Genomic DNA, 144,179 nt, shown 5'->3' on the forward strand with positions numbered 1-144,179 from the left:
ACTCCCCAGTAGTGTTTGCTGTACCCAGACATGGAAGGATCTTTATAGTTATAAGTTGAAGTTCGAATACGAGAATATTGAATAAATAAATAACCTATTCAGTGACGTAAGAACTTGTTCCAGTACTTGATAACAATAATAAAAACCACGTACATTAAGCAAATGACTTAACAAGATTACATCAGAGAACAAGTTTTGAAATTAAAAGGGACATAACATTATAGAAAGAAATGTTATCTAAGCAGGTGGTTGTCTCTCAAGTTGATTGCTGAGTTGAATGACTTCTTCGTGAAGGACTCGAACACGATTTTCAATTGTGTCAAATCATTCATCGTGTGTCAAGGAAGCCAGAGTATTTAGGTTTACCCCATACGTGGGGAGCAACTCAATAATCACAGGGGAGCAGCAACAGACTTCCGGTACATGTAAATCGTAATCGGTTACAACGCACTGAGGACGCTCGTCCTCGTCCTTCGCGGCTTCCACTTGCTCAGGACGTTCGCCCATGTTCTGCTCACTCAGGGCGCTCGTCCTCACTCCTTGTTGCCCCGCTCGCTCGGCCTCCCCTCGCTGAAGACGTTCGTCCTCGCCCCCCCTTATCTGCAGTTCAGAACGCTCGTCCGCTACCGTACGGTTCCCTTCCTGCTCAGCACGCTCGTCCGCAGGACGCTCGTCCCCTACCCTATCCCTCCTATATCTTCTTCTCTCGTACACTCGCCAGGCCCTAACATCCAGTCATCAAAACACAATGTCGGGGCCACCCTAATCATGTCCAATTCCCTTATCACTGCATCCACACCTACAGCTATCCAAGACAAAGACCAAGCAGGTCATGCTGTGTCAATGAAGCCAAGGTAGTTAGGTCCAGCCCAGAAGTGGGGAGCAACTCAGTAATAACAGTGGACCATCCACGCACTTTCGGTACATGTAAATCGTAAGCGATTACAACGTCACTGTAATCGATTACAGCAGCTCATTACTGCCTTCCCACCCCTGCCTTCTCATTATCTGACCTACTAAATGGGGAGTTCTTCAATAAAAATAGGGGAGCAGCGATGCACTTTTCATAAGGAATAAACAAACACTCCAACTAAAAACAAACATAACCAAAATCAATATTACCAATACTTCACCTGTATTGATTATTACTAGAACAAGTTCACATGTACATAAATCCAAGTAATACACTTTCAATAGTATAATTGTCTACAATGTATATTCTTTTACTACTGATGAATAATCTAAACGAAGGACACGTTTCTAATCCTATAGTAATCCAAAATGTTGCAGCGTCTCCATTCTTCGTACGTTGTCCTCGTCGAGGATCCAGTCACATATAAAGTTTTTCCTAAACGCACCCAACTCTTCCTGAAATGAACATATTGGAATTCATAACCAATGTCAACGGTCTAATAATGTAATATTGAGAAATTCATAATTTAACATACATTTGTATAATCAGGCATGCTTTTCCCATCATATTTCTCCTCTCCATCCCAGATTTCAATAGCTTTCATCATGATTACACCACAATCGTATCTGTTCAAATTCAAAAACACATCCATTAATTTTGTCAATGGAATCACAAAATTTTTTAACACATAGGTCAAATATATTTACGTGTTTGGTTGGACTGGGATGTTGGCTTTCTCAACTAACAAAGGACACTTAGTCTCTTCAAGTTTATCCGTCAACAAACCCCAAAGGCGTTGTATATTTTGAGCCTGTTTGGTTAAAATAACGAAAACACTTAGTTTAAAGTAAGTACGATTTAAGAAGTCATTTTCCAAACAATTTTGTAATCAAGGTAAAGCTTACAATGCTTCTATCAATCCGACAACGTCCTTTGATACCATTGGCAAGTGAGTCTATGACATAAAACTGAAAAGTGCAGACCTTAAGTGCATAACACCACCAATGACCATCACTTACAATTGGGATGAACACCTACACATTGTTTGGAATATGTCAAAATAGTAACCCACATTAAAAAACAAGGATATGCTTACAAAGTACATCTTACTCACCCAATCAGCAGACAATAAGGCCTCAACTCGAACCAGATCATATCGAAAATATGGCTGGTAGTCAAGAAGTTGCCACACATGTTGATTGACTGGTCTTTTCCTATAGTCGTGCAGGACATGGGTCTTCAATATCAAATAAAAACATCATTAAACAACCATGTCAATGTAAAATTCTAGGCTACCAAAAACCAACAACACCTACTTAAACCATTTACCCCAAACATAGGACTGAATACAATCCTCTTTATGACTCCAGTCAACCTTTTTTCAAAGTACATGAACATTGTTGCTGCAAAAATTAAAGCCTGCACAACAATTAACAACTTCAACATGAAATTTATGAACTTTCTAAATTGAATGACAACAGTAATTAAAGTCAACTGTATAATTACCATGTTGTCTACACATTGCCTTGGCCCTAAAGAGCTACATTCACTTGTGCTCAACAGTTGATACATAATTTCAGAGACGTACCTGAAAAAACAACATCATTAATTCACCTACGAATATCATTCACCATAAAATCAACTACCGATAACAACAACTTATAAAAAATCACTGTGTTCTAACCTCCGTGGAATGTCTCTTCGCGTAACTGCGTGGTACAACTTATCCAAATCCACGACTGTTTTTGGATCACCAACAAAACAACACAAAGCCAGTACATTCAACGGTTGTACATCCACTTCTCCTTCACCATCATCAACACCATCGCCAACGTCAACGACAACTATTGGATGGTCAGCGGCGACTCCTTCTTCTTCTACAACCATGGTACAAGCTGGTTCTTCATCTGCACGTTCTTCATTTTCTTCATGTCTAGGTTCTTCATTTTCTTCATGTCCAGCTTCTTCATTTTCTTCATGTGCAGGTTCTTCATGTCCAGGTTCTTCATTTTGTTGATCTTCATGTTTTTCATCTGCACGTTGTTCATGAAATGAAGGAGATTGTTCCACCTTTCGATACTTCACACGATCAGCAAGTAGCTTCCTAACAGCCGCAATTTCATCTCTGACTTTTCTTATCCTGGCATTGTTTGTTCTCAGTTTTTCCAAAGTGGATAATAGCCAATTTTCATCATATTCATTTTCAGCTACTTTTTCTTCACCTTTTCCTTCAGCTTTTTCTTCTACTTTTTCTTCACGCTCGGAACCTTCACGCCTCAATCCCTCATCCAAATTGAAAGCACGACGTATGATGGGATTTAAACAATCATTCTCACTGAGGTACCAATCAAATTGTACCTTTGACAATGACAATAAATATACAACAATCACATAACAACAGCAAAAATCATTAAAACATAACATAACTTCATAACAAAGTTACTTACCTCGGCAGTCTTAAACATAACATCTATTTTTTTTGTCGTATAATTTAACGAAGAAAATCGCCTAACGCGCGGAAATTCCTTGGCAGAATCATCATCATGCAAACCAAGACGTTCATACGCCCAAATCTACAGTTAAAACAATCAAACCAATCACAACAGTTATTACTATGGATTCAATTAATGCAACAAACAACCAATATAAATCATACCTGCAAAACAACAGCATTCCCACTTATGCTCAATGAATCAGCAATCGATCCAGAAAGTAGTTTCTTATTACATCTATTTAGACTATCTACAAGATATCTATGTACAGCACTACTCCAATCATAACTAGACAAACTGTCTAAGTCATCTAAGACTGAACAAGGCATGTTGGACACATATCGTGCCTTCCTGGGAAAAAAGAACACCACAAAACAAACTAATACATACAGGCGACACACCCCATCTACCTCACTATCATCATTACCTACAAGCACATTGAACATATCTATGAGGTCTTTCAATTTCGTACATTTTGAATTAAAGGATTCACCAACTTTACCCACAACTGATTCATCAAAAGGAACTTCCAAACCCCCAACTCCTAACCCTAAAGTCATGAACACATCCTGCACATTGAAAGGCACCAGATGTTGGCTAACTCTAAACGATTGATGGTGGGGAACCCATCGACGAACCATCTTTTTCAACAATTTCAGGTTCACCTCTAAAGGATCTCCAATTTCTAAACACCACTTAAACGGAGTTTGTGAAATGCGCATCTTATGTGTCGCTGCCAGTAAGGAGTTCATGTTGGCAATGTACGATGTATGTATCCAAGCTCGAAGGCGCCACTATAAAACAGGTCAAAATTATAACAATCAAATTGCTTCTCCAAAACAACAAAGAAAACATTCCTGTTTATTGTCTACTTACATTGTTATTAGAGGATTCCATTTTCAACTCTAAAAATAGCGTCTGTCAAATATTCACCTACAATAGGAAAGGCTGATCAACTTACTATTAGTCAAACTCCTTCCAAAACGCAAGTACACATACCATGGACTCAGGAATCCTTAACTCAGCTTTAAAACATAGATTACACAATCAAACTTACAATAAACGGGAAAACCAATGGTGGACATACATAAATGGCGAAAGGAATAAATGCCAATGGGAAAACACGGTTTCCCAATGAAAAAACCGTCGTTGTGCAAGGTTCAATAAAACGAAAACGAACAAGGGCATATAAAATACCTTGCGATTAACACTCACCCCAACCGTCCAACGAACAACGGCGACGTTAAAAAACCGCTCCTTTGAAGAAAATGACAACGCTTGCCCCTTCAACACACTTCCTCCCAACACTTCAATGGTGGACGGAGACAAAGGACTTCAATGCCGGACTTCAATACTTCCAAACACGATTTCGCTGCCGTGCACAAAGTTCAGAATGCTGGACGCAAAGTTTCGAAACTCTCTTGGTGGAAGGCTTCGTGAAACTCTCTTGGTGGAAGGCTTCGTTTTCGAATGAAACAAAATTTCGGAGAGAGATTACGGAACTGTAAGGGCGCCAATCACTCATTCCGAAACTACCCTCCAAATCAACTTTTTTACTTTTCAAATCTCCAGTTAAAACAGCAAATCACACAACGACACGTGTCGTTGTTAAATTGTTGTCAAATGGGCGTTGTCGAACAAACATTTTCCTTTAAGATTTTTAAGAAAATAATGTAAAAATACGAAATATTTAGTGAAAGAAAATGTCAAATTATTGATTTAAGAAATTTTTGAAGATCTTATTTCATATGAACATAATATAAATAATAAGAACAAAATATAAATACATATAACTATGAATTATAGAAAAACAAATAATACAGCATATATCAAACATGTAAAAAGTACATTAAACATAAAATAAATACTTTAATATAAATATACAAACAAATATTAAAAACATATATATAAAAATTTAAAATTTTTATGAATATGGAGCGTAAAACTAGTTGTTACTGGGTTTTCAAATGTTTAGAGTAAGAAGTGAGTAATTAAAAAAAATACAAAAAAGCATTGCCTTATTATATACCAAAAAATAAGAAAAAAAATTATTACAGGGATCTTTCACTTTTGCAATGGAAAGAAGTGATTTGAGGGTAATGAAACGAAAAAAATGGGAGAATATATAACGATAACGACACAACGACAAGGAAATGAAAAAGAAAATGAGAGGATGAAAGGAAAATGGGGAATGTAGAATGAAAAAGGAAGGGAAGAGAGAGGAGAAAGAAGAGTGTCCGAAGTGTGGAGGAAGCAGCGCCAACTGTTGCAATCAGTGATGAACAATGTAGAAGATGTTCAAAAATGGTGTTGCAAAGAGAACAATAATGACTTTGTAAAAAAATTTCATCTAAATTTACCTTAAAATTTTTTGACTCCAATTATTTATAAAATCAAAGTAATAATACCTCTATAGCTTCAGTTTTATTAATTTTTGTGAACAAAATAAAAAAGTATTAATTTCTTTGACAAATTTGAAAATTTCTTTAAGTCTCGGGTCTGAAAAAAAATAAAATTTCTTGCAACTGAGGTGAAATTCCTTTTCTTAGATAAAATATTTAAATAAAAGAGTGATAATTTTGAAAATTTATTCGACTTTTGAGACCAAATTCCCCTTTTCCAATAAAATATTTAAATAAAATAGAGTCACAATTCTAAAATTTTATTCAATTTTTTTATTTTAGATATGCAAATATCGAAACTGTAGAGGTATATGGCCTTAGTTTTATAATAATCAAAGCCATATTACATGGTCTCAGTTATTTAAAAATCGAAGCCAAATCTCATCTCTTTTGATAAAATAATTAAAAAAATATAAAAAATTTAAATTTTTTTTGCATACATTTCCATTTTGATTCTGAAATAACTGAAACAAAAAGATATATAGACTTCGAATTCAAAATTGTCTTTATATATTTTGGTTTTTTCTAAACCGAAACATATAATCGTAAATAACTATTAAGAAGAACATATTAATAATATGATAAAAATGCCAAACATCATGGTATTCCTAATACATATATGTACATCGAGCATAATATCACATTAAAAAGCTACGGTGAAGGCAAAGAGTGCACTGTTTTCCCATTCAAGACGTAGACTCCTCCTTTCTGGAAACATACTAGTTATTCTTCATTTCGATTCTGGCACAAAAATTGTGGGTTAAATCAGTATTAAAATGTGGTTATATAACTTGTACAATTGGTTAAAGAATCATATGGCCTTGGATAAGTACTACGACTTGCATAACAATATCTATAAATCTTTCAATTTCATAATAGTTGATTGGTTACCAAATGATTGAGTGTTTCTATAAACACACAATTATAAATCTTGATTTAGATTCGTGCACAAAATGGTGGGTGAAATCAATTAAAAAAGCTGGTTAATTTGGTTATTTACTTGGTTACATGTTATTTATCTCTAAAATTAGTTGTTATTTAATGATTTTCTTTCTGTATATGTTCTAAGTCTTATTTGTAGATTCATGGAATGTCCAAAAGTGTTAGTGGCCAAGATTAAAAGAAAAATAAATTCATTATCTTTAAGATAGGATCAAAAGTTGTTTCACGATTTTCTCTAAAACAATTAGTTGTCACTCTATCATAAAAAAAAATAAAGCTTGTAGCATAACCAATGATCAAATTGCATACATATTTAAAAAAAACTCTCCGACTTGCATTATTTCAAAAGTTATGGCAGATACATGTAGTTAACAAGATACAAAATTCTAAGTTTAAAACTAATATTAAAAACTAATGTAAGTTTATGAGATCGTTATTAAGATATTTTCAGATTTGTTATGATTGATGTCATACAAAGTATTTTTCATGTCTTTTTTTTACAAAAGTAGACAAATATAAAAAAAAAACTTACATAAATATAGACAAATTTTAAAAAAGTTATGAAAATAGTGAAGTTGTATAGTCTCATATAATTTTACAAACGAAGAAATCATATATTTTCACACAGACTTTTGTTTTTGTGTTTCAATTTTGGAAGTTGTCAAACCTCTCAACGATTTTCAATTACATTTTATGAAAGTCATCCAAGAATAATTTATAACCTAGCTAACCTTAATATATAACCGAGTTATCATAATTTTAGGTGAAATACATATTGTAACCGAGCTGATCTCATGGAGCTCGAAAAAAGATAGAGAGAGTTCAATGAAACATGTGAATGGAAAGCTCAACCATGTGGAGAGAGCTCAACCAAACTCTTCACATGCTCCACCAAACTTTCCATATCCCTTTTCACATTTCATGAAGTAAGCTGAATTATAATATATATTCCACTTGGATTCATGATAACTCAATTACATGATGTTAGTTCCATTATAAGTTATCCCAAGAAGATTTCATAAAATATAAATTATAACTTAAATTCGTTGGAAGACTTGATTACTACCAAATAACTACGTGTTGATCGAAACCGAAATAAAAGTCCAAATGTATAACTTCTTCATTTCAAATCATCATTAAAATCATATAGAATTGTCTATTCTCATTATTTTTTTAAAATTTGTCTGTAATTTTCCTATTAGATTTGCTTAGTTTTATTAAAAAAGAAAACCCCCTTCCTATGTGTTCGTGCAGTATTTACAGGACTTTTCCTTATTGAATAAAAGCATAGTGTATAGTATGATATCTAGGCCGAACGGTTAGCATCCAAGACCGATCGGTCTATTTACTGTAGCAGCGCTCGTCAACTATACTGTAGCAGTGCTCGTCAACAAACCAGATTAAATAATGTTGGGCCACAACGCTTGTCAACCAGGTCAAACCAGGTTAAAAGGTGTTGAGCCACAATTGGACCAACATTTAAGTTATTGGATAAAATATCTGATTAAAGATATTCATAAAGTTGTTTATGAGCAACTGACCAGATTTGAAGGTAAGTCTGTTTATATTTTATTAGGCTTGTGATAACCTATAAATACAAGACCAAGGCTAAAAGCCAGATACGTTCCACTTAGGCTAAACTCACGCTCTACCGAGTTCATAATACTCAATTACAATAATATTCATTTGTGAGCAACAAGACGCCTAACTTGAGCGTCAGAGTGTTTTTGCAGTACCTCCCCCATCCAGAGTCTAACCGAACGACATTTAGAATCCAACCGAACGACATCCAGAATCCAAACGAGCGGAACACTCGATTCCAACATCGGAAAGCAGCAAAGCCACATCAACAAAAGTTTATCTCTCGGTCTCACAAAATATCTACAGAAACAAATAGTATTTTCCCAAGCAATTTTTCTTTCATTTTTCATTTCTACTGTTCATATAACACTTTCTGCACAACGAGGATCAATGATATTAACCATTTTAAAATTTAAGAAACTAACATTTTGTCTTAAACTAACAATTCCATTGCCAAGCTTAAAATCACAGCCATGCAAAACCCAAAACCAGTCCCAAATGCTTCTCTATCAAACGAGCCAAAGCCGAAAATCGGTCTCAATTCCTCTCATTCTAATGTACCAAATCACTAGCAAGAAAGCACCATTAATGAATCAGCATCTCTGTCATTAGAGCACAGCCAGAGCCACTGAGCGACCAAAACCAGCACCATTATTCAACCCTCTGATATTACCTCTGTCACCACCCCTCCTCTTCTTAACAACACCCCCACCTTCCATTATCTTACTCCCAAAAGCAATTGCACCAAACGCAGCGACTCTATCAGAATTTTCCCTACTAGCCCCACCGTTAACAAGAACCCTCGTGATCCCCACGTAGTTCAACGACTCTGTTATCTGCAACGCGCTCACGCCCTTCCTAGTCCTCGCCTCAACGTCCGCACCTTTCTTCACCAAAAACTCCGTCACGTCTGCGTGCCCCGCCTCCGCCGCACAGTGCAGTGCCGTGTACCCTTCTTCGTCCTTCGCGTCCACCTCCACCCCTCTCTCCACCAGAACCTTCACCACGTCGATTCGCCCTTTGAACGAGGCCCGGTGCAGCGCGGTCCAACCGTGCTGGTCCCTCCCGTTAAGGTCCGCGCCGTTCTCCAGAAGCTTCTGGATGGTTCTCACTTCGCCTTTCTTTGCAGCCGTGCACAGCTTGTCGCCCAGACTCAGGGCGTCAAAGAGGCGCTCGTGGCCGTTCTCCACCGCGACGTCGTAGGCGGTTTTTCCTTGTGCGTTTCGAACGTCCTTGCTGGCATTGCCCTTTTGCAGCAGGAGCTTCACCATGCTCTCGTCTCCTGCTGCTGCTGCCGTGTGCAAAGGGGTGTCACCTGTTAGACATGATTATCATTAGAAATTATAATATCAAAAGATGAAGGGTTAAGTTTATAATGAATTATCAACATTAATTACCTTCTCTTGCGTTCTTAAGGTCAGTTCTGGCACCGTTGGCTAGAAGAAGTCTAACACAGTCTCTTCGACGCTCCTCAACTGCAACGTGCAAAGCAGTGTTGCCGTCTTTCGTGAGCGAGTCCACTTTGGCGCCTTTGAGCAAGAGCAGTCTCAGGACCTCCACGTGTCCTCCTCTAGCCGCGTGATGAATCGGCCCAAACACGGCCATTTCAGCTCGCTCCGTGTTGGCCCTGCGAGCCAGAAGAAGCTCCACGATCAATGTTTCGTTACACGATGCTGCAGCCTCAAGTGGGGTCAACCCAGAACGGTTTGTTGCCTCGGTATCGGCCTCGAACTCCAGAAGCAGCTGAACGAGGTCAGCTCTTCCCTGTGCGACCGCCAAGTGGAGCAATGTCTGGCCATGTGGGTCGGTGCTGTTTACAATTCCCCATGAAGGGTCGCTTCTCTCCAGAGCTTCCCTCACCTCATCGATTTCGCCGAGCGAGACCAAGTGGGCCAGAATGTGTGACCCTAAAAACATGACCCTTATGCCGCTGTCGACGAAGACTTGTTTTTTCTTAAACCAGTCGGAGGGAACAGCGTCGAACATGGAGGAGGGTTCTCTGATGGCGGCTCCTGGAACCAAGACACTGTGTAGGAGGAAGGAGTCGTTGGAGTGAGGGAAGGAATGGGGGAGGGTGGTGGTGGAGGGTGTATGATAGGTGATTTCTACAGTGAGCGTGGCTAAGGGGGAGATAATACCTGAGTGGGGCTTAACTACGTAACGAGTTTTGATGAGGGGTTGAAGCCTGAAGGCCACTGGCATTGTGTGCATGACGTTGTGTAAGGTGATTTTGCCTTGTTCGACAACGCCCATTTGACAACAATTTAACAACGACACGTGTCGTTGTGTGATTTGCTGTTTTAACTGGAGATTTGAAAAGTAAAAAAGTTGATTTGGAGGGTAGTTTCGGAATGAGTGATTGGCGCCCTTACAGTTCCGTAATCTCTCTCCGAAATTTTGTTTCATTCGAAAACGAAGCCTTCCACCAAGAGAGTTTCACGAAGCCTTCCACCAAGAGAGTTTCGAAACTTTGCGTCCAGCATTCTGAACTTTGTGCACGGCAGCGAAATCGTGTTTGGAAGTATTGAAGTCCGGCATTGAAGTCCTTTGTCTCCGTCCACCATTGAAGTGTTGGGAGGAAGTGTGTTGAAGGGGCAAGCGTTGTCATTTTCTTCAAAGGAGCGGTTTTTTAACGTCGCCGTTGTTCGTTGGACGGTTGGGGTGAGTGTTAATCGCAAGGTATTTTATATGCCCTTGTTCGTTTTCGTTTTATTGAACCTTGCACAACGACGGTTTTTTCATTGGGAAACCGTGTTTTCCCATTGGCATTTATTCCTTTCGCCATTTATGTATGTCCACCATTGGTTTTCCCGTTTATTGTAAGTTTGATTGTGTAATCTATGTTTTAAAGCTGAGTTAAGGATTCCTGAGTCCATGGTATGTGTACTTGCGTTTTGGAAGGAGTTTGACTAATAGTAAGTTGATCAGCCTTTCCTATTGTAGGTGAATATTTGACAGACGCTATTTTTAGAGTTGAAAATGGAATCCTCTAATAACAATGTAAGTAGACAATAAACAGGAATGTTTTCTTTGTTGTTTTGGAGAAGCAATTTGATTGTTATAATTTTGACCTGTTTTATAGTGGCGCCTTCGAGCTTGGATACATACATCGTACATTGCCAACATGAACTCCTTACTGGCAGCGACACATAAGATGCGCATTTCACAAACTCCGTTTAAGTGGTGTTTAGAAATTGGAGATCCTTTAGAGGTGAACCTGAAATTGTTGAAAAAGATGGTTCGTCGATGGGTTCCCCACCATCAATCGTTTAGAGTTAGCCAACATCTGGTGCCTTTCAATGTGCAGGATGTGTTCATGACTTTAGGGTTAGGAGTTGGGGGTTTGGAAGTTCCTTTTGATGAATCAGTTGTGGGTAAAGTTGGTGAATCCTTTAATTCAAAATGTACGAAATTGAAAGACCTCATAGATATGTTCAATGTGCTTGTAGGTAATGATGATAGTGAGGTAGATGGGGTGTGTCGCCTGTATGTATTAGTTTGTTTTGTGGTGTTCTTTTTTCCCAGGAAGGCACGATATGTGTCCAACATGCCTTGTTCAGTCTTAGATGACTTAGACAGTTTGTCTAGTTATGATTGGAGTAGTGCTGTACATAGATATCTTGTAGATAGTCTAAATAGATGTAATAAGAAACTACTTTCTGGATCGATTGCTGATTCATTGAGCATAAGTGGGAATGCTGTTGTTTTGCAGGTATGATTTATATTGGTTGTTTGTTGCATTAATTGAATCCATAGTAATAACTGTTGTGATTGGTTTGATTGTTTTAACTGTAGATTTGGGCGTATGAACGTCTTGGTTTGCATGATGATGATTCTGCCAAGGAATTTCCGCGCGTTAGGCGATTTTCTTCGTTAAATTATACGACAAAAAAAATAGATGTTATGTTTAAGACTGCCGAGGTAAGTAACTTTGTTATGAAGTTATGTTATGTTTTAATGATTTTTGCTGTTGTTATGTGATTGTTGTATATTTATTGTCATTGTCAAAGGTACAATTTGATTGGTACCTCAGTGAGAATGATTGTTTAAATCCCATCATACGTCGTGCTTTCAATTTGGATGAGGGATTGAGGCGTGAAGGTTCCGAGCGTGAAGAAAAAGTAGAAGAAAAAGCTGAAGGAAAAGGTGAAGAAAAAGTAGCTGAAAATGAATATGATGAAAATTGGCTATTATCCACTTTGGAAAAACTGAGAACAAACAATGCCAGGATAAGAAAAGTCAGAGATGAAATTGCGGCTGTTAGGAAGCTACTTGCTGATCGTGTGAAGTATCGAAAGGTGGAACAATCTCCTTCATTTCATGAACAACGTGCAGATGAAAAACATGAAGATCAACAAAATGAAGAACCTGGACATGAAGAACCTGCACATGAAGAAAATGAAGAAGCTGGACATGAAGAAAATGAAGAACCTAGACATGAAGAAAATGAAGAACGTGCAGATGAAGAACCAGCTTGTACCATGGTTGTAGAAGAAGAAGGAGTCGCCGCTGACCATCCAATAGTTGTCGTTGACGTTGGCAATGGTGTTGATGATGGTGAAGGAGAAGTGGATGTACAACCGTTGAATGTACTGGCTTTGTGTTGTTTTGTTGGTGATCCAAAAACAGTCGTGGATTTGGATAAGTTGTACCACGCAGTTACGCGAAGAGACATTCCACGGAGGTTAGAACACAGTGATTTTTTATAAGTTGTTGTTATCGGTAGTTGATTTTATGGTGAATGATATTCGTAGGTGAATTAATGATGTTGTTTTTTCAGGTACGTCTCTGAAATTATGTATCAACTGTTGAGCACAAGTGAATGTAGCTCTTTAGGGCCAAGGCAATGTGTAGACAACATGGTAATTATACAGTTGACTTTAATTACTGTTGTCATTCAATTTAGAAAGTTCATAAATTTCATGTTGAAGTTGTTAATTGTTGTGCAGGCTTTAATTTTTGCAGCAACAATGTTCATGTACTTTGAAAAAAGGTTGACTGGAGTCATAAAGAGGATTGTATTCAGTCCTATGTTTGGGGTAAATGGTTTAAGTAGGTGTTGTTGGTTTTTGGTAGCCTAGAATTTTACATTGACATGGTTGTTTAATGATGTTTTTATTTGATATTGAAGACCCATGTCCTGCACGACTATAGGAAAAGACCAGTCAATCAACATGTGTGGCAACTTCTTGACTACCAGCCATATTTTCGATATGATCTGGTTCGAGTTGAGGCCTTATTGTCTGCTGATTGGGTGAGTAAGATGTACTTTGTAAGCATATCCTTGTTTTTTAATGTGGGTTACTATTTTGACATATTCCAAACAATGTGTAGGTGTTCATCCCAATTGTAAGTGATGGTCATTGGTGGTGTTATGCACTTAAGGTCTGCACTTTTCAGTTTTATGTCATAGACTCACTTGCCAATGGTATCAAAGGACGTTGTCGGATTGATAGAAGCATTGTAAGCTTTACCTTGATTACAAAATTGTTTGGAAAATGACTTCTTAAATCGTACTTACTTTAAACTAAGTGTTTTCGTTATTTTAACCAAACAGGCTCAAAATATACAACGCCTTTGGGGTTTGTTGACGGATAAACTTGAAGAGACTAAGTGTCCTTTGTTAGTTGAGAAAGCCAACATCCCAGTCCAACCAAACACGTAAATATATTTGACCTATGTGTTAAAAAATTTTGTGATTCCATTGACAAAATTAATGGATGTGTTTTTGAATTTGAACAGATACGATTGTGGTGTAATCATGATGAAAGCTATTGAAATCTGGGATGGAGAGGAGAAATATGATGGGAAAAGCATGCCTGATTATACAAATGTATGTTAAATTATGAATTTCTCAATATTACATTATTAGACCGTTGACATTGGTTATGAATTCCAATATGTTCATTTCAGGAAGAGTTGGGTGCGTTTAGGAAAAACTTTATATGTGACTGGATCCTCGACGAGGACAACGTACGAAGAATGGAGACGCTGCAACATTTTGGATTACTATAGGATTAGAAACGTGTCCTTCGTTTAGATTATTCATCAGTAGTAAAAGAATATACATTGTAGACAATTATACTATTGAAAGTGTATTACTTGGATTTATGTACATGTGAACTTGTTCTAGTAATAATCAATACAGGTGAAGTATTGGTAATATTGATTTTGGTTATGTTTGTTTTTAGTTGGAGTGTTTGTTTATTCCTTATGAAAAGTGCATCGCTGCTCCCCTATTTTTATTGAAGAACTCCCCATTTAGTAGGTCAGATAATGAGAAGGCAGGGGTGGGAAGGCAGTAATGAGCTGCTGTAATCGATTACAGTGACGTTGTAATCGCTTACGATTTACATGTACCGAAAGTGCGTGGATGGTCCACTGTTATTACTGAGTTGCTCCCCACTTCTGGGCTGGACCTAACTACCTTGGCTTCATTGACACAGCATGACCTGCTTGGTCTTTGTCTTGGATAGCTGTAGGTGTGGATGCAGTGATAAGGGAATTGGACATGATTAGGGTGGCCCCGACATTGTGTTTTGATGACTGGATGTTAGGGCCTGGCGAGTGTACGAGAGAAGAAGATATAGGAGGGATAGGGTAGGGGACGAGCGTCCTGCGGACGAGCGTGCTGAGCAGGAAGGGAACCGTACGGTAGCGGACGAGCGTTCTGAACTGCAGATAAGGGGGGGCGAGGACGAACGTCTTCAGCGAGGGGAGGCCGAGCGAGCGGGGCAACAAGGAGTGAGGACGAGCGCCCTGAGTGAGCAGAACATGGGCGAACGTCCTGAGCAAGTGGAAGCCGCGAAGGACGAGGACGAGCGTCCTCAGTGCGTTGTAACCGATTACGATTTACATGTACCGGAAGTCTGTTGCTGCTCCCCTGTGATTATTGAGTTGCTCCCCACGTATGGGGTAAACCTAAATACTCTGGCTTCCTTGACACACGATGAATGATTTGACACAATTGAAAATCGTGTTCGAGTCCTTCACGAAGAAGTCATTCAACTCAGCAATCAACTTGAGAGACAACCACCTGCTTAGATAACATTTCTTTCTATAATGTTATGTCCCTTTTAATTTCAAAACTTGTTCTCTGATGTAATCTTGTTAAGTCATTTGCTTAATGTACGTGGTTTTTATTATTGTTATCAAGTACTGGAACAAGTTCTTACGTCACTGAATAGGTTATTTATTTATTCAATATTCTCGTATTCGAACTTCAACTTATAACTATAAAGATCCTTCCATGTCTGGGTACAGCAAACACTACTGGGGAGTTATTGAACCTTGTGTGGGTAGACCAGACACACTTCTGGTACACAATGCTATTGGTGTTATATTAATCGATTACGACTTACTGAGGAGTTATTCAATCGTATATGGGTAGACCCGTCAGACTTTTGGTACACTATTTTATCGTTGTTATTTTAATCGATTACGGGTCCCTGGTAATCGATTACACCACCGTTAGTTATTCCCACTCTTCCCTTCCATGATCTTTGAACCTGGCAAATACTAAAAAATGGTTCCTGACAATACTGGGGAGTTATTCAATCATATATGGGTAGACCTGTCAGACTTTTGGTACACTATTTTATCGTTGTTATTTTAATCGATTACGGGTCCCAGGTAATCGATTACTCCACCGTTAGTTATTCCCACGTTTCCCTTCCATGATCTCTGAACCTGCCATACACTCAAAAAATGGTTCCAGACAATACTGGGGAGTTATTCAATCTTATATGGGTAGACCCGTCAGACTTTTGGTACACTATTTAATCGTTGTTATTTTAATCGATTACGGGTCCCAGGTAATCGATTACTCCACCGTTAGTTATTCCCACGTTTCCCTTCCATGATCTCTGAACCTGGCAAACACTCAAAAAAATGGTTCCAGACAATACTGGGGAGTTATGCAATCTTATATGGGTAGACCCGTCAGACTTTTGGTACACTATTTTATCGTTGTTATATTAATCGATTACGGGTCCCTGGTAATCGATTACACCACCCTTAGTTATTCCCACGTTTCCCTTCCATGATCTCTGAACCTGGCAAACACTGAAAAAACGTTTCCAGGAAGTACTGGGGAGTTATTCAATCTTATATGGGTAGACCCGTCAGACTTTTGGTACACTATTTAATCGTTGTTATTTTAATCGATTACGGGTCCCAGGTAATCGATTACTCCACCGTTAGTTATTCCCACGTTTCCCTTCCATGATCTCTGAACCTGGCAAACACTCAAAAAATGGTTCCAGACAATACTGGGGAGTTATGCAATCTTATATGGGTAGACCCGTCAGACTTTTGGTACACTATTTTATCGTTGTTATATTAATCGATTACGGGTCCCTGGTAATCGATTACACCACCCTTAGTTATTCCCACGTTTCCCTTCCATGATCTCTGAACCTGGCAAACACTGAAAAAACGTTTCCAGCAAGTACTGGGGAGTTATTCAATTTTCTATGGGTAGACCACTCAGACTTTTGGTACACAATGAGATTGTTGTTATATTAATCGATTACGGTTCCCTGGTAATCGATTACACCACCCTTAGTTATTCCCACGTTTCCCTTCCATGATCTCTGAACCTGCCAAACACTTCAAAATCGGTTCCAGCCACTACTGGGGAGTTATTCAATCTTATATTAATCGATTACGGGTCCCGGGTAATCCATTACAACACCGTTAGTCTGTCCCAGGTTTCCATGCCAGGAACTCTGAAGCTGGTAACACCTTCGTTTCCTCTTCCAAACGCATTATGGTTCACAAAACCTTGCACAATGACCAAGACCGTGCACAACCTTTTAAGAACGCTGAAAAATAACGACCAAACACTACTGGGGAGTTATTTACCCATTTTTGGGTATCGCGGACATACTTTTGGTAAACATTCCCATTTCTGGACTAGTAATCGATTAACTCTCCTGTAATCGATTACAGCTTCCTCAGACCTGGACATTTCATATAACTACCACAATTTCAACTTCCCAGTGCTACCAAACAACAAATGGAATTATTATAGCATTCAAAACTGAACCAACCAGTTTCTTTATCAACAATACCAAAGAAAATTGTTCCAAATACAACTATCCATAATTAAACATAATCCTAATAGTGGAATAATCAGAAATTACATTAATCAATCAAGTTTCGGACTATATCCAGTGTACGGAGTTCTACAAACATGGCTTTTGTAACGTTTTCGACGTACTCTTTCCATCATAACGGTTTCATGGCTGTAAACTCCTCCCTCACAGTCAAAGTTAATGTCAAAATCATGTTGGTTACACGGTGTACTGTAACCACCTTCATCTTTATTATTCCCTTCAAGCAGCTCAGCCTGCAATCTAGATAACTCTTCTTCAAGTTCTTCAATTACACCATCTTGTTCCTCTAAAGCATCATTAATACCTTTTATCAGTTTCATATTCATTGTTGATTTGTCTTCTTTATTCAATTCCTCTCCATTTGAATTAACTGATGCTTTGACACATGTTTCACTGTTTTCTGTCCTTGATGCACCATAATCATCAAGCATCTGCAATTTCATCACAATGACCATTACATAAAACATTCATTCAAACAAATGTAATAAAATGATAAAGTACATACCACACCCGTCTCCATTGCACGTTTAATGAACTTGTCACCAACATTTATATTCATCCAATGCAAAAATCTTGGATATTTATGTACACAAACATTGGAAGGAATGAAACGATCACAAAACCATACCTGAAATACATCATAGACGTCATAATTAGTCATCTCAATTCACAAACAGCAAACAATCCATGGAACAAATTTACCTGGAACACGTATACACAACCATCCACATAAACAGTGGTTGCACCTTTTCCTCTATTCCATGCTGTACAAGCTTTGCACAGACTGCTAAGTAGATAATGGTACACTATACGAGCCCAACAAAAAGTTCCCAGATCACTGATTCTATCAACAATTTCAAACAAAATTGGGAATATTGTTCTGCTACGATTAGGAAACAGTACTTCACTAATTGCTACCAAAATGTACAACCTACAAACATCTATTGAAGGCAACTTTTTGTGTTGCTTAAAAACAAATTCATATACCAAATCCAATTCATATTTTCCATCACCAAAGTACTTGCGACAATGACTTTCACTGAGTTTGTTTTCATTCAATTTAATCTGCTCACCAACCAAACCCAACCCTAGGCATAAGCTGACATCTATTTCCTTGAATTCAACAAATTTATCTCTAAAACTAAAACCACCTCTGTCATCATCCCATCTAATCAGTAAATCGCTCAGAATATTCCTTCCAATCTTAATATTACCATGTAATTCTAAAAACCATCGAAAGTGAGTCTTGGAGATTATGGACTTCTGCTCCTCACTCAATATGTCATTCAAAGAAGCAATACGTTTCGTTTTCAATGAGTGACGAACAAACAGCTGCAAAAAAAAGTGTTTTTTGGTACAAATAACCAACGTAAGTCACAACCCAAAAGCAACACACACCAAAAAAATTACCAACACATGCAACACCAAAATCCCCTCCCCAAAATACGAATACGGAGACACGAAAAAGTTCATACCTTGTTCGAACAACCATTGTCACCGGACGAACCCATTGCACAATAAAATTAACAACTTCCACCAAATCCACACCCAACGACACAACGTTAATCTCTAACTCAAACAAAGAAGACGACTTCACAGAGACACCGAAGGAGACAACGGTGATCTACAACTCAAACAAACAAACCCAATCTCCACAGACATTCAAACCAACAAAAATGGTCACAGGGAAGCGGGACAGAGAGATCTTGAAAACAAACGAAACCCTTACAATGGAGGACGAACAACACTGTTATGAAGACACAAGTTCAAATGATTTTCAAATCCCTAAAATGGAGAGAGAACAGCTTGATAAGGACAGAACTTACAGTTCGAAAATGAAGAGGGCAATTTCGGAATCCTAACTTCTAGCCCCTCCAAATCAGATTTTTCATTACAAATAACATTCAAATTTCGACCGCTTAAAAATTGACACGTGGTGTTGTCAAATTTTTGTCAAATTTGCGTTGTTGGACTATCGCTATCCTATATCTAATCGCTGTCACTGCTGCTACTACCGTCACCATGTTTTTCATGTCCATGCTCATGCTTCTTCTTGTCCTTCTTCTTTTTCTTGTTCTCACCCTTGTCATGTTCATCACCATGGAACTTGTCTTTCATCTTGTCCATAAATCCTTCTTTGTGTCCTTCTTCGTGCCCTTCTTTGTGCCCTTCTTTGTGCCCTTCTTTGTGACCCTTGTTATGCTCATCACCATGCAATTTGTCTTTCATCTTGTCCATAAAGCCCTCTTGCTTGTGTTCGCCTTTGTGTTCACCTTTGTGTTCATCATGGGGGTTTCCTTTATGTTCCTCATCTTTTTTGTGCCCTCCAAAGCTCTCTTCAATCTTGTGCATGATTCCAGACATGGTTTCTTTCTCACTCTTTTTTTAGGCCTTTTGCTTCGGTTTGTTTGTGATATCAGACAACGAAAGAATGTGAAATAAGTGTATTTATAAGGCTAGAAAGGGAGGATAATGACACAAGATTATCTGGTTTTGGCTGGAATTTCGGCAATGTTCGTGTTCGTGATCGTCAACGCTGTGCTATTGATTAGAGAATTTTGGTTTCAAAAATAGATGAGGGGAAAAAATGGTGTTGATCTTGTTTGTGGGGAAAACATATGTGTTCATTCTTTTCTGTGTGCGTGACACGTTTGTGTTTGTAGATGAAACTTGAGGAATTTGTGGTCAACTCATTGTGACGAGGTGATGCAATTATTATATTACCATTTTAATATTTTAATTTACTTAAAAATATTTAGACTAAATTTTACTTATAGTTTTCTTTCTTTTTTTTAGAAAATTTATCATTTTCATAAAATATTGGTTTTATATAATTACTTTTATATTTTAATCAATTAGTTAATATGTTTTCTTATTTAAATAAATATGTTAAATCTAAAGTTGAATTGGATAAATAATCAGTGACAAAAAATTTCAGAAATTAAAGAGAAATAAATAATTTATTCAAATATTTACTATTTTAAATTTTTGAAAAAAATATTTTGTTTATGTTATTTATTTATTAGTTTCTCATTTACATATTAAATTGATATATATATATATATATATGGTTTGCTAACTTAATAACATTTGAAATTTAAATTGTTGAATAACTAAATTGGAAAGAAGAGATAATGCAAAAGAAGCAATGTAGAAAGCGATATCAAGAACTTCAAAAGCAAAGAATGATGAGAATATTTGAAGATATGAAGATATACAAAATTAACTCTACATCGATTATGTGTGATACAAGTGCAACTATATAAATCAAGGTCTAGATGAAGAAAAAGTAAAAGACAAAAGAAAATGAAGAAGTGTTGAAATATTGTCAAATTCATTATTGAAGAGAAAAGATAGAAACACTTTGAAAGATTATATTGACATATTCATCTTTATTAGATAGTGTTATTGGGTTGAGTGTAACCATGGTAAATCCTTCAATGTGTGAAGTAAATCTCATCAGCTTTATTGTGATTCTCCTGCCTGCGTGAGAGAATTATCATTATTGTAATTATGAGTCTTGATCTTAAAGGAGACTAAGAGAGGATACGTAAAGATGTTAGGCATAGGTACGAGTATACTTTTTACCTAGTAGGAATGAGAATGAAACAAAAGTCTCGTACCCATTAGGTATGAAGATAAAGATGCGTATGAATTTTTACTTTGCATATGGGGATGAGATAAAAAAACTCATCCCCACCCTGCTTTGTTTCCATCCTTAAATACAAATGAATATTGTTAGAAACTTCATCATTCTTGGCTAAAGAAAAAATATTATTTAGATTCATAACTACTCCTAACTAAAAAGTCAAATATTGTTTGAAACACAATAACTCTTAACAAAAACTCAAGTATGTGGTTATAAAAGTGTGTGATAAAAAAATTACTAGCTTGCTAACTAAAATAGGTATTATATGCTTATATAAATACAAGCTAAGCTTCACTAATTTAGGTTCCCTATAAACAAAGCAATGTTATTTACAAAACTTTAAGACAGAGAGAGATTTTTGCTTAGAGATTTGATATCACACATTATTGTTGCTTTTAACCTTTCATCATTAAGAAATCTTGTATATGTAGAGATTTAAAGAAAGTAGTCATTGCAAATCCTTTCTCTCTGTAGAGAAATTTTAGAGAATATCTTACTTTTTAGCTCATGTTTATTCATGCATAAATAAGATGTATTAAATGTTTTTCATTAAACATTAAATGCTCTACATGCATCATTAAATGATTACCTTCTTTTCTTGGACCGGTATTCCTCTTCTTGATCCCTTGTACCACACACAAGAATACATGGAATGATAGATATATGAAATAAATGTCATGTTAATGAACTTTTAAAACAACTAAGTTCCTTGACTACTAGGAGCATAATTAGAAGGGGTGCCTCTACTTTAGCTACTTCTTTGACTTTATTTAGTATTTCTCTTTGTCTTGTTGTGTTTACTTTGTTTTATAAACTTTGCTCTTAGCACCTTGTTGGGAGGTATACGCCCACTTAGAGAGAAGAGGGGTAAGTTTAGTCCAAGAAGAGTGGAGCAACCAAGAGAGCTTTTAAGAGGCATGGTTATCATATAGAAGATCAATGTCGCATGAATAACTTGGATAACAAGGAGTCTTTTATGCCACCTTTGGACTCTCACGATGACCTACTTTCTAAAAGATTTTTGTGTATTTGCTAAAAGATCCTTCGGATTACTAACCTTTACCTCTAGGAAAAGGATTGAATATGAGTGTTTATATATGTTTAATATAATAAAAACTATGGATGATATTAATCTCTTTTGTATTAAAAATATATATAAGATACTCTATTCATAATAAAATAAATATAAACTAAGTTCAAAATACAAATAAAAAATAATAATAAATTAACTAAAAATAAGATAAAGATAAATATATCATATCTAAAATTATACATATATTTGTCCAAAAGCATAGCTCTCTTCTTTAATGTCTTCTTCTCGAGTTTTTTAGATTCAAGTGTTGATATTACCACTTTTCTTGGGTGACTCAGTAACCCAAGCAGTGTGATCACCTTTTCTTCCCTTCTCCCCTCTTTTACTCCATTTCATTTTATGTTCTAGTTTATTTTATGTTTTGTGTTTCACACTCGTATTCTTTAGTTCTTTATTTATGATTTCATATTGCTTAATTAAATTCTCTTCTTTCCTCTAAATTCTTGAAAGTGCACGTTCATTTATTTCTAGATAACCATTTGATTATATGTCTAATGGAAGTCTTCCTTGAATTTTCTTCACTTAAATATCATATTAAGAAAAGCTAAAATGAGTCTACATCATCAATAAATAACAGTGTCTAACGCTCTCAATTTTAACATGTCTAATTATTGTAAATTCACCTGTCGTCTGCTTTATGCATTTTACATATAACATCTACCTTTAACACACCTAACATCTAACTCATACATTTTACACCTCTCGTCTAACACTCGACCAACAACACTCGTCTACACAACACCGACACTACATAATCTACCCAATTCAAGTACACATCGTCTATGTGTATTTCCACCTAACATCTACTACACAACTAGAATACCCCACTTTTAACTATATTACACCTTTTAAATAAATAATCCAAAACGTTAACCAAAAAAGAGATTGCAAAATATAAAAAAATACATAAAATATAGTTATTTCTCAATTTTGAAATTCCTTTCTATAAGTTCTAGAATGAGTGTTCCAAATTGGTGAGAGTAGTGTGGTTTTCTTGCATAATCCAATTTAGAAAGATCACCCATATAAGAATGAATTATACCATCCCAAGTGCAATTTTTCCATTTTGATTATACAATTCGTAATTTTAAAAATTATCACTTACGACAGTTATGAATTGCCCTACTATCCAAACACTACTCAATAGTTATACTCAAGAATTCTTTACCACCATTAACGCACAAGGACACTAATGGATGTTTTAGAGGTTGACTGAATTATAAAAACACAGGGCAAAATAGGTATCTTCAAATATATTGGGGGTGTAGAAAGAGAATAACGGGATGAAGGAAGAATCCTATTTTAAATGGAGAATAAGAAATTGGGTTTTAATCTTCAGCATCTCATCATGCTCTATGCAAAGAAAGTGTTTCAAATCTGTGATCCTAATTAATTTGCAAGATGCAAGATTACAGTATGGTGCTAATCATGCTCATAAAATAAATATAGAAAAATGGCCATGAACTGGCACAAATTTTAATATCGACATATTGTAAAATCATGATACTAAAAGTTGAATCCTTCTGTTGTATAGCAAAATAAAAGTGCATATAGTAAATCTTATTTTAGATGACCTAGTTACATCCCTGCAAGGGGAAAATAGTTTCAGAAGACCAATCTCTACTCTGGCAATTATTGACAAGTATCATCCTTCCTTGCAAGTCCATGTTTTTTCGAAGTATCAAACCTCCCAAAAGCTGCGGTTATACTCATGCAAAGATGGTAGTCCTTTTGCGTTGTCAGATTTTAGTAAACATGACAATGGACGAGGCATGAACCCTGAATATACATCATGTTCATAACTTATACATTACGCTATAAGCAAAAGGATAGTGATATATGAGTTCATGGAAGGTCTTTTAATTTACAACAGCCTCCAATAAATGCTTAAAAATATTTTATCAACCAGTGCTGCCAGATAAATCGCCAGAAAATGCACTTCCATATGAAACTGATCCCGTTTGAGAAGCACTGCTGGCTCGAGCTTTCTGATACTGTCGTATCCTGAAAGCATCTCGAGGAAGGGGTTGACTTTGGACAGTAGTGGTATCATCATCCTCTTGCCCTAATCATTTTTACAATAACATATATAAGAGGAGGGAAACTTAACTTTAGAGTAAAAACATAAAGAAAGCTCTAACAGTACAAGTATACACACATTAGAAAAATAGGACAATGAAATTTACAACCACCAGCATTTAGGTATTCTTGGTGGTTTGGTTTTTACATGTACTGTGAACAATATACACGGTTAAATCTAGGCACAAAAGAAAACAATGACCCAAAAAGATGGAGGATTATGAGTAAGCTCATTAAATTTCTGTAAATCTTTCTATATGGTATCATATTACAATTCCTTGCCTTTCGTTACTTGCAAATGGCTCTCAAGTTTAAGTTTGAGGCACCGGTCAAATCCCTCTGCTACTAGGGTGATGGAATTCTTATCTCCCGTTACTTAATCAACTGCATGCTCTAATCTGTCCTCCAATTGCAACATGACTTCGTACTCAATTTTGTACTCTCACAATTTAGGGTAGAATCTTATATTATTATTATGTTGAGAATACAATCCATATATACAAGGCTAGGAAGCTATTTTAAGAAGCAATAATAACTCTTAGACAACCAGATCCCTATGATTCAGGGATATCTCCATTATTCACAATAATTATAATCTGTTAAATAAGGAAAAAAAATATACCTAATAACAAAACAATAATTCTAACATAAATAAATCAGATTCTAACATGTACAAACACACATGACCCCTCAATCTTGTCCATCTTTATTTATTCAATTGCACTTATTTTATTCATGATCTTACTCCAGGTAAAGATAAACTTTTTACCGAGTTTCTCAAATGTATATTTCTTAGTTACCACCTTTGGCAATCTCAGACTATCCATAGGTAAAGGGGGAGAGGGGCATGTTTTGAAGGGAAATCCTACGTTAAAGAAATCTTAATCCACTTTGAAGACATTATGGAACGATTTCAAACAAGAGGCAAGTTTTGTTCTCAAATGGGCCGTAATTAAGGAACTTGGGACCACCTCAAATTCTGGAAATGCTGGATGCCCATGAAGAAGTTGTCCAAGATTTAGCATTGTTACCACCTACCAAACCTCTTGATCACTCCATACACCTACAACAGGGGGCTTCTATTCCTAATTTGATGTCCTAGAAGTATTCCCACCAACAAAAGAATGAGATTGAGTGCTTGGTTCAAGAAATGTTACAAGGGGGCATTATCCGCCAAGCATCAGCCCTTATCCCAACACAATTATCTTGGTCAAGAAGAAAGATGGGGGATGGAGATTTTGTGTGGATTGTAGGGCTTTAAACAAGGTAACCATTCCTAATAAATTTCCTATTGCAGTCATATAGGAATTATTGATGAATTGGTAGAAGCAACCATGTTTTCCAAACTAGACTTAAAATCAGGATACCATCAAATTTTGATGCGGCAACAAGACACTGAGAACACAACTTTCTGCACCACGAAGGCCATTATGAGTTTCTGGTTATACTTTTTGGCTTGACCAATGCTCCAACCACTTTTCAAGCCTTAATGAATCGAATGCCTTTTCTACAAAAATTTGTCCTGGTTTTTTATTTTTATGATATAACTATTTATAGCCCATATTTAGATGTCCATATCAACCATCTGGCAAAGGTGCTAAGGGTGCTGCATCAGAACAAATTGAAACTCAACAAGAAGTGTGTTTTTGGCCAACAACAGTTGGAATATTTGGGCCATATCATATCTGTTAAGAAGTGGACTTTAAGCCTAACTCAACCCCAAAAAACCGGCTTGTAAGGGGAGGTTTACACCCACTTATATACTATAAATTGACCTTATCTCTAATCAATGTGGGACTTCCAGCACACACCCTCACATTGAGGTATATACATCTCGAGCGTGAAACTAGACATTAATGGGTGGTCCGATATTGGCCCGATAGCGGGTGGAACAATATGTCCAACAAACAAAAAATATCGCTAGGTCTAATGGAAACATTATCTCATGGGCAGCCATTTTATCATTCTCACAGACTAGCAAAGTCTAAAATTCCTCACGGATCAAAGATTGTTGACAGAGGAACATTTCATATGGGCCTCCAAACTCATTGGATTCGACTTTGAGATTCGTTTCAGACCTGGAAAGGGACGCCCTCTCTCATAGAAACTATTTTATGGCCATTTCTGTCCTACAACCAGAACAATGGGACTCTTGGGAAGTGGAATCTAAACAGGATGCAAGCATGGTTTCTATGATAAACCCTACATCCCATGAAAGGTATGAGCTCCGACAAGGTCATTTGTTTTGCAAGGGAAAATTGGTGTTACCGAAAGGATCTTCGAGCTTAGTAGCAATTATTAAGGAAATGCATGAGCCCCTACAGGAGGCCATAGTGGTTATTTTCGCACCTTTAAGCACATAGTTAGGGTCCATTACTGGAGGGAATGAAGAGGGACATTAAGGAATGGGTCCAACAATGTGAGGTGTGTCAGAAGAACAAATTTGAAACCCCCGCTCCAACAAGCTTGTTACAGCCTTTACCTATTCCTACACAGGTTTGGTCTGACATTTCTATGGATTTCATCAGTGGCGTACCTAAAGTCCATGGGAAAGACAATTCTGGTGGGGGTAGATCGATTAACCAAATATGCCCACTTTCTTGCACATTTGTTCATCAGAGAAATTGTGTTGCTCCATGACTTTCCCTTTACCATTGTATCCGATAGAGACAACATTTTACTTAGTAATTTTTGGAGAGAGTTGGTTGGCACAAAACTCAAATTCAGCATAGCCTACCATCCCCAATCAGATGGCCAAATAGAGGTAGTGAATCACTGTCTCAAAACCTATTTACGTTGCATGACAGGCTCACATCATAGGAAATGGTCACAATGGTTACCTTGGGCAGAATTATGGTTTAATACTAACTACAGTGCTTCTACACGAATGTCCCCTTTTAAAGCTCTTTGCCAGGACCCTCCAATGTTGTTAAAGGATACTACAATTCCATCCAAGGTACATAGTGTGAATCAGTTACAACAGGTTTTGTTGTCTCAAACTTTTATAAAAGTCTGTGTAGGCGGTTGTTTTGGAAGTTTTTTCTATGCTTTAGTAAATTCTGAAAAGAATAGGAGGAATGGAGAGTCTTATTCTTTCGAATAACCAGAAGTTGAATGTGTGTTGTAATTAGAGAAGATATCTTTAGAATCTTCCTAATTAGAGAAAAGAGATATATAATCTTCTATTTTATTTTGTTTACCTAGTTTTCCTATTTTCCTTTTTAGGAGAATTGGATTGTTACAAATAGAGGATATGAGAATGTATTTTTTATGATTCAGAATATAATAAAATCAGTCCTTTTTTCAACTATGTGTTTGATTTCTTCACATTGGAGGAAACCTGGTGTATTGTTGGAATAAAGATCTACAGTTTCTAAAGCTTATTTCGTTATAGGTCTGAATAACTATCACATATATTGGTTGCAATGGTTGTCATCTATTGTTGACTACTTTACCAACTAGACATTAAGAATGCCTTCTCACATGGAGAGTTGCAACAAGAGGTTTATGGAACAACCTCCAAGTTTCACCATCTTTGACTAATCTCACCTTGTATGTGGCCTTTGACAATTTCTATATGGATTCAAATAGTGTTAAGCATTCATAGTACATGTTCCAATATTGAGAGTAAGGTTATTCCATATTGAAGAGATGTTCCAATAGTCCCACCGCATGGCTCACATACACACAACTCTACATAAGTATATTGCACACATATAAATTAAAATGAACAAACAAGAATGTATCTATAAGATCCTAAATAGATGATGCACATACTGTCTGACTCCTTCCTTTTCCCATATTGCCTATTACTTCCCGGTTTCAAAGACACGCCACTTGCAACAGGGTGAGACTTGCTTGAACCAGAAAGTTCACTAGTAGCAGGAGCATAACCTCCTGGCAACTGTGATGGAATCCCCACTTTCCCAGTTTGCACTTGTGTTGAAATCCCTGTTTTTGTACTTTGTCCTGTTGGTAGATCACTCTGCAAGCAAATTGATAGCACAATATCCACATTTGGTGTTGGGCCTGGAAAATTTAAAACCATATTTTTCAACTGCATTCAAATACAAATAATAAGGAAACAATTTAGTTGTGGTGGTAAGCCCAGAAAAGTAGGTTCGTATATAATTTTTTTCCTTAACCAAGCACTTAGCTTCCACCATTCTGTAATCCATCAAAACTATATTATTTTATGAACACCCTTCTTAAAAACCATGAGAATTCATGGAACATTCATCAAAGCTTATCAAATAAAATCCTGCAGGAAAAACTTCAGTGGCAGTTTCAGTAGATAGCACTATGTATTGACAATCTAAGAATGAAATGGTCCATGGTTGCAGAAACTCCAGAAATGCATTGCTTAAACTCTGTAATAATAATATTCTTAGGGAAATAGACAATATGGATGAAAGAAGAAATAAATTAAAGAACCAAAGAAAAAAAAAAGAGCATTAACATAAACTACCTCTTCATATTGGCTAGTCAAGTAAAACTCACCCTAGTTGGCTTTTCACCAAATGATGACAGATTACATATAAAATTTCAGGAAATACATACAGTAAAATGGATAAGAAATCACTTAAAGAAATTTGTAAAGTACCTTCAACGGCTGGTAGATTTGCCAAAAATGCTACCAAGGCAGGTGGTGTAGCTTTCAGAATTTCATCAAATGCATTAGTTCCTGCACCTGCATCAGTCCAGGTGTAGTAGCATATAGGAAAATTAACTAGCTACCTTTTTCCAAATTGTTAAGGGAGGAAAATGAAATAATATGGAATTAAAAAAAAAAAAAAAAAACAGGAAACAATACTTTGAGGATTTGTCATTTCATTTCTCCATTGTCATATAGGACATATGTCATTTGACATTCTTAAGTCTATGTTTCATTTATTTTCGAAAGAGATTGTTGAGTTATTCAAGTGCGATGCATGTTAGTTTCATCATGCCATATTTATTTGCTTCATTATGATGTATGAGCATGTCCAACAAATTCTAGCGCATCTAGTACTAAATGGTCTGTCTCTTTATTCATGATTGCACTCATGTGACAAGGATTTTCCTCACAAAAGAAAAATCTAAAGTGTTGTTAGTAGGATATTAAGTGTGTGTTCTACTAGAAGTTGTTAGACGTTGCTAGAAGCTATTAGAAGGTTCTAGAGATCTTTTTGTAATTATTACTTTAAGGTTAGAGTTCTCTATATATTGCCGTTGATGTACTATTTCAAATTAATCAATTTTGAATAAAATCTTCTTTCTTTTTGACCCTAGTTGGTGTCAGAGCTCCGATCTTGAGAGTACTGCTTCTTCATTTTTTCTTTGTCATGTTAGTTATAGTTCTTTTTAGGGTTGCCTAAAGTGTACCCATTTCCTTTAACTGTTATCGTTGTTGTGCCCCATCAGCTGTCTGTTGGAGCCACTGCCAAACCTTTGCTCAAGCAATTGCTGGACTTTTTACGAAGTCGTTGTCGGAGCTATTGCCATTCTCGTCGCAATGTCTCTACTGTTGTCATTGCCACCACTGGAACTTGTCATATTACCAAGGAATCCCCATTATTTATTTAAGCATGACAGCTCCACCAAGCAATGTTAATGTTCTAACTTTAGTATTGAATATAGTGAAAAACTATATTTAGATTAATCTCCCTTGTGTTAAATACACACATAGGGTTCTCTATTTATAATAGAAGAAATATGGGCTAAGCCCAAAATACAAATGAGAGATAATAACAAACTAACTAAAAGATAAAAGATATAATATATCTAACACTCCCCCTCAAGCTGGAGCATACAAATTGTATGAACTAAGCTTGAAATAGATGAACTCAGTGTTGAACTAGATGATTTGTCTTCAAGAGTGTGAGGCAAACATAGATGGACTAACAGCAGCTTGTGAAACTTCAACTTCAAAAGTGGATGAAGGAGAGCCGTGTGGACAATGATAAACTGCAAGGACTGATTCCCAATCAATGATGGATGAGTGACGGGATCAACAGTAGTAGCTGAAAGCTAAGAGCTACAAAACTGCAGGGACTACACTAAATCCTCATCAATGATGGATGGGTGACGGGATCAACAGTAGTAGCTGAAATCTACAAAACTGCAGGGACTACACCCATATTTATGTGACTTGCAGTGTCTTGGAAACGTACTCCCCCTTAGTGTGAAGGTGGAAATGTGAAAGATCACAGTTGCTGAACCACTAAAACAAAACAAAATATTAAGCTACAATGCTAAAACAAAGACATCAAGATATGTTGGAGGTCCAAGATTCTTTGCTGGACAACTCCCAAGTGGTGATACTCAGTCGTGTATCACAAGAAGATCGGGCTAAACTCTAGCATCGAACAACGGCAAACAGTGCTAACTCTAGCACCAAACAGCAGCAAACAGTGCTAACTCTAGCACTGAACAGCGGCAAACAGGGCCAAACATCGGGCTAACTCTAGCACCGAAAAGTGGCAAACAGTGCCGAACAGCGGCAAACTAAACGGCGCCGGACAGCGGAAACGATGCCTGGACAGCGATCAATAGTGGCTGGACAGTGGTCAAACGGCGCGGACAGCGAGAAACGGCGCCTGGACAGCGGGAAACAGCGCGTGGACAGCAGCAAACGGCGCGGGACAGCGGCAAACGGCATGGCCAGCGGCGATGGTCTGGTTGGCGAGACCGACTCCGATCATCAAGTTGGGCAGCCATGGCGAGGGAGAAACCCTAGAAATTCAAAGTACTCCGATTGATGCAACGACCACAGATCCAGAAAGAGGGCGAAGAGGCGATCACGGCAGTGCTGATCGGCGGCGGAAAGCTCCGGCGACGCGCCGGCACGTGCGGCGGCAGCGGCGAATCTTGCGGCGGCGCGTGGCGGCGCGTGGGTTCTCCGATCGCCGCGATCTTTGTGCGACGGTGGTCGCCCGGCCGAGACGATTCCGATGGTGTGGTCGCCGGTCGATTCTGGAACTCCGGCGGCGACGGCGGTAGCGGTGGCCGGAGGCGGCGACGGACTGGCCGGAAAGAAGCGGCGGCGACGGTGGAGAGATCTGACTGCACGGTGCTGACTGTGGCACAGATTTAAGAGAAAAAGAAAGAGAGAAGGGTTGCCCACTGAAATTTTAGGGGCTGCCGGCGGCCATGGCGGCCAGCCGCCGGCAGACAGCAGAGACACCAGAAGAAGATCAGAGAACCTGCTCTGATACCATATTGAATATAGTGAAAAACTATATTTAGATTAATCTCCCTTGTGTTAAATACACACATAGGGTTCTCTATTTATAATAGAAGAAATATGGGCTAAGCCCAAAATACAAATGAGAGATAATAACAAACTAACTAAAAGATAAAAGATATAATATATCTAACATTTAGAAATACGTATACTACATGCTGAAATTGAACCTTTGAAATCTCTTAAGGAGGCTATCAATAAGTCACCTTCTAGTATTTGTTCTCTAGCCATGTTGAAAGACTCAATTGTTTTGTTTCATTGTATTAATCATTATGAGAACATAGGATTAACTTTTTCTTACACTACTATATTATTTCTTGTTTCCTACAAATTCTCAAAAATCTAATAAGTTGTGACACTCATAGTGATGTTGGACAAGTGTGGATGAAACATCAATGAACTTGAGGAGGATCCATGAGACAGAATGGAAACAATGTTGAACATGGAGATTGGGAAACGAATATAAACCATCAACCCCAATAGTGCCTTTGAGATGGATTTCATGGGTGGCGTGAGATTTAACACAACAATAGTGAGGATAAAATTCAAATGGCATTTATCAGGGGCAAACTTACTGTCACAAAGGAGATATTTGGTAGTTGTTGGAAGTCCCACATTGCCTAGTGCTAGTTTACTTGAATGGATGCAATCCTCACCTTACAAGCCGGTTTTGTGAGGTTAAGTTAAGCTTAAAATTCACTTCTTAACACGGTATCAAAGCCATGGGTTTAAACTTATCCTAACAAGATTTGTTATTTGTTGGGTTAATTATTCCACCTGCTATCTAACCATCCATTAATGTCTAGTCACATGTTCAAGATGTATATTAGCATGAGGGGGGATGTTTTGGAAGTCCCACATTGACTAGTGTCAGTTTACCATATATAAGTGGATGCAAACCTCACCTTACAAGTTAGTTTTGTGTGATTGAATTAGACTTAAAGTTCACTTCTTAACAATAGTGATAGAAAGAAAAATTTGAGTTGGTAGGATGGCTAAAACACGTAGAAGTAGAACTAAGAACATTCAAACCTTTACCATTGCCAATGTAAATTTGATCAAATTGCTTGAACTGTTGAATATTTTGAGAGTCTCCAATAACATGGAAGAAGGCTCTAGAATCAGGGATCCAAGTAGTAGCAGGATCAGGAGTGGAGGTAAGACAGGTAGAACAAGGAGCTAGCACGAGTGGCCAAAAAAGGGGATTGAGATGAAGGATTGGAGGTTGTGGCCGAGATGTGGAAAGGTTGATTAGTGGCTCAATCATAGAGAATCAAAGATTCATAGGGTTGATACACTAAATCAAAACAAAAAAATCATACATTAGAAGTGTGACCATATTTGAGGCAGATCTAACATTGAAAGTTAGTGAGACAACCACCACGACCATATCCACGAGAACTATGGGCACCACCGAGTAATGGATTGAAGGAGGAAAAAGGTTTTTCCAGTGTTGCTTGGTGGATAACTTATGAGCAAGGAGAGCCTCCACCTCAATGATCAAAGGTGTTTCAAACTTAATTTCAAAAACTGAAATGACTACAACATATTTTGGTAGAAGACCTTCAAGAATAGAATCAACTCATCAGGTTTTACTAGTCACCAATGCCAGCATGAGTTGACCCAAAAACTCCGACTTGGACTTGTTCTTAAGGGACTTGTTCAACCTGCTAGGTAATTGGATTCATCTAATTTAATACCATAGAAATTGGAAAAAAACTGGGTGGGGATGGGAGGGAATTTGGATCAGCAATTATGGACAACAACTGGATCTCAATACCATTTTAGAGTTTGATCACAAAGAGGAAATGCATAATCTGGAATCCATGAATAGTCAGTCTTGTGACTGCAAATATACAAAAAATTAAGTGTAGTACATTGTCATTGAAAAGGAATTACATGCTATTGATGAAGTGGCACTTACTGACGGTTAATAAACATCTATTGATGGTTACGAAACAGTGTAACCTACTAATAACTACAACAACTAAAAATAAAGTATGGAGCAGTCCAGAGCAGTGATGAAGTGGCACAACCATTACAAGGTTAATTAAAAAATAAAATCTAACTTAGATATAGCACTAATAAAGTGCACATTGACACAGATTATGCAGGGTTTGTTACAGATAGGAAATCCACCTCAGGATATTCAGTAACTTGGAGAAGAAATAAAATGTCATTGCAAGGTCTTGTGCAAAGACTAGATTTTGAGCTATGGTACATGTAGTGTGTGAATTATGGTTGATAAATATTCTAAATGATCTTAAAGTTGCATCAGCTATTAGCATTACTCACAATCCAGTTCAACATGATATGACCAAACACAAAGATAGATTGACACTTTATTCAAAAGAACTTCAATAGTGAATCTTCAATCTGTTAGATTCTGGCATTTTCATCTTTGTCTTGTTTTCGCATTCTTCTTTGATTTTTTTTATTTATGCTATGGGAGGAATCAAATTGATAAATGATCAAACTCTATTCTGGATAGGATTGTATCATATGGACAACTATCAACTGCACTGAGGTCGCCTCCTTCTCCTCTTTCAGTATTCGTGCTTATTGCCTTGATGGGAGAACCTTGGTTTTTTAGGGTTTTTTTTCTCTCTCCATGGCTTCTTCCTCTGCCTCTTCTAATAGCAGAGACCAATTTGCTCTTTTCAATGAATTTTTCAAATGGTATAAGGATCATCAAAACTATAGTTCCACTATTTCTATTGCAGGCCCAAGTATATCTTTTGTTGGCCTAACTCAAACTTCTTCTCTTGAACCTTGGGTTCTTAACTCAAGTTCCACAGATCATATACTGGTAACAAATCTTTGTTTTCTTCTTAATCCTCTTCGGATAATTTACCTAAGGTTACAATGGTCGATGGGTCTAAGGTCTTATCTCGTGGTGTTGGTATTGTTAATCTTTTTTCATCTTTAACCATTGATAATGTTGTTTATGTCCCTAGGTCCCCCTTTAACTTATTATCCATTAGTTGTCTAACCTGTTCTCTTGATTGTGTTATTTCTTTCACCAAAAATTTTGTTTGTTTATAGGACCGGAGTTCAATATAGATAATTTGCATCGAATGTGAGTCTCATGGCCTTTATCATCTTCATCCTTCTACATATGTTGGCACAGTTATGGAGTCTCCATCCTTTCATACTTTGTTAGGTCATCCTAGTCTTGCCAGATTGTAGCAACTTGTTCCAAGTTTGTCAAATTTATCTAATTTATTATGAATCATGTTAGTTAGGGAAACATAGTCGTAATTCCTTTTCTCGGAGTGCCTCATAACATGCTTCGTCACCTTTTGCATTAGTTCACTCTAACATTTGGGGACCTAGTCGTACTAAGTCTAATTTAGATTTTCAGTATTTTATTACTTTTTATTGATGATTATTCCATATACACTTTGTTGTTTTTGATGAAAAATTGTTCTAAATTATTTTTTACATTTTAATCCTTTTATAACGAAATTAAAATTCAGATTGAAATCTCTATTCAAACTTTGTGAAGTGATAATGGTAGTGAGTACCTTTCTCATTCTTTTAAACATTTTATGACTTCTTATGGCATTTTTCATCAAACTTCATGCGCTTATACACCTCAACAAAATGGGGTGGCTAAGCGCAAAAATAGATATCTTGTTGAAACAACTCGCACATTTTAATTCATGGTGAGGTTGCTTAATTTTTTGGGGTGATGTTATTCTTACTACATGTTACCTTTAATCTTGGTCTTGATAAGTTATCTCCTAGATCACACAAATGTGATTTTTTTGGATTTACTCAATCAAAAATAGGATATAGGTGGTTCTCTCTTTCTCTTAACCACTATTTTATTTCCACAGTTGCCACCTTCAATGAGTCTTCTTTTTAATTTAAGGATCCTTCTCCTTCTTCTGATGTGTTTGCATCCACTACGGTTAATATTCCTATTGTCTGGGATCCTCCAGTTGTGCTTAGTCCACCATTAAATTCTCCTCCACTACTACTTCAGGTTTATAGTTGAAGATATCATTCCCAACAACCACCAAGTGACTCACTTCAAGTACCAACTATTTTGTCTCCTCCATAAAGATATACGTTTTACTCATAATCACTCTCCACATTATATTGCTTTGAGTTACCATAAATTATCTTCACCTTTTTATACATGCCTTTCATTATTTCTTTTGTGTCCATTCCTAAATCTATGAGTGGTGCCTTACCATTTCTAATTAGTGTCAAGCCTTGCTAGATGAACTAAGTGCTCTTCAAAATAATGGAACTTGAGAGCTCGTCCTATTTGGAAAATTTGTTGTTGGTTGCAGGTGGGATTTTGCTATCAAAGTTAGTCCTGAAGGTACTATTAATTACCTTAAAGCTCGATTTATGACCAAAGGTTACCCATAAATTTTAGGATTGAATTATGGTGATATTTTTTTCTCTAGTGGAAAAAATGGTTTTTGTTCGTTTATTTCTAGCCATGACAACTCTTCAAAAATGGCCTCTTTATTAACTTGATGTGAAAAATGTTTTCCTCAATGGAGATTTGCAGGAAGAAATTTATATGAAGAAACCTTCCGGACTTGTTTAAAGGGAGTTTTCGAAACTAGGATAATTGATTCCTTATTATTAGGCAATTATTTATTATTTTTTATTTTGTAAATTGGTATAAATACATACCATGTGGTCTGTGCTAGACAAACAACATTTAAATAACGCTTTCTATATCTCTATTCATATATAAATCAGTATGTGTGGGTGGGATTAAACCCACATTATTCCTGTAACTTTATAAAATGCTTATTGCTAAAAAGTAATCAAATTTTAAATAGGATGGGTTATGTACCAGGTGTATGCTTCGGATCATAGATCACCATCTTTGAAGTATCGGGATAAACGATCTTTGGTGATGTAGTTGAAATGTTTGTCATAGATGCCTTATCTGCATTACCATTTCAGCATTCACCATATAGTAATATGTAAAAACTAAACGTTTGAATGAATATAATGTCAGTACCTATAAGAATCGTTCCATTAGCCAAAATACACTTCTCTACTTTCTTATTGATACTTTTGGTAATCCACTGAAGAGATAGAAATGAAAATTGAATTACTGAATAGAACACAAAAACAGAACAATTCAAGAGAGGCAGGCTAATGTTGGCAAACTAGTAAAGGAAAATGGTATAGATTAGTGATTTGATGACGACTAATACAATCATCACGTTAAAATCTAATCATTTGCAATCCATATTACACAAATTGCTACAACTGGGCAAGCCAATGAAGTTGTATCCTTGGATGAATTGTAAGTCAATTGTGATTTCACATCACAACACAAATTACAAAATTTAGCTTTTCATTAATTTTGCTTTAATCATTTCACATAAAAGAAATTGAAGAGTTATAGACACATAAAATATGAAAATAAATTGGAGTATGACTAAATACTTAATATCCCGATGTTCTACTTTTATTCATTCGTCTAAAGAGGTTGACAATTACACTCACTTATTCTGTACACTACACAACACGATTTTATTCTGTTTTCCGTTCTCTAATATAGAAGCTTCACACAATCATTCATGCATGATTCAGTTTTGTAAGACATATAATAAGTTCTTTTGTCAATACCTAATTTAACATTATCATTACTCAACATCATTTATGTGATAACTTTGACTTACCTTTCAATATTTTAACCCTACAATTAACAATTCAAGATTTAAAATTTTCACTTGTGATTCATGATTTTATGTCCTTGATGATCATGCACATTATTAATATAGGGATAAAGTCCAACAGGTCGGTTCAATTTGAAAGGATCAAAGCAATTTCATTAAAATGACTTAGTGATTCATGATTTGACATAATAGATGATATGCACATTGTTAATATAGAGATAGAGTCCAACAGGTTGGTTCAATTCGAAAGGATCAAAGCACTGTCATTAAAATGCGTAGGTCGATCAATTTCCCTTGTTAACAATTTGCAACATCATAGACTAGTCCTGGTTTCATAATATTGGCATATCCCACATTGACTACCAAAATGACCAAAACAATGTGTATAGGGTTAAACCCTCACCTCCATGAGCTAGCTTTCGGAATTTTGCAATATGACGAGAGAAGCCTAAGATCAGAACCGATTAAAATATCTTATAGAGAATATTCCCTTTAATTTTATTAAACTCATTAGGCTTTTGAACACAAACATCCCTTATTCATATGCTTTAGTTCAAAATTCGCATTTGTATCTCAATACTTAATACTTAATAATTCCTCCAGACCATTTACTAAATAGGCACAACCAAAGGTAAAAAGGCACAGCCAGTGACAAGTTCTAAATAAAAATTTATCAGTGATTCTTGATGCACTATTCTTCTGTGTAAAGGTTGAACTTCCACACAGTATATGGTAGGCCTAGGTATTGTCTACCATTAAAGCTTAAAAGGTGTTTGAGTGATGAGCCATATTAGATATAAAACCATTTGAGTCTTCACCCAATGACTTAAGCCTATTGGAGAGTTAGTGCTTGACCACAAGCATACTATTTATCTCAAAAAATATACAATTGAGTTGTACCTCTTGCCGAGCTAAATGATCAAGATCATTAGAAGAGCACGGCCACAAATCCATGAAACTGTATCGTGATACAATGTCTTGCAGAGAACTCTCTAATGCTGTTCCATCTTCAGCTCCAGAAAGTGCTTCTTTCCTTCTTTGCTCAACCTACATAATTTGACAAGGATAAATCATAAATTACAGGCTGATTACAGCCCTTCCATGTTTAATCCATTCTACAGTCATGAGCAACTACAAAAGTACACTCATTAGAATATTTTAGAAAAGGTACATATCATGGACATGATTTTAAAAGCATTTTCTTGCCACCCTCAAGAACTTATTTCAAGAAATGTTATTATTAAATGGACTTTAAGCCTAACTCAACCTTACAAGAAATCCTTCTTTGCTCAACCTACATAATTTGACAAGGATAAATCATAAATTACAGGCTGATTACAGCCCTTCCATGTTTAATCCATTCTACAGTCATAAGCAACTACAAAAGTACACTCATTAGAATTTTTTAGAAAAGGTACATATCATGGACATGATTTTAAAAGCATTTTTTTGCCACCCTCAAGAACTTATTTTTAGAAATGTTATTGTTAAGAAGTGGACTTTAAGCCTAACTTAACCCCACAAGAAAGTGCTTCTTTCCTTCTTTGCTCAACCTACATAATTTGACAAGGATAAATCATAAATTACAGGTTGATTACAGCCCTTCCATGTTTAATCCATTCTACAGTCATAAGCAACTACAAAAGTACACTCATTAGAATGTTTTAGAAAAGGTTGATTACAGCCCTTCCATGTACATATCATGGACATGATTTTAAAAGCATTTTCTTGCCACCCTCAAGAACTTATTTCTAGAAATGTTATTGTTAAAAAGTGGACTTTAAGCCTAACTCAACCCCACAAAACCGGCTTGTAAGATGAGGTTTGCACCCCCCTTATATACTATAAATTAACCTTATTTTTAGTTTATGTGGGACTTCCAACACACACCCCTCACGCCGAGGTATATACATCTTGAGCGTAGACTAGATATTAATGGATTTCCGATAATGGCACGATAGCGGGTGGAACAATATGTTCACACAAATCTCGCTAGGATAGGCTCTAATTTGGCTTTGATACCATGTTTACAGATAATCCTATCAAACTATGATGTAGAAACATCTAATCTACTATCAAATTCCAATTGCAATCTGCACAAAAAAAAGAACTTCCCAACAAAAAGCAGATAAAGCAAAAGGAACAAAAAGTAGAGTTTTCACAGTTTTCGGAGACTATTCTCATGGGTCAGTCAAAGTCTACCCCTTCCAGCCGCCACCTTGGCCGAGGAAAATTCATCCCACAAGCTTCGGCAACTTCCAATAAACTAAGATTACTAAGATCTTCTCTCTTACTATTTTAGATTATTGAACCTTAATTTGAAGATCTAACTTTTTTCTAGTAAAACATAATAATAATAAAATATATAATCAACTAGAGTGATGATTAAAGTGCAATAATATTAGAAAAATATTTAAAAATAATATATAATATGATAACTAATAATAATATTATACTAAAAAATATAAAAAAAAATTATAACCTCATATATCAATAAATCATTATCTTATTTATAAATATTTTAACAAAACTTATACGAAGTAAACTCTTACCAATTTACGATTCGAGTCCACGATCTAAGTTTATGAAGCTTTCGCGAGTTTACATAAACTCTCAAGTTTGATAACCTTGGTTATATCTCAAAGGAAGTATGCATTGGATATTTTAGCGGAAAACGGGTCAATGAACTCAAAATCTTGACACACCCATAGATCCCAATACCAAACTCCTACCAAGAGGAGCCTCTCTCGGATCTTGAGAAGTACACAATATTAGTTGGAAAATTAAATTATATTATTGTTATTCGTCCTAAAATTTCCTTTGAGGTCACTTTGGTGAATCAATTTCTTAATTCCTTATGTATAGATCATTGGAATGTAGTCATTTGTATATTAAAGTACATTAAAGGATCTCCTAAAAAAGGTTTGCTATATGGTCATTGTACTAATACTAAAGTTGTCTGCCATTCAAATGTTGATTGTGCAGGATCTCCTTTTGTTTGAAGATCTACTTCTGAATATTGTGAATCAGTGGAGGTAACTTGATTTCTTGGAAGAGCAAGAAACAATTTATTGTAGCAAGATCTAGTGCAGAATCAGAATATAGAACTATGACATTAGGCACTTGTGTACATGTTTGACTTAAACAATTACTTAAAAGAATTTCAATTTGGAGATGTCACTCAAATGACACTTGTATACAACAATGAAGTTGCTCAAGTGAGATTGATTGTTATTTTATTCAAAAAAAGATTTTATTTGGAGACATAGAGACTGAGTTTGTTAACTCAAGTGATTGGTTAGCAAAATATTTTCACTAAATATTTTTGGAGACTTAGAATTGAATATATTTCTAACAAACTTAGTACATACGATTTATATGTATCAGTTTGAGGGGAAATGTTAGATATAACAAGCTTAGGCTCATCCTTTTATATTTTTCTATTTATAAATGCATAACCTTACGTGGTTAATACACATTAGGGTTTTTGTTAGGATATAGGATGATAGAATAGATGGGTTTAGAAGTTAAGGGTATGGGGGTGTCGGTTGTAAAGGGGGGAGCGGGTCAGAGCTGCTATAAATAGAGCTCTTGTAACTCTGTAGGGGGTATCGAATATTCATTGCCATGGCCGCTCTTCGACAATGGCCTCTTTACCAACTTGATGTCAAAAATGCTTTCCTTAATGGTGATTTGCATGAAGAAATTTATATGGAGCAACCGCCTGGCTCTGTTGCTCAGGGGGAGTCATCTGGATTGGTATGTCAGTTTCGCAAATTCTTATATGGCCTAAAACAGTCTCCTCGGGCCTGGTTTGGTAAATTCAGCTGTGTTGTTCAACAATTTGGTATGTCTCGCAGTGAAGCGGATCATTCAGTGTTCTATCGCCACTCAAGTGTTGGATGTATCTACTTAATAGTGTATGTCGATGATATTGTTCTCACAGGAAGCGACTATCTTGGCATCTCTCAGATGAAACAACACCTTTGTCATCATTTTCAAGCCAAAGATATTGGCAAACTCTGGTACTTTTTGGGTATTGAAGTAGCACAATCCAATGCTGGTATTGTCATATCTCAGAGGAAGTATGCGTTAGACATCTTGGAGGAAACAGGGTTAATGAACTCTAAATCTGTTGAGACACCTATGGACCCTAACATCAAACTCCTACCAAATCAGGGGGAGCCTTTCTCAGATCCTGAACGGTACAGAAGATTAGTTGGTAAATTAAACTATCTTACTGTTACGCGTCCTGACATTTCCTTCGCAGTTAGTGTGGTGAGTCAATTTCTAAACTCCTCATGTGAAGACCATTGGGATGCAGTTGTTCGCATACTGAAGTATATTAAAGGATCACCTGGAAAAGGTTTGCTATATTGTCCTAACAACGATACAAAAATCGTTTGCTATTCAGATGTTGATTGGGCTGGTTCCCCTTCTGATAGGAGGTCTACTTCTGGATATTGTGTCTCTATTGGTGGCAACCTGATATCTTGGAAAAGTAAGAAGCAAAGTGTTGTGGCAAGGTCCAGCGCAGAAGCAGAATATAGAGCTATGGCATCTGCTACTTGTGAGCTTGTGTGGCTTAAACAATTACTTAGTGAATTGAAATTTGGAGATGTCACTCACATGACACTTATATGTGATAATCAAGTTGTTATTCATATTAGCTCTAACCCTGTCTTCCATGAGAGAACCAAGCACATTGAAGTTGATTATAATTTTATTAGAGAAAAAATCATATCCGGAGATATCAAGACTGAGTTCGTTAACTCAAGCAACCAGTTGGCAGACATATTCACCAAGTCCTTACGAGGACCTAGAATTGACTATCTTTGCAACAAGCTTGGAACATATGATTTATATGCTCCAGCTTGAGGGGGAGTGTTAGATGTTAAGTTGTGTGTTTATGTTAATTGGGCTCAGCCCATTCTGTATTTAGGGTTTAACCCTTATCTTACATTATAAATAAACTACAGTTTGATAGGGGGCCAAACGGGTATGGTTTTGACCATTAAAGGACAAAACTCAAACGGGGTTGCCCATTATAGGACGAAACCGAACGGTGTTGACCAATAAAGGACAGAACCGAACGGTATTGACTAGGGTGTTCAATCAAGGAGGGAAGAAGGTATTCAGCAAGGGGGATCCAACACTAGCTAGAAGGTGAGGGGAGCAAGAAGCTTTGTTAGAAATAAAGGAAGTAGAACCGTGGACCTTGGTGTGGGATTTGGGGGTGATAGGAAGGAAAGAGGAAGAATGGAAGATAATGGAGGAGGAATTGCCACAACCTAAGCCTCCCGACCTGAATTGGTGGGCAGTAGCCAGTGGATTCTCTTCAGATGATAACAAGATGATGAAGAGGAGCCAAGAGACCAAATTTTACGATTCTAACCTTGAGGACAAGGTTGTTCTGCAGCGGGGTGTAATGTTAGGATATAGGATGATAGAATAGATGGGTTTAGAAGTTAAGGGTATGGGGGTATCGGTTGTAAAGGGGGGAGCGGGTCAAAGCTGCTATAAATAGAGCTCTTGTAACTCTGTAGGGGGTATCGAATATACTTTGTGTAAAGTCAGGCGTTTTAGCTTGTAGAGAGGGGTTATGCCCTCAGCCAGGAAGGTTATGCTCCCAACTCATTCTTGTAAATAGGTCTCTTTTACTGTGAATAATACAGGAAACCCATTGTTTCTTTCTGTCTCCATCTTTTGATTGAGTTCTTGTTAGGTTCCAAACCCAGGAACCTAACAGTTTTATTCTATGTTTCTCTTTCTTCTATTTCAACACTAATTATGCACATGACACCCTGAAGAAACAACTTGTGATTGCATGGAGAATAGTGTATAATAACATTTGAAGAAACCTTCAGCATGCTTGCAAGATCCCCATAAGTTTGCTCAAACTGAGTGAACTTTTTCCAGACCTACAATAAGAATAATTACACATAAATGAAAAACCAGTAAACAACAATCTCTTGAATTCTTCTATTGAATGAGTATATATAAGCAAAATTAACACAAAACCAAACATGTGGAATAATATCGGAAAAAAATTATGCATTTCAATCTAAAAATGTACTACACTATTCATTGGTTTTCTACTTAGCCTATCTTTGGGTTTCAGCTCATAGATTGTGTTTGAATCTTAAAAATATATCTTAACCGTGGATAATAAGATTAATTGGGTGATTCTATATCTATATGTTGAATATCCTATTTCCACTAAAGATAAGACAAATATATAAGTGGATGCAAATATCATAATAACAAATCGGTTTTGTAACATTGAGTTAAGTTCAAAGTTTACTTTCTAAGATTATGTTATTAGCCTAGAATAGGGTAACTAAATAATTTTTAATTGTGTCCTCAATATTTTGTAATTATATTTTCTCCCTTGTAAATGCAATAGCTCTTTGTCTCTCTTTCTTTCTCTTCCTTAACATGGTATCCTATCTGTTGAAATAAGTGCCAAATTGGACATTTACCATACAATAAATATAGATTGATTGAATAATAAATATACATTGATTGTAAGAAATCCCTAAAATTAAAGGATTGGGACCAGGAGTTTATTTTGTAGATTTGCTCCTGATTTAGTCTTTATTTAAGGACATTTACTTCCTTTATTCTAGATATTCATTTCCTTTATTTTAGGAGATTTATTTCCTTTTATTACGATTTTGTTTTTCCATTAAATACCAATGTATTATTTCTTTCTAAAATCAAGAAAAGTAATTCCACAATTATTGCTTGTTGCCTACACATTTGTTCAGATACTACCAAAGCAACCTTAACTGCTGCAATTCACCCTAATAGCCACTATTGTTGTTTTTCTCTTCTTTGTAAAATCAAGCATTAGACAGCCAGTTGCTGATTTGCATAGACGACGTCTATTCCAAAATCAACAAAAAGCAGATTCCAGCTTTTCACAAAAAGACTAGTGAACTGGAAGGCATTAGAGCTTCATACATTTCTCAAATGGTCATAACTTGTGTGAACCTATCCAAGGGAAAGGGGTGCCTTTCTCATATCCTTGAAAAGGGTCCCAGGAGAATCCAACTTTTCCTTCATGGAATGAAAAGGATTCCATGATCATGACCAGGTGGTGGGATTCCATGGAGCCCAACATAAGTGACCCATGTATGTTTCTTAAAACAGTGACGGATATATGGATTTAATCAATCACATGTATTCTAAGGCAATGATGTTAAATAAAGAACCAAAGGGGTAATGTCAGAGATAAAATAGGTTGTTAATTATTTAATTTAGAAAATTTACTTTATTTAAAAAGATTATGATGAAAGATAAAATGGTTTATTTCAACGCTTTATTTGAAGATTTTCTAACAAATAAAAAGGTTTAGTAATTATTTTAAAAGATTTATTTTATATAAATATTTTCTAAAAATTAAAAGGTTTAGTAATATTTTTAAAGATTTATTTAATTTAAATGATTTTCTAAGAAATAAGATTTGTGTGAATAATATTTCAATTAAAAAAACTTGTTGGGAAGCTCATTTACTGTGAATAAAGGCAAATATCAAAATACTAGAGAACAAGTTCCCTTGAAACAGTTAAATTGATTTCCCTCATTTAAGATCTCAAATGGCCTCATTCCTAAAATATTTGGGTACTCAACTTTTGTACATATCCATAACCAAAATAGAGACAAACTTGATCTGTGGACTGTTAGATGTGTCTTTCTTGGTTATTCAACAACTTGTATCCATCATATGCTGCATTCTTAGAAATATTATTATAGGGAAAAGAAATACAAAAGTGTGGGAAGCCAAAGAAAACCCACTAAGAGAAACAAAAGTGCAGAATATAGTGGTATCACATACATATCTATTTCAATATATTGTTCCCTAATGAGCTAAAATCTAGTATCATGTACCTGATTTAAGCAGAAGTATAACCTACATGTTATTAACTAAGCTTCTAGTAAGGTTCCAACAAATCTTTTTTTTCAAAGAACTAGAGAATAGGAAGCAAGGCCTACCTCAACTGACTCTTCTGGTGGAAGTGAACTTAACGCCCTCTCAAATAAAGCTCGTATGTTTTGGTCATCATTCATTCGTATCAAGAAATCAGCATATCTGATATATAGTGAAAATAGTCAATATTCTTTTTGGTACGAATGGAATTATCGTTAATAAAATGAGGATGTCACACCCATATACAATTTAGATAGATAAAATGGAGGAAAGCATTGGAGTTATTTGGGTCACAAACTACCTAAGGTTTATAGTACTGCTATACATCTAGTATTATATGATAGTAAAAACTGGAATTTAAAGAGATAAGATGAGAGTAGCAAAAATGAGAATAATAAGAAATGTGTTGCCACACAAGAAAGAACAAGATATAGAGAGAGACATTGATTGGACATTATCGGAAACAAGCAAAGTCTATTCTAGTAATAAGACTGTGGAATTGATATGCTAGTAATAAAACTAAGATACAACCAATGTACAAAATGAAAACTAATAGGAATAAAATCTAAAACTTCCTAAAATATCTTGACATTACAGAAAAATTCACCAACAATCTACACTCCACAGTCAATGCCAATTATAAGAGACAACAAATAATTGTGAAGGAAGAGTATGACAAAGATAAATGCAGAGAGGAGCCTCTCAACCAAAGTTGAAACTAGAGAAACAATGGTCAAAACAAGGAAGAGGAAGTCTTTTGCAGAGAAGACGTGCAATTGTCCCAATGACAAAGGGTGGCCAGTGATAGACAGAAGACAGATGCAGCCAAGGATAATGGTGGATGGCAATGAACATTAAAACTAGAAGAGAGGGATCAACTCATTCTGATTCCAACTTAAGACTGAAAATTTGAGAAAAATAACTTAAGAGATTGATTATCTCTCAACTGATTTTTGTTATTTATACAAGAAAATTACATTAGGAATATCGAGGTAATTAATGTTAATAAGTAAACAGCTCATAGGTAAAGTTTCCAATACAACTACTACCTATATTTAATACCTATTCTAACACCACTAATTCACCTGGTACATTAATTGGAGATGAATCCAATGCTCCCAGAGATAAAGAGTTGAGTCTACTGAAGATAGCAGAAAACCCAAAAGGAGGCAAAATAATTACCCAGTTCCAAAGCAAAACCAAGGTTTTGACAAAATTTAAAAACTTAATAAATACTGACAAGACACCCTTTCTTGGTTTAGCATCAAGTTTAATAGACAATATTTGAAATCTTAATGACTTGGACATACCTACTTGCCTTGAGGAAAGGGGTTTAGGTCATGCCTCCATCACAATTGGAATCATTTCATTTTTAAAGGTTGTCGCAGAGCTTTTCTCACCACCTTGGACATTAGCACTCAATAGTGGTAGAATTTAAGTCACGAAGATGTTAGCTCTGAAGGACTTGGGTATAATAACAATTTGTATGGGATGCTCAATAGAGTATTTAAGTATTTGATACCCAACACATTGGAAATCATTTGCATTTTGAAAGGTTGTCGCAGGGCTTTTCTCACCACCTTGGACATTAGCACTAAATAGTGGTAGAATTTTAAGTCACGAAGATGTTAGCCCTCAAGGACTTGGGTATAATAACAACTTGTATGGGATGCTCAATAGAGTATTTAAGTATTTGATACCCTCCCTCCCACCCTCACCAACACCCCCTACACAACTAAGTCCCTACCACATTCTGACAACTTATGTGTTAAGACCATTTGTGGGACTGTGATAGGCCTTTATTGGTATATAGTAGAAGGAAAACCGGTACACATACCGATACACAACCTAACTGCCAAGGCAGTTAGAGTGGGTAGTTAGGAGGGTTGTATATAGGGGCCGAGAGGGTAGGTTGAGGGGGTTAGCGAAGTAAATACTTTTGGTCGTCAGGAACGTGTAACCTGATTGGGAGAGGTTAAGCTCTCTGCATTGTATCTCTGACTGTTTGATGAATAAAGAATCATTGTTTTCAGTACTCTTGTGTGGTGTTTGAGTGAAGAGAAGTGAGTTACATTAGGTTCTTGATTAAAGAACCTAACATTTGGTCCGACCTGCCGGATACAAGGAGGAGAGGAATCAGCCATGGGAAGCCAGACGGAGGAAAGATTGGACAATTTGGAGATGACGGTGGAGGGAATCAAAGAGGAGACAGCGGCGATCAGGCGCGATATACAGCAACTGATAAGAGGGACAGGTGGAGGCCACAATAATCAAGGGGGTGGCTCGGATGGAAGTAGCAGTTCAGTGAATGATAACCAAGTAAGGTACGACAACGGGGGAATTCACCAAAACTGGCGGAAAAGGGTCGAGTTACCTTCGTTTGAAGGAGTGGAACCACATAGCTGGATTAACCGGGCGGAACGATTCTTTGATATTCAAAAGGTGGCAGAGGAAGATAAGGTAGAACTGGCCTACATCAGTATGGAGGGGAGCGCGAGTTACTGGTTCAAATATTGGAAAGAGAAGACCAAGAATCGTTCTTGGACGGGTCTGAAGGCGGGACTGATTAACCGCTTTGGAGGAGGGTTTAGGGGCACTGTATACGAACAATTAGCCACATTAAGGCAAGGAGGCACAGTGGAGGAATACGTTAGGAGCTTTGAGATGCTATTGGGACAGACACAGGGGTTATCGGAGGAGTTGATATTGGGGTTCTTCCTAGCTGGGTTACAGGAAGAGATAAAAGGGCAAGTGCGAATCCAAGATCCCCAGGGTTTCATGAGTGCGGTAAGGGTTGCGAGGGACGTGGAAGACGCAATGAACCGCGCACGGGGTGTAGTCTGGCACGGAGGAAGGGTGAACCCGGTGAGTGTACGAGCTTCTTCAACGATCGTTAGGGGAGACGGGGATCGTAACTCTGCAAGTCGGTCCAGTGGGGCAGAGGGGGGAGGAGCTACCAGACAGGTAGGGTCGTCAATGGCCAGTAACACCAACGCGAGGGGAAATACGATTACCGGAGGCGGAGGAGGAGGAAGAATGGTACGAAACTTACCGTACCCAGAGTACCTAAAAAGGAGGGCAGAAGGGAGATGTTTCCAATGTGGGGGCCCTTTCGCTCCAGGCCATCGGTGCTCAGAGAAAAACCTGAGGGTCTTATTGTTGGCGGAGGACGAGGGGGAAGAATCGGAGGAAGACGCAGGCGAGGAGACAAAACCGATGGAACTCTCGGCATGTTCCGCGGAGGGGTTAACGCCGCCAAAGACGATGAAGTTGACAGGATTAATCCAGGAAAAGCGAGTAGTAATCCTAATTGACAGTGGGGCCAGTCACAACTTCATTAGCCGGAGAGTGGTTGAGGAGTTGGAGCTGCCAGTGATGGATACTCCATCGTATACTGTGAGTTTGGGTGATGGGCATAAGAAAGTGACGAGGGGGAGATGCGAGAAAGTTCGAATAAGTTTGGGCGTCACTACGGTGGAAGAAGAGTTGTATGTGTTTGAATTGGGGGGTGTGGACGTCGTCTTGGGAATTGCCTGGTTGGCTAAACTGGGAGAAGTCGTAATCAATTGGCGGGAGATGTCGATGAGGTTTGGAGTGGGGAACGAGAAGATAACTATCCGGGGAGACCCCGCCTTATCTCGACAGCTGGTGGAACCCAGCGAATTATGGAAGATAATGGATGGTGACTCATGGGCACTCGTATGGGAGTTAGGTGTAGTGGAGCAGGAAACAGGGGGTGAGGTGGCGCACGATTTGACAGCAGCACAGGTAGTGGAATTACGAGCTGTCCTGCAAGCCCACGGACGCATGTTCCAGGAGAGAGAAGGGTTGCCTCCTAGTCGTAATTTGGAGCATAAAATAGTATTTAAAGAAGGAACAAATCCTATCAATGTCCGGCCATATAGATATCCATATCTAATGAAAGAGGAGATTGAGAAGCAAGTTGCTGACATGCTGAAAGCGGGCATTATAAGACCCAGTCAGAGCCCATACTCGAGTCCAGTCATTTTGGTAAAGAAGAAGGACGGGAGTTGGCGGTTTTGCGTGGACTACCGGGCTCTGAACAAAGCCACGGTTCCGGATAAATTTCCGATCCCAGTTATTGAGGAATTGCTGGATGAACTCAAGGGGGCCAGATATTTCTCCAAACTGGATCTGAAGGCCGGCTATCATCAGATAAGGATGGGCGCCGCGGATATCTCGAAGACGGCCTTCCGAACCCACCAAGGCCACTTCGAGTTTCTGGTGATGCCATTTGGGCTAACAAATGCGCCGGCCACCTTCCAAAGTGCGATGAATGATTTAATGGCAGCTTATTTGAGGAAGTGGGTGCTCGTCTTCTTCGACGATATTCTGGTTTATAGCCCCACTTGGGACGAACATCTGACGCATTTGAAGATGGTGTTGCAGCTACTGGAACAGCACGGGTGGGTTGCAAATCCAAAGAAATGTGAGTTTGGAAAACGACGGGTCCATTATCTGGGTCATCAGATTTCGGAGCAGGGGGTGGAGATGGACCAAGATAAAATTAAAGCAATCGTAGAATGGGGAGCACCGAAGAACTTGAAAGCTTTGAGAGGCTTTTTGGGTTTGACAGGTTACTATAGAAGATTTTTGCAGAAATATGGGGAACTGGCCAGACCATTAACGGAGTTGTTAAAAAAGGGGAAGTATGAGTGGACGGAGAAAGCCGAAACAGCCATGGCAGCCCTGAAGGCCGCTATCACATCTGCACCAGTTTTAGTACTACCTGATTTTACTCAGGAGTTTCACCTCGAGTGCGATGCTTCAGGGGGAGGTGTTGGTGCGGTCTTGATGCAAAACCGGAAGCCCATTGCGTTTTTTAGCCGAGCTTTGTCCACAGGATCTCTGGCAAAATCCATTTATGAAAAGGAATTAATGGCTTTGGTGATGGCCATTCAACACTGGAGGCCGTATCTGTTGGGGAGAAAGTTTGTGGTGCATACAGATCAGCGCAGCCTTAAATATCTGTTGGAGCAGAGGATTACAACTTATAGTCAGCAAAATTGGATAGCCAAATTGATGGGCTATGATTTTGACATAGTGTACAAACCGGGGAGTGCAAATAAAGTAGCGGATGCCTTGTCTAGAAAGGGCGAAGGGGAGATGGAAGAGCTGGAGATGAGCACTATATCCCGACCTTATTGGCATGATTTCCAAGACGTTTTGAAGGAAGTAGAGGCGGATGACACACTTAGAAGGATCATCGAAGATGTAAGAAGGGATCCGAATACACATGCGGCCTATATTTTGGAGAAGGACCGCTTGCATTATAAGGGGAGGTTGGTTTTGTCGGCCAAATCCAGCTGGATTCCTAGATTGTTATCTGAATTTCACGTGACTAACACTGGGGGACATTCGGGAGTATTTCGAACATACAGGAGAATCGCTCAGTCCTTATATTGGGTGGGGATGAAAAAAACGGTGACCGAATTCGTGGCTGCATGCGTGATCTGCCAACAACATAAGTATCTGGCGGCATCACCCCAAGGGTTATTACAACCGCTGCCCATTCCGCAGGCGATTTGGGAAGAGGTGAGCCTAGATTTTATTGTTAAGCTGCCCAAATCTCAAGGCTTTGACGCTATCTTAGTGGTGGTAGATAGACTGAGTAAGTATGGGCACTTTATCGCGTTGAGACATCCTTATTCAGCACGTACAGTGGCAGAGACGTTCACTCAAGAGGTAGTCCGATTACATGGGATTCCTACATCGATTGTAAGTGATAGGGACCCTCTATTTCTCAGTATATTCTGGAAAGAACTCTTTAAACTGCAGGGTACCCAGCTCAAAATGAGTACAGCGTACCATCCAGAAACGGATGGTCAAACATAGGTGGTGAATAGGATTCTTGAGGGGTATTTGAGGTGTTTTTGTTCCGAACAACCCAGGGGATGGAAGACGGTTTTACCTTGGGCAGAATACTGGTACAATACCAGTTATCAGGCTGCAGCGAGATGTTCCCCTTTTGAGATTGTGTATGGACGTTCCCCACCAGCGTTGAGTCGATTTATTCCAGGGGAAACAGCGGTTGAAACGGTGGCACAAGATTTGATTACTCGTGATGAAGCGCTGCGGCAATTGCAGCAACATCTTAAGCAAGCGCAGGAGGCTATGGTACAACAGGCGAATAAAAAGAGGAGGGAAGCGGATATTAAGGTGGGCGACTGGGTTTATTTGCGGATCAGGCCCCACAGGCAGACTTCCATGCCAACCCGTTTACATCCTAAACTTGCAACACGTTACTTTGGGCCTTTCCAGGTGTTACAACAGGTGGGCAAGGTTGCTTTTCGTCTACAGTTGCCCGAGACAGCTAGGATTCATCCGATCTTTCACGTGTCTCAGTTAAAGAAGGCGGTGGGGGAGCAGATAGTGGAAAAGGAATTGCCAAGGGAGCTGCAAGCTGAGGGGCCCATATTTTGGCCTGTGCGAATTTTGGAAAGGAGGCAACGGCAGTTGGGTGAAGTTGCAGTCCCCCAAGTCCTGATAGAGTGGCAAGAAGGAGGCCCTGAGGGAGCGACCTGGGAAGATGTGGCTACTATTCAGGAACAGTATCCTGAATTCAACCTTGGGGACAAGGTTGTTTTAGGCGAGGGGGGTATTGATAGGCCTTTATTGGTATATAGTAGAAGGAAAACCGGTACACATACCGATACACAACCTAACTGCCATATAGGGGCCGAGAGGGTAGGTTGAGGGGGTTAGCGAAGTAAATACTTTTGGTCGTCAGGAACGTGTAACCTGATTGGGAGAGGTTAAGCTCTCTGCATTGTATCTTTGACTGTTTGATGAATAAAGAATCATTGTTTTCAGTACTCTTGTGTGGTGTTTGAGTGAAGAGAAGTGAGTTACATTAGGTTCTTGATTAAAGAACCTAACAGACTGCGTTGTAAAAAAAGAGTACTTTGGAAGCATGCATACAGAAAAAAAAAATGTTATTTGTTCCTATGACATGAAAAGAATAAAGAATCAAGCAAATATAGGTGTGCAACCCCAAGGAAGCATAAGAGATATCAGAATTGTAGAACTCACTCGAGAATATAAACAGGTTCATGCATAAAGCGTTTTAGTCCAGCTTCAAAAACATTATGAGCCATCTGCATGGAATAAACGAATAAAACAATAATATTTATTGTTACTTATCAGAACAAACAAGAAATATTTAATTTCTCAAATTCTATTTTCATGATACAGCCCCTTATTTATGGACAAAATTAGTCTCAGAAGAAACCAAATCTGCCACAATCAGGGAGAAAAATCAAAAAGCAACAAATAGCCTATCACCAACGATCTTTTATCATAATTCAAATTTCATTAAGTCTCATCCTGGACATATGTATTGCAAAATCAATACAACACATAATTAGGAAACAATTGTGACAAACTTTCCCGTATCCATAAAGTATTTAGTAATTTACTAGCTAGAAGTAAAAACTTAAAATATATATATATATATATATATATGTTATTGTGTTAAATCTCAATGGAAAGAATGAGCAAGAAAGGCAATCCTTGGACATTTTCCTTATTGTAAGATAATTACTTCATTTTGAGAGCCAATGACACCAACAACAAAAGGCATTTTCTTAACTAAAATTAAGTATATTTACAACAGCTTGCACTTCCATATATGTATATAAACATATTCAACTATTGCAAACACCAAAAACATTTCCAGGCACACATACAGCAGAATCATTAGTATAAAAAAAGATTGTATGCGAATAAATAATTGTACCACCTGTCTAAAATACATTGGTCGACAAAATTAAAAAGGGAATAGTACGAACCTTTGGATCCTTATCAAGACAAAATGCCATTGTAGCATAAGCAACATAAACATGATAAGTACAGCTTGGGGATTTTCGCGCATCCAGAAAGTACTTCCTAGCAGCTTCAACACCTTCAGTCCTTCTAAGAAATCGCATGAACTGTAGCAAGAAAAAGATGTCAAATTTGCTGCAAGAAAATCTATCAAAGAAAACACTAAAATGAACTGCACAAATCCCTTAACATTGTCAACTAAGGAAGCTAAAACAGAGAGAAAAATACAAATTTATGTTTCTACACAAACGTGATTTCCATGGATGAATGTCTATTCAAGATAAACGTGTGTAGAAGTAGAATCCACCACTATAAAATGCAACAGAAAAAAAAAATCTGTAGACAACTCTGTAAATTCCTGACAATCTCAAGCAGCACTACTTTATGACTTGTTCAATGATTTTCAAAACTTAATATCATAATACAAATTGATTAACATATATATACATGTACGAAGCATCCAACACTACCATTGAGCCCTAAAAGCATTAGCAAACTATTTCACGTACTTGAATATGAGAAAGTGAGGTTGCATTGACACCGTCTCCCAAAAGGCTTTCATATATTTTCTTTGCAGCCTAACATAAAAACAAAGGAAATTAATTCAGTTAAATGATTAAAAACGAAGAAAAATAATAAACAAACAAATTTTATATTTACAAGAACAATACAAAAAATTTAACTATGTACAATGACTCAATCTTTTTAATAATGCATAACCTCCAATAATACTAAATGACATTCATCACTGTACGTTTTGCAACACAATTACAATACCTGAATTGCTCCACGAGACTCCTCAAGCTCTGCACAAGCATATCGCAGCATTTCTGAATCTGTTAACAAATGAAATGACAAGGCCTTTTTATGCATAATTAAAAGTCACACAGTACCCAAAAGAAACATATAAGCCTTAATTTTCACAAAGATCAGATAAGTTAACACAAGAAGTTCTGGAAAAAAAAAACGAATGTCATCGGTAATCATGGAATTTCATACTATATGTTGAAATGAAAGATATAGAGAGGGAGAGAGAAATAGGCTAAATCCCATGTGTAAAATACACGGTAATGTATTTATAATAAAAAACGAGATTAGACCTAATATAGGCTAACTCAATGGGTTTGATCCTTTGATGAAAAAGAAGATTAGACCTAATATAAAAAACAATCTAATTGTCACATATAAGTGTTATTCGAATGACATCACCAAATAGTAATTCCTCAAGTAATTATGTATGCCCATAGCTCTATATTCTTCTTATTCCCTAGATATTGCAACATTTGTTTCTTACACTTCCAAGACATCAAGTTACTACCAATGGAGACAAAATATCCAGAAGTCGATCTTCTATTAGGAGATATTGCTCAATCAACATTTTAAATAATAGACAGCTTTAGTATTGTTATTGTGATAGCAAACATTCTCCAAGAGACCATTTATTGTATTTCAATATACAAATGACTACATTCCAATGATCTACACATGGGGAATTAAGAAATAGAATCACCACACTAACAGCAAATGAATAATATTAAGATAGGCCTTACTGTACATCATAGGATTTGAGAGAGGCTCCCCCTATTGACGTAGGAGCTTGGTATTGAGAAATTGGACATTCACACTCAACTATAAGAGCCAAAGGGGATGGAGGAGTTGCAATGTTGTTAAACTCAACAATCAAATAAAGGGATCAGAAAGACAAGAAAAGATCTTAACTTGAGGATTGTAACTCAACTCATATGAGTTACGAGTTAAAAAAAAAAAAAGTATATTCATAAAGAAATATTATATTCATAAATAGGTTTTTTATTAAAAATAATATATAATGATAAAAATAACTTACACATAATAATAAGTTTAAATACTAAAATTTAGTACATAAATCCACCATAAAAAGAACCAATAAGTGGGAATGATATATTTTCTTTCAAAACTCGACCCAACAAAAGAACCAAGGGAACCAGATTAGTAAAAGGATCCCTAGAAGGAACAGAGGTGGAGAGCAAATCAAAAAGTAGAGAAATAGAGGCTAAGTAACGTTGACTGCAAGTGTGCCGAGTGTCGACAACTACGAGGGCAGCTAGCACCGACCATTGCGAGGGTGGTGATCACCGATGACTGCAAGGGCAGCGAGCACCAGCGACTGCAAGGGTGGCGAGCATCGACAACTACGAAGGCAAGGAGCTTCAAAACATGCAATGGTGATGCTTTTGTATGCGAATGTAACCCTAGTTGGAAAAGGTAAGAGTATTGGGCTTCTCATGGGTTGGGCCAATCATAGGACCAAAAGGATCAACACGGCCCACAATCCCCTATTCAACGAGCACCCTCGCATACTCGCTCCAATATGCACCATTTAAGATCCGCCCTCCGCGTTTACTCACTTCGTGGTCCAAACTCACAAGATCGTGCGAGTTTACAATCTTACCCGCAATTTTAACAACACTGAGGAGTTGGCCCTAAAAGTGAGTAATTTGGTGAACAATTGGATAGTTGCAGTTGAGTGTACACCTGGAGTGTTGGTGGAGGTGGGGGATCTTTAAGGGCACTAAATGCAACAAGAGGATCACAGACAAGAGAGATATTGACTATAAAGGAAAAACTCGGTGAAGGTGACATGCTAAAATGAAATAGCAAGTAAGAGAAGGCGAGAAGCTTGTGTATCCTTTTATATGACCTAGTGAATTCAAAAAGGACACATTTGTCTAACCTAAGACATAATTCCTCAACACCAGGACTAAAATTAGAACAAAGGATGTGAACCCAAAAACTTTAAGAGGTAAGGGACGGAAAGGCTCATGAAGAAATAAAATAAAATGAGAAATTTTATCATCAAAGACCGAAGATGAAATGCGATTAATGAGATAACATGCACTGAGAAGAGCCTCACCCCCAAAATCATAAAGGAACCTCACTAGGGATTAAAATTATACGAGTTGTTTGAACAAGATGTCCATTATTGCACTCAGGCACGGTATTTTGTTAGGTGTATAACCAAATGAGGTTTGATAAAGAATGCCATGAGAAATCACAGAATTTTAAAAAGAATGAGAATGATACTCACAACATTAGTATCATTTTATCATCTAAGATCGAAGATGAAATGCGATTAATGAGATAACATGCACTAAGAAAAGCCTCACCCCAAAAATCGTAAAGGAACCTCACTAGGGAGTAAAATTGTACAAGTTGTTTGAACAAGATGTTCATTATTGCACTCAGGCAACGTATTTTGTTAGGTGTATAACCACATGAGGTTTGATAAAGAATGCCATGAGAAATCATAGAATTTTAAAAAGAATGAGTATGATACTCACAATATTAGTACTATACAAAGTTCGAAAAGAAATTCCAAATTGATTTTTAATTTCATTGTACAATGATTGAAATTGTAACAATTTTTCATTAAAATCAGCCAAGTACATCTCAAATAATCATCAATAAAAGTGACAAAATATTGAAATCCTAAATTTGACTTAACACAACATGGTCCCTAAATGTCAGAATGAACTAATACAAAAGGAGACGAATCACGTTATGAGACACTTCTAGGGAAGAAACTACAACTGTGTTTTCCTAATTGACACAACTCACAAAAAAAACCTGGTAACTTAGACAAACTACTAAATCTTGGCAAGGCTAGGACTACCCAATTGAGCATGAATAAGAGGGAGATGAGTCGGACGACAATGACTGCCACGTGTAGTGAGAACTGATAGCAACGGTGAGCATTGGCGTAGCACTTGGAGGCACGTCAAACCTCCAATCACTGTGATTTTTGCAACACAGTGATCACCTGACTAGATCAAAAGCAGGAGCATAGTGTCACCAATCCAAACAACAGTGGTGGCAACAATGGTGAGAACGATGGCAATGATGATGGCTACAATGCAGCAGCAAGACCAAACTGGGTGGTGGTGAAAAACAATGGCCAAAAAAAATTAAAATCAATGTCGGAAATAAAAAGATTTCAAAGAAAAAAAAAATAGCATGGGTGAACTATTCACTAAGTAGGCAAGGATTAACCCTAGCTCTATATACTATGTTGAAATAAAAGAGAGAGAGGCATAGGCTTAATCCCTTGTGTAAAGTAAAAGAGAGAGAGGAAAGGGTAATGTATTTATAATAAAAAAACATACAAAAAATATAGGCTAGACCCATTTCATGATTAATACAAATGGCATAATATCTAACACTATAGATGACAAATTTCTTTATAACAATTGTATCATGGCTTAGAATAACTATTTTAAAACAAACAAAAAATCAAGAATGTCGTGAACACAAATATAATATGCACTCATGTACATCAAAAAATTCAGCATAGCTAGAGAAAGAAAACATTACAAACCAGGGAGAGCCTTCAGAGCCCTTTGAAATACTTTGATTGCTGCATCTATGGAACCACCTTTTGCATGCCATGTAGCATAGTCATACCATATATCAGGATAATGGTACATATACATCAAACACTAGATAATAGCAATGTAGTTAGATATTTCATAAACAATGGAACAAATCAACACAAGATATTCCACATTAGCTTCTCCAAAATCTTATTTTTAACTCATTCAAATTAATTTTAAGCAATGGAAAAAGTAGTTTCATTTTTCCTTCACATATTTCTCTCTACAAGTGTCTATTAAAAAGTTCATTAAAATAGTAATATGAGACCTATATCTGTACAATACAAACGTAACCTATACAAGTCAACTATAGTCAACTATATTATACTAACAGACCCCCTGAAAACTCAATAGGAATATTTTTCAGAAGAAAAATTCTTCACATTAAGTTTGCCCTGAAGAAAAACAAAGCAAGTTGAAGAAAGAGACTTAGTTAAAACATATACCTAACTCACACTAATAAAGATAGATATCAAAGCCTAGATGGGAAGAATAAAGTCCACCAAATAATAAAGATAGATATCAAAGCCTATTTGGGAAGCTAATCTACCTAACTCACACTAGGCTCAACATTGGATTTGCTGTGAGTTTAGCTAGTTGTTATACATCTAATCCAATTGAGTTCCACATGAAAAGATAATAGGTAGAACGAAAGGCATCACCCCATGATGGATAGGTACAACACCAAGTAGAACGAAAGGCATCAACTAAGTATCTATTCTTTCTCTCTGCTTTACCATTTTGCTAAGGTGTATGACAACAAGTGAAATAGTGTAAAGGAACTTGCATAGGTAAAACAGTTCCTCCAAGAACTAAAATTTTGTAAGATTCAGCAAATGATGTAATGGGATAATCAAGCAATTACCACATTGCTTCCAATCATGGGTTGCATGAGAAGACCAAACACAAAAATTGACCATTTATTCAACATAACTTATGGCTCAAGCATATTTGTCCTAAGTTAGTCCGATCCAATGATCAACTTGCGGACATTTAACAAAATCTTGAGACAACCTTGGATTAAATTTATTCATTCCAAGTTTGGCACCTTCAATCTTTATGTTCATATTAAGGGGGATTGTTAAAATAGGTTCAAAATAGGCTTACTAAAAAGTTGCTTTTAATTGTACTTATATCTACTAAGGTCCTAGAGGTGTCTTTACTTGGTTTCTACTTTTTTCTCACTTTCATTGTATCTCAGATTAATATACAATTTCTATATAATACGAGAACATACAAGAGACTTCGTACAAGCTCTCTAAAATATATTTTTTTATCAAGTAAAACAAATTATTTGTTTCCCCACATTAATGATAAAATATAATAATAAAGGGATAAAGAATTAAAAACAAATAAATATATTTCTTAGTACCTGCTCATAAGTAAATATAATTCGTTTGTTGGAGGAGGCGGTATCTATTCTCTGTGGATTTCCTCTGAAATAAAATAATGATTAAGTTAGATAGAAAATACAAACTAAACATCATAACATATAACATGATAAGAATATAAAGACATAATGACCAAAGGCATTAGATCCGGGCTACCATCATTTCAAAATGATAAGTATGGCCAAAGATGACAACCCCCTAGAAGGTTATAACTTTTAAATCCAATATGAAGTCTAAAGAATGGTTTTACATCTTTTATTTTATAACAAGTGCATTTAGAACTTTTGAACAATACAGTAGAACACAAACATGTAGTTAACATACAAGACCACTCTAGAAGCCCCACTTAACAAGGTAAGCTTTATGATCTTAGGCATGATATCAAAGCCTTTTCTGGTTTTTGGCATAATATTTGTCTCAACAGAAGTGCATCATGAACATTATAGTTAAAATCAATATTTCACTCATAAAATAGTAAGATCCTACGATTTTATACACTAACATCGCCAGGATTGTCAAACAAATTCGTAAAATCATGAGAATCAGTGTTTTTTTCTAAATTTTTCATTGAACTACATCTTCACCTTCTTGGATGAATGAACTCAATTTAAATAACACCTAAACCCAATCAAATGTTAATCCAATTAAAAGCTCGCCTCGTTATGTATTGCCAACCGCATCACCACCCAATTAAAAATTAATGCAATTAAAATTTACCTTTTTTCTTGCAACTGCAACACCTATTCACTTTCTCTGGTGAATAAGGTTTCAAATAAAACAAAATCCAAACTCAATTAAAAATTAAGGGTGTTTTCTGTTGCACCCTTCACCTTCTTGATTGAATGGGTATCAATTAAAATAAAACTCGATTAATGTACTTTTAACTTCTAGACATCTCTTCACGTAACTTGCATTGGTTACATGCACGTTCATCTCTTCACCCAAATCCAATTAAATGTAACATTAAAAACTTCAAAACAAGTTTTCTATCATTGGTTATGTATATGTATATGTGTGTGTGTGTGTATATATATATATATATATATATATGTGTGTGTGTGTGTGTGTGTGTGTAGAAAGTAAAACTTACAATCAGGGTTATGATCCCATGAATTACGATTTTTGAACCTTTCACAATCCTAAACATAATTTCGATTTTAAATACCTTGGTCTTGAGTTCTCCTCTATAAATCTACAAGTTATTGTGTGAATTGTTGTGGAGACAAATATCACTGATAGGCCAATACTTAACAATTTAAACTTTTGGGAATTTGGACTATGGCACATAATTCTCCAGACAGTTGATCAGCTCACTTAAAAACAATTCTCCTGCTGGAGCCCAACATGTTTTTAGGCCGAATGAGTCATTGGTCCATGACAGGCATGAGGCACTTAACGCATGGAAAGTATATGTGTGTAAAAGGAAGAGTGGAAATCCTAAGGTTGAGGTGGCATGAGCAATGGAGAGATTGTTACAAGGTTGAGGTGGCATGACTAGTGAAGAGGTTGTTAAATGTGAGTGCTTTAATATTTAGACTCTTGAGGGAGAGGGGGATATTCATTAGTTAAAGGAGCTAGGCTTTGGACAATTAGAGGTTTCCTTCACATGTAGTTTCTCTTTTATTGCAAATTGTGAGAAATAGAGAAGATTGGGAGAAAATATCCCTTGTGTCTTTTGCATAGACATAGGATAGTTTATTTATAATGTAAAATATGGACCAATGCCCTTAATACAGAATGGGCTGAGCCTAATTAACAGAAACACACATCTTAACATCTAACACAAATAATACATAATTCCTCAGTTCTTTCATCTTTTTTTTATTCTACATTTATAGCCATAACTCTAGTCAATAACATCTTTGAAAAACTGGTCTATCAAAAGAACTGCTAGATGTTGAAGTTTTCTCAATTCTTTCTACCCATTTAAGTTGTACTTGAACGATATGTCACCAATCATTTTCACTCATCTTCAAATAATTTTTTCTTTTGTGATCATCCCTCTAAGAGTACAGAAAAGAGAGAACAGATCTCCTATGCCCTGAGAGTAGGGTTTCTTGCCAACACTATTGCCCTTGCACATTAGGGTTTTCTTTTCCTGCACCGCTGCCTCTACAAACTAGGGTTTTCGTATCCTACACCGCTGCCTCTGCAAACTAGGGTTTTCTTATCCTACACCGGACCTTCCTTTTCGGATGCAAGTTGTGCCTCTACCATCTCCACCATCTCTTTTTCGCACCAACTAATTATGATGCAAAAAACGGCCCCATAGACCGCCATGAGAAACCTGCATCGCCACCGCTGTTGTGGTGGCAAACTGCAAAATTGCCCCAATTTCCGTCATGGCACCACCATAATTGACTTTTGATAGCACTGCTTGGAGGAGCAAAAAACAAAATGTAGTAGCAAGATCAAGGACTAAGCAAAATTTCGAGCAATGGCCTAAGGAATTCGTGAACTTCTATGGTTATAGATTACATTGGAAGACCTACGGATAAAGTAGGGTGAACCAATGAGGTAAGGCATGACAGAATTAAACATATTGACGTAGACAAACACTTTATCAAGAAAAAGCCAAAAAGTAGTTTGATTTGCACCCATATGTATCTACTCAAAAATCAACTTGCAAACATATTGGGACTGTCAAAACTGTGCTACTCATGTATTTCAGGAAGTTTTGTTATTATATCCTTGCTACAATTTTATTCTTTAGTACAAGTGTATCTTGGCATTAATACTAGGGTAATGAATTTAAAAGCAATCCCAAAATTACAGGGATTTGTTTCCTTAGAATTACTCTCTATTTCCTAAAATAACAAGCAAGCTCGTTTATTCATAGGTCCAATGGCCTCATTATTGAAATATAGAATACTTATACTATTCTTTTTAAATCTAACAAGGACTTTAATTTCTAAAAATAACCCCACCTGTCCTGTTTTGCTACCCCCTCTCCGAAGTTTTTGCATGATTGCCTATTTCACCCACCATTAAAGATAATAGCTCAGTCTTAAGTAGCTTCAAGTGTTACAATGTGAATCATGCCAACTAGAAAAACATTAGGCCATCAGTTCCAAAAAAAACCAAAAAACTAGAAACAGATGTGACTAAGTTTTCTCTACCATTTTATTCAGATATTTTGATACGTAACTGTGTCATACCTTTAGGTTTTAGATATTTTGTAACCTTTATTAATGAATTCTACCATTGCATTTGGATTTATTTAATGAAAAACATATCTAAACTTCTATCTACATCCATGTCCTTCTTTAATAAGATTAAGAACCATTTGGCAAAAATAGTTGAAGCCTTTCGAAGTGACAATGCTAAAAAATATTTTTTTCTATTGAGCTTTCTTTCTTCTTATCCACATTGAGTATTTTACATCAATCCACTTGTCCTCGAGCACCACAATAAAATGGCATTGCAGAGAGAAAGAATAGACACCTTATGCAATGCAAATGCTTTTGTACATCATTGGGGAGAAACAGTTCTCGTTGTTTGTTCTTTAATTAAAGCAAATTGGTGCAAAAGAAACCGTAGATAAATCCAATACTTTGCCTCAATTGCTTCATCAGTTTGATCAATATCAAGTAGCAGAGATCTAATAAAAACTTATCAGTGAAAATGTTCATGTAATACAATCCAATTACTGGAAAAGAAAAGAAAAACATGTTACTTACTTTTCAAAAGATAAAAGCCTCTTCCATGCAATCCACTGAATTTCTTCCTGTCAGAAGTAATCATGATTTTAGACACGTAACAAGCACAAAATCATGTTGTAGCTTCACTTAACACTTTGTTTTAGGATAGCCAGTTCATGGCATGATCTAAACACTTTCTAACCAAGTGGTCTAGATCTAAATCCTTAACACCCCTGTTCTTTGAAATAAATTTGAATTTCAGCTCAAGACGGGCCTATATATTGTCAATGATTAAAACTCAAAGGGCTCACTTATGTGAGAATGCAGGTTAGAGATATAAAAGTGTAAAACCACCAATATGCTTCTGCGTAACAGAAAGCTTTTTATATAGTTTGCATTTTGGATAAAAGTTTTTATTCTATATAGCATAGAGATTTTGAAAATTTTGTATCAACTTATCAATAACAACAACCCTTATAATAGAATAAGAAAAAGAAAATGAATTGAACTTCTCCAAAATTAAAAACAACTTATGCTCCTCAATGCATACCAACGGTAGATGACAACACGTATGAAAAAATTGAGGTGCACAAGATAATTTTGCAGAAGTCTCGATCATTCTACACCCTTTGCTCAATTTACTTTCTTCAGGCTAAAATCCTGTCTTTACAACAAATTCACTCAATAATCCCCCTATACAGAACCCACTCCCTATTTATAAAGTTTCTCTTCCCCTTCCCACTAACTAACTGTCAAATAACTCTTCCCTCCTAACTGCCCTCTCATTTTCTCTTCCTTCTATCCTAAACCCATTATCACCTATTACCCTATATCCTATCAGAACAACCTTGTCCTCAAGGTTGGAACCGGAAAGCTTGATCTCATGGCTCCTCTTCATCAACCTGTTACCATATGAAGGGAACCCACTGGATGCTGCCCTCCAATTCAGGTCTGGAGGCTTGGGTGGTGGCAAATCCTCCTCCAATGACTTCCACTTTTTTTGGATTCTTTTAGCCCAATTTTGTGAAGTCCTCAAAATCTCAACTCTGACTTCATCGGCTCTTGTAACACTTTTGGCAGCTGCTCCATCTACTTGCAAACTCTCATGTAAAATTTCCACACTCTCCATCTGTGTTATTGTTGCCCAGTTCTCACAGAGACTGCTTCTTCTGTTCCCTTCAACTATCTTTAGTAGAGTTGGGGCCAAATTTTTCCAAGAAAGGTGTTTGAATTTTTTATGCCAAGTCTTGCACCCTTGGGCTACATTTTCTTTGCTGTTTGGGTATGCTTTTGTTTATCCCTTGGTGTTTTGAACTTTAGAAGCATTTGTTGCCCCTGTTGTTTGATCTTGGGTGTCAATCCCTTCATAAGTGGTCAACTCTTTTCTTTTCACCCACGAAAAAATTGGTGTCTCCTCACCCTTCCTAGCTCCATTATTGTCAATGGCATCCTCTTCTTTTTGCTCCCAATTGCTTGAATATTCTCCTCCACCTGAGTGTTTCTTTCCTTTCTTGATATCTTGCAGCAGGTCCTCTCTTGCCCTATAAACAAACTCAACTGGGTTGCTCTTTGACACCATTGTTTTAACCCAGGCCTCAACAATTCTTCCCCTTTCTTTACTGTTTTGACATTCCCAACACAACCTACCACTCTATCTCCACTAAAAACAACAACTTTTGCAACTTTACTTGGAGAAACAAGAGTCACAACCTTCCCATCATGATCTTCACCTGATGTATTTTCCCTCCCAACATGTCACGTTATCCACCCTTGCATCAGAAACTTCTACAACTTTCTCAGAGGCAGCTTCTGTAACTCCTGTAGTTTGGGCTAACTTCTCAAAAACAGAGCCTCTATCTCTTCCTCTGAACCCCCATATCAATGCCTCTTTCAGCCCTTTCCAAGAAAGGTTCTTGGTTTTATTTTTCCAGGCCCTAAACCAATAGATGGTGCCTCCCTCCATGCAGTTGTAAGCCAACCTGAGCCTCTCCTTCTCTGTGACATTTTGGATGTCAAAGAACTTCTCTGCCTTAGAGATCCATCCCAATGGGTCCAGCCCCTTAAACCTGGGCAATTCTTCCTGCTTCCTCCAATTTTGTTCACCCCTGTCTTCCTCCAGCTCTTCTTCTGAACCTTCTTTCTGTCCTTTCATGACAGATTTCTCACTTCTTTCTAAGCCCTTTATGTGAATCTTGATTTCTTGCTTCATTTCTCTCGTTTCTTGCATATTTCTTCTCCATTCTTGCATATTGCTTCTCCATTCTGCCATGCTCATTTTTAGTTTGTTGGTCCTCCTCTCCAAGGTATTGTCTCTTCCTTCCATCACCCTTCTCTCCCAAAGATCCAACACTCCTCTCCTAAGGATATCCGATAGTTCTCCTGTTGATACGGCAGCGCTCTGGATGATTTGACCGCTTCTCGAAACGAAAAGTCAGACCAATTTGTTAGGTTCCTGTTAGATATATTATCTTTTATCTTTTAGTTGGTTTGTTATTATTTCTCATTTGTATTTTGGGCTTAGCCCATATTTCTTCTATTATAAATAGAGAACCCTATGTGTGTATTTTACACAAGAGGGATTAATTTAAATATAGTTTTTCACTATATTCAACATGGTATCAGAGCAAGTTCTCTGATCCTCTTCTGGTGGTCTCTGCTGTCTATCGGCGGCCGGTCGCCATGGCCGCCGGCAGCCCCTAAAATTTCAGTGGGCAGTCCATTTTTCTTCTTAAATCTCTGCCACAGTCAGTACCAGTCCAGACCCAGTGTGCCACTGCTGTCGCCGCCACTTTCCGCTGCCGTCACTGCTAACTCCGGCCACCGTCGCCGCCGCTGCCGCCGCCGGCCACCGTCACAGATTCGACGGGTGACCTGCGGATCTGGGCCGTCTCTTCGAGCGACGGCCAACCACGCCGGTTTCGAGAGCCACCTCTCAGTCACGCGCCGCCACGCAGCGCTTCTTTCCGACCAGTCCGCCGCCACCTTGTCGCCGGCCACCATCACAGTTCCGTCCGGCGACCACTGGATCTGGTTCGCCTCTTCACGCGACGACCAACCCCACCGGTGCCGGCGTCTGATTCTTCCCCACGCTCCGCCACGCGCCGCTTCTATGTTCGCTGCGAACAGGCGCGTACAGCTCACGCGCCGCCCTCTGGCCACCGGAAAGTCTCCGCGACTCCTCCATAGCCGTCGTCTGGACTTCCTCTCTCTGTTCAGACCCTCAGAGCAGCCATTGCTGCCATCTTCGTTTTTCCAGCGCCGTTTTGCCGCTGTCCGGCACCGTTTTTCCGCTGTCCAGGCGTCTTTTGCCGCTGTTCGGCACTGTTTGCCGCTGTTCGGCGCCGTTTGCCGCTGTTCGGCGCCGTTTTCCGCTGTTCGGCGTCGTTTGCCGCTGTCCAGGCGCCGTTTGCCGCTGTCCAGGCGCCGTTTGCCGCTGTCCAGGCGCCGTTTGCCGCTGTCCAGGCGCCGTATGCTTCCAACAACTGTAGGCCCCCATCACCTCATCAGTTAGTGATGGCAGTCCATGTAGTTTTGTCGCTTCCAGCCACTACAGGCCCCATCAGTCAGTGATGGCAATTTAGTCCCTACAGTTTTATAGCAGTCAACCGCCGCTGCAGTCGCTACTGCCTCAGACAGACACAACTGCGTCAGTTCTTCTTGGGCTAGAGTTTAGACCGATCTTCTTGTGATACACGGCTAAGTATCACCACTTGGGAGTTGTCCAGTAAAGAATTTTGGACCTCCAACGTATCTTTAGATCTTTGATGTCTTTGTTTCAGCATTGTAGCTTAATATTTTGTTTTGTTTTAGTGGTCCAACAACTGTGATATTCCACATTTCCGCCGTTCACACTGAGGGGGAGTACGTTTCCAAGACACTGCAAGTCAAGTCACATATATATGGGTGTAGTCCCTGCAGTTTTGTAGATTTCAGTTCCTGAGTTTGAAACCTAACTAAGAACACTAACCGTAGGTAAAAACAGTAATGAAAGAATGGGTTTTTCTATTATTCACAGTAAAAGAACTCTCTTTACATAGAATGGTTGGGAGCATAACCTCCCTGGTTAGGAGCATAACCTCCCTCTACAGGCTAAAATCCTGTCTTTACAACAAATTCACTCAATAATCCCCCCTCTACAGAACCCACTCCCTATTTATAAAGTTTCTCTTCCCCTTCCCACTAACTAACTAACTAAGTAACTAACTGTCAAATAACTCTTCCCTCCTAACTCCCCTCTCATTTTCTCTTCCTTCTATAACCCTAGATCCTATCACAATACCTAGAAGTAGACTTTTTGACAGTAATAGAACCTGCATAGTTAGCATTAGTATATATTTTCATAGTCAATGTGTCTTCCCTTTTAAATAATAGCCCCTTTCCAGGATTTGACTTCAAGTATTTGAGAATTTTGTCAACTGCTTGCATGTGTCTCTCTCTTGGGTCATGCATAAATTGGCTCACTACACTAACTGCATAAGCAATGTTTGGTTTGTGTGTGATAGATAAATCAATTTTCCTACCAATCTTTGATATTGGGCCTTCTCTACAGGAGCACTTTCCTCACTTCCAATTTTGTGATTTTGTTCTATAGGAACTATTGACATTCTACATCCCAATTTTCCTATTTCTTTGAGGAGATCAACTACATATTTCCTTTGGGAGATGAAAATTCCGTTCTTGGAGTAAGCAACCTGTTTTCCATGAAAATGTTTGAGTTTTCCTAGATCTTTCATTTCAAATTGGGCTGCCAATTTTTCTTTTAACGCCAATTTTCCTACAATAATCATATCATCCACATAGACAAGCAATAGAGTGAGTTTACCTGTAGAAGAGTGCTTTATGAATAGTGTATGATCTCCTTAGCTTTGTCTGTATCCCAAGGGAAACCATTGCTTTTGTAAATCTTCCAAACCATGCTCTAAGGGATTGCTTAAGACCATACAATGCTTTCTTTAGGAGACATACCTTGTTTTCTTTCATTTTTCACTTCAAAACCTGGGGGAATCTCCGTGTGCACTTCCTCTTCTAGATTTCCATGAAGGAAGTCATTCTTTATATCCAACCGGTGTAAGTCCCATCCAAAATGAGCAGCCAACGCGAGAACAACTCGAACTGTATTCATCTTTGCCATTGGGGCAAATGTCTCCTCATAGTCAATCCCGTAAGTTTGGGTATATCCTTTTGCCACCAATCTAGCTTTATATCTTTCTATTGTCCCATCTACCTTTATATCTTTCCATTGTCCCATCTACCTTTTGTTTCACTGTGAATATCCATCTACACCCTACTGCCTTCTTGTTTCTTGGCTTATCAACAATCTCCCAAGTGGAATTTCTTTCTAATGCATTCATCTCTTCTTTCATGGCTTGATTCTAATGTTCAAGTTTCATGGCCTCCTGGATTGAGGTAGGAATTTGTGTGGCATCAATGGCAGCAATAAAGCTTTTGTGCTTATCAGAGAGATTGTTAGTGCAAACCTTCTGAGAAATAGGATATTTAGCACATGACCTTCTTTCCTTTCTTAATGCAATGGGTAAATCCTCAGTAATACTTTCTCCTGGTTGTTTTCTTCTTTCATATTTTTTGCCAAAAAATTTGTCTTCTTTACTATGGACTATGGTAGCTTCATTGCTTAGATCTTGAGCATCCTGCAAAGACAAACATGGTAATGACAAGAAGGAGAGTTCATCCACTTCAAGTGCTTTCTCCTCCTGAAGTGGTGGACTAACATAAAAGGATTGTGTTTCATGAAAGGTGACATCCATGGTGATAAAGACATGACGACTCTGAGAATGATAACATTTGTACCCATTTTTATTAGAAGGATACCCAATAAAGATACATTTAAGAGCTCTGGGATCTAATTTACTACGGTTAGATGATAAGAGTGAACAAAAACAACACATCCAAAGACTCGACTAGGTAGCCTCGTTATTAGGGACGAAGAAGGAACAAAAGACAATAGAGACTCCATAGGACTAATGCCATTTAAGATACAATTGGGTAACCTGTTGACGAGATATGTAGCAGTTAACACAGCTTCTCCGCAGTAATTTTTAGGAACAAACATTTGAAAAAGAGCTCTAGTTACTTCAAGAAAATGACTATTCTTTCTTTCTGCAACCCTATTTTGTTGAAGGGTGTTTACACAGGTTAGTTCATGAACAATACCATTATGAGACAAAAACTTGAGAAATTCATGATTCACATATTTAGTACCATTATCAGACCTGATTCTTTTCATATTTTTTTCCAAATTGAATTTGGACAAGACGGAAAAAATTAACAAAAATTTGGAAAACTTCTGATTTATTTTTTATAAGGTATGTTCACGTGACACGTGTACAATCGTCAATAAAGGTAACGAACCATTTGGCTCCGGAAATAGATTCAATGACAAGATCCCAAATATTAGAGTGAATTAAATCAAATGGAGAAGTACTCTTTTTATTACTAATAGGATAAGATGCACGATTGTGTTTTGACAATTGACAAATATCACAACTAAAAGACTCAACAAACTCCTTGGTAAACAAATGGGGAAACAAGGACTTGATAAGACTAAATGAAGAATGCCCAAGCCTTTGATGTTGTAACCACATTTGGGAATTTGCCCACATCTCAGATGTAGCTTGTTGACTCATGATTTTTGTGTTGCTTTGGTCATCAAACTCCAAAAGATACAACCCACTTTGCTCCGTAGCAGTTAAAGTCGTTTTCCCCATGGCAAAGTCCTGAAAAACACAGTAAGTTGGGAAAAATGTTACTAAATAATTTAAATCCTTTGAGTTTTTGCACAGAGATAAGACTATTAGCTAATTGAGGAACATGTAAAACATCCTTTAATACAATGGATGAGTCAAAAATTATATTCCAAGAGCCGCATATAGGTATACCTTGACCATTCGCAACTGTAATAAGTTGTTCTCTATTTCTTTTATCATGAGTCGAAGGACACACAAAAAGGTGTCATGATCAGTTGCTCCTAAATCAAGTATTCAAATACCATGAGACACATGACCAAAAGTATTGAGACAAATCTTACCTTTCATGGATAGAGTACATGATCCAAAGGGCTTACTCATTGATTCAAATATTGCTTTAAAGCGCTCGAGTTCCTCCTTATAAGCTTTCATATCAAGATCAGGTGATGGTGAAGGACTAGAATGTGAAGGACTAGATAGATTGGTGGCTTCCTGTTCTGAGGTAGTATGATTTCCCCATCTTTGAGTACACCCTTTGTTGTTTCCCATGCGCTTGAGAACATTCTTTCTTCCATGGAGTTTGAAGCATGTTTCCTTGGTGTGTCCAGATCTTTTACAGAGTATGAACAATAGTCTCCATGAGTACCTTTTTCAAACGACATTCCTCCAGCATTTGTTCCTTTATGGACTCCCTTTTCCAGTCATCATGACAGTGCCTATGTTGGAGGTCCCCCATCAAGAATGACAATTCTACAAGTTTTTTTTCCTCTTACCATAAAAAAAATACTTCTGATAGGGATGGTAATTTTTCTCTTCCTAAGATTTGTACCCGAATTGGGTCGTACTTAGGATTTAGGCCATGGAGAAATTTAAAGATTCTTCCTGTTTCCATGACTTTAGCAAGTGTGGCAGCATCTGTTTTACACATCTTTATTGTTTGGTTTTGATCTAATTCCACCCAAAATCCATTCATGATTCTGTGATACTCTGATACGGAAAGGGAGCCTTGTTTTGTATGAAATATCATGCTTCCAATGTCATAGCATGCAGCAAAATCCTTTTTTAATGAAAAAGTACTTTGTAAATCATCCCATATTTCTTTGGCAGAAGAAGGAAACATATAATTTCTACTTATCTCAAGAATCATGGACTGCCACATCCAAGTCATAATTAGTGAATCTTCATTCTCCCAAATTGGAAAATGAGTGTTGTTTGGTCCTGGTCCTCCTCCATCTATGTGATCTAGTCTTGAAAGTCCCTTGAGAGTACTTCGAATATACTGGCTCCATTGTAGGATATTCTAACCATCCAACCGAGCACCCACCAAATTGGGTAGATCATTAGGACCCAAAGGAATAATTTTTACTTCAGACATCACATAGAAGCAATCAGGTGTCTCAGATGACCTTATCTGAGGCGACGACGACGTGTGGGTTACACCGAGAAAAGGAGCATAAGTGAAATCTCATATCTACTCAAATCTGGGCAAAATGGGACGTCACCGACCCTTGGAATGGACTTAGGAGGCTCCAGCGACCTTGTATGTGACAGCGGCGACGAGTGGGTCTCTCCGGAACAAGGTGTGTGGGCTACACGCGCCGGCGATGATGGCGACGCGTGGGCTACACGCGCCGGCGGTGCGTGGTGGCTCTTTCCCGAAGCGATTTCCGATGTTGTGATCGCCAGAGTTGGGCGCACCTTTCTGCTCTATCAACAACCCCAATCGGCTACGGCGGCATCCGTGGTGGTCGGACAGCGACGGCGGTGGCTACTGTTGCAGCGAAAACAGATCTCCCAAGATCAGGAGGTCTGATACCAACTTGAAAAAGAATGATTTTATTATTTTCATTCATAGTAATTACATTCTTCTTACCTCTATTTTAGCAATCTAATCTTCTAGAAAGGGAAATAAGGAAACAAAATAATCTAGAAGATCATACACATGTTTTCTGTAATTAGGAAGATTCTATAGATATTTTCTCTAATTAAGAAGATTCTATAGATATTTCCTCTAATTACATCAGTGTTCATCTCATTAACATCAAGCGTAGAGCTTAGTCTATGTAACCAGCACCTTCCATAAAAATAAATATCAAAATTTACATCAAATTGTGCTTTCACACAGCCAACTACTGCAAACAGGACCATGAAATCAATATCAGCATAAAAGAAACATCAAGTTGCAATTTGATCAACATTTCCAAAGGCAAATCCCACTTTCCTCTACTTTCTCTCAGTAAGTGAGTTTATGCCTAATGCAACCATAACAAACTAGCTTGTAAAGTGATGATTGCACCCCACGTATTTATTAAAATTTGACCTTATTCCTAGTTGATATAGAATCTCCAACACACTTCCTCATACCGAGGAATGAACATCTCTAGTGTGAGTTTAGATATTTGTGGGTGGTCTAACAGGAGCCCGATCACACCATCTCACACCAAGAAATGAACATCTCAAGTGTGGAACTAGATATTTGTAGGTCATCTAGTAGGATAAGCTCTGAATGGTTTTGATACCATTTTGGTAAGGGGGTTTATGACTATTAAGATATTTACCCTATTTATCATCATTATATTGTGTCAAGGGTTACCCTATTTATCATGATTATATTGTGTCTAGGTTTATCCTATTTATCATGATTATATTGTGTCTAGGGTTACCCTATTTATCATGTACTCTTGTATCAATTTATTCTTATAAATAGAAGATTATGAGAGGGATCAATCAAGCCCTCAAGAATTATTTTACAGTTTCAATCTCAAGTATGACTATCTCAATCTCACCAAATCGACTTGTAAGGTGAGGATTGCATTATATATTATTATCTGACTTTATTCCTAGTCAATGTGGGATCTATAACCCTTTCATAACCCAAATTACAATTTTTAGAGATCCATAGTTGCATGCTTAAATAGGAGAAATTATCCTGTAACAATCATCACTAATAAGAAAAAAGAAAGTTACCTTGTAGGATCCACTTGGTGGTACAGCAAGCATATTCCAATCAATTTCATCAACATACTTCTTCCTCTCCCGGTAAACTGCCCTAGCACTATTATATTTGGGTTGATATTCAGATATTAGTCCTTTAGCCTGCAGAACATCTTTATCATCAAATTGCATGCAACGAAGGAAGAAAAACTACAAATTAATAGAGCAAGCATTTTACTATAATCAATATCTTACCAACTGACGACTAACAGAATTTTCAAAGTTTTCATAGTCCTTCCAAAGTTGTTCAATGTGATGGGTTGGAGTAACAATAGCCTTCTGATAGACTTTCCTCACAGTAGTCATCCGGTGTGACTCTTCTTGACCATTTATAGCCTGGAAGAGATCACAGAATTTGACCCAAATTATGTAACATAATACCTAAGTATGCTCCAAGAATTGCAGAAAACAGAAAAGGTTAACCAAACAAACCGGCAATGATTTTAGAAAGGCTATGTACTCCATCCACACAGGACCAGATGCTATGTCTGCTCCTGTTATCACATCATTAAGTGTGAAGGTATATATGTATATATATAACGTATAGATGCATTTATTCATACATAAATATAACAAACAGTCTTCCCTTTCCCTCCTAATTTCCAAATAATATCAAACGAAAATAATGAATTTTGGCATTAATAGTGAGTTCCGGCAAAAACATAAGTGGTAGAAGGCTTTCAAACATAAAATATAAGTGAAATCTAAATCAGAAGCTAAAGCATTAACTAGGACGCAATTATTTATAAAAGAAAAATGTTGGCTTCAACTATACTAAAATTACTAGTGAATAGATCTACCAAATGGTTCATCAAATTACACAAGAAATTTGCGACTATAGTATGTTTATTAAGAAAATTTATACAATTACCAATAATTTCTTAAAATTCAAAATTTATGAAATTCCCCAATAGCCCCATGCCTGAATCAGACCAGTTAAACTTCAATCAATCTCTTAAAGATTTCTATTTTCTTTTACTTTGAACTCTGCAATAAATAGGATTTCAAACATGCACCCAATCGGTAAAAAGACAAAAGCCACTAACATATTTATAAATGCATTATAAATTCAAAAACAGCAACAAAGCCTTAACTGATAAGGTGGAATATGCAACACGGATTTCTCATTGCCAATAGGCTCTGACTTAAACCAATCAACTCCTACATTCAAGTCCCCATTCTAAAAAAAAGATAACCTTTTATGTACTATTCTTAACTTGTAGTCATGTGCCTTCATTTTGAGGATTTATGGCACATGTCTTTTGAGTTCATATATCAAATCAATATTTTTTACCCTTTAATAATCTATTCAATCAAGAAAGATTTGTAGTTTTCTAAATACTCAAACTTCTTTCAGTCAACATTAAAATGAATTATTTGCAAAAAATGACAATCAACATTTCACCAGTAAAACAAAATTTCATCAAATATTTTTAAAATTTATATTTCCAGAGTTTCTTGTATTGAAATATGTATGCAATCTACTGATATTTTCCAGTTATCACAAAAGAACATGCCATTGGTTCAAGGTACATAAATGGTTTCATATGTAAAACTCCTCCTCACACAAAGCCCCTAGGGCTTGAATTGCAGACAATAAACAGTCCAACAATAACAGCCCAACCCTACGTTGAAATCCACATATAAAATGAATGGAGGAAGAAAGTATCAAATTCTAGACCACACGACCATTGAAGCCTTATACAATTTCAAACAACAACTCTTTGACCTTGAAGCATGGGTAATGCATGAAATAACCCTATTGTCTGCTGAAATCCAAGTTTTATTTAGAAGAATAGGAGCAGCAAGGATTGACTCTAGATATTTGGTAATAGAACTCTAGTATCAAGTTAGAAACCAATTACCTAACAACTTAAAATATTGGAGGAAGACAGAAAAATGGTTTTATATCAAACAAGTTCCACCAAAAAGCATGTTTCCAGTATTTGTGTCTCCTAATATCTTTTGTCTGTTCTACACCCATCCAATGGACTAATTTTAATGTCCACTTCAACAACTATGGGCCTCTAATCAATGTTCTTTTCACCAAAGTCTCTACTGGATTCTCCTCACATGACCAAATCATCATGCATGAGTTTCCCCATCTAAATAGTTGATACTTCAATCCAACAAAACAACAAAGATAATTCGAACAGGACAAAGGAATAAAACTTACCCACACAGTTAAGCATAAAATCAAAAGCTTTTCTTGTCTCTTCCTGACCCTCCATGCCCTTCTTGTCATTGACCTTTCTAATGAAACGAATGTAGCATCTCCTGTATACCAGAGGATAGATTGAAACAAAAACATCATTTGCATGTACCACAAGACCAGCAAAATAAGCAGGATGTTTCATCCATTTTCACAAAAAACGAACTATCTTATGAAAATTTAACACAAAACATAATATAGGATAGAGAAGATGGGACACATTCAGAACACATGCAGCAGAAATTGAGAAATTTTGAAGACCTTCTATGATTTAACTATTTCTGTGAGAATACTGCATTAGAAGAGCAGCTAGTCACTGTCTCTTAGGCAGTTAGTTGTTTGAAAAGTAGTTAAGTCAGTTACATATATGTTGTTAAGTCAGTTACTCAACTAACTACCACTATCACTATGACAATGTTTGAAAAGTAGTTAAGTCAGTTACATATATGTTGTTAAGTCAGTTACTCAACTAACTACCACTATCACTATGACAATGTACTGATCCTATAAATACTTCAGTGTAACCTCTGATCTTTAAGAAATAAAATCAGATTACTTTTCTTCCTGAAAACTCACTCTTACTTTGAACAATTTCTAACAGTTACATGTAAAATGACCAATATTTTAAAGAGGATGCCCTTGCAAGAATATCTATGAATAGCAACAAGACAAGTCCCCTCAAGTAAGAAAACCAATAAAACCTTACAAGATAGCCAACTGAAAATAAGTTTACAAATATTAGTTGATTGAACAGAAATGCAGCTATACATATGCAGTAATTTTGTATCCTGTACTCTCCCAAAACCTCTCTATCCCCAACCGCAGCTGAAAATTATCCAAAAGAGACAGTAAAAAAAGGTACATCAGCCAATGCCATAAACAAGATTAAGCAAACAATATACCATAGAGGAATCTGAAGACAATGCAACAAACACCGACTAAAAATCTGTTTCGTAGCATCATCATTATTTGTAGCCATATATGCCTCCACATATTGCCTCCAAAACTTGGCCTGAGCACAAACAAGCATCAACAAAAATCAGCCCCATAGCAGAAGAAGCGACATAATTTCAATCACAAAATACAACCAAAACCATAACTTTCTTCCAATAACAACCACCGAAGCTATCAACAAGAACACTTACAGCAGTTGGAAACAATAGCAGAAGCTGCTCGTATATGGGTGTGGCCTCTGCAACGGGCAAATGCTGAACAGCACAGAAACAATATGAACCAGCTAAAGGGTATGCAAAAAATATGAACTGGGGAATTGGATCCGAACCTGAGCCTCATTTGCCAAGATTTCCGCGGTTTCAATGTTGTACTTGTCTCCGCCACTGGTTTTATCCTAAAAAGTTAAAATTAAAATTAAATTAAAAAAAAGGTTAAATTTTTATGCTCATCAAAAACGTAGAAGGAAAGAATGAAGGTGTACCATGTTGGGGGTTCGAAAGAAAAGAAGCCAGTGACAGTCACGCTTTCATGTTGCCCAGTTTGAAAAGAGTAGGAAAGGGGAAGAAGAAGAAAGCGGGTATTCTTGCTTTTTGGAGAAGACGATGATTAATCGAAACTATTTAAATGGGGATTGAGGGAATTTTGCCGTTTTTGTTTTGTGAGGTTTAATTAACAGCTAGGTTACTCAGAGAATCTAATTAATTTAAGAAGTTACATAAAACTTAGGGATAAAAGAATAACTCTGTAATATTTTTCCTGCTATTATTTTGTTCGTAATTTATATTATAAATTTTAATACTTTTAACTTTAAAACTATTATTATATTGATATGATAATTAACATACACTCTTCTTACCCACTTCTATTATTATGAAAAAATATGTAACCATTTATTTTATTATTTATATTTATTGTGCAACAAGTGTTTCAAAACTTATTTTTTTAATCACTTGAGATTGTTAATTTATTTTTTATTTATTTCTTTTATTATATGTATATAAAAGTTATTTTAATTTTTTTATTTATTTATTTTATTTTTAAAATTAATTAATTATAAAATGAAAATATATTTCATACTGTTTTGTTTTATTCTTAATTTTATTCTTTTATATCTTTTATTTATTAAATACTTTAATAAATAACTAAAAATAAGTTATATTTAAAGTATTAATAAAATTAAATTTAAAAAATATATTTCATTTTTATATCTTATAATAATATTATTTAAAAAGATAATATATTTTTTAACTATACAGATTATTTACACTCATAAAAAAATTATCTCTGAGTTGTTTACTCTTTTATCTATTTTGATTTGCTTTTAAACGGATGTATCCCGCAAACATAAATATATTTCAGCTTTATCATATAATATTTTATAAACTATTATTTAGTTGTTAAATATTATAAAAATTTAGAAAATTGTGTTTTAAAATTAATAATATATTTAAAATATGAGATTTGATTATTTTAATATTTAAAGTTTAAATAAATAAAATTTTTATAAATAAGTTTTATTATTTAAAAACATGCAACCAATGTCAATACGCTTTCTATTTTCGAGTCTTTGTAATCTTTTGCATTCCTCGAGTATTAGCACACATTGAAATAGTTAGACCATGGCCTTCGAGTCCGGTTGAGAAATAGTGAAATTGAGTAGCGGGAAGTAAGTAGGAGTAAGGTTCGGGTTTGGTTGAGTAACTTTTTCTTTAAAGTTCTAGGTTTTTATATCGTACATTCATGTGTTTGAAGATAAAAAAACGGGTGATTCTTGAGATGAGCTTTCCATTTTTGTCCAATTAGTTTCTCCAACAGAGTAAGTTAGTTTTATGTCATTTTCAGTTTGTATGTTTTTTTTTTGTACATGTGGATCATCTTGGTTCCCGTGTAGTGTGAGGCCTTGGAAAATTAAACCGTAAGCCTTCTGTCTAATCAAATTAATGCACTGCTGAGTCACCTGTCAGCTCTCATTAATGCACCGCGACACACATTCAGTCTCATTAAAAACGCACTCACACACTCTGACGCACGCCTGCCAAGTGTCAGTTTAGAATCTTCTGAATTTGTAGTGGAAGACAGGTGTCCGTGTGTGAAAGAACGTCCGTTTGACTTGGGAAGAAAGCCAATTTTCTGAAAAACCTTCTTTCCACTCTCTGCATGCAGTCGTCTTCTTCCTCAGAACTCAACTTTTCATATTCTCCAACTTCTCTCTAGAAATCCTTCAACTTCTCTCTACTGTTACTCACTCATTTCTTCTCCGTTCAACATTCAAAACCGTAGGAACGTTCCCTGCACCGTGAGCTTCAAACTGAACCGAACAGATCCAAGTTCTGTAACCGGTAAGTCGCTCGACTCTGGACGCTAATTTCTGGGTTACATGCAAACTAAGATTCAGTTGCATGCAAGGGTATAAACTGAGTTTTCTGAGTTTTCTTTGGTTAGACTTAGTTGAAGAGCGTAAGAAAGATCGTGGAGGGTAGAAAGCCATAGTTGGGCAAAGTCAAAGTCATACTCTTAGGACGTACACTGCTATCCAGGTAAGGGAAGCTTAGTAATTTAATTGATACTTGTATGTTGTATGCAAGCATGATATGAACTGAATGTATGAGATGTATGTTGGTTGAGTATGCATGAACGAACGTTGTTGTACTGAATGAATATAATATATGTTGGTTGAAATGCATGTTTATGGTTGATACGTATGAATATGAGATGATTTATCCCTTTGAAGTATGAATGATTAATGTGAATCATATAAAGTTTGGAAATTGATATTGATATGAAGTATAAAGTATGAACTGATACGTTGAAAATTGATAATTGAACTAGAAGGAAATCGTAAATATGGAATCCTTACTATGATAAAATACGTTCGTCATCGTACGGTCTTATACCGTTCGGTTTCTAATCAATTGCTTAAAAAGGAATCCTTTCATTTGGAAAGAGTTCTGATCGAGAACGAGCGTCCCGTGAAATACTATGTTGAGCGTTCGACTTAGCCTAGTGGTAACCTTATAATTTAAATTAAGTTATAATGTATTACCCCTTATACTTACAAATTTGTAGCGCTCGGTCTTACACTGAGCGTTCGTCCTCTTTAGTACTTGGTCTTATACCAAGCGTTCGTCCTAATTAATTATCGGTCTTATATCTAGCGTTCGTCCTAAGAAGTGTTCGGTCTTATACCGAACGCTCGTCCTTACCTTTGATTTCTGAATGGGCGTAAATAGCGTCCGTCCAAATTATTAGTAAATGTATATTATCGCGTTCGGTCATTGACTGGCAGTCGATCCTTTTAAACAAATTGTTCTCAGTATAATTAAATAATTGTCTTGTCGTATCTTTATCCATTTGGATTAGGCCTAGAGTCTTTGTACCTAAATTATTCTGAACATTGATTTTATATCTCTAAGAGTCGGTTCATTCAACTGATTCGAGTAGCAGTCACGTTCTTCATATAATTATGTGTGGACTTATTCTGTTTGACAGCGAGCCTTCTAAATCTAGCCTTTAGCGTTCGTCTTCGTTCTTCAGAAGTATGAACGTTCGTTATTTTATACTTTTAAAACTGAAGATAAAGATGATGATAAATTATAAGTAGTTGAAGTGTGAACACTATATTGAATGATTATACGATTATGGAATTTGAACGAGTGTTCCAGGGAGGAACGACTCTTACATATATTGAGTATTAAATTTGGTAAAGTATGACTGTGGATAAGTTAAGACTTGGTGTCCATCCTGATGTTCCGTGAGTACTCATCCTCATGTAGAGGGAGTATGTCATGTGTGGGAACGACAAGAGGTCCTTAGTCCATAAGTTAACATGGGCGACGTAAGAACGGACTAACCTCGAGTGGCAGCTGTTTGGTGTATCCCAGTTACTACATCACTCGGGTGCAAGGACGCTTGTAACTACACAGATTCATACAGTCCGGACGGTCGGTCTAGTATATATTTATATATATATTTCGGATGTTGTTATATGATTGAATTATGTACTTGTGTGGATTGAAATGTTTATGGTATATGTTGATGTATAAATTAAATTACATAAGCTTACCCTTTCGTTTTCCTTGTTTTGTCTGTTGTCTATGTACGTTCGTCCTGTCATTGCAATGATCATCCGTGTGGGTGTGAGCAGATGGAGGTGCGTCTCTTGAAGAAATGCTAGAAGAAGAAAATTTGGAAGACGCTAATCTGGTTGAAGTAAAAGTTAAAGCCGAGCCTTAGAGCGCTCGCTAGGTTCTTATCTATTAGTCTTTCAGTTTTATTTTGAATATTCGGTTAAGTTTTGTAAAACCGTTCGTCTCTGAACTTCTGTTACTGCTGTATTGTATCTAATGCTGTACTTTAAGTCGTTCGGCTTTTTGAACCCCGTTTAGTAATGTAAAGACTGCACTGTTTTACTGTTAAATGTAATTAATTCTGATTATGGTTATTACTGTATTTTGGGATGTTACATGTAGTGTTTGAGTCTTTTATAAGAGATTATGTTGATCAGCGATACTAATGGTGAGTTATGATCATGTTTGTGTTATTCAAAGGAATATGTAAAGCTTTTTGTATGTCTACATAGGAAAGTTAATTTCATTATTTTTAACTGATTTATACTTTGCAATTGCTAATTATATGTTTGTATGATATTTGGTTTGTGTAATTTAGTTGTCTAAAGAAATATGAGATGTGGAGTTGAGTTAAAATTTAATTTGGTTTACTTGAATTGTATTTTGAAATTTGGTATGTTGTTTGGTTAAATATTGTGATTGAGATTAATTGAGTCATTGAGTAATGTACAATTTGATAGTTGGTATGTTTTTACCATAAGTTGTTGTTGGACCGATTTGTAGGGTTGAAATGACATAAATTTACAAAATTATGTTTTGCATAATTATGTAGACTCGATAGGTGATAATATACTTGTTGGACAAAGTCAAAGTCAGAGAGTTACTAACTTGATTTGGGCAAGACAATACTCATTAGGGTAGATCAAAGTCAAAAAGCTCACTGACTTGAAAGTCGCTAAGGATTTAGGTGTCTCTAGGTCGTGTCTCTAGTGAAACGACAACAGTGTGGGGTAAGTTCCACTTTGTTGTAATTGTCGCAGTTTTCATTGTTGTCATCTTCACAACTGAGGATCTTACTAGGTCATCTTCACTTTGCTCACTACTCATCTACCTGAACACCGCGAGTAGCTCCTACAAGTTTGAGCCGTTCTACTATTTGGTGACCTCGTCACTGCCATTGCCGATACTTTTTTTATACGTGTTCGTTATTACATTGGCCACTCCTCCCTGGCGACCCTTCCCTGCTTAGGTTCACGATCGTCATGGAACTCACAATATTGGCAACACCGACGAGGTTTGTCTACTCCATTTTCCTTTTTGTTTCAATTTTTCCTATCTTTATGGTTTTGGGTTCTAATGTTTGTTGTTTCAAGAGAGAATGATGGTGAATTGAATTTGAAGGGTTATGGGATTTGGAATTTTCTAATTTTGTTGATGTAATTTTAATTGAATTTAATTTTTATGTTTTGATTAAGTGTTTTGTTTGAAACCAAATGGAGCCAATGTTGAATGTTAGAGATGAAACCTAGTTTTAATGGGAGAGAGGGCGTTTGTGGTTGAAAGTTTTGGGAAATCATTGAGTTTAATTGCGTAAATAATTTAATTTCTCCATTGTTCGTGTTTTTTGGTTCATTTATATCGTGTTATTGTTGTGATATTATTGGTTTAGTTAATTACATGATTAGATTTGTGTGTGAAGTATCTTAGCTTTATGTTCTATTGTAGACTTATTGATAAGTGCCTAATATGAGTTAGCTTTGATTATAATTTGGCACTTGTCTTGTTTTGATTATGTTAAAAATCAATGTTAATCACTTCAAATTTACTTGTTTTGCAGGTTTTGATAAACTTTGAGAGTCAAAGATGTAATAAGAAGAAAACAAAGGAATTATGACCAAAACACAACAAACTGACTTAAGCGTGGTTGCAACGTGGAATTTGAGGCTTGAGTCACATGAAGAAAACTCACCTTAAAAGAAAACCTCAAACCTTTACCTAAGGTTAAGGCCATGAAGAATCATTCACCTAGAAGTAATCTTAAGAGGCTTCAACACAAAAACACAAAGGCTAAGCTATAGAGGAAATCCACCTTGGGAGGAAATCTCACAATTGAAGCCATGAATGGCACCGCTAAAGCCACACTATCATTGTCTATAAAAACAAAATTTCCTCTCTATTTCAGAGAACCTTTTTGGATACTTTTCACTAGACTTTCTAGACAGGTTTAGAGAGACTTTAAAAAGTCTTCTCATATATTTCATCTATACTATAAAGAACATCATTAAAGGATTAGGAGACAAAGTTCCTTCCTTGTATTAACTTCTTCCCATCCATTATGAGAAAATAAATCTCCTAAGTGTTGGAGTGAAATGTAAACCACTTTAAAACTCTCTTGTATTCAATACTATTTTATTTATGAATGCTTGCTTTTAAATACAAGTTTGTGAATTGGTTTATACTTGTTATTGGATGAATCGATCACTCATTTTGTTTCACTAGCTTAAAACTGAGAGGAAACTAATTTCAAGTTGTGGTCCAATCAATTCTCCTATATGCTTTTATATGCTAAAAATAGATCTAAGGTAGTAGTTAGCTATGGAATCTCGATCTTAATGCAAGATATCCATTCAACTAATTGTAAAGGAACCATACTAAAAGTTGGTGATCTTAGACTTTAGGTGTGAAAATGTACCTAAAGTTACATCTAAAAAAGACCCCTGAGGACTTGATTACTTGCATCCTCGTATTAACTTATTTTAAATAAAATTAAAATCAAATTAATAACTTTTAAATTATCGAAGTTAAGGTTTAAATATTGGTAGGTTTGATACAAAAGTATATATGGTGGAAAATCAACACGTCTATTTATTCCCACATAAGATGTGCACTAATACGCTTCCAAAATCCAAAAAACAAAAGAACATAAAACCCAAACAACCAAATCCAGTTAGGTGGCTTCATTTCCATTCTCACCTACCAACGCTTACTACTCTTCCTTTTCAGAAGCCATTTTGAGAGAAGTGTTCAGAAATGGGTCTGTACACGAGCGTGATGGAAGAGATAGCGTTTTACACGGGGCTGTCTCCCGCCGCGTTTTTCACCGTTTTGGCTATGATGGTCGTCGTTTACAGAACCGTGAGCGCCATGTTTGTGTCCCCCGAAGACTACAACAAACCGCCCGTTGTTTCGGCCCGAACTCACCCCCAGTTCGAAGACCCCGAACCGCCTCGCCAACCGGTCCAGTTGGGTCAAGTAACGGACCGGGAATTGCGAGCCTACGATGGTTCCGACCCCAATAAACCGCTTTTGATGGCAATCAGGGGTCAGATCTTTGACGTGTCCACTGGCAGGTACAGCTTTCGTTTTTGTGTGCTGGTGTTGCCTATGAGAAAGTCACTTGTTTTTTAATTATGTAAATTTTTTATGAATGTTTTTTAACTAACTTTTCCATAATCATTCTTAAAAATATATAAAGGATTTTTTTTTTAAATTTTAGATAAAAGTAATTAGCCTCAAACAGAATTCTTTTTATAAAAAATTATATGAAATACCTTTTATTAATTAATTTTCACGAGAAAGAATACTATTAGTGAGACCTAAATTTCAATAACACTGACACTGTTGCTTTAAGTTACTTCTAATCTTGACGTGGACGAGTGATGGTTAATCTTAGATAAAACTAAGAGTTACTTAGAGTTCAGGTATATACGGGGAGCATATGCTGAAATAAGTCTCGAATTAAAACATCTTGATATCTGTTAGAATAATTAGTTGTGTGTGAGCTGTGTATTAGTTAGATGTGAGTGTGAGTGTTTCCAACCAGATTGAATTGTCTAGGTGTTACTGGTTGCTTTCTACTTAAATGTAACATTAAGATTAGATGTGTAGTAAGTCCTCTAGAAATATATGTTTTTGCATTAACCTTAGTTGGTATCAGAGCCGGCCGCTCTGTTTTTTTTTTTTCTTGATTTATCTGTCGGACATGGCCATTGCTGTCCACCATTATCAGGCACTGATTGCCGTTGCCTGGAGCAATTTTTGTTGCTGTCCACCTATAATCTGCAGCCATCCACTGTCTTTTAAAATTGTCACATTGTCAACAACTATTTTTAGTTGTTCACTGCTGTCCACCGCCACAGTTTAGTAGCGGATCTGAATCCTCCTTGAGCGACGACCATATCCGCCGGAATCAGGGCAAACCTCCAGTCGCCACGCGCCACCTTTCTCCAAAGTTGAATGACAGGTGCTTGGATTAGAGTAGCCTTTAAATTTGTAAAGCTATTCCTACCTGTGTAGACCATGTAAAAGCTGACAATTTAGGGATATTTGTAAATGAAGAGGCAGGAGTGACATAACCTCAAATAAATATGGGGTAAAATCTGGTAATTAAATTAGGTGTTGACCAATCCTGAATAGCCTGAAATTTATCTGTATATAAGGCCATTTTGCCTTAATGAATAATATGGCCCAAGTAGGAAATTGATGATTGTCCAATTGAACACTTAACAAAAAATCGATTATCCTTGAGCAAATAAAGAATAACCAGTAGATGATGTAAGTGTTCTATCACAGATACACTGTAGATAAGGATGTCATTAAAAAATCGTGCACAGTCTGTTGGAGGTGAGGTCTGATTAGGTCATTCATGGTTGCATGGAAGTTAGAGGGAGCTTTAGATAAATCGAAAGGCATCACTAAAAGTTATATTGACTGTCAAAAGTGTGAAAAGTGATTTTATGACAATCTTTAGGGTCAACATGATTTTGGTGATACCCTGAGCGTTGGTCTAACTTAGTGAAAACACAAGCTGTAGTGAGTTCATCCAATAACTCCTGAATAGTAGGGATTGGAAAATGATTCTTAATGGTGATTGCGTTTAGTGCTCTGTAATTCACACAAAATCTCAAATGTACTGTCCTTCTTTTATAAAAATAATTGGTGAAGAAAAAAGGCCTGTGTTGGATCGAATAATTCCTTTATCAACATAATGTTGATGAGGGAGGTCATTGTTTGTTTATGAGCATGAGGATAACAATACAATTTGATGTTCTAGGATAGTGGGGGCGGTTGGGGGTAATTCGTGAGGGACCAAAAAATAGTGTAGAAAGTTGAGAATAGGCTGAATTTCTAGAGGAATGGGTTGTATGGCGGGGGATGTGGAATTGAAAGATATTTGTTGAAAAGTGAGTAAGTGGAGATATGCAATGACATTTGTATGTGTAAGGTGTGGCAAAAGTGGTGAAAAGAGGTTGGACGAAGGGTAGTGTTGGTGTTACCAATAAGGGTGATGTGTTAGCCGCCATGAGGGGTGGAGAAATATGCTTGGGGGTGGGGAGGGGGGGTCCCAAATAGCTAACCAATCCATTCCCAAAGCTACATCAACTCCGTCAATCGATAGTAGGTAAAAAGGAATAATGAAAGTTGAGATTGAATGGATACAAGTACTTAAGGAAAATTCGAATGAGCAATGTATACGGTCACCATTGCTTATCATAACAGACAATGGTGTGGTGGGGACAGTGCATAATTGAAGGTGGGAAGCTAAACGAGTTCGTAAAATATTGTGGTAAAATAGTGACAAGGAGGTATTCAATGTGGCCATGAAACTTGAATGCATGTGGCCAATAGGTGCTTGAGAAAGCTTGAAAAGAAAAATGAAAATGGATAGATCCATCTAAATCAGTACTAATGGAGTTTCCATACATGTGTGGTAAGGATTAAGGGGATCATAATCTCCTTATAAAAGTAGGAAACGCTTGGTAGTGCACTTATGACCGGGGTAAAACTTGTTATCACAGTTATAACACAAACCTACACATCGTCTCTCTTGAAGTTAGGTTGAAGTCAAACATTTTGTAGGGGGATTGACAAGTTTAGGGTTCGGTAAAAGGTTAGAAGATGGTAGAGGGAGGATAGTTTGGCGCCTAGTGTATTTTGTTTGGAGTCATGGAACTTGGATTCAAGTAACTTAGTCAAACCTAAGGCTTGGGCAATGGAAATGGGTTGGAGGACAACAAGCACACAACATATTTTTGGAATGAGTCTAGAAATAAAAAAATTCAAAATCATGTCAGGGGTTAGCCCAATAACTATTGCAAAGTTTTTCAAAAGCTGGTTGGTATTCTGTTACTATGTTGGCTGAGTTTAGAGTTTTTCTTGATGATTGACATACGTGGAAGGGCCAAAGTGAAGCTCTAAGGCATGAGTGAAAGAACCCCTATCTACAAGTTGGTAATTTTGATAGATCCATATACCAAATAATAACTTTCTTTTTTGCAATTTTATTCCGAATGACAGTATGGAGACCATGTTTACAATCTGTAGTCCACCTTAGGGTGACACTTGTCTCTTATGCCAACATAAAGATTCCGATTATAACGTTCATAATTTTGGTTAAATATAGTTCATGAACTTCATAGGTTTAATGATCTTTCTAGTGGATCTCGTATAGTGAGGTCCACTATTAAATAGACTCTACGCTCATGCTTGAATATTGTGTATTGATGGGTCATATGATCTAAGTGTTATAATGGCTTGATAGACTTTAAGCTTGCACTCGGGCCTGAAGGATCATATACCAATAGGCCATTATACGAATGTTATAATCGGCTTGATGGACCCTACGCTTGTGTTCGAGCGTAACGGGTTGTGTATCGATGAGTATGAGAGGTTTTATACGATATACTCTGAGGAGTGACAGACCATGATTTTGGAGAACCAATTGCAATTGTAGAAAGGAAAGTCTCACAATAAATAAAGAAAATCAAACCTTGGAAAGTAGACAAAATATTGAATGATCTAGTTGAAGAGATCTCGCAAATCCTTGGCTAAAACAATTACATACACTACTGCTGTAGAATACTTTTAAATAAATGATCGATTTGATCTTTAAAAGTGACTAATTTTCAGTTTATTTCTTAGAGAATGAAATATTTTTGTGAAATTTTGAGATTATTTTGTTTTTAAAATATACTGTTAAGGATCTATTGTTAGTAGAGCAGAAAGTCTTTTGTCATTATGCTACAATATTAGGGATCAGTTTGAAACTTTGGCACATTCCGAGACTATGATTATTATTTTTCATTTTTTAAAAAGCTAATAACTACAACTTGCATTTTCATCAAATTGATCATATACTTATTATTTTTACACAAACATCGTATCATATTTGTGAATAGAATGATGCGATAAAGTGGTCAAATATGATTGAATGTCTATCTTACAGGGACGGTATATGAGTTAAACTCTTGAGTTTTTAGTAATAACTGAAAAGATGATTTGTTACTTGTCATATGTCATCTTGTGATACATTTCATTCACCTCTTAACACATTTTGTGTGTGCTTACTTGGTATGAGTGATAACACTGACAAACTCTACTTGATTATGAACAAGCAGGAATTTTTATGGTCCCGGAGGACCTTATGCAATGTTTGCAGGAAAGGAGTGTAGTAGAGCCCTTGCACTTCTGTCTTTCAAACCTGAAGAAATTAATGGGGACCTCGAAGGTTTAGGTGAGTCAGAGTTTACAATATTAGAGGACTGGGAATTTAAATTCATAGAAAAGTATCCAAAGGTTGGCCTCCTCATTCCAGAAGAAAGAGCACCAAAAAAAGAGGAACAAGTTCAAGACAGTTTGGAAAATTCCAATGAATACAAGGATGAGACAAAATAGAAACCGTTATATTGTATAGGTTGCTTGTAACCTAGGGATTTCTATAGGGCTTTTGAATCACTGATAGTTTCAAAGTACAGCTCGGTAAGTAGCACGAACACATTGCGAGGCATATTTGTCCACTGGATAGTGGTCATGATTTCAACATAAACCTCTTGCATTTGGCCATATTAACACATCTCCCAAGTTCATATATGTAAATGGATATCGAAAAAGAAATCTAGTTATCATAGCTTGTTGTACTCACTATTCTGCCTTTGAAATGATCTCTTTTTGGTCGTTTTTGTCAAACTTGGTCCCAAATTTGCGTGTAAGACTGAGTTGTTTAATAGTTAGCTTTTACCCTTTTTACATTATTAAGAAAGTGTTTATTTAAGGTGTATCATTCTGTTTTCTAGAATTACTCTTTAAAATATTATTTCTGGATAGATTTAAAGTATAATATTTAGTTCCAAATTTTAAATCTTAGAGTAAAAAAAATAAGAGTAGAAATATAATAATTGAAATATAAAACGAATTTTGATCCTCTCATGCTAGTTTTGTCTCCAACCCTCTTTGGTGTTACGTACGTATATGGTCGGATAAAACTAATAACTGGATTAAAGGTGTCAGTTTAAACAAAAAAAGAAGAAAAGTTAATTCCAAATGATAGGATTTGCTGCAATAATAATTTGGGATTAGATTTAAATAAATTACTTGTTCCTCTTTTTAGTTTTTTCTTTAGAAACTCATATTATACATTACTGTGAAATTTGATATCATAGATAGGTTGACACTCTAAAATTTGCAAATATTTTTTCCTCACATGAAACATATCATAAAAAAAGAAAATAGAAGATGCAAACACATTTTAAAAACACATGGAGGCAATACACCAAACCTACATAAAAAAAGAAATAGTCCCTTCTACACAAAAAAAAAAAAATACCTATAAAAAAAATAAAAATCCAAACTAATACTATTAGGAACGAAAAAAAACCATTTATATTCTAACTTATTTTCAATCCTCAATGTTGGCCAATTTATTAGTAGAGTGATTCTCTTTCCCGTGTGAAAACTCAAACTCCATATCAAAACATATCTTTGAACACTTTTTCCATCTTCCTCTAAGATATTAAAGAACCAACAATTGCAAGTATGACACCCATAATTTCAACATACAAAGCATTTTGGATGCCTAAATAGAAGAAAAGCTCCCAATGTACTCTCCTTTGCTCCCACTAAAGATCCCAACACAAGTAGAAATCCTTGGACTTCATCTAGCAGCATCATGAGTATTGAGAATTTGATCCAATCCACTTGAGGAAAGTCACAAAACACTTGAATAGGTTTGGAAAATTTTACAGACGTAGTTTTGATTCCAAAAGATATCAAAACAGAAAAGTTAGACATGATTATGAATAAACTTATTAGAAACATTACATGTTAATCTAACATCCCTTAATTTGATGTATAGTCATGTGAATGGTAATAAATTACTTAAATCTGGAATGATTTCTTATCTTCCGAAATCTTAAAGAGTATGTAGAAAAGACCAATCTAATAAGTCTCACCAATGAATTCATTCCAACTCTAAAAAAAGGAATTAATTGTAATATATGATGTATAGTTTCCTCTGTTGGTGTAAGATGGTCCTCGAAAGAAAGTGGGTGTTGAATAGAACCTGTAGACAATTTATACATTTTTGCACATATATAGAACCATTAAAAAGAGTATAAAGGATAGATATCACATTGAATTCATATGGATTCACACCAAACACAAGGATTATGTCTAGTTTCTTAAGCATCAAGCTTAAGAAGTTCCACTAATCAAATAAACTAATTGGATTTAATGAATACATACACAACTTTAGGTTATGAGTATCAACCTCTCTCTAGGTGTCACAATTATCAATCTTTCCATGTGAGTATATAATCTCTCCGGATAACGAATATCAACATTTCTAGTTATAACTCTCTTAATCCCCCTAAGTATCAAGAACTCTAAACAGAATAATGAGAAAACACTCTCACAATAAGATATTACAATTACACTCACATGGTATAATTCACGATGTGAAGGATTTTAAATGACTAAGTTCACAACCCACTGTGTTTTTGCATACAAGACTTTTTTTCGGATTTAACTCTACACGCTCAATATATCTTTCTATTTTTTCTCTTTTATTTACCCTTTATGCTATTTCATTCTTGTCTACCATTTTTTCTCTTTTATTTTCATACCATTGCTCAATATTTTTGCATCGTTGATCAACTTTTAACCTTTCATCTATAGCAACTGCTCTATAGGATGGTCTATTGGTTGCTGCAAGTTGTAGTGGTAGTACATGTTGTTGAAAATATGATTGATTTGGCTCCTTGGAATAATAATTATAATTCGTTCGGAAATTACATTGTTGACTATTTGCATATGAAAAATTATTTTGTAATGTTAAAAAAGATGTTATGAAAAGAAATAAGTTCAAAGGTTATTGAATAGACTTATAAGAAAAAGAGTTACATCTTAATTGGATAACTTAAGTATTTTATCTTTTTTTTACAAAGTGTTTTCTAACTAGTTTCACAAAAATTATGATAAAAAAAATACCAAATTAAAATAACTAAATAAAATAAATAAATGTTAAAAGAAATATGGAAAAAGAAAATGTTAGTAATAAACAAAAATGAAACAAGAACCAAAATAATAAAAATTTTAATCATATTTTCCGAAAATGATATCAAATTTGATAACTTTATCGTTAACACGATCAAATTAATATTACTAAACTTATCAATTTGACTAAAACAAAATATTCTAACTTTTTGGTACTAAAATATATAACATAACCCATTTAAAATTTATTTATTATAACTATATAAATTTTATCTAAAACACTTTCAACTCTTTAATATCTCAAGCATATCATACCTAACTCATGATATTGTCATCAAGAAACATTTAATCAATTTACATATTGAACGACCATATTAGCAAAACATTCATCTCGAATATAATAAAAGAATACACAATTTCTGCATAAAATCAAACTGGATCACCTCACTTTCACATTTAGATCATATTTTCTAAAGTACTCTATAAAGAAACATACTAACTTCATTTACCCTTTTAACTTGTTTAAATCAGGTTTAACCTCCTAATTTCACTACACTTGCAAGAAGGCTAAATATGTACATAAAACATTAATAGCCTATCCTAGCCCCGCAAAATAGCAACGCATACAATTCCTATCCTAGCCCTGCAGCCATTTTCATGAAACAACTCGAGAAAATAGCAAAGAGAAACTTACTAAAAAAAAAAAATATTTCTGTTTCGAGATATATATGTTAGGTTTGTGGTTGGACTCTAACCTGGAATACGGATTTCCAAATTGTTTGTCCGTGCCATTCTGGTGCTCAAGCAGCTTTTTGTAGTCGAACGGGTGCAGAGAACAAACACATATTTCCGCTTCATAAATAGTTCCGAGTCTAAGTTATTATTAGGGACATTGATTATGTGTTACGTTGTTCTGTACGAATTTCATTATCTTGAACTTGGTATTTTTAACTAATATACACATTTTATTATGAACTTTTAGAGTTTAACTAAAGTATTTCGGTTTAATCATACAAATTGTAAGCACAAGTTGTTAGCAGTGCCTTTAAAATCAAATTGGTGATTGAAGGGTTCAGAATTTAATGATCTAACAATAATTGAATTGACAGAAATGAAATTGTCATTTTTTTACTTTACATCAGTGAGATGAAAAATGTCCCAGTCCCATCCCATTTTAAATTTTTAAATAACTGGCTTTTAGTCTATTTTACACAGTCCTCCTTTACTAATATCTTGTAAACATACCCAGAACCAACCAACCGTTACAATGTCATAAAATGAGCATTTACTTTTATTGATAATAATAAAATATAAAATTATAAATGAGGCATCTAAATAAACATGCTAAAGTATCAAGCACTATGTATATACTACTGTAATGCTCTATGTACAAGAATTTTGTAAGTTAAAAAGTATCAGTCATAGGCTAAACAAGTAATTACATAGTAAATTTCAGAGCAATTAAAGGACAAATGGAACAGACAGATTAACAATCCCACTTCTCAATACTCTTTTTGCAACAAACGAAGAAGCTTTCGGGTGACAAACAAAATGAGAAACAGAAAAATTCAATCAAGGACGTTCCTTCATGTTATCTTCTCTATACGCTTTGGCTTTCTCAATGGACTTCATGGCTTCTTCAAAAGATTTCTGAGTACAAAATTTAGTGCCAAGGAACAATTCAGTATCTCTGCACTTAATGTTAACATGGAAGCTTAAAAAATGACATAAAATTTACAAGAATAAATTGTTACTTGTTTCATACACGTAAGCAATTACTTCATGGGTTGAGTTCTTTTAATTCCTACTCTTTTATTTTCTACTCACTAATACCCCGCCCATTAAAATCAATCTTATGCCCAAGGTTGACAGAAGATGCAATTCATCCAATTTCTTGGGCTCTCACATGCCAAAATAGAATTCAAAATGAAGAGTGGGGAAATGAGTTGGTCTCTTATGATGATCCCACTCTTAATTGGGCAACTGTTTATGAAGCTACGGGTATTAGATAACCCGTAGTCTATACAAGGAGACAAGCAATCGATAAAAGAAAGCAACCATCAAGTGGTGGTATGTTATTGGATCTTCTCAAGCTTCTAAGAAAGGTCCAGGTGCAACTCCAACTAAACATCGAAAGGTAAAGAGAAGCTTCAAATTGGGGTTCAAAATGAATTGCATGATAGCTCTAATTTGAGTTTGAAAGATTACTTAACATTGACAAGAGTTTCTCCAAAGGGGAACAGGAGAAGGGTTGTTCTCCACTGGATGATAATATTGAAGACAATGTTTTGAACTTCAAATTTGTGATGTTTTGATATGTTATTATTTCAATTTCTAGACATAATATCATTACTTTTTGCATTAAAATTATATGAGGTGGTATTATATTTCTTTTGATTGCCTTGTTTCCGTCATAACCTGTTATAGTTTCCATTATAATTTTATACAGGATTTTTGGGTCTCCCAAAATTTTCCATTATCCAATATTGATACCACTGGTTGTGATACATAATATATTGAGTGCACAATAACTGTCTCAAGTAACTTCAACTTGTAAGAAACAGCTCCCGCCTTGGCTTGGCCAGCACTAGGAATGGTCCATAATAACGAGGTGCAATTTCGGATTAATGCGACATGTCATCATCTGCTGCCTATGTGGTCACAATTTTACAAATATCCACTCTCCTACCTTGTGTTTCCTATCTGCATATTTCTTCATCTGCTGTTTAGCACGCAGCAAATGATATTTTAATTGTCGTAGAGCTTCATCTCGATCTACTAATTTTGCTGCCACAGCTTCCACATACGTTTCTCCTTCTGTAAAACGAACCAAAGGAGAAGGTGCTCTCCCATATACCACTTCAAATGGTGTTTTTCCAGTATTCACACGAAAAGTGGTTTTGTCCCATAGTTCAACCCATGGTATCCAATCCACCTAGTGTTTAGGTTGCTCCATTACAAAACACATCAAGTAAGTCTCCATACACCTATTCATAATTCTGTTTGCCGGTCTGTCTCGAGACGATAATATGAACTCATCTTCAATACATTGCCTTGTAAACGAAACAATTCTTGCCAAAATAAGCTCATAAACAAGGGGTCTCCATAACTCAATTGATTTAGGCACCCCATGGAGCCTCACAATTTCCTTAGCAAATATTTCCACCACTTGTATACACGGATGCTTGAGAGGTATAACATGTACATGCTTTAACAACCGGTCTACTACCACAAAAACAGCTTCAAATCCCTTTGATTTGGGCAACCGCATTATAGAGTCAAGGGAAATGTCTTCCCAAACGCGGTCAGGGATGGGTAATAGTTGTAAGAGCTCAGCTGAAGATGTCAGTGCGTACTTTTTCCTTTGACATATATCACATTTCTTAACAAATTCTTGCACCATTTTTTTCGTGTCAACCCAATATAGATTTCCAGCAACCCGCTTGTTAGTTTGTAGAAATGAGCAAACATTTGGGAAAAATCACTCAAAAACAGAAAAGAATCAGATAGTATATGGAAAATTGTATTATTGAATATATGTGAAATGAGCAAGCAAAGGCTCAACACGGTATATTATCTTTTCCAAAGTCTATGACTTCTCTAGAGAGATAGCTCTCCTTACACTATTCCATAACAAACTCTCCATACTTCCTTCTCTTTCCCCCCTTCTAGACTTTGGGTCTTACACTAACACGGTCTTCTCCACTACTTTTTTCTTGCTGTATCAGTCCATCCTCAAGTGTTCTATCACATTCCACCAGAAATCTACTGTCATGACTCTTGATTTCATAGTTTTGAATCATTTGATTGTCGTTATGTTCCATAATATGTGGTATATGAGTCAATAGCAATTTGTGCCAGAAATAAATTTGTATCTTTGAGTCAGTTACATCTTTTACGCAGGATTTATTACTTGAATAAACATTTTTTGACATTGAAAATAGAAATCATAACTGAATATGAAGAAAAAGTTCATGCTTATGGATCAATTATGTATTACAATATAAGAACTTACATAACGAACCAAGATAGAAAAATGAAATAACGGCTACGATTAAGTTGTGATATTGTATAGCAAAATTAGATGGCTAAGAAAATTAAAATCTTACCCCAGAATTTTGCATTCTCCATAAGGATTCTCGGCTTGCATCAATGACAACTATCCCACATAATATAGCCCTGGGCGAGAACTAACATTAAGTTATTGAAAATATTTTTATATTAAATGTCTCTTAACACTTGATAGTTATCCACAAATGAAAAAAAACAAGGAGGATGATAGCATGTAGAGATAGAAGAAAATTTGATTTAGAACTTGTGCAACATCCCTTATCCTTTTGCATTATCTATCCTCAACCATGCATATATCTAGATACAGCTCATTTATGTTCAGACTAATAGGAACTTGAGTATTATGAGGTACCTAAGTACCACATCGACTTGGTGGAGTACGTAAGTGCTTGATTATCCCTCCTCAACAGTTAGCTTCTGTCGGTAGGTTCCCCATGTGCTTGAGTATTTATCAATTGGTAGCAAGGTTGGTTGCCCATGTCTCAGAAAGGGCTACCAACAAAGGTTCTGACGGTGGAGGGTTCTAACCAATGGGAAGTTGAAGTGTCTTAGAGAGAAATCCACCTAGGACTGTGCTATGATTGTAAATTGGGTATTATGGAGTGTTTAACTTCCACATTGAGTAGTATGTGATACTCAGTGGAGTAATTTGAGTGTTTGGTTATACATCCTTAATAGTTAGCTCAGGTGTTTGGGTACATAACCCAGACACAACTAGTTTTTAAGCTCTTCTATCATCATGTATCTCAAATTTAAATATCAAATGTCCAGGTATAGGTCACTACATATGACAAGAAAAATTAAAGTAATGAAGATAAGCATAGTATATAAAAAATAAAATTAGGGAGAGTAGATTGAGTTATTTTCAAGATGTACCTTGATATATTATATAAAGATAAAAAGCATGAAAATATCTAAACTTGAAACAACCATTATATATATATATATATATATATATATATATATATATATATATATATATATATATCTCGTGAATTTGTTGATATATGTAATGTAAAAGCTTTTACATGGACACGCATGCCTGTTAATCTTAATCAGCCGATAACTATTATATATAAATAAACCCAAAAAATTACATAAAACCTACTCATGTAAGAAGTTACGGTAATATATTTAACAATTAAATTCTGAATCAATTAACAAACACAATCTCTTGTATCTTGTAGATCTTCCTAGCATCAAATTTTAACTCGAACAAACAGCAATTAACAACCAAAATCATGAGATAAAGGAAAGTGAATTACCCTGCGAAGCCAAGATAGAGAAGTGAAGACCGCCCCGTCAAAATTCGAAGAGCCATTTCAAAATTGGAAGCTAAGCCACCACCAGCACCAGACCCAGGTTTGTAGTCGTACCTGCTCCCGCTCCTACTGTATCCGTAGCTGTAATGAGAATAGTGGTTGTTTCCGCCGTGGTTGCCCGAGCTCCGCCGGAAATTGTAGTCGGCTCGCTTTCGGTCATCCATAAGGACCTCGTAGGCCTCCGATACCTGCTTGAATCGAATTGTGGCATTTTCCCTAATGGCCCTCGGCGATTGAGAATGCTTGTCCGGGTGGAACTGAAACGCTAGTTTCTTGAAAGCGGTTTTGATTTCCTCCTTGGTCGCGGTTCGGTGCAAGCCGAGAACCTTGTAGTGATCCATTTCGCTGGACCGAATTGGGATTGAGCTTGTTTCGGTTTTTGTTGATTGCTACTAGGGTTTATGGAATTTTCCTCCCCTCTCTCGTATGAATTTTCTCCTAGAAGTGGCGAAGGGGAAGTACAGGAAGATGATCTTCCGGTTTAGAAGATTGGGGATTTTGTTATTCATGGCTTGAAGGATGACGAATCGTGGCCGTGTTGTGCCCGCTGCTTTCTTTGAGAGGTACAAGTTTAAAATGTTTTTATTAAAGTTTAAATTATGTCTTTTGCTTATAATAAACATTAAATATTTAAACTAATTAAATATTTAAATTTAAGATTAAGTATTTTTTAGTTGGCTTAATATCCTATTTTGTCCTTAATTTCGCTCAAAAATCTCAAAAATGTCAAATTAGTCCATCCTTTAAAAAGTGCTTTAATTACGTTCTTATTTAATAAAATTTATATCATCAAATCCCTTTCGTTAAATCCGTATAAACGGTCTTAATTATTTTTTTTTCTCTTCTACTTTAATAATTAACGCCGTTTGTACGAATTTAACGGAAGGGATTGTAAGGACGTAATTGACGCACTTTTTAAAAGATGGACTAATTTGATATTTTCGAGCGAAACTGGAGACAAAATAGGATATTAAGCCTTTTTAGTTTTTAAGATACAAATTTGGAATTGGAATTCGTCTGTATGGAACTGTGAGACATCTTAATTTTAAAAATAATAAATATAACTTTTTAATTTGATAAATTTTTTTAATAAAATTATGATATATATGAATCTCAAATTTTAAAAATAATAAATATAGTTGTTAAATCTTTTATATATCAAAGGACATAAATCATTCGGAAAACGTTTGTTTAAACAACCAACTTTTGCTAACTTTTTTACAATGCCACTTGGCACGTATTGATTGGTCATTTTTGAATTTTTTTAAAAGATATAATATGTCGTTGAGGACATTTTAGGAAGGAAAAAATGGTTTCTTGATTTCAGTTGAGAAAACCCTATGTATTTTGCATCTTTTTTTCTCTGGCGAATACTACCATTGCTCTTACTCTCCCTCTACCATTGCTCTCACGGGTCTCTTCACTAAAGTTCTCTCTCCGTCTCGCTCTTCCTCTCCCCATCGCCGGCGAAGTTGGTCCAATAAGTATGGTTCTCGCTCTTTTCTTCCGCCATTTCCCCCTGCTCTCTTTGTTTTCGTTGGAGCCATTTTCCCCTTCTCTCCGTCTTGCGATTTTGACCTCCCCCAATGTGTCAAGGTTGGTAGCACCATGAGAAAGTGCGAAGAGAACAAGTGCTGCACGACTTAGGATTATTATAGGTTTTCAATTTATGTTAATTACATGTGTAGAGATTTTCATTGTATGAGCATTGTACAGGTTTTAGTATACAAAAGATTATTATTATTATAGATGTTGGATAATATGTACTTATATGATATTATATGAATAAAATTTCAATTTTGATATATTTTGTCTGTGTTTTTGGGTGACCTTTTCCACATTTTCGGATGGATGATTGAGTTTATTGGTCATGGGTGGTGTTTACTTAACCAATGAACAACATAAGTCATTCAATTGTTGAGAAAAATGCACATTTAGGTGGTTTACACCAAGTTAGGGGAAGTCCATGACTATTGGTGCCCATGTCATGCCCTCGTAATTGATTACAGGGGTCTTGTAATCGATTACCAGAGACTTGGGGGACAATTGCACAGAAAGTTCAACGTAACTCCCTAGTTGGAACAACAACACTCCCCATGATGATTTTTGCTCTGTTTTTGTTTAATTTTTCCATTTTTTGAGATGAGTGAGTGAGTTCAATGCTATTGGGTATGTTCCCTGCATCAACGATGATGTTAGGCCATTTATTTCTTCAAATAAAAATGTCCATTTAGGTAGTTTTCTCCAACTGAGGTTAGGTGCATGACCATTGTTGTAACACCCCTTCTCGGAGTGTCACAATAAATTTTTTTATTTTTTTAATTAAGAAACATGTCATCTAATGTTGTTACAGTGCACAAATTTTAAAAGGAAATTTCAATAAGTAATATATATGTGAACAAGAGGGAAAAATATACGTATAAGATAACGTGATTCTTTTTTATTAGAAATTAGACTCAAAAAGCTTTCTAATAACTACTAATTTGTAATTTTTGGACATCTAGGTACAATTAATTCCTTAAAGTTAATGTTTTACATATTCGTGTCAACTCTAACCTTTGTTAGTTGTTTTACTCTTAACTTTCTCCACCGAACTCCAAATGAGTTGATTCTTTTTTTGTTAGAATCTAGACTCAAAGAGCTTTCAAATGACTACTAACTCATAATTTTTAGACCACTGTACTAGGTGCAGTTAATTTCCCAAAAACAACGTTTTTGTAAGCTTCCTAAATGGTCATAGATTTCACCTACCTTGGTTTAAACACCTATATGGATTGTTTGGTCCCCAATTGAGTAGGGCAAACTGTGTTTTGATATACTTGACACTATCAATGATAAGAAACATGAGGTATCCATGAAAAAATTGGAAAAAATCACCCATAGGAACACAAAAATGACCTTGGGGAGTCAAGGTTTCTCAGTTGGGGAGTAATGTGTAACTTTTTGTACAAATCAGCAATCAACCCCTGGTAATCGATTCAGGGTCCCTGTAATCGATTACCAGGGGCTGAGTGTTGATTTCTACGAAAAGTTACACATTACTCCCTAGTTGGGAGAACTTGACTCCCCAAAGTCATTTTTGTGTCCCTATAAGTGATTTTTTCTATTTTTTTACATGGATGACTCACGTTGCTCATCATTGATGGTATCAAGTGCATCAAAACACAGTTTGGTTCACTCAATTGTGGATGAAACACATGTTGCTCATCATTGATGATGTCAAGTGTATCAAAACACAGTTTTCCCCACTCAATTGTGGAGGAAAAAACTCCTATAGGTGTTTGAACCAAGGTAGTTCAAGTTCATAACCATTTTTGAACAACTCATGTCCTGGTATGCCATCTAATGTTGTTACAATGCACAAAATTTAAAAGGAATTTTCAATAAGTAATAGATCTGTGAACAAGAGAGAAAAATATACGTATAAGATAACGTGTTGTCAACTTTGACCTTTGTTGACTATTTTAATCATAACTTGTCTCATAGACCTCCAAATGATGTGATTCTTTTTTTATTAGAAACTAGATTCAAAAATATTTCCATTGACTACTACTTTGTAATTTTTGGACTTCTGAGTAGGTACATTTAATTTCTTAAAGTTAACATTTTATATATTCCTACCACCTCTAACCTCTGTTGGTTGTTTTGCTTTTAACATTCTCCACCGAACTCCAAATGAGTTGATTCTTTTTTTATTAGAAAATAGACTCAAAAATATTTCCAATGACTAATAATTTTTAATTTTTGGACATCTAAGTAGGTACAGTTAATTCCTTAAAGTTAACGTTTTATATATTCGTGCCAACTCTGACCTTTGTTGGTTGTTTTGCTGATAAATTTTTCCACCGAACTCCAAATGAGTTGATTCTTATTTTGTTGGAATCTAGACTTAAATATCTTTCAAATGACTATTAACTCATAAGTTTTAGACCACTGTACCAGATGTAGTTAATTTCCCAAAAACAACGTTTTATTAAGCTTCCTAAATGAGTTTACTTCCAAGTTATTGTTTCATGTTTCTTATTTTATTCTATTTTATTTTATTTCTTTATAAACTTACAACCATCAACAATGACTAACACGAGTCATCCGTTGAAAAAAATGGACAAAGACAACCTTAAGCACAGAAAAATCACCATGGGAAGTCACGTTCTCCCAACTAAGGAGTGACTTGCAAGTTTTTGTATAAATAGCCATTAAGCCACTGGTGATCGATTACTAATCGATCACCAATGCATGTATCAACTTCAAGTGCTGAGGGACTTTAACTACCTTGCTAAAACACTCACATGGGGTCTTTGCTCCACAATGGGATGAACAAAGATAAGTTTTGATGCACTTGCAACCATCAACCATGACCAACAGAAGTCATCCATTGAAAACAATGGACAAAGGTAGCCTTAAGCACAAAAAAATCACCATGGGGAGTCACGTTCTCCCAGTTGGGGTACCTATTAAGCCACTAGTAATCAATTACAGACACCATGTAATCAATTACTTGAGCATCTCTTGGTTTCAAATGCTGAGGGACTTGAACTACCTTGCTGAAATACCCACATGGAGTCTTTGCTCCACAATAAATTGGACAAAGTACAATTTTGATGGAGGTTGGAGAGAGGACTGAAATGGAGAGGGAGAGAGGAATGAAATCTAAGTTGAAAATGGAAGGTGCACAAAGAGATAATTTCGGAATCCTCAAAAAAAGATAAATCGACATTCCTTTTCACTACAGCGACAACAAAATTTTTTTCTTACAAAACTAAAAAAAAAAATTCCTACAATCTAACACGTGAGCGTTGTTAAATTGTTATCAAATTTTAGTTGTCATCGCTATCCAAACCATTCAGACATGAAACATACATATTTAATATATAAAAAAAGTTTCAATACAAAAGAATGAAGTGAGCAAAAAAGTTTCTCCATTCCCTTAAATTGAAATAGAACAATAGATACATCCAAGTAACAATTGCGTCTGCGCCTGCGCCTCCTCAGTTAGAGAAGCGAGAAACAGAAGGTGTTGCTAGCCCTGTATAACTGCGTTGTCCGCATTTGGAATAAATATTTGATGAGTTTTATTATTCAGATTTTAAAAAAATCGTGAGCAAATCAAATATGATTGTCTTCTTCATAGGTTCTTAATTAAATATTTTTATCAAGTTGAGTGTTGGAAAATGAACCTTCTTATATACAAGTCCAACTCTATTAATAAGGATAGTATTGAAATCCAAGCTTTATTAAATATGAATTTATATTGATTTAAGTTCATTTAAATGAATTTATTTCAAATTTAAATTTTAAATTTGTACTTATCAATCCAACAAATACACCTAAGAACATAACTTAATTAGGCTCATTCAGTATAATTGACCTAAAGTGACCAATTAAATTAATAGAGATAACTGTTGGTTTATTTACCATATATATCTTGGCAAAAAAAAGATAACAAAAATCATGATATTTTGATAATGATAAAAGCAAGAACAAGTCCAAAAATTCTAACATGCAAAATGTATTCAAAGACGTTTAATATGTGTTTCAAGCTTTTGTAATAAGTCTTAAATGAATAAAATGTGTATAAGACTTAGTTTAGAGAAGTTTCAAAGCACCTAGTACAATATGAGTAAGGAAAAGTTTAAAGTTGTAAAAAATGCTCTATGATAACTAATTATCCAAAATGATTTCAAAAACTTTTTGAAAGTTTTTGTAATAATCGATTACCACTCACAGATTTTTTTTTAAATATTTGTGATAATGGGTTATCACATGAGGATAATTTATTATCATTAATAGTTATGATAAGTGACAATTGTGATAAATGACAAGACTTTTCAATTTCTGTGACAATCGATTATCACTTGAGAATAATCGTTTATCAATGACAGTTGTAACTTGAGTGCTCAAATTCTTGACCTAATTTTGAAAATCCATTCTATAGATAAAGTGGTTGGATTAAGAACAAAAAATACAGAGGAAATACATAAGTTACAAAAGTAAGAAAAGTCTGAGTACTTGAAAAACTATATGTATTTTGAGGCTTTGTAAGACCTAGTGTTAAGCGAGAACTCTCACCAAGTGTGATATTAAGTGATTGAATGTTGTTGTTGTTGTTAGGAGAAGTCGTTCATCCTTTGTGCGATTCAAAGGAGGTGTTGATTACTTGTGGATTTGAAGAAAGGTGGTTCTTCATCTCTTGTGTGATTCAAGATAGGTGTCTTCATCTTTTGTTAGACTCAAAAGAGTTGTTCACCCCTTGTGGATTTAATCTATTTGGCTTCAAAAGAGGTGTTTTCTAAACCTTATCTTTATTCTTTTTGATTGTAAGTTGTGATTCATTTTAGTGATTGGTTAATTCCTCTTTAGAGAGATTAACAATTGGACATAGGGTTTGTTGATCCGAACCAGTATAAAATTTCTTGTGCAAATCTCTTTTTCCCTATACTCTTTACATTGTCTTATTAATTATAAATTGAATTTATAAAGGGGGAAATTTTTTAAAAGCACAAATTTATTAAAGAAACCAATTCAACCCCTTCTTGGTTTTTGTCCAAACGCAATTATTTCGTTGTTCGACCCTGAAAATTGGTATCAAAGCTTGCTTTGATAGTCTTTAAAATTTTTTGAAAATGGTAGGACAAAATCAAACCTTTGTAGGAGGTGCATCTATTAACAAACCTCTTCTTTTTATTGGTGAAAATTATCCTTTTTGGAAAGTCAGGACGCAAAATGTTATTCAAGAATTTCAAAATAAAATTTAAAACAAAATATTAAAAAAATTTGGGTTTTCTTCATATGATAGAAAAATAAGATATAAGATAAGATAAGATCAAACATTCAAGAATTTTAGGTTTCTTTATATGCAAAAAAATAATATGCAAGATAAAATAAGATCAAACATTAAAAATTGTTAGGGTTTTCTAATAAAAAGATAAGATAGAATAAGAAATTCAAACCATAACATTGCTACAGATACCAAAATGATACAATTTTATACATGAAAAGTACGACGTTTCTGACTTTGAATTTCTTCTAAAGTATAAATAAGAAAATCAGATAAAGAACATGAAAATAGATAAGAATAATATCTGCCACAATCTAGTAGATTGATAAGTACAAGAAGATTCGCCTCAAAGATGTCACTCTTTGATAAGAACCGTTTATAGAGACGCTGCAATCCTAAGATTATTATGTTAAGGAAAACTCACCATAAAGATGTCAATCTTTGAAAAAAACCTTAAGCCTAAGCCAAGAACAAAGAGAAACCTCTCTTTAATGAAATAAATTCAATATATGATTAAAAAGTGTTTATATAAGCTTTTGATACCTTTGTATATAAGCACATAAGTTTAAGAAAATCTAGAAATCCTAAAAGAAACCCTAAGCCTAAAAACATAAAAACAGACTAATTTTTAAAAGAAAGCCCAATAACTAAAAACATAAACCAATTTCCAAAAGAAATCCCAAGGCCCAAAAACACAAACTAATTTTTCTAAGAACTATTCTTCAGTTGTTCTCCAAGTCATAAATTCCCAGCTTCTTGGAACATCATAAGCTTCACAAAGATCTATTTTTCTAATTCTTTAGCCCTTGATCTGTTAGGTCCTCTAAATTGCAAGGTTTCCTCTTCAAGTTTCTTCTTATGTTAGATCAATAAATAACCCTCTAAATTGCAAGGTTTTCTTCTTTAAATTTCATGCAAATTTTGTTATGGGATGAAAATAGAAATTGGTTCAAGGAGAAACTTTGAAGCATAATAATTAAAATCTAATAAAGATTAAATTTTTAATGAACATCAAAAATCAAAAATTTAAATATAAATAACCAAATAATTAATACAGAAGTAAATAAATAATTCATAATTAATATATTTGTCGATAATTATTGATCGGTGAAATTTGTCAATAAATCTTACCAACAACAACACTTATATTGATCAATTTTGTCCATAATAATCCATTAAAAAATACCAATTACCGTATGATTTTTTACAGTTTTCGACGAATAGTTACCATCAGTAAACTCATATTTTTTTTAATACTGATTTTGAACCACTCTTTCAAACTGAGTTTTGAATTTTGGAATTTCTTCCCATGTATTTTTTAGTTCATTGGAGATGATAAATGTTAATGGTCTAGAGGCAGCAACAAATTATTTAAATGATTTGAAAAGGATTGAAAATGATGTCATTGGGGTAATTCTTCCTATACCCCATTTTTTTTTCTTTCACCTTATATATTTTAAAATTTTAATCATACTCTTACTGAAATTAATAGAAAAGATATTCTAGAGTGTGCTATCTGTCACGTCCCATTTATTACTGTGCTGAGTCACCACTGTGCTTCCATAAATGCACCTCGCCACACGTGCACCTCCACTGACACGCCATCACACCCACTCTGCATGCGACTGCCAAGTGTCGTGTGGGAACATTCTAAAACCTTAATGGAATCCAAGTGGCAGCCAGCGAGTGGACGTTCGTCCTAAGTGGGGAGAGAAATTTATTTTCAGAAAAACTCTTCCCCACTCTTCTGCACACTTCGTCTTCTTCCCCAAACTCTGGATTTTTCAAATTCTCTGCCTTCTCTCTAGAACCTCCATCTTCTCTCTACCGTAACTCACCATTCTCTTCTCCGTTCTCGTTTCAGCACCGTGAGGACGTTCCCTGCACCGAGAGCTACATATTGAACCGAACGACTCCCAATTCTGGTAAGTTTCACTTGGGCGATCGTCTCTGGTGTCCCTGTAAACTGTTTCAGTTGCATGCAACGGTGTATGCTAAGCCCTTTATTTGTCTTTTGATTAGTTTAGTGGGAAAGCTTAAGAGAACGTTGAGAGAGCTCATTTTATACGAGTCAAGATCCATCCTTTAGGACGTTCGCTACTGAATCCGGGTAAGGGAAGCTTATTAAATTTAATTCGTATGTTTGTCTTGTACTGAATGAACCTTATGTGTGTCGCATGAAGTATGAACTGTGTTATTTGATTGTTGGTATATGATCATAAGTATGAGGTGTATATTGGTTGAGTATGCATGGTCGAACGTTGTTGTACTGCATGAACATGGTATATGTTGGTTGAAATGTATGATATGAGTGATACGTGTGAATATGAAATATACATGCTTAGAAGTAGTGAACGTAAGTGAAACTTGAATATCAAATTCCCTATGATAACGTGTGTCCGACATTAAACGGTTCTCGACCGTTTGGTGTTCCAGTAAACTTCTTTGAATTGGAATACTTTCATTTGGGAAGGATTCTGGTCGAGCATGAGCTATGTAGTTTTTTTTACTTAGAGCTCATAATGAGCAGTGTCGACCAACAGTGTCGAGCGTCCTTGATAATGCAGATCCTTCATCTGTGTCGACCAACAGTGTCGAGCGTCCTTGATAATGCAGATCCTTCATCTGTGTCGACCAACAGTGTCGAGCGTCCTTGATAATACAGATCCTTCATATGTGTCGACCTGCCGTGTCGATCACTCTTGTTACTACAGATCATCCATCTGTGTCGACCTACCGTGTCGATCACTCTTGTTATTACAGATCATCCATCTGTGTCGACCTACCGTGTTGATCACTCTTGTTACTACAGATCATCCATCTGTATCGACCTACCGTGTTGATCACCCTTGTTATTACGGATCATTCATCTGTGTCGACCTACTGTGTCGATCACCCTTGTGACCACAGGTCATCCATCTGTGTCGACCGACAGTGTCGAATAACCTTGATTAATACAGGTCGTCCATCTATTTGGCAATTGGTTCCATTCTGTTTTGGAACGGAGTACATCCTTCGGTTTTTGGTTCTCCAAAGTCGTCCTCATTATGAAGGGGGCTGAACATTCTTTTTTTTAGAAAGTGGAACATAGAATGAAAATGTATTTAAGAGGATGAATTAAGATGTGCGAACACTATGAGAACGGAAATTGTGATTGTGGATTTGCATGAGCGTTCCAGGGTGGAACGACTCTTGAATGGATATTGAGATTTGTAAGTATGAACGTGGTAAGCTTAGATGGTGATCCATCCTAATATTCCATGAGTGCTCGTTCTCAAGTAGAGAGGAGTAGGTCATGTGTGAGAATGGTAGGAGGTCTAGTCCATAACTGTAACTTGGACAAAACAGACTAACCTTAGGTGGCTACTGATGAGCATTCCAGTTACCCCACCTGAGTGCACGGACGCCTTAGCTACACAGGATTCATACAGTCCGGACGGTCAGTCTAGTATCAGGAGTTTGGATGAAATTTATGTATGAATTGAATGTATATGTTGTGAACTTACTGGCTGGAATTAAGATGTATGAACTGTATGTTGTGGTTTGAATTAAATTCAATAAGCTTACCCTGTGTCTTTTTCTTGTGTTGTCGTTCGTCCTTGAACCTTCGTCTTGTCTATGCGATGATCATCCGTGTGGATGTGAGCAGATGGAGAGGCGTTACTGGAAGAAACACTGGAAGAAGAAAATTTGGAGGACGCCAACCTCGTAGAAGTGGAAGTGAAGGCCGAACAGTAGAGGCGTTCGTTTTTTAGTTAGATTAGCGAGTGGCTGTGAGCGAGCGCACTTTTATGGTTTGTATATAGTTGGACGTTCGGTCTTTGTGTTGTAAACCGTTCGTCCTTATCTTTTGTGAACACTCGTTAAATTATGTACATTTACGGTCGTTCGGCCTCTTTCGTTATTGTCGCTCCGTGTGTTTTAAAACTGTTTTGAATTATTAATATATGTGATTATTCTAAGTATATAGTTGATGACTGTATAATTTTGGGATGTTACACTATCCATAAATATTTTAGAATACACAATCTATAATACAAATTTATATTTGGGACTATATAATTCATAATACAAATTTTGAAGACAATTGAGAATACAAATTTTATCCCGAATTAAATAATCTTTAATTCAAATTTACATTTATAAATAAATTTGAAAGAAAATCTAAAATGTAAATCATAATTCAAATTACATAATTCATGATGCAAATTTACGTTATAGATTATAAAATCTTTAATGTAAATTTGAAAGACAATTTAGAATGCAAACTAGAATATAGATTATACAATTCGTAATACAAATTTACATTTTAATTAAATAATATGTAATATAAACGTGGAAGACAATTTAAAATAAAAATTACATTTCGGATCATAGAATCTGAAATACAAATTTACATTATGAATTCTAAAATTCATAATACAAATTTGAAAAAGAAAATATGATACGTAAAATGTCTATTCTAAATTATATAATTTATAATACAAATTTGGAAGACATGAATGAGGTGCAAATTGAAGAAAATGAAGTGCAGGAAGAAGTAAGTACAATTTAAATCAAAGCACAAAATGGTTTAAGTGGATAGTAAAGATACTTTTTCTTTGATGCTTCTAAGAATCATTCTCTCGAGCATTATTGGGCGACTATAAAAATTAATTGTAAAACAAAAACTAATAAAGTTAAACGAGAAAGGGAAATATGTCTACATAATTAAACTATCCTGTATAATATAGAACAAAGAGTTGATTGAATTAAATTTCTATCTGGTAATTCCTTTTCCATGGCCTTAGACTCCTTGATGAGATGGTGATTATTCTATTCCTACTGTAAGAAGATATCAAAGCATAGTAACTTTACATTATTAATGATCTTAAAAACTGAAAATGTATGATAAAATAAGTCATGTCCATGAAATACATGAAAAAGGGGACCTTACTCCCTCTGAAAGTATTTCTCTAGAATTTAATAACACCAATTGCAATGACCATCCTTATAAACAAAAAGCAGAGGTAAATGGTCAAGAGCCCAATTCCCAATGACTTATCAAGCTTCATATTCTTCTTTGTCAATATCACAAGGGCCCAAAGCACCCCTCCCATCAAGAACAAAAGTGTTGCAAAAAGAGAAGGGTCCTTGGGAATCACATAAGACTCTGGGTATTCAGACCATGCTGAGAGTAGAAGAGGTAAGCCCAAGCCCATCAAAATGTTAAACATAGGGCCTGCATAACAACCAGAGACAGCTATTTGGGCCCCATCAGCTCCTCCATTCTTGGCCATTGCACCATTGGCTATCAAATCTCCTAGAGAATTACCCCAAGCTAGGACAGTTAGTCCAAGGATTGAAGGACTAACTCCTATCACATTCCCAAGTGCAACCAAGAGGGAAACAAGTTCCTCAGCAATGATATAAGTCCATGTTACACTCATGGAAAATCCCCCAGCTAGCCAAGGAAACAAGCATTTTCTGGGTGGACTAGTGCTCTTGGTTGTCACACATGCCATGTTACCCAAAACAATGCCAATCAAAGCAGCTGTCAAGTATGAAACAAGACTACTCCTTGAACTCTCATTTTCCATTTGGGTGTTACAAAGAGCTGAAAATAACACTGGTGCCAATGTGACAGATATAACAGCATATGGCTTTGACCAACCTTCCTCACTCACAACTGGTATAGTAAGCCTTCTTGGCAAGCAAAGAGGTAGCTCTAGTACATGTAGAAACTTGCTCAAGTAAGTAAAGTCAAAAGAATTATTACCCAAACCCTGATGATGCTTCTCCCCTTGATCTTCCATTACCTCTTTGTTTGATCCATTTGGTTTCTCATCATCAACACAGCCTAGCAATGGTACGCCTGACTCAGTCAAGTCATCAGAAGATGAGCCAAGTTCCCTTTCTGTCCTGTCCCCTCCATAGATGAAATGTGTTGCAGACACAGCACACACATACAGGAAGTAAATGGAAACATAAAAAATTGAACCCAACAAGCTGATTTTACCGATAGAAATGATGACAAGGAGAATGAAAAGTGCGAAAAGGAAGAAAATGACATCTCTGATGAAACTAGCCTTGTCAATTGCAGTTTCATTTGCACCAACAAGAAAACTTATGATCCCCAAAACAGCACTGGACACAAAAAACGCCCCTCCCAGAATGCTATTCAGGCCAACTGCACCGTCATTGGATCTTGTGAAAGAAACAACACTGGCAAAAAAATCAGGTGCACCATTTCCGAGAGAAAGCAAGGTTACCCCAGCTATGGTAGGGGATAGTCTCAAGATATTAGACAGACCTTCCAGGTTACTACAAAAGTAATTTGAAGCTGTATCTCCCAAAAGATAAAACAAAATCACAAGCCACAGTATAAGCAGGGCATGACCCAAAAATGGGGAATGCCCAAAGCTGCAGTAAAAGATCTGCAGATAATTTATATACCCTTTTGACCTGCACTGAGCATGGGATTTGACATATAAACACTTTGAGTCATTATCCAAGTACTTGTGAAGATCGGCGCAACCATCAACACTGATGTCGCTGAGCATTCTGGCATGGTTGAACACATTTGCGGAGGCATCAACATCGGAACTGGAAGGGTGGAGATAGGCATTGAGGAAGAGACAGACGAGGAAAATGAAGGATATGTTGAGGAGAAGTAGTTTCCTGTGTAATGGTTTGGTGTTATAGATGGAACGTGCCATTTAGAGCATGTTCTTGAGGATGTGTTATTCGTGTCAATATATGGAGGATTCAGAAGTTGTGTCATATGATATGGTGTGAAGTTGTTGTGCCGTGGAATTTCCTCTGCTTCGTTAGAAGAGCATGAACCAGTACGATAAGGTCGAGGTAAAACATGACAGAGATTGAAGGTTCGATTCTCATCTGTTTTTCTAGTACTATAATTGGGGTACCAGTGTTTGGCAGCAAAAGTGTTTGATATGTGCAAAGGGAAATTTCTTAAGTACGTAAAATAACGTTGGGAAAGTGCTTAACAGTTTAGAGATTAAAAAGTAATAAAGAAAAGTGATTGTTAGTTGAAATAATAACGACCAATTACCAAAAAAATTGAATGTAACGCAATTAGGTTTCTATCTGGAAAAATGGTCCCAAGATTAATTGACAATAATTAGTCTTAGAATAGATTAATTTTAATAAATCCTGATGAAACTCTGTTTTCATGCATTAATTTGTTGGACATTGAAATCGAACACCGAAACAAAATTACAGAGAAGTAAAAGATATAATGTTTGTAAAAATAAAAAGGAAAAACGACAACTAAAAGAAAGTACTACATTTAATCTTCAAATAAGTTAAAATCTAAAAATTAAAAGAGTCTCAGATAGGACGTAATTGTGAAATTGAAACGTAGTTATCAAACTTAGTTTTTTTTTTTCACATTAAAATCATATAAAATAAATTGAAAAACCTAAACTTCAGAAATTTTATAGATGACGTATGGTACAAAATAACTAAATTAAAAAGCTTAATAAAAACAGACATATTCAGAAGTTTCATATGCTCTTTTTTGGAATGATATAGGAAACTGCGTGTCATGAAAAGAACAGAAAGTTTTGTTTTTAGAGCGGAAAAGAATAAGAAGCTATTTTTATCAAATAGAACTAGAAGAAAATATTATTTAACGTCATTTATATGCATATAAAAGAAACCAGACATTTATTTTCTCAGGTTTTTCAAAGACATCACGCTCAGACTTTGTTGTAAAACCTTACACATAAAATTAAATAATTTCTTTAACATTTATTATTTACAAATTTAGAAATGTTATGATACTAAATTAAAATAATTAAATAAAAAATAATTGTAGAGACTAAAAATAATTTAAATGTGGTATTTAAATTAATGTTAAATTTATTTTTAATTTAAAATTAGAGACTAATTTAAAATCAATAATAGTAAAAAATTAAAAGTATATAATATTAGAGATAAATTGATATTCTAATTGATAAATTAATTATAATTTTTTACTATAATAAAGATTATTTTTAATATTAATAATTTTTAATTTATAAAATAATATTTAACTTAATTAATATAATGATTAATTAAAATTGATTGTTATTTAATGATTTTATTATAATGTGAGTTTAGTACTGTCTATATGCATACTTTGGCAGTTACCCTACCCTATGACGCCCCGCAAATTTGCATATCAATTTTGATAGAAGAAAGATAAGAATTTAATAGGTTAAATAACGTTGTTATTATGTTAAATATTATATTATTAAATATAAAATGGTCCTTCAAAAGAATTTCATCCATGAACCTAAAACAAAAACACAATTATACTATATATGGCTCGATGTTATTTGGTTATAAGTTGGTTTGTTTGTATTTGGTCTTAACCCCGTATGTTTTAATGACATATTATTTTTAACACATTTTAAATTAAACAATTAACTAGTGAGGTAAATCATCATGATTCATTGAGGGTTTACAAGCATATAATTATTCTATAAATAACATATTCATCGAAATAAATGATGGATATTCATATTTTACAGTATTAACCACTACTTCACTGTTTTTATTGACTTGGTTGTCGAAATGTAAGAAGAAAACTCACTTAACGTGTAAAAAGTTAAGGAAGTCCATGAAAATAGAAGACTAATAATTGAATTTCTCGTGCTTACTCCTTTATTAAAAATCTTTGCTATGTGACTATTAGAATGAGAAACATTAACTTATTTATTGTCGATCATCGTAATATAATGAGGGTGTATTAGAATGAAAAAAAGGTTAAATAATAATTTAGGTTTCTAGTATAATATTTTGAATTTAAATGATTTTCATTTCTCTCTTTCTATATTTATGTTTCTTACATCAATTTGAGTGAGGTGGGAAAGAATCAATATGTTCTTTCTAAACTTGTGAATTATTTAAGAACAAATTTGAAGTAGTTACATCCACACAAAATTACATGACATTAAGTTAATAAAAGTTTAAAGCAATAGTAATAATAAATATATGATAATTGAGAGAATATTTATTTATTTATTTCTTAAAAAACTCATAATAAATATTAATATGAAATTTACCATCACAGAACTGTACCATAAAAGGAAAAAGAATGACACCATGATATCAGTATACATGAAACTTTGAATTCCAAGTAGAGAAAATATACCAATATACTTGTATCTCTAAAGATTCAGCACATGTAGCAACAACAAGACATTCTCCAGCACCACCTTGAATGTTTACCTTCACCCAACCCACCTCATGATATGTTAAAGAACTTCAAAATAGGAAAGTTACTGATATCATTATGTGTATACTTTGGTAGAGGCATTTTATAAGGGTTTGATGGACTTCACTATAACAACCTTCTTTTCAACACAAACTTTGTTGCATATGAACATTGTCATGAACAACTTCTCCATCTTTAGGCACAATGACGCAGAGATATTCTGTCACAACCTCATAAAGAACCTCATCGGAGATAAGGATCATCGAATGAACTTTTTCCTCCTTTCCTGTTCAAAACTTGTCTCTCTATGTGCAACATGCTTTTAAAAAGTGGTATACACATTTTTTTTCTATATAAGCAAGACTCTCATCTCGATTGTCCATAACTTGAAACTGTTGTTCCTGTTGAATTTCTTCATCTTGGATATGATACCAATTCTTGCAAATACATACCATAAACATAGAATGAGATTCAAACTGGTTTTGATAACAATTTTTGGTGCACCTAACTCCCAAATCAGTCAAAGAACAATGAAAGAAACAATGCAATACTAATTTCAAATCACACCAAAGATACCAAAGTACAAACACAACCTCTCTTTTTGTGTTTCGTCTTCATCTACCACCTTGTTGAATAAACCAAATGGGTAGGACCCATTAGTGGTGGAAAGTTGGAGAAATTGTCTCCAACACATTGCTTGATTTACGGAAATGAAGTGCTCCACTACACCAACCATTTTTTGTTTTCTTGCATCTTTCTTCCTTCATAAATTGGAAGCCAAGCAACGTGCATATGCAAGAAACAGAGAAGGAGAAGCCACACTGCAGAATCCATCATCCACCGTGAAGGAAAATTCGGTGAAGAAATAGAGAGTTCTTCTGTGTGAGAGATTTATACAGAGAGAGTCTGTTATTGTGAGTGTGAGTGAAAAGTGAGAATTTTGTATACCATCCGAGAGGGTGAGATTAATTGAGAGATCCTCAAAGAGTGAGAGAAACACTGTAATCCTACTTTCATAGTAGAGATATTTTTCTGGACTAGGTCCCGTGGTTTTTTCCGAGAGGATTTTCCACGTTAAAATTTCCAGTGTTAATTTTCTCTTTTTCTACGCTTTCATTTTACGCTTCCGCATAGTGCCCATTTTGGGGTTCACAGAGGAGGGAACAAATACCGTTGTTTCCCAACAGTGGTATCAGAGCTACCGGTTCGAAAAAGTCAGAATCCTGTGAAATTCAAGATGGAAGGAGACATGTTCAAGTTAACTGCGGATAATTACTCCTACTGGAAGCCGATGATGGAAGACCATCTATACTGCAAGGATTTGTATGAACCGATCACAAATCCGGAAATTCCGGAAGGGAAGGCCGAAAAAGACTGGGAGATTCTGAATCGTAAAACAGTGGCTATGATTCGGAAATACATCGACAAAAGCTTGTTTGAGCATGTATCGACTTATACCGATGCGTATGAGTTATGGACAAAGCTTGAATCTTTGATTCAAAAGAAGACTCCCAGAAATAAAGCTCACCTTGTCAGACGACTCGTAAAGTTGGAGTACACTGACGACCAGAATATGATCGAGCATCTCAACACCTTCAAAGGTATTGTGAATCAATTAATGAAGGCGGATATGAAGATTGATGACGAGTTACAAGCTCTTCTACTCCTTAGTTCCCTACCGGAGAGTTGGGACACATTGGTGGTCACTCTCAGTAACTCAACACCAGATGGAAAACTCAAGCTGGATAACATTACAGACAGTTTGCTGAATGAAGAGTCCAGAAGGAAAGAAAGAGGAATGAGTAGTCACTCAGAAGCCAACGTTGTTGAGAATAGAGGAAGGAGTGAACACAGAAACAAAGGAAAACGTGAAAAGTCACGAGGAAGATTCAAGTCTCGTTCCAAAGGTCTGACATGCTTTTATTGTGGAAAAGATGGTCACAAGAAGCCAGAATGTAGATTCCTGAAGAGAGATCAGAAGAATGGAACTGTACACCCTGATGTGGTAGATCCCAAAAAGAAGTTGGAGGAAAAGACTACAACAGCGGTGGTATCAAATGATGAGAATGTGTTCCTTATCACTGAGGTAAACTATCTAAATATTGCTTTTGATGATTGCACTTGGATAGTAGATACCGGAGCATCTTTCCATGTTACTCCTCACGAGGGATTCTTCTCATCCTATCAAAAAGGAGACTTTGGAACAGTGAAGATGGGTAATCATGTCACAAGCAAAATTGTGGGCATAGGAGAAGTGACTTTGACGACAGAAAATGGAAACAAACTTGTGCTGAAGGAGGTAAGACATGTACCAGAGATACGTCTAAACCTTATCTCAGTTGGTAAGCTAGATGATGCTGGAATGAACAACCAATTCAGCGATGGAAGATGGAAACTCTGTCAAGGAAGCATGATTGTTGCTCGAGGCAAGAAGGAAGGCTCCTTGTACTGCATGCAAGGAAAAATATACAAAGGAGAGACAAATGTCGCTCAAGAAGAAAGTAAGGAGTTGTGGCACAAAAGACTGGGCCACATGAGCGAGAAGGGACTAGAGATCCTCGCAAAAGATCATCTCCAGAGTATAAAAGGACAACCACTTGAAGTATGTGAAGACTGCCTAGCAGGTAAACAACGTAGAGTGTCCTTCCGTAGATTTGAAAATGGAAGAAGAAAAGAGCATATTTTGGATCTTGTACACTCAGATGTTTGTTCAACATCTGAAAAGTCCCTTGGTGGTGCTCAATATTTTGTTACCTTCATTGATGACCACTCCAGAAAATTGTGGGTCTATCCATTGAAGAGAAAAGATGAAGTTCTACGAATCTTCAAGGAGTTTCACGCCTCAGTTGAACGTGAAACTGGTAGAAAGTTGAAATGTCTGAGGAGCGATAATGGTGGAGAGTATAGAGGTCCATTCGAGCACTATTGCAAGACTCATGGGATCAAACATGAGAAAGTACCTCCCAAGACACCTCAGATGAATGGAGTAGCTGAAAGATTCAACAGAACGATTGCCGAGAAGGTCAGAAGCATGTTGTCTCACGCAAAACTTCCCAAGTCATTCTGGGGGGAGACAGTGGTGACAGCAGCTGATTTGATCAACTTATCACCTTCAAGACCATTAAACGGTAAGATACCAGAAGAAGTATGGTCCAGTAAAAAGGCCTCATATCGCAACTTGAAAGTCTTCGGATGTAAGGCATCTGTTCACATTCCGAAAGATGAAAGAGCAAAGCTCGATGCTAAGGCGAAAGAGTGCATATACCTTGGTTCTCCAAGAGATGAATTTGGTTTCAGATTATGGGATCCTGCAAACAGAAAAATTGTTCGAAGCAGAGATGTGGTGTTCTTTGAAGATCAGACAATCCAAGACATCAAGAAAGTGGAGAAACCAACACTTAAGCTGATAAGTGATCAAAGCCCTATTGTGATGAACAACTCAGGGGGAGAGTCTCATCAAGCCGAACCAGAGTTACAACTTGATGAAATGGCTGAAGAAGCTGATCAACCTAATCTGACGGAAGAAGATCAACCAATTGAGGATGCTCCGCAAGAACCCCAATTGAGACGATCAACAAGGCAGAAGCAACCGTCAAGAAGGTATTTTTCAGATGAATATGTTAATTTTACTGATGAAGGTGAACCTCAAAGCTTTGTAGAAGCAATGGAGTCGGAAGACAAAGGCAAATGGTTGCAAGCCATGGAAGAGGAGATGCAATCCTTAAAGGAAAATCAGACTTATGATTTGGTAGAATTACCAAAAGAAAGGAGAGCATTGCAAAACAAATGGGTATTCAAGCTCAAGAATGAAGAGAACAACCCAAGCCCAAGGTACAAAGCACGAATTGTCGTGAAGGGGTGCAACCAGAAGAAAGGAATAGACTTCGACGAAATATTTTCACCAGTGGTGAAGATGACATCCATTAGAGCAATTCTCGGTCTGGCAGCAACACTAGACCTGGAGATTGAACAACTGGACGTCAAAACAGCATTCTTACATGGAGACCTAGAGGAAGAAATTTACATGAAGCAACCAGAGGGTTTTGAAGAACCAGGCAAAGAACACTTGGTGTGTCGTCTGAAGAAAAGCCTCTATGGTCTGAAGCAAGCTCCAAGACAATGGTACAAGAAATTTGATTCCTTCATGATCCAACATAATTTCAAGAAGACCTCTGCAGACCATTGCGTGTTTGTGAAGCATTATGAAAATGGTGAGTCCATCATACTTCTCTTGTATGTTGATGATATGTTGATTGTAGGGAAGGACAAAATTAAAATAACTGCTCTCAAGAAGGCATTGAGTAAGTCTTTTGCCATGAAAGACCTGGGTGCAGTAAAGAAGATACTTGGAATGAAAATCTCCAGAGATCGTTCTAGAAGAATGCTATGGGTATCTCAAGAAGATTATATTGAGAAGATTCTCAAAAGGTTCAACATGCACAATGCCAAATCTGCTCGTGTTCCAATTGCTGGACATTTCAAACTAAGCAAGTCTCAATGTCCAAAGAATGAAGAAGAAAAAGAAGAAATGAACAAGGTACCCTACTCTTCTGCCGTAGGTAGCCTTATGTATGCAATGGTTTGTACAAGGCCAGATATTGGCTATGCTGTAGGAGTTGTGAGCAGATTCCTGTCGAATCCAGGAAAGGAGCATTGGGAAGCTGTTAAGTGGATACTAAGGTATCTAAGAGGATCTGCCAAAAGAAGCTTGTGTTTTGGCAATGGAGATCTAAAGCTAATCGGATATTCAGACTCAGACATGGCTGGAGATGTCAATTCAAGAAAGTCAACATCAGGTTATCTGATTACTTTTGCAGGGGGAGCTGTTTCTTGGCAGTCAAAGCTACAAAAATGTGTGACATTGTCTACTGCTGAAGCAGAGTATGTAGCGGTGACTGAAGCCTCTAAAGAGATGCTATGGATGAAGAATTTCCTAAGTGAATTAGGACATGATCAAGATGATTATGTGGTGAATTGTGATAATCAAAGTACCATTCATCTGACCAAGAACCCCATGTTCCATTCACGCTCGAAGCATATCGACGTGCGGTATCACTGGATACGAGAAGCGCTGGATGAGAAGAAATTGAAGATAGAGAAAATCCATACAGACTTGAATTGGTCTGACATGATGACTAAGTCAATACCAACCAAGAAGGTTGAAGACTGTTGCCAAGGTGCTGGTATCTTGGTACCTTCAAATTAAGTCAAGAAGGGATGGAAGACCCATTTTGGTTTATGGGGGAGTTTTGTTGAATAAACCAAATGGGTAGGACCCATTAGTGGTGGAAAGTTGGAGAAATTGTCTCCAACACATTGCTTGATTTACGGAAATGAAGTGCTCCACTACACCAACCATTTTTTGTTTTCTTGCATCTTTCTTCCTTCATAAATTGGAAGCCAAGCAACGTGCATATGCAAGAAACAGAGAAGGAGAAGCCACACTGCAGAATCCATCATCCACCGTGAAGGAAAATTCGGTGAAGAAATAGAGAGTTCTTCTGTGTGAGAGATTTATACAGAGAGAGTCTGTTATTGTGAGTGTGAGTGAAAAGTGAGAATTTTGTATACCATCCGAGAGGGTGAGATTAATTGAGAGATCCTCAAAGAGTGAGAGAAACACTGTAATCCTACTTTCATAGTAGAGATATTTTTCTGGACTAGGTCCCGTGGTTTTTTCCGAGAGGATTTTCCACGTTAAAATTTCCAGTGTTAATTTTCTCTTTCTCTACGCTTTCATTTTACGCTTCCGCATAGTGTCCATTTTGGGGTTCACAGAGGAGGGAACAAATACCGTTGTTTCCCAACACACCTCTCCATGACCGTCGCATTCTTGCCACGCCTTCGCTGTGCCTAGCCTCGCATCACCTGGTCGTCGTTGTGCCTCACCGTTGCGACAACGTCTACAACCTTTACACGCTAGGAAGAATTCAGTACACCCAGATCTTCATAAAGAAAGTAATTTGTAATAATGTTCAAATCTAAAGAACTAATTTCCAAATTAAAGTCTTTTTGTGCTTTGCACCATTAATTCTTCTTCTAGCATGCGTGTTGACTTCATACCAGAAGTCAGGGCATGATTGTAAATGTCTTTGTTTCTTGCCTTGGTAAATACTCTTGTTCAAAATCTTACTCTTAGATGTACATATATCTGGTGGCTGAAGTTCCTATTGTCTACTGTTATTTTATTCATATTAGATGCAGTTTGTGCTTGCCATAACATTGTATTGTGTCTTTGTGAACATCTAAAATGGAACTTCTCCAACTTATTCTTGATTATGTTGACTCCATTTATCTTTGGTGGTGGAGATGATTATTACTTATATGCTTACTGGAAAAGAGGTCATTTTATTTATTTCATTCAGGAAAGAATTGTATGAACTTACGTTATCACTGTGAAAAAAAATGTTATTTGATAGAGGTTATTTTGTGTAGGGTTTTAATTTTTTTTAAGAGGTTTATAACCTCCCTAGCTAATTCATAATACATTTTTTAAAGTTTCAACCTTCCCACTTAATCTCATATTTTCCAAAATTTTCCCCCTTTTTTCTAAATTTTCGAAACCTAAGCAGGAGTTTAACTTAACTTTCAGATTCATCAAACCCTTGCTCTCAAATTTCATCAAATCCTTGCTCCCAAATTTCACTTCCTATTTGTCCCCAAATTTCATCCCCCAATTTTCACTTCACTTTCGTCCAAAACCTGCGTTCCATTCATCTTGATTGTTGTAAGTGGAGCAACTCATTGTTGCACTCTCTTCTCTGTGCTCGTCGGCCAAGGTTCAGCAAGTGTGGTCGCCAGGCAGGTTTAGGAAACCAGTGCGCAAGCCCTGCCTCGTTCAAGAAACTAGCAAGCTCGCTGCAAGACTAGTCGTGTTCTTCTGATTTTTCTTCTGAACCCTCTTCTTCCCCAACATGGATAAATTGATTTCTTTCACTGCCACACTCTTACTTGTGTTCATCCATTAAATAACTTTTTGAATAGGAAATTGGTATATCTCAATCTCGGTACTTGTTTGACCCTTGCTTCCAGAGATTGGATACTCGCTTTAAAAAAGAACTATGTTGCCCATGTAATGTTTTGTTATTTTCTGAACAATGTTTTCCCCATTGTCATGGTTTGATGATTGCAATTGTTTGCTGTAGGTCAATTAATTGTTGTTTTTGGAAGTATTTTGTATGCGATTTTGTAGTTTGTTTTCCAATGCTTTTTTTTGCATGATCTGTCCATATAATTGCTAATCGTAGACTATGAAACACTATCTACTACTATGGAATTGATAATTGATAGATTTGTACGGTACGGAGCTCTGGAGATGCTTGAGTGTTGAACGGCATTGAAATTATGTCGTAAATGAGTGTTATTTTGAGAGTCTTATTAATTCTGACCAAGTCCCAGAACAAAATTATGTCGTAAATGGGTAAATAACAGCAGTAAAGTTTGGTATTGGGCGGTGATTTTGACTACATAGATTACATAAATTATGTTCTACAGAGAAACATAAAAAGCCTGAAAAGTTCTTCCACTTTGTGGTTAATGTAGGCATTTTTCTCATAAAATGAAAACTGTTACAAACAGTGGAACAATTCATTCATGAAAGAAATATCAGAATTCGGAAAATTAGTATTCTGCAACCACCAAACTACCAATATGCAGAAAACTACATGAGAAAGGAGGCTTAAGCCAAGAACACTATTTCAAATCATAAGTTATTGCTCCATATTTTATTGCATGGAAATGTGTACGTACTGGAGTAATCTAAAACTCTATGAAATCTATTTACTAATTCAGTAAAATTAACAAAATCTAAAGATAATGTCCAGTTTCTGCAGGGATAGTGGTTCCAGAAGTGAAGGATTCTGCCACAAACTGCATTTAATTGAACTCTTCATGCAAGCATAAATTATCAAGTGCAGTCCTTATTACCCAATCCTCTTAAAATGAATTGAAGATTTAAATACATAAAAAGAAAAAGAAAAGGAATTATGCTTGAGTGTTATTTTGATTATTTTGGGATATGGGCTTTTACCCTCTAAACCTATTTTTGTCAGATCAGATTCTTCTCATTAAAGAATGATTTGTTCCTTTTAATATTATAACTATAGATATTCGTTTTTAAATCACTTTATCACTCTAGCATTGATGACAGCATCCCCTTATGACTTATTCTAGAAACAAACGATCTCATACACAATTATTCCAAAAGATGATGATTAATGCATGAGTCTCAATTGAACTAATAAGGAATAATTAGCTTGATTTACAGATGATGATCTGATCATTCCAAAAGAATTCTTGTGTCCTCTAGTGATATTTGTTTAAAAATGTAAACAATTTTATTTTTATCTACTTTTATCTATTTCATTATTTTAAGTATTTTCCTTGTTTTCTTTCCTTTTTGTGTATATTTCAGTATGATGCAAAGGCAACTAAACGATCTCTTCTGAATGGTAAGCTTTTTGATGACGATGTTCCTATTGCTTCCTCCTTTTGTTAGTTGTCTTGTTAAATATTCTTGGAAATTTTCTATTCTAGGTTTTTTTGCCATAATAAATTGTCATTTGGTATTTTTGTTCTGATTTAGGTTTCCTTCTTCAAAAATGTGTTGAAGGTAAAGTTTCCGATTCTATTCTTTAAGAGTGTGCATATGGTTGAATAAAACGTTAAGAGTTTTGTAAAAAAAATGTCATTTATTACATCTAATAAATTATTTCATATACTTTGTTCACTAGTACAAAATTTGCTTTTAAACTCGTACAATATACCTCATTTTATATCAAACTGCTGCCTATCAAAACGCAATGACAGATTTGAAATTAAGAGAACTTTATAGACCTCGGTTGCATGTCGGACCGAACCAGAACAATGCTACGATCTCGGTTGCACGAAAAATCGGTGCCTAAAACAAGGCTGACAGCTTTTTGAAAAGGTGATACTACCTCGGGTACATGCAGAACCGAGGCATAAAACCTTTGCCACACCTGCAACTCACTAAACACGCTACTTCCACACGTCAAGTCAACCTTATGGCATCGGGTGCTATGTTTAACCGAGGCATATAATGCTTTATCGCCTCAGACAAAGGTAGAACCGAGGTGCTTTCCAAACCCCATTCGTTCCTGTTCTTCTCCTCTCTGCCCTAAAAAGCACTTCATGCTCCCAAGAAAGCCTCTCAAGGAAGAAGAACTCGCTTATGCGGCCACCACTGTCGCCTCTCCTAGCTCCGCCAAAACCCGCCCCTCTCACAAGCACAAACACTCCCTAGCCACACTGTTCTTCTCTCTTGCTGCATCCAAGCGCTCCATCATCATCTCCACCACAAGGTCGCTGATAGGTCGTTGTCGCCGCTACAGTGTTCTCGCACTGCTTCGCGATTCCTTTTATCGCGCAAGATCTCCAAACGCCATCGCCGGTGCTGCCATCCAACCACTGCCTCGCCGCCGCGCCTCCCTGTTTTTGCCTCGCCGTTGCTGCCTCGCCGTCGAGGGAACGGGGCTCGAACCACTGGACCCCGGTGCGGAACTGGAAGGCGTTGTACTCGTGCGTGTGCGCTTGCGAGGAGGTGACGGAGAACTCGCACATGGTGGGGTAAAGGGCAGAGAACTCGCACATGGAGGAGGTGACGCTGGCGAGGGTTTTCTTGTCGTCCTGTTGATAATTTTTTGGGGTTTCTTAATACGATGGCAGAGTCGAGGTTTGCAAGTGATTTATTTTCTGTGGGATTCTGTGGTGTTTCTGAGGTCTGAGAATGGAGAGTTGTGTGTTGGGATTCGGAGGGCAAAGAAGGGAATCGGGTTTGAGGTATGGAACTCTACTTCTGGTTTAGGGTCTGGAAGTATCGGTGGAAGTGGGAATTGTGGGATTGGTCCTTATGGGCCTTTCTCTTTTTTCTTGAGAGAGGAGAACAAGAGCTTAAGGAATGGTGGCGGCGGCGGTGGTGGTGGGAATTTGAGTGGTAGGGCCAAAGTGAGGCCTGAGGCTATTGTTGAAGCAGTGACCCTGGCTGCTGCTAACAAACCTTTTGAGGTTGTTTATTATCCAAGAGCCAGTACTCCTGAGTTTTGCATTAAGGCTTCTTTTGTAAGGGCTGCTATGAGAATTCAGTGGTGTTCTGGGATGAGGTTCAAGATGGCCTTTGAGACTGAGGATGCTTCCAGAATAAGCTGGTTCATGGGAACCATTGCTTCTGTTCAGACTCTTATGTGACTGTTTTTTTTTCTTTTTATTGCTTGGTATGTGACTGTGTGTGATTGTAAGCAAATATGTTTGGTTCTGATGTTAATCCACCTATAACATTCTGTGTTTTCGCATGAGATTTCTCATGGACGTTCCTAGGCTTAAATTGCAGTTACTTAGTATGCCTATGGAGGCAATCTAGAAACATAAGTTGTGTCCCTTGAAGGTGTGTTTGCAAAGGCTTCTGGAATTTCTCATATCATGCGTTGATGGCTTCTGGAATTGATTAACAGAGAGAATTTGGCAGTTTATTTTATTAGCAGGCAGCAATGAATTTGGTTTTGACCTTAGGAAGAGCAGACACTGATTTTGGTGATGAGACAAAAGGGACTGGAAACACCATAAGCCTAAAGGGACTGGAAACACCATAAGCCTAAAGGGACTGGAATAAGCCTAAGGGAATATACTGCCTCGGTTCTCCTGAACCGAGGCATAAAGTCTTACAGAAAAAAAAAATTAAAAAAAACCAAAAACTTTACTGCTTCGGTTAATGTTGAACCGAGGCGAAATCCTGTCATTTTATGCCTTAGTTCTCAACCGAGACCAAAAGTAGCAGACTTTTTGCCTCGCCTGGATATGCCTCGGTTCGGGAACTGCTGCCTATAGGCAAAAATAACTGCTGTCATTTCCCCTATCTGTACTAGTGGTTGTTAGCTTGAGTAGATCATAATTAGTATTAATTGGTGTATATGTATTCTGAATGAAAAACGTGTTATTCTAAATGTTTTAGTCATGGTAAAAAAATTAGAATAAATTTTAAGTGTTTTAATCATGCTAGAAAAATTAGAATATAGACATTATAGTTATATATCAATTGTGATACTGTTATGTTTTCTAATTTGCCTGCATGTTGTACACTTTTTAAAATTTTATTAAAAAATTGTTTATAATAATATTAATAATTTTTTAATAAAATTTTGGTCATAATTTTTACTATATTTATAATCACTAAACTTTAATGTGAATTGAAACTTTGTAGGTAGTCCACATATACAAACGTGCTTATTAATAAGGTGGTATTACAACAAGCTTGGGAAGTATTGTATTATTAATGTGTTATTGAGTTGTTCTAATATTTGACTGTCATCAAACTTTGGAATTTCATAGTTCTCAAGTTAGTACATTTGAATTCATTTAGAAACATTTTATTTATTAATTCAATATTTGTTTGTATATTTCATGAATATTGTTATCATTTTGATGTGGTAGTTATTTCATTTTGTTTAGGAATATTTTTTAATGGATAAATCTTGGTTTACTAAGCCTTAAAATACAATTGAATACTCTATTGGTTTAGAAAAATTCTTAAATTTTGCTTTTGAGAATGAAACTATTTCAGATACAATTCGATGCCCATGTCCCAAATGTGGGTTTATGAAATGACATAATAAAGTCGAAGTTGAGGAGCACTTGATTTTAAAACAATTTCCTAAAACTTATGTTATATGGAATCTTCATGGTGAGAAACAAACTAAAGATGTTTCAAGAAATGAAGATGATATACAAGAGACGTTTCATTCTGAAAATCAAATGGAAACAATGATAAATGAAGCATTTTGACATTATAGGCAAGAATGTACTAATATAGGTAGATCACAACCTATGAGTGTAAACGATGTTTTGAATGAAATGTCTTCATCATCTTCTAATCAATGACAATAGAAGTACAACAATTTAGAATCTCAAGTTTAAACTGTGACATCCGGGCACTGACGAGGGCGGGGAGTGACGCCGGTGCAAGAGGCATGGTGCAGGGGGCACAGACAAGGAGCGGCTCCTGACAGCTTCGGGTGGAAGGGGTACATGGACGAATCGGACATACACCGGAATGAGAGGGATTTGGAGACTGTATAGGTATGAGACTATACAGTTGAAGGATAGCTTAAAGGAATTGATTTGACTACTCATATCACCAAAATGCATTTGCTTTTCGGTAGCCTGACCCATAAGAACTCCATGGTTAAGCGTGCTTAGCCTGGAGCAATTCTGGGATGGGTGACCTTCTGGGAAGTTTTCCCAGAAAGTGTGCGAGTGAGGACAAAGCACATTGGAAAGCCTGGTGGTGATCTGTGGGGGCAGTCGATGGTCCCTGTGAGTTGCCGGGGCGTTACAGATGGTATCAGAGCCTAGCCTCTCCCAGTACGGTGTGGTTCGAGGACGTTCCAGACGGAAGCTGGTGGGCATGTGACATCCGGGCACTGACGAGGGCGGGGAGTGACGCCGGTGCAAGAGGCATGGTGCAGGGGGCACAGACAAGGAGCGGCTCCTGGCAGCTTCGGGTGCCTGACCCATAAGAAATCCATGGTTAAGCGTGCTTAGCCTGGAGCAATTCTGGGATGGGTGACCTTCTGGGAAGTTTTCCCAGAAAGTGTGCGAGTGAGGACAAAGTACATTGGAAAGCCTGGTGGTGATCTGTGGGGGCAGTCGATGGTCCCTGTGAGTTGCCGGGGCGTTACATAAACAACCTTGGGTGCACTTTTAATATAGTGGAAGCATTGTGCTTGATATACTTTAATTATAGACAATCTTTACTACTTTTAATATTTTTGTTTTATCATTTCAGGAATGTAGTGATGCAAATGAGTCCGAGTCTCCTTTGGGTACAATAGGACCATCTCATGCTAGCAATATTTAGGGAGTTTACGATGTCTTTTAGAATGAAACTATATTTAGTCTATGAATTTTGAGTAATTAAGAAATTAGTTGTAATTACATTTCAATTTAACTTACTTTTATATACTATGGTGTTTTTGAGAATTAAATGTTTTAATGATATATAATTCAACACTTTGGTAAAAGAAACAAGCAAAATAAAGTAGTAAACTCACAAACTAAATAATACAAATGAGGTGACTTAAAACCTTTAAATTATAATTGTCAAATTGAATAAGGTATTAACCCAAAACAAATTGAGAAAAAAAGGGTTAATCTTTGCAGTAAAATAGTTGAAAATAAAGGAGGTTTCAAATCTCAACGAAATAATAGTCACTAATAGAAGAGGTTAAAACCCTCTACAAAAAGACCTATGCATTGTAAATCGGATACTAGGGGCCATTAAAAACCTCCACAAATTAATAACTACGACTCTAATTGCGGGGTTTGAAAAACCCCTAGAAATTAATTTACGGAGGGTAAAAATCTTTGCAAAATGGAAAATAAACCTTCAGTAAATAACAATTTTTTTTGTAGTGTATGTTTATGAAAGAAATGCCACATAGGAAACTTGCACTATTAATTTTATCTGAAGACTACACCAAAATTAAAGCTTTATATGGTGAAATCTGTTTCCAGTGTTGTAATTTGGTATCAACAAGTTCATCTTGGATTAATATACTGATATACCCTACTGTTGTATTTACTATTTGTTCAACATTTCATCGAATATAAAAATTATTATCTCAATGTTAACTACCCATTCGATCTATAAAGCTGCTCCAAGCATATAGGGATGATGGAGTCAAATTGAGCACTTTGTGGATTCTCTATGTAGGCAACTGATAGAACTATGAAAGTTTATGCTAGAAGGAAGGGAAAAAAAGTAACAAATCATAGTTGTTAGGGGTTTAGGGGAAACAATTAGGTAGGGGTTGTTAGGCAGTTGTAATTTCTTAGAAGGGTTTGAATTTTACGGAGGGTTGGTGTCTAGGAACAAACACATTTTGTATCTTTGTTATTTATAGGATTATTCTTGTGTGAAGGGAGATTGTTTCCTTAGATGTTATTAACATTTTTTCTTTGTTTCCTACGTAATAATACAGGGTTTATGCTGTGAGTGTGTGTTGTGCGTTTTATTCTCAAATCAAAAGAAAGTCTGGGTTTTTTATTATCAAGAAACCTATCAATTGGTCCGACCTGCCAGATAAGAAGTAGAGACATGGAAGGAAGAATGAGTACATTGGAGAAATTAGTTAGTGAACAAAGATGAGCGTTAGAGGATTCAAGGGAGGAATCGAGAGAAAATTTCCAAGAACTTGGAGATGTGATGCGAAAAATCAAGAACTAGAAATGGGGATTAAATGACAGTCAATGGTCAGTTAATGGAGATACAATAGGAAGAAGGGAAGAAACGAAAGAAGAATGAGAGGAAGAAAAAAGGGAAAATCAGAAGTGATGGATGAAAAGAGTAGAGCTACCAACTTTTGAAGGAGTGGACCCGATAGACTGGATATCGAAAGCTGAAAAATTCTTTAAAATCCATAATATCTCATCTAGAGAAAAGATTTGGTTAGCCTTCATTAGTATGAAGGGAGGAGCCAACCATTCGTTCATATTTTGAAAAAAAAAGACCATGAATCCTTCTTGGGAGGAATTGATGAAGGCCTCAATTAGGAGATTTGGAGGAAAGACATATGTTTAGTCTTTGAGAAGCTAGCGACTGTAAGACAACAGGGGGAAGTATAGGAATATATCTAAGAGTTTGAAGAACAATTATTGGGATACTTCTTTGTTGGGTTAAAAAGTAATATTTAAGGCCAAATCAGGCCACACAAGCCCAAGGATCAATTAAGAGCAATAAAGATAGCTATTGATGTGGAAGAAGTCTAAAAAGATTCAAGATTTGGGAGAGGAATGACCAGTCAAAACAACTACTCTTCGAGTCGTTATCAAGGAGAAGGAGGGGAACTTTCCAAAGTGGAAACAGTTAAAGAGACCAGGAGTGGGTAAGAAACCTCTAGCAATGTAAGTAGTACTAGAAAAGAAGGGGTTGGTACATTGGTAGGCTCCAAGATATGAGGTACTGCACTAGGGGAAAACACAAATAGGGGGGCTAAGGAATTTACCTTATCCAAAATACATCAGAAGGGAAGAAAGGAGATGCTTCCATTGCGGAGTTTCATACAGCCCTGTCCATAAATGTCTAGAAAAGAATATTAGAGTTTTGATCATGGCTAAAGATGAGGAGGAAAGTAAAAAGGAGGAAGCGAAAGAGATGAAACAGAGACCAATGAAGCTCTCGGTGTTCTTAGTTGGGAAATTGACCCAAACCAACACTAAAGGGTGGTTGAAATGTTGGGGATTGAAATAATTAGATTTAGTAACAACCCATACACTAGTCCAGTTATCCTGGTTAAGAAGCAGGACGACAACTGAAGATTTTGCATTGATTATAGAGCCTTAAATAAGGCCACTATCCTAGAAAATTTTTGCATACTAATTATACAGGAGTTGTTAGATGAATTGCAAGGATCCCATTTTTTTTTCATGGAGGATTTAAGGGTTGGATACCACCAAATAAGGATGGAAGAAGGTGATATTCAAAAAGACAACTTTTAGCATGCACCAAGAACATTATGAATTTTCATGTGAAATGTGATGCGTCTAGAAGCGAGGTGGAGGTTGTTTTGTTGCAAAACACAAGGTGCATTGCCTACTTTAGTAAAGCCTTGTCTGAAACGTCCCTCTGAAAGTCTATTTATGAGAAGAAAAATAAATATTGTTTAAATGACAATGATGACATACATAATCATGTAACACAAGCAAAATAAAATAGTAAACCTACAAACTAATAATACAAATGAAGCACGTTAAAACCTCTAAATTATAATTGTCAAATTAAATAGGTTATTAACCCAAAAAGAGAGAAAAACAAAAGTATTTTTTGTTGTAAAATAGTTGAAAATAAAGAAGTTTTCAAACTTTTACAAAATAATAGACCCTAATAAATCCACGATATAAATATGATACCAAGAGTTATAAAAAATCTCTACAAATCAATAACTAAGACTTTAAGTGTGAAAATTAAAAAAATATCCATAAATTAATTTATGGAAATTATTGAAAAATTAACTTCCACTTAATAATTGTTTTTTAGTGTTACATCTCTGACCTATTAAACAATTTTTCATAATAAAATTTGTTACACGTTTTATTTTTTAGGTTTTTAAAATTGGAAAGTTTGATTCACGGGTAATGTTATTCCATTCTAGGACAGAAAATGTTAACACTTGATAACAATCTCGCATACATATTCACCAATTATGTTATTAATTAATTTTAAAAATCAGAAATTCAAATATATAATTAAAGTTTTATAGAGACTAAAGTTATATTCATTTGTAAAACTATATATACACAAAGATAGTTATAAAAAAATATTTTGTCGTAAATAAAAAAAACATATATGTGTAACTTTAATGCCTTTAGTTGGTGTGCATCATTACGAATTTCCATTAGTTGGCATAGCTGAGCGGTAATGATATTGCGACCCACAGGGCAAAAGATCAAAATCAAGGGTGGTGTTTACCACAAGCAGCTTAAAATTCACAGAAATTTCTCACAGATTTAGCAATTCAATCAGAAAAAGGGAAAGAATATGAGTCTCTACCTCCTTTTGGAAAGAATATGAGTCTCTACCTTCTAGATCAATTTCACTTCACACTCTTCCTCATTTTGTTTTTGGGTGTGATAAGAAAGTTTGAGTTCTTTTTACCATTTATTTTCTTTAATATTTTTTATCTTTTGTTTCTTTTCTTCTTTTATGTATATAATTTTAAAAGTTGTATTGTGCTAACTGCTTGCAACACATGTGCAATCTACACAATTTTCGCGACATTTACAATTTGTAATGTTTGTTATTGATTGATATTTTTATTGGTATTTGTAAAAAAGAAATGGATGTTAACATTTTTACTTTAAGTTTTGTCCACATGGTAAAATTTGTTAGTAAATTTACTAATGATTGAATTATTTTAAAATCCATTAAAGAATCAATTCATAATGGATTTGTTTAATGTCTGCCACTAATAAATATTTTGAAAATTCATTGGTAATTATTTTTAAAAAAATTAGTAAATAAATTTGTCAATAATAAGTTAACTTTTTTAAAATCCTTTAAAAAATCCTTAGAAATTATATTTTTTAAATTCATCCATAAATTTATTAGTAAAATAGACTTTGATTTTCCTATTAAATTTAACAAAATATTTCTTATAAATTAATTAAAGATGGGTGAGAAAGAAATAAGAAAAGGAGAAGAAGAAGAAAGATGAAGAGAAGGAGAAGGCAACAATGGAAGAAGTGGTAGCAACAAAGAAGAAGGAGAAGGAGTCCAATGAGGCAAACACGACAACAAATGTGAAAAGTGAGAAGAAGGAGAAGAAGGAAGAGTAAGAAGATAAGAAGAAGGTTTAAACCCTCGTTTAGTCCTCATATTTGTTGGTCAATCTCAAATGGGTCATCGTTTTTTTTTTCGGTCTCAATTGGGTCCATAAACTTGTAAATTATCTCAATTTGGTCCAAATATTTGAAAAATTGAGTCAATTAAGCCCTATCCGTTAACTTTTCACAAATGACGTTAAAATTGACTGATGTGGTACACACTTAATGTGCTGACGTAAAACTATTATATTATGTGGAATTTTTTAACTTAATTAATCGTGTTTGACGTGGCAATAAATTAGTAGTGTTAAGAATTTTTTAGGATTAGAATTTTTTTAATAAAATAGGGTTAGAAAAAGGGAATTAGGGATTTCATCTCTAAATCCAGTAGAAGAACACACGAGATAACACCCAACCATCGTTCTCCACCATTATGCAAGGCCTGAACTCGCTCACCCTCCGCGTTTCTCCCTTGGACCCGATTCGCGCTCCCAACAATGCCGCCAACAGAAGGGTCGCCGCCGCCAAACGCGTCTTCTTCATCTCCGCCACGACGTCATTCATATTTCACAGACAACAACCACCCCTCATTTTGCACCCTTCACTAATGCAGAATTGGCCTTTAACGTCCCCCCATAGACGTCCGTCCACAAAAACACCAACGTAAATAATTGACCGGTGGCATATCCGTAAATAAGTGGAACTGTAGACGTCCGTTGTGGAGGGGGACAGACGTCTATAATAGTCTAGACGTCGGGGCCCCTCCAACGGACGTTTAAGAGGCTGGACCAATTACCTCTTCAACTTCCCTGTCAGCCCCTTAAACGTTCGTTGTGGAGGGGACCGAATGTCTATAATATTATAGACGTCCAGCCCCCTACAACGGACGTTTAAGGGGCTGACAGGGTAGTTGAAGAATTAATTGTGTTCAACCCTTTAAACATCCGTTGTGGAGGGGGCCGGACGTCTACAATATTATAGACGTCCGGCCCCCCACAACGGACGTTTAAGAGACTGACAGGGATGCTGAAAAGTTAATTGTTTCAGTCTCTTAAACGTCCATTGTGGGGGGCCGGACGTCTATAATATTATAGACGTCCGGCCCCCTCCACAACGGACGTTTAAAGGGGATGACAGGGAAGTTGAAGAGGTAATTGTTCCAGCCTCTTAAACGTCCGTTGGAGGGGCCCCGACATCTATAATATTATAGATGTCCGTCCCCCTCCACAACGGACGTTTAAGTTGCTGACAGGGTAGTTGAAGAGTTTATTTTGTTCAGCCTCTTAAACGTCCGTTGTGGAGGGGGACGGACATCTAAACCCCATGCGAATATCAATTTTTATATCCAAAACACGTCATATTAGTGATGGCCCCGACGTCTATAGTATTATAAACGTCGGGGCCCCCAAGTACCGGACGTCTAATGATATTTATACTAAAACGCGAACCCGCGAGGAGTTACGCTCACTGTTCATCGTCTTCCCCGCGAATTCTCTCTGCGACATTGCATTTCCAGGTGCGTTTTCTCTCTTTTGGACCATTTAAATTTACTTTTAATCCGATTAAATTACTCTGTGATGAAATATCTTTGATTTGAACCGATTAAAAATCGTTTTTCGGTGCATTTTGGTGCAGTTTCTTGCATGTTCTTGGGCGGCGTTTTTGACTGTTTTTGGCCTACGTTTTAGGTCGTGCCTTCCTCGATTTCCCTCCGTTTCATTTGGAAGTATGGATGAGTGACCATTTAGAGGACATGATACGTGATGTCGGTGAAGATAATTTTGGAAGAGCTAATTTGTATGATTTTCTTATTAATGATTCAGAGCAACCGTTGTTCCCAGGATGCTCGAACTTTACACGTCTGTCTACAACTTTAAAGTTGTTTAGTTTAAAAGCAAGGAATGGATGGACCGATAATTTACAATCTTTCTCCTTTGTTGTACATGAAGAGAAAATATGTGATGTTGTCCATGATGATATCGGGTCCTAGACAACCTGGAAATGACATTGATGTTTACTTAAAACCTTTAATTGATGATTTGAAATTGTTGTGGGAAGAAGGGGTCAACGTGTTTGATTCACATGTTGAGGAACAGTTCCGTTTGCGTGCAATGTTGTTTTGCACTATAAATGATTTCCTAGCGTATGGAAACTTGAGCGGTTATAGTGTTAAAGGTCATTTTTCATGTCCCATATGTGAAGAAAACACTAGTTACCTTCAATTGAAGCATGGTCAGAAGACGGTATATACAAGACATCGAAAATTCCTTCCTCGTAATCATCCTTATCGTATATTGAAAAAAACATTTAATGGAAGTGTTGAGGATGAGGTTGTGTGCAGACCCCGGAATGGTGAAGAGGTGTACAACGAAGTCAAAAACATTGACATTGTGTTTGGAAAACATCATAAAAGTACCTTTGCAAAAAACATTTGGAATAAACAATCAATATTTTTTAAGCTTCCATATTGGTGTGAACTTGATGTTAGACATTGTATTGATGTGATGCACGTTGAAAAAAAATGTTTGTGACAGTATCATCAGAACTTTATTAAACGTCAAAGGGAAGAGCAAAGACGGAATAAAAGCATGACAAGATTTGGCTGACATGGGAATCCGATCTGAGTTACATCCACAGATAATAGGAAGACGCACCTATCTGCCCCCAGCCTGTCACACACTTTCTAAAAAAGAAAAACAAAGTTTTTGTAACTGTTTAAGAAGTGTGAAGGTTCCACAAGGTTATTCTTCAAATATTAGTAACCTTGTTTCTATGCAAGACTTAAAGTTAGTTGGTTTAGAGTCTCACGATTGTCATGTATTGATGCAACAATTGTTACCTGTTGTTATTCGAGGCATATTTCCTCCTTCTGGTAGGGGTATTCTAACACGTTTGAGTTTGTTCTTTAATGCCATTTGCAAGAAAGTTGTTGACCCTCGAGGTTTAGATGAATTGGAAAATGAAGGAATAAGACTACTATGTCAATTGGAGATGTATTTTCCACCTTCCTTTTTTGACATCATGGTACATTTGATTGTTCATCTAGTTAGAGAAATTCGAATATGTGGGTCGGTCTTCTTAAGGTGGATGTACCCAGTTGAAAGATACATGAAGATCTTAAAGGGATATGTCAAGAATCAGTATAGACCAGAAGCTTCAATCATAGAGCGATACGTTGCAGAAGAAGCCATTGAATTTTGTTCAAGTTATATGCCATTTTGTGAACCCGTGGGTCTTCCCAAGAGCAGACATGAAGGAAAATGTGAAGGTAAGGGTGTTCGAGGTGTGAGAATTCAAAGTGTTAGCAGAAAAGAAGTTGACCAAGCTCATTTGTATGTCTTAAACAACACTGTTGATGTGATTCCTTACATTTCTGACCACGTTAATGAAATAAAGGCAGCAAACCCAAGAATGAGTGAAAAATGGCATCTTAATGAACATGTGAAAACCTTCTTACAATGGTTTAAGAAAAAGATTTATGTGACTCCACATGTTTCTGAAAGTTTATTGAGGTTATCTCGTGGGCTGAACACATATGTCATTACATATGGTGGGTACTATATAAACAATATTTCTTTTCAGACAAAGGTAGAAGATGACAAAAGTAGAGTTCAAAATAGTGGCGTCACACTACAAGCTGAGGCTGTGCACTTTGCTAGTTCTAAAGACAAAAATCCAATCACAGCATCCATGAGTTATTTTGGAATAATACAAGAAATATGGGAAGTTGATTACGTCACTTTTAGAGTCCCAGTTTTCAAGTGTAAATGGGTTGATATAAATTCTGGTGTCATGACAAATGACTTTGGTTTCACATTGGTAGACTTGAACAAGATGAATTACACTGATGAACCATTTATCATGGCTAGTTAAGCAAGACAAATATTCTACGTAAATGATCCAGCGAATAAAAAATGGTCAGTGGTTTTAGAAGGAAAAACATGCATGGACATGATGATGACGATTCTCTTGATATACTTGAGACAACATCTGTTGCATCTAGACCCATTGAAGACCTAGTTGATGACGTTGCCGATGTCATCCAGGCAATTCGTAGTGATCATAATAAAGGGATTTGGGAAAAAACAATATCTTAATAGGTTATGATATTTTTTTATTGACTTTATATGTATGTTCATCATAATTGAATTATTACTAACCTTGTATAATTTTTCAGGTATGTCGGCCTCAGACTCAGGATCGGGACAGACCAGACGTGGTCGAGGCGTCACACGATTGGCAGATGTGACATCCGGACGTGTGGATGGGTAGAGGAGACATGTTGACATCGACCCTAGATCAGGTCAGGCATCAGGGCCAAATGCTGATAGGTTTAGGAGTTATCTTGGTAAGTTAGCAAAAAGCCATGTCTCTATCCTTCATGCAACTTGGGATGACGTCCTAGAGGTCGACAAGAACCTCTTATGGCAAGATATTCAGGTATGTTTATACTTCATGCAATTTGTGATATACTTATATCTTTCATGTTTTCTTATCAATAACATGTTTTTTGCTTTAAACAGCAACATTATGATATTCCAAACACAATACAAATTAGAAAGAAAGTGTTATCGCATATAGCGATAAGATGGAGGGATTTCAAGACAAGGCTGACACGACTATATGTCTTTGGAGACAGGCAACATGAAAATCCATGTCAGCAATATACCTTCACAAAGGAGGACTAGATACAGTTTCGTGCATCTAGAGAGTCTGACGAATGGAAGGTATGTTTCTTAACATCTAAAAAGTCTTTCATTGAGTTTTTATGATTTTACACTTATTTATATACGTGGTTTCACAGGGTAAAAGGTTAGCCGCCCAAGAAAGACAAAGGCTAAACGATGCACCACACTTGTTATCACGAGGTGGTTATGCAAAACTAGAAAAGAAAATTAGAAAGTCTAGAGCGGATGCCTTGGGACTTGAGTCGCCGGACCTAGCACCTGCACCTGCTAGGTACGAGCTGTGGAAGGCTGCTCGGACTAAATCTGATGGAAACATGACATCTTCCTCAGTTGCCTTGATCTCACAGAATTGTAAAAAATTCTAAACAGTTGTTTGATTGTGTATTTATCACAACATGTCTTCTAAGTAACTTGGTTTTTTTATGTGCAGGATGAGTTGGTTGAGCAGCAGACTCAGGGCACATTTGCTGGCCAAGGTAGGGACGACATTCTAACAACGGCCATTGGAAGGCCCGAGCACCCAGAACGTGTACGTGGAGTTCCTGGGGCGATTGGTCTTCGTGACTACTTTGGCCCTACACAGAAAACCCCAACATCAATGAGCCAAGAGACAGTGAGGCAGATGGATCTTCAGTGGGAGGAAAGACTCAACCAAAGCATGAGATCAATGGAGCAACGATTCATGGAGCAGCTACAAGAACAAAAATAAATACAAAGAGCGCTTGAAGAGAAGCTGCATTCCATGACGCAAGGCAACATGGGGACCGCTGAAACTCCCACACCACCTCGTGTCAGCACTAGAGGATCATGCTCTGCTGTAGAACCTACTCAGTATAGCGATCAATATGAGCTGTTGGTTGATGGGGATCCCCCACGCATTCGTGGCTGTGGACGAGTGCTTGAGGGAGGGCAGACTATTCATGGTGTTCCCATATTACCCCACCACGTGCGTGTGACGATTGACGATGTTCGGGATCCCCAGGCTCAGGTGCTTGTACCCACTTCAGAAATTAACTTTGTGGGGGAGGCCATAGGATCATTTATAGCCTGGCCTAGAGCATTGATCATGTCACACATCGCTACTCCACAGGTATAATGTCTTTTTTATTAGTATTTCTATGTTTATTCTTCAAATATTTTTTGATAACTCTTTGACGTAAATTCTTATCTTTAGTTCACACGTCCTCAGAAGCAGCCAATTCATGATACAGTCATACATGAAGATGATGACATGGCTGAAGCGGAGGATGATCCTCTATCAAAGCTAATGACAAGATTACCCAGGTTGAAGAAAGCAACATTAGAACTATACTGGGATTTGAGAGTATTTGGTCTTCCCCCACATGTGCCAGTATATATCACATTGTCTGATGCATTGGAGGTGATTGGGGGAGACAAGATGTTGAATATTTCCATCATTCAACTGTGGTGCATGTAAGATAGTAAATTTTGTCTTTCATATTACTTTTCTTTAGATTCTTATAGTTTCTAACAACTTAACTTTGTTGTTTTAGGTACATGGACACAATCGTTGTAGACCAAGGTCGGTCTTCCATGTACGAATTTGTTGAACCTCAGACCATTCAACCGTCTGGTAACACACTTGAAAACAGAGACGTATACCTTGTGCCATACATTGATGGGTAGGTGTTGTTATATGTAAAAGTTCATTATTATAGTTTCCTTAATTAGTTAAATAACTATTTGTCCTTTGTGATAGGTTGCACTGGCAGCTGATGGTCATCATTCCCAAACAATGTAAAATTATATGGTTTTGTTCGTTGCATAGGAAGATGAAAAATGACTTGAGAACAATGCTTCAAGGGTAAGTGTTTCTCCGAAAATGACTTTGAATTTGATGTTCACCTTCAACTTTTATGATAAATATAGTCATATTAATTATACTTTGTGCTTTCAATCTGTACAAAGTTATTGGTAAATCTCGAGGTCAACTGGTTCAAATTTTGTATCCAAAGGTTGTAAGTCATTTATAGTTCTAATTTATTTTCTATGTTATTGAATGATCTAAATTCTTAACTATTTAGTTTGTCATTTTAGTGTAACCAGTAGCTAGATTCATGGGAATGTGGCTTCTATGTGATGTGTTGGATTAAGACCATCATTCGAGCTGTCATTACAGATGACTGAAATGAGGTAATGATGTATACCTTGAATACATTACAAATCAAATTCATCTTCAAACATATATGAAACCATAATGAATCTTTCTTGATATTTTGCAACGTTTCAAGAGTACATCTCCTATACCAGAGGACACAATTAGGCAGATAAGGTAGGAGTGAACCGCTTATCTTCTGCAAAGATGGAGTTAGGAATAGTTTTATTTGTTGTTGAACATTGCTTAGTTTTAGTTTAAGTTTAATCTTGATAGTTTTGGTAGTGGATTATTTTTTACATTAAGTAGAACTTTCTTTATATGAAACGCATATATATATATATTATACTATATTGTTCTAGGACAATTTTCTGCTTTTCAGGTGTGGTTTTATTGCAAAAATAAATTAGTTTTTTTTTTTGAAAAAACGCCTAGTAGACGTCTGTTAGTGCACTGTCGGACGTCTATAGACGTCTGGCAGTGCACAAACCGACGTCCAACCCTATCCCTAACACAAAACCATTCAGACATATGGCCGTCAAGGGGATACACCTCGGACGTCTGTGTAGACGTCGGGGGGAGGAGACATCAGACGTCTATGTGGACGTCCGAGGGTACACATCGGACGTCTACGTAGACGTCGGGGCTGACACATCGGACGTCTAGATAGACGTCCGTTGTGGACCCCCCGACGTCTGAGTAACGTCACCCACAAAGACGTCGGGGGTAGGTCGGACGTCAAAAAGCCAAAAGAACGGACGTCTAAATCCCTTTCTGCACTAGTGCTTTTCTCTATGTGCACCAAGGCCCGTTTTTGATCGCACCCCAACTCTTCTCCCACCTAATATTTTGATGCCCACCATCTCCTCTACGCATTTATGGGTTTCAATACCACGCTATTGTTTCGCCCCTATACTTCCACTGTGTTGGGATTCAACTTTTTCCGTTAGGGTTTTAACCATCTAAACTCTTCTCTTGTTGCAACCAAGCAACTCTCTTATTGTTTGATTCATTTGGGTGTTTTGCAAAATCTGGTTTTGGTAACTTTTGGGGATTCGTTTGGTGCTTGGTGGGGTTCTCTAAAATTGTGTTGTTCCATCTGTCTGTGTTATTTTTGGGTAATACCCATAATTGGTTTGTTGAATTTCAAAGTTTTTTTTTCCTTATTTTTACTGTTTAATGTTTTTTGACTACTGAGGGAATTAAGTTCTGTCTTGGTCTGTTTGTTGTGCAAGGGGAAAAAATTTCCCCTTCCGAACTCTGTGGAAGAACCCTGAGATAATAACTATCGCTGCATTGTGATTCTCATTGTTATCCATATTGTCATTCTTCTTTAACTTCTCCAATTTCTTTGTCCTCCGTTTCACTATTGTTCTTCTCATTATCCTTCAATGTACTCTCACTCTCCTTGTTGTCCATATTTTGATTCTTTGGATTTGTTTCTGGTGTCGGAGGGTACCCTTCTCTCAAGTTAAAGTCTCAGATTTGCAGAGCTCTTAATCCTAAGATATGTCAATTGGCAGAGATGTATCCTGATAATACTTAGACAATACTTAATAACAAATTAAATAACAAATTCCACGTAATATTCCACTTAATATAAGACATATACATCAGCAAATTAAGTGTGCACCACGTTAGCCAATTTTAACGTCGTTTGTGAAAACTTAACGGACATGGCTTAATTGACTCAATTTTTCAAATATTTGGACCTAATTGAGATAATTTACAAGTTTATTGACTTAATTGAGACCGAAAAAAAAAACGATGACCCACTTGAGATTTACTAACAAATATGAGGACCAAACGAGGGTTTAAACTTAAAAAGAAAAAGGAAGAGAAGTGGTAACATTTATTTTTACCTTTTATTCGTTGTGAATAAAACCAACTCATTTATATATATATATATATATATATATATATATATATATATATATATATATATATGATCTTGTTTAATCCTCAAATTTCTCTTTTGTATTTTTTGTGGTTTAGTTATTTTGAGTTTAGTTTACTTATAATATTCTTTTAAGTGCGTGAAGTAAGTGAATAGGAAATAATTCTGGTATAGAGAAATAAGTTGGAACTCAAGGAAAAATGATTAGACAACAAAAGATGAATTCTAAGATAAAAAATCATGTTAGGCAATAGGGATTGTGTAACACCATATTTTTCCCGTGCTTTACTGATTGCATCTAATCCCATAAACAGACAGGAAACTTAGTTGTACAACTACCTTTCATTGGGAAACCTAAAGCTCATTGAGCGAGAAGCCACTAAAAGTATGGGTACTAGAACATGGTTCACTAAAGCAGTCAAGCGATGGTAAGCGGTGCTAGGTGACGGTCTACCCCTTTGTGAATTTAATGAGTCCACCTGGCGATTATGAGATGACATTAGGAGGTAGCTACACTGAGTTGTGAAAATGCGGTATTTATTCATGTCTTCTGCTAAGGTTTGATCATTCTCTCACTCTCACTCTCATACTTTCTTTCCACCTTATGTGATTTGGAGAGGCCCTTGACGGCTAGTAGGGGTGTTGGAAAGTTCTCCTTTCTCCTCCTTAGCTCACAATCTTCATTCATGATATTATTCCCTTTTAGGGTTTGATGAGGATTGGAGGTGGAAATGCGAAGAGGATGCATGATTAAAGCTTGGAGTAGGAGTCTTAGGAAAGTGCCTTATTCTTTTTTGGTTTCAAGTTCTTCCTTATCTCCAATTTCTAAACCCTAAGTTCTCCACCATAGATAGTTAAACCTATTTGTTGAGATTTTGAGTGCATGAGAATGAAGTGAATGAAATCTAGTATTGACATTTGTAATACTCTATATTAAATTTCAGTTATACACTAACTGTTTGATAAAATACCAAAAGAGCTTCTTTGTATTTTTATGAACATTATTGTCTAATATAGTTATGGATTCCAATGTGTTACACAAGTCCTTTGAGAGAGAATAATAAAATACTTATTATTTACCACATGGTAGCTAATAGTGATAGAACACTAACTAATGCGACCAAAGAGGAGGAAAGGAAAACGATAAAAAAAAAGAAAAAATGATAAAAAAGGAGAAGAAAACATCACGATATTTACCAATAACCAAAATTTATTTATAATTATGAACAAATTATTACTAATTTAGATTATCAGTAATTATCCATTAATATTTATCTATTCAATTTTTTTTTTACTGTTGAACATTTTATAATTGTTTGTCTTCGGTAGGACGTTTTTAATTTACTAACCAATTTTTATGATTACCAATAAATTTTATCTATTGGAGTAAAATGTATGCAAAAGATACTCAAAATAATAAGAAATAATAAAACATATGATAAATAAAGTAATCAATTACTATAAGAAAATATTTAAATAAGAAAAAATAATTTATTATAGGGACTAATTTACGTATTAATTTATAAATTAGAAATTATTTTTTTCTACAATAATTACTGTGAGATCTCGAAAAATTAAAACATGATTATACTGTCTAATCTGTCATTATTGCACTGCTGAGTCACCTGGCTGCTTCCATAAATGCACCGCGCCACACGTTCAGTGCATTAAAAACGCACTAAACGCTGCATGCACGAACGCCACTTGTCACGTTGGAAGCTTCTGAAGTCAGAGTGGGTGTGCAGGTGTCGGCTTGGGAGACGTTCGTCCGAACGAACATGGATTGAACAAAATGACTTTTTCGAAAAACCCTTCCACTCACTTGCACCATTCATCTTCTTCCTCAGAACCCAACCTTCATCTTCTCCAACTTCTCTCTAGAAATCCCAACTTCTCTCTACTGAAATTCTCACATTTCTTCTCCGATCAACTTGCAGCACCGTAGGAACGTTCGTCCAGCTGTGAGCTTCATTTTGGGCCGAACCAATCCCGATTCTGAAAACGGTAAGTCTCCCAGCTTAGGCGTTCGTTTCTGGATATTCCTGCGAACCCAGATTCAGTTGCATGCAAGGGTAGGATTTGATATCTTCTACATTTCTTTGGTTAGATTTAGTTGAAGAAACTTAAGTGACCGTTGAGTATAGAAGAGCCGTAGTTGCACGAGTTAAAGTCTTACTCTTAGGACGTACACTGCTATCCAGGTAAGGGAAGCTTATATGTTTAATTTATACTTGCATGTTGTATGATTTGATTTGGATGTATGAAAAGTATGCTGTTTGAGCTGTTATGAACGATCACTGATATTGTATATGTTTTCTGTTGGTTGAAATGCATGTTGATTTGGATACGTATGAAAGGTGTATGACTATTGTATAGTTGGATTTATTAATATGATGAGATCTGTATAGTATGAGAATTAATCATGGATATGAAGTTACGAAGTAAGAATCACATGAGAAAGGTTGAGTTAACTTAGTAAAAATCTGGATATGATAATTTCCCTATGATAAATTACGCTCGTCATCGTACGGTCTTATACCGTTCGGTTTCCCTGAAAATTACTTAGAGTAGAATTCTTTCATTTGGGAAGAATTCGATTTGAGAACGAGCGTCCTTATTTCGAATTACTATGTTTGAGCGTTCGGCTCAGCATAGAGATGTCGTACACCTTAAATTGAATAAAACTGAAATAAGTAACGTTCGGTCTTATACCGAACGTTCGTCCTAAATAGCGCTCGGTCTTATACCGAACGTTCGTCCTAAATAGCGCTCGGTCTTATACCGAACGTTCGTCCTAAATAGCGCTCGGTCTTATACCAAGCGTTCGTCCTAAAGAGCGCTCGGTCTTGTACCAAGCGTTCATCATGATTGGTTTTCGGTCATCTACCTAGCGTTCGTTTTAACGCTCGTCCTTATCTTTGATTCCTTAACGAACGTAAATAGCGTTCGTCCAAATAATTAGTAAATGTATATTGGCGCGTTCGGTCATTGACTGGCAGTCGATCCCTTTTAAACAAAAGATTCCCAATGTAGTTAAGTATTCTTCTTGATGTATCTTCGTCCAAGTTGAGTCAACCTGACCTCTTGGTACTTAAAATATTCTGAAAATGGTCGTATTCCTCTGGAGTCTTTCTGATTGTTAATGGGTTATTCTAAATCTGGCTTTTAACGTTCGTCCTCTCCCTTCAGAAAGTTGAACGTTCGTCCTTTTAAGAAAGTGGAACATAGAATGAAAATGTTATAAAGATGAAATATTAAGATGTGTGAACACTATATTAAATGATTATACGATTATGGAAATTGAACGAGCGTTCCAGGGAGGAACGTCTTGAATATGTTAAATATTAAATTTGGTATAGTATGACTGTGGATAAGTTAAGACTCGCTGTCCATCCTGATGTTCCGTGATACTCATCTTCACGTAGAAGAGGGTAGTTCATGTGTGGGAACGGCAGGAGGTCCTTAGTCCATAAGTTAACATGGGCGACGTAAGAACGGACTAACCTCGAGTGGCAGCTGTTGAGTGTATCCCAGTTACTACATCACTCGGGTGCAAGGACGCTTGTAACTACACAGATCATACAGTCCGGACGGTCGTCTTACATATAGATATATATATATATATATATATATATATATATATATATATATATAGATGTTACATGATGTTATATGTTAAAATATGTGTTTGTGTGGAATGAAATGTTTTATTGTATGTGTTGATGTATAACTTAAATTATATAAGCTTACCCTTTCGTTTTTCCTTGTGTTGTCCACTGTCTATGTACGTTCGTCCTGTCTTGCAATGATCATCCGTGTGGATGTGAGCAGAAGGCGAGGCTACTCTGGAGGACGTTATCGAGGAAGAAAACTTAGTCGAAGTGGAAGTGAAAGCGGAGCAGTAGAACGTCCGTCTTTCATTTCAGTTTAGGCGTTTCTTTTGTTTTTGGACGTTCGGTTATTTCTTTTGTAAAACCGTTCGTTATTAGTATTCACTGTTTCCGTCTTGTATATTGTAACTCTGCACTTTAAGCCGTTCGGCTTTTAAACTCTGTTAATTATATAAAGACTGCATTGATTTACTGTTAATTGTAATTAATTCTGATTTATGGTAATTACTGTATTTTGGGATGTTACAATTACTATTATAAATAAAAAATTATAATTAATGATTAATTTGGCCACTAATGATTAAAAAGAAATTACTGTTTAAATTGATCATAATATATTGTATTTTTATACAATGGTAAAAATATAGTAAAAAATATATTCTCCAAATAAGCCCTCCTTATTAACCATATAACTACCTTTCCATAACTCAAATTTCCCGACTCTTTTTTTTGTCTCCCACTCCCAGTATTGCAAATTTCTCCTAAAAATGTCCATCAAAATTTTGGTTGTTTCCTTCATTCTAACCTCACTACTGTTCTTTCTTGTTTTCACTACCACAAGATTAACCATACCCAGTTCCAGCTTGAAGCCTTCCATGAACTACTTCAACACCACCAAGGCCAACAACTCATATCCAGTTTCATTTGCGTACTTGATCTCTGCTTCCAAAGGAGATTCTGGGAAGCTCAAAAGATTGGTGAGGGCTCTCTACCATCCAGGGAACTACTATTTGATTCATATCGATTCTGGGGCACCAGAAGCTGAGCACAGGGATGTGGTTCAGCATGTGGCTAAGGACCCAGTTTATGCTGCATTAGGGAACGTTTGGGTTGTGGAGAAGCGTAATCTTGTGACCTATAAAGGACCAACCATGCTTTCTACCACTCTCCATGCTATGGCAATGCTTCTCAGAACTTGCCAATGGGATTGGTTTATTAATCTCAGTGCCTCTGACTACCCTTTGGTTACACAAGATGGTATGGTGAGTCGCCTTAGTTTGTGGCTATTTTGTTTCTCTTCTTTTGCATCAAAAGTTTCAATTATATATGTTGTAGATGGCATCACCATTTGTTGATCTGAATTCAGTTTTCTTGATTAATGTTCAGATATGATCCAAGCCTTTTCTCAGGTTCCAAAGCATATCAATTTCATTCACCACAGCAGTCAACTGGGTTGGAAATTGTAAGCATTGATGATCATATTAATTATATAACAATGAAACCAAATTGAGAACATCCACAATAGCTTAAACGAATTTTAACCTTTTATACTGATTTCAGGAATAAGAGAGGGAAGCCAATAATTATAGACCCAGGGCTTTATAGTCTCAAGAAATCACAGATTTGGTGGGTCACTAAGCAGAGGAGTCTCCCAACATCTTTTAAACTTTATACAGGTTTTTACCCACTCTTCAATCCTTTAGATTATTGAGAACTTGGTTTATTTTTATGTGTTGCATGTTTCCATTTCCTCTCCATGCATTTATAATTATTTTCCTTGTGAAATATTTTAAGGACCAATATTTGGACACCTCAAATCAGATAATATATAATAACAGTAAAAAAAAAAGGTTTTAAAGATCAGTGTCGAAAACCCAGGAATCTGAACCACTCATGAATTCATCGTTACGTGAGAGGTGAAGGGTTCCATCATGATGCTCTCATTCAATTACTTTCTACCAAGATGTCACTCTTTTTGGTTACAAGTCATGCTTCCAAGATGGTAATATCCACACTTTGTTTCAAGAACTTTACCTAATGCTGTTGTTGGCTGAGTGAAACTCCACACCTTCTTCCATATATATATATATATATATATATATATATATATAATTTATAAATAAATGTACATCTGGCCTTATGAAAATATATGCATTCATAATATATGTTGTTATCATTTGCAGTAAGTTGATAAACTTGATGCTATTAGAAATGTGTTTCTTTTATTTCCAGGTTCAGCATGGACAATTCTATCAAGATCTTTTGCAGAGTATTGTATTGTTGGGTGGGAAAATTTGCCAAGAACCCTCCTCCTCTACTACACAAACTTTGTGTCATCCCCAGAAGGATATTTCCAAACAGTTATTTGCAACTCCAAGGACTACAAGAACACCACAGCAAACAGTGATCTGCATTACATCACTTGGGACTATCCTCCAAAACAACACCCAAGAACACTAGGACTCAAAGATTACAGGAAAATGGTGCTCAGCAACCGTCCATTTGCCAGAAAATTCAAGAAAAATGACCCTCTTCTGGATAAAATTGACAGAGAGCTTTTGAAGAGGAATCACGGGGAGTTTTCTTATGGAGGATGGTGCTCAGATGGAGAAAGGCATAATACAGTTTGCTCAGGTTTCAAAGCTCACAATTATAGTGTTCTCAAACCTGGCCCTGCCTCAAAAAAGTTGAAGTTTCTGCTTTCGTACATTCTCTCTCGCAAAGTTTTTCACAAGCGCCAATGCCGCTAACTTTTCATTTTCCATGCTTTATCACTTGTAAAAACAATCTCCTCGTATAATATTACACTTTGAACAAATGCTTATTTCATATTAAATTTTATTAACTAATGTTAAATTTAAAACTCTAATTTTTTTACGCGTTTCTAAATTGGTTTAATAATTTGTTAAATAAATTTAAATTAATGTGCCATATAATTTAAAGAAAATAAGTAAATAATAGTTTGTAACAACTTCTTCTCTTATTTTCATAATAACTATGAAGAATATATATGACATGTTGAAGTTTCATACTAGGATTAAGAATGAGAAAAACATCAATGAGATAAATTAACGACGGATAGTTGGTACTTGATATTTATTATACGTGGGTAACAAATATTTTAATATTTATTTATAAACGGGTTGGACGTGGTATCATATTGTCTGTATCAACAAATATCCATTATCCAATTTTTTTTTTATATTTTGTTAAGTTAAATGTAATTAAAATTAAAATTAATTAATATTTTATTATAATTTTTATTTTAAAAATTTATAAAATATCCTTTTTAAATATACAAAAGTATCCACAAATATTTGTAGGTTTTAAAACACCTACTGGTATATTTTAACAAGTATCTGGTGGGTAACATGATAGATAAGAAGTGAATTTTTTATTGCAGGTCGAGTAGCGGGTAGGGTACCTATGTCCGACCTGACCCGTTGTCATCTCTAAGTAGAGTGAGGGAGATGTTTGTTTCAAGGAAGTTAGATGCATGGAAAAATAGATATGAATTTGTAAGATTATGATGTTAAGTGTCGGAACCGAATAAAACACGAAAAAAAAGTAAATTAATTTT

The 144,179-nt window shown here is 36.3% G+C and overlaps 8 protein-coding genes and 2 pseudogenes across 11 annotated transcripts; 3 read left to right on the plus strand and 7 right to left on the minus strand.

Moving 5' to 3' along the window:
* Positions 1-324: 324 nt before the first annotated feature.
* On the minus strand, positions 325-4,157 carry LOC148200145 (uncharacterized). Its single transcript, XM_088112856.1, has 13 exons — positions 3,570-4,157; positions 3,361-3,486; positions 2,953-3,271; positions 2,598-2,820; positions 2,420-2,501; positions 2,243-2,332; positions 2,028-2,150; positions 1,819-1,947; positions 1,621-1,724; positions 1,449-1,539; positions 1,309-1,368; positions 981-1,090; positions 325-724 (listed from the first exon to the last, which is right to left on the minus strand). The coding sequence occupies exons 1-13, from the start codon at positions 4,155-4,157 to the stop codon at positions 325-327; spliced, it is 2,445 nt and encodes an 814-aa protein (XP_087968982.1).
* A 4,781-nt stretch (positions 4,158-8,938) lies between these two features.
* On the minus strand, positions 8,939-10,583 carry LOC148200146 (protein VAPYRIN pseudogene; annotated as a pseudogene).
* An 871-nt stretch (positions 10,584-11,454) lies between these two features.
* Positions 11,455-15,287, plus strand: LOC148200147 (uncharacterized). Its single transcript, XM_088112857.1, has 13 exons — positions 11,455-12,042; positions 12,126-12,251; positions 12,341-12,659; positions 12,792-13,014; positions 13,111-13,192; positions 13,280-13,369; positions 13,462-13,584; positions 13,665-13,793; positions 13,888-13,991; positions 14,073-14,163; positions 14,244-14,303; positions 14,522-14,631; positions 14,888-15,287. The coding sequence occupies exons 1-13, from the start codon at positions 11,455-11,457 to the stop codon at positions 15,285-15,287; spliced, it is 2,445 nt and encodes an 814-aa protein (XP_087968983.1).
* A 4,151-nt stretch (positions 15,288-19,438) lies between these two features.
* LOC148200148 (uncharacterized) lies at positions 19,439-19,813 on the minus strand. Of its 3 annotated transcripts, none has more exons than XM_088114541.1 (2): positions 19,704-19,813; positions 19,439-19,604 (listed from the first exon to the last, which is right to left on the minus strand). In XM_088114541.1, exons 1-2 carry the CDS (start codon positions 19,811-19,813, stop codon positions 19,439-19,441), a joined length of 276 nt encoding a protein of 91 aa, XP_087970667.1. The 3 variants fall into 3 exon arrangements, with proteins under 3 accessions (XP_087970667.1, XP_087970666.1, XP_087970665.1); XM_088114540.1 differs by having other exon boundaries at positions 19,439-19,605; positions 19,693-19,813; XM_088114539.1 differs by having other exon boundaries at positions 19,439-19,813.
* Positions 19,814-23,608: 3,795 nt separating this feature from the next.
* LOC148200149 (cleavage stimulation factor subunit 77-like) lies at positions 23,609-75,883 on the minus strand. 2 transcript variants are annotated; one of them, XM_088111544.1, is made up of 23 exons: positions 75,723-75,882; positions 75,570-75,635; positions 75,433-75,495; positions 75,190-75,299; positions 74,252-74,352; positions 72,508-72,569; positions 72,271-72,411; positions 72,049-72,177; positions 62,417-62,463; positions 58,718-58,781; positions 57,291-57,411; positions 53,714-53,772; positions 53,446-53,514; positions 52,903-53,043; positions 52,145-52,209; positions 45,157-45,253; positions 43,020-43,079; positions 38,059-38,205; positions 36,492-36,558; positions 36,321-36,416; positions 28,874-28,960; positions 28,048-28,299; positions 23,609-24,256 (listed from the first exon to the last, which is right to left on the minus strand). In XM_088111544.1, exons 1-23 carry the CDS (start codon positions 75,723-75,725, stop codon positions 24,093-24,095), a joined length of 2,211 nt encoding a protein of 736 aa, XP_087967670.1. In that variant the 5' UTR covers positions 75,726-75,882; the 3' UTR covers positions 23,609-24,092. The 2 variants fall into 2 exon arrangements, with proteins under 2 accessions (XP_087967670.1, XP_087967671.1); XM_088111545.1 differs by lacking the exon at positions 23,609-24,256 and having other exon boundaries at positions 28,101-28,327; positions 75,723-75,883.
* Positions 69,044-71,146, minus strand: LOC148200150 (uncharacterized; annotated as a pseudogene).
* Positions 75,884-82,199: 6,316 nt separating the features above from the next.
* On the plus strand, positions 82,200-87,364 carry LOC148200151 (membrane steroid-binding protein 2-like). Its single transcript, XM_088114500.1, has 2 exons — positions 82,200-82,658; positions 86,706-87,364. Exons 1-2 carry the CDS (start codon positions 82,339-82,341, stop codon positions 86,980-86,982), a joined length of 597 nt encoding a protein of 198 aa, XP_087970626.1. The 5' UTR covers positions 82,200-82,338; the 3' UTR covers positions 86,983-87,364.
* Positions 87,365-90,913: 3,549 nt separating this feature from the next.
* LOC148200152 (chaperone protein dnaJ 72-like) lies at positions 90,914-95,524 on the minus strand. Its single transcript, XM_088111178.1, has 3 exons — positions 94,914-95,524; positions 93,687-93,756; positions 90,914-91,227 (listed from the first exon to the last, which is right to left on the minus strand). The coding sequence occupies exons 1-3, from the start codon at positions 95,309-95,311 to the stop codon at positions 91,150-91,152; spliced, it is 546 nt and encodes a 181-aa protein (XP_087967304.1). The 5' UTR covers positions 95,312-95,524; the 3' UTR covers positions 90,914-91,149.
* Positions 95,525-106,473: 10,949 nt separating this feature from the next.
* On the minus strand, positions 106,474-108,503 carry LOC124840626 (cation/calcium exchanger 1-like). Its single transcript, XM_047316713.2, has one exon. It carries the CDS (start codon positions 108,444-108,446, stop codon positions 106,704-106,706), a length of 1,743 nt encoding a protein of 580 aa, XP_047172669.2. The 5' UTR covers positions 108,447-108,503; the 3' UTR covers positions 106,474-106,703.
* Positions 108,504-141,338: 32,835 nt separating this feature from the next.
* On the plus strand, positions 141,339-143,442 carry LOC124849184 (beta-glucuronosyltransferase GlcAT14A-like). Its single transcript, XM_047327074.2, has 4 exons — positions 141,339-141,856; positions 141,986-142,061; positions 142,160-142,275; positions 142,832-143,442. Exons 1-4 carry the CDS (start codon positions 141,367-141,369, stop codon positions 143,347-143,349), a joined length of 1,200 nt encoding a protein of 399 aa, XP_047183030.2. The 5' UTR covers positions 141,339-141,366; the 3' UTR covers positions 143,350-143,442.
* The last annotated feature ends 737 nt before the right edge of the window (positions 143,443-144,179 follow it).

The sequence above is a fragment of the Vigna umbellata genome, chromosome 4, assembly GCF_029865625.1.
Source record: "Vigna umbellata cultivar VRB3 chromosome 4, Vumbellata_1.0, whole genome shotgun sequence".
Lineage (NCBI taxonomy): Eukaryota > Viridiplantae > Streptophyta > Magnoliopsida > Fabales > Fabaceae > Vigna > Vigna umbellata.

What these genes read in the sequence shown, in the direction of transcription:
- LOC148200151 (XM_088114500.1), top strand. Translation starts at nt 82,339, where the DNA reads ATGGGTCTGTACACGAGCGTGATGGAAGAGATAGCGTTTTACACGGGG. An exon ending in TTTGACGTGTCCACTGGCAG is followed by an intron (nt 82,659 to 86,705) that starts GTACAGCTTTCG and finishes ATGAACAAGCAG; the next exon opens with GAATTTTTATGGTCCCGGAG.
- LOC148200145 (XM_088112856.1), bottom strand. Translation starts at nt 4,157, where the DNA reads ATGAACTCCTTACTGGCAGCGACACATAAGATGCGCATTTCACAAACT. An exon ending in GGAATGCTGTTGTTTTGCAG is followed by an intron (nt 3,487 to 3,569) that starts GTATGATTTATA and finishes TTTTAACTGTAG; the next exon opens with ATTTGGGCGTATGAACGTCT. An exon ending in GCATGCCTGATTATACAAAT is followed by an intron (nt 1,369 to 1,448) that starts GTATGTTAAATT and finishes TGTTCATTTCAG; the next exon opens with GAAGAGTTGGGTGCGTTTAG.
- LOC124849184 (XM_047327074.2), top strand. Translation starts at nt 141,367, where the DNA reads ATGTCCATCAAAATTTTGGTTGTTTCCTTCATTCTAACCTCACTACTG. An exon ending in CCCTTTGGTTACACAAGATG is followed by an intron (nt 141,857 to 141,985) that starts GTATGGTGAGTC and finishes ATTAATGTTCAG; the next exon opens with ATATGATCCAAGCCTTTTCT. An exon ending in AGTCAACTGGGTTGGAAATT is followed by an intron (nt 142,062 to 142,159) that starts GTAAGCATTGAT and finishes TACTGATTTCAG; the next exon opens with GAATAAGAGAGGGAAGCCAA.
- LOC148200149 (XM_088111544.1), bottom strand. An exon ending in AGGCTTTTATCTTTTGAAAA is followed by an intron (nt 58,782 to 62,416) that starts GTAAGTAACATG and finishes ATTTTATTTCAG; the next exon opens with AGGAAATCCACAGAGAATAG. An exon ending in GAACCTGTTTATATTCTCGA is followed by an intron (nt 45,254 to 52,144) that starts GTGAGTTCTACA and finishes ACTATATATCAG; the next exon opens with ATATGCTGATTTCTTGATAC.
- LOC124840626 (XM_047316713.2), bottom strand. Translation starts at nt 108,446, where the DNA reads ATGGCACGTTCCATCTATAACACCAAACCATTACACAGGAAACTACTT.
- LOC148200152 (XM_088111178.1), bottom strand. Translation starts at nt 95,311, where the DNA reads ATGGATCACTACAAGGTTCTCGGCTTGCACCGAACCGCGACCAAGGAG. An exon ending in CTCTATCTTGGCTTCGCAGG is followed by an intron (nt 93,757 to 94,913) that starts GTAATTCACTTT and finishes GTTCTCGCCCAG; the next exon opens with GGCTATATTATGTGGGATAG. An exon ending in GGAGAATGCAAAATTCTGGG is followed by an intron (nt 91,228 to 93,686) that starts GTAAGATTTTAA and finishes TTTTGTACTCAG; the next exon opens with AAATCTTTTGAAGAAGCCAT.
- LOC148200147 (XM_088112857.1), top strand. Translation starts at nt 11,455, where the DNA reads ATGAACTCCTTACTGGCAGCGACACATAAGATGCGCATTTCACAAACT. An exon ending in CGAAGAGACATTCCACGGAG is followed by an intron (nt 13,015 to 13,110) that starts GTTAGAACACAG and finishes TTGTTTTTTCAG; the next exon opens with GTACGTCTCTGAAATTATGT. An exon ending in TATTCAGTCCTATGTTTGGG is followed by an intron (nt 13,370 to 13,461) that starts GTAAATGGTTTA and finishes TTGATATTGAAG; the next exon opens with ACCCATGTCCTGCACGACTA.
- LOC148200148 (XM_088114539.1), bottom strand. Translation starts at nt 19,813, where the DNA reads ATGTCTGGAATCATGCACAAGATTGAAGAGAGCTTTGGAGGGCACAAA.